The 144,179-nt window shown below is 37.4% G+C and overlaps 9 protein-coding genes across 10 annotated transcripts; 6 read left to right on the top strand and 3 right to left on the bottom strand.

Annotated features, from left to right (window-relative positions):
- The first annotated feature begins 31,983 nt into the window (after positions 1 to 31,983).
- On the top strand, positions 31,984 to 34,295 carry LOC145778197 (small G protein signaling modulator 3 homolog). The gene is made up of 2 exons (XM_082589646.1): positions 31,984 to 33,617; positions 33,684 to 34,295. Exons 1-2 carry the CDS (start codon positions 31,994 to 31,996, stop codon positions 34,217 to 34,219), a joined length of 2,160 nt encoding a protein of 719 aa, XP_082445772.1. The 5' UTR covers positions 31,984 to 31,993; the 3' UTR covers positions 34,220 to 34,295.
- A 10,731-nt stretch (positions 34,296 to 45,026) lies between these two features.
- LOC145778519 (D-lactate dehydrogenase, mitochondrial-like) lies at positions 45,027 to 47,543 on the top strand. Its single transcript, XM_082590016.1, has one exon. It carries the CDS (start codon positions 45,286 to 45,288, stop codon positions 46,456 to 46,458), a length of 1,173 nt encoding a protein of 390 aa, XP_082446142.1. The 5' UTR covers positions 45,027 to 45,285; the 3' UTR covers positions 46,459 to 47,543.
- Positions 47,544 to 48,432: 889 nt separating this feature from the next.
- Positions 48,433 to 50,951, top strand: LOC145779157 (cyclin N-terminal domain-containing protein 1-like). Its single transcript, XM_082590734.1, has one exon. It carries the CDS (start codon positions 48,484 to 48,486, stop codon positions 49,510 to 49,512), a length of 1,029 nt encoding a protein of 342 aa, XP_082446860.1. The 5' UTR covers positions 48,433 to 48,483; the 3' UTR covers positions 49,513 to 50,951.
- A 101-nt stretch (positions 50,952 to 51,052) lies between these two features.
- On the top strand, positions 51,053 to 62,131 carry LOC145779156 (fanconi-associated nuclease 1-like). Of its 2 annotated transcripts, none has more exons than XM_082590733.1 (13): positions 51,053 to 51,700; positions 52,274 to 52,447; positions 52,808 to 52,977; positions 53,366 to 53,496; positions 53,799 to 53,941; positions 54,508 to 54,648; positions 55,305 to 55,396; positions 55,683 to 55,905; positions 56,164 to 56,300; positions 56,666 to 56,789; positions 59,694 to 59,894; positions 60,098 to 60,226; positions 62,032 to 62,131. In XM_082590733.1, exons 1-13 carry the CDS (start codon positions 51,053 to 51,055, stop codon positions 62,038 to 62,040), a joined length of 2,322 nt encoding a protein of 773 aa, XP_082446859.1. In that variant the 3' UTR covers positions 62,041 to 62,131. The 2 variants fall into 2 exon arrangements, with proteins under 2 accessions (XP_082446859.1, XP_082446858.1); XM_082590732.1 differs by lacking the exon at positions 62,032 to 62,131 and adding an exon at positions 61,029 to 62,031.
- Positions 61,181 to 63,925, top strand: LOC145779158 (pre-mRNA-splicing factor SPF27-like). The gene has a single exon (XM_082590735.1). The coding sequence runs from the start codon at positions 62,076 to 62,078 to the stop codon at positions 62,706 to 62,708; it is 633 nt and encodes a 210-aa protein (XP_082446861.1). The 5' UTR covers positions 61,181 to 62,075; the 3' UTR covers positions 62,709 to 63,925.
- Positions 63,926 to 63,929: 4 nt separating this feature from the next.
- Positions 63,930 to 65,396, top strand: LOC145779159 (NADH dehydrogenase [ubiquinone] 1 alpha subcomplex subunit 5-like). Its single transcript, XM_082590736.1, has 3 exons — positions 63,930 to 64,020; positions 64,646 to 64,807; positions 65,178 to 65,396. Exons 1-3 carry the CDS (start codon positions 64,006 to 64,008, stop codon positions 65,340 to 65,342), a joined length of 342 nt encoding a protein of 113 aa, XP_082446862.1. The 5' UTR covers positions 63,930 to 64,005; the 3' UTR covers positions 65,343 to 65,396.
- A 945-nt stretch (positions 65,397 to 66,341) lies between these two features.
- LOC145779010 (uncharacterized) lies at positions 66,342 to 83,790 on the bottom strand. Its single transcript, XM_082590592.1, has 10 exons — positions 83,781 to 83,790; positions 81,941 to 82,051; positions 79,518 to 79,553; positions 78,055 to 78,953; positions 77,022 to 77,211; positions 75,368 to 75,482; positions 74,570 to 74,668; positions 73,726 to 73,939; positions 73,244 to 73,303; positions 66,342 to 67,966 (listed from the first exon to the last, which is right to left on the bottom strand). Exons 1-10 carry the CDS (start codon positions 83,788 to 83,790, stop codon positions 67,889 to 67,891), a joined length of 1,812 nt encoding a protein of 603 aa, XP_082446718.1. The 3' UTR covers positions 66,342 to 67,888.
- Positions 83,791 to 86,388: 2,598 nt separating this feature from the next.
- On the bottom strand, positions 86,389 to 103,351 carry LOC145778726 (uncharacterized). Its single transcript, XM_082590285.1, has 18 exons — positions 103,207 to 103,351; positions 102,600 to 102,673; positions 101,818 to 102,009; positions 101,476 to 101,617; positions 100,944 to 101,074; positions 99,964 to 100,116; positions 98,857 to 99,037; positions 97,054 to 97,255; positions 95,946 to 96,119; positions 95,295 to 95,416; positions 92,687 to 92,752; positions 91,753 to 91,829; positions 89,867 to 89,936; positions 89,406 to 89,473; positions 89,093 to 89,150; positions 88,170 to 88,255; positions 87,364 to 87,439; positions 86,389 to 86,884 (listed from the first exon to the last, which is right to left on the bottom strand). The coding sequence occupies exons 1-18, from the start codon at positions 103,261 to 103,263 to the stop codon at positions 86,699 to 86,701; spliced, it is 2,115 nt and encodes a 704-aa protein (XP_082446411.1). The 5' UTR covers positions 103,264 to 103,351; the 3' UTR covers positions 86,389 to 86,698.
- Positions 103,352 to 140,593: 37,242 nt separating this feature from the next.
- LOC145778537 (uncharacterized) lies at positions 140,594 to 144,070 on the bottom strand. The gene is made up of 5 exons (XM_082590037.1): positions 143,938 to 144,070; positions 143,714 to 143,827; positions 143,221 to 143,298; positions 142,635 to 142,750; positions 140,594 to 142,221 (listed from the first exon to the last, which is right to left on the bottom strand). Exons 1-5 carry the CDS (start codon positions 143,965 to 143,967, stop codon positions 141,609 to 141,611), a joined length of 951 nt encoding a protein of 316 aa, XP_082446163.1. The 5' UTR covers positions 143,968 to 144,070; the 3' UTR covers positions 140,594 to 141,608.
- Between the last annotated feature and the right edge of the window lie 109 nt (positions 144,071 to 144,179).

The raw sequence follows: 144,179 nt of genomic DNA, 5'->3' as shown, positions 1-144,179 counted from the left end.
GGTGAAGTTTAAGTTATCACAAGATAAATCTAGCACTTACTTTGTGCTTGCATTTAATTGATTCGTGTAGATATAGTATCGTACCTTCCAACAATGGTAAAACTGTTAAAATCTGAGCAGAAACAAGAAAACTACAGCAAGTTTAGTTGGAGCACTATTTACCGATCACTGCAAACAAGGGGTGGCGTATACTGAATAAGGATCGATTCGCCTTTACAATGCATTGGAAAAAAGTGTCGACGAGCGGCTACGTTTGAACGACGATTGCCAATTTTGTAGATAAGATATCAACTTGATTCTTTTCATGTGCATATAGCAAGACATACTCTTTCAAGTTGCAAAAGTTTAATAAGTTTATTGTATAAAGTAAGTTGCTGAGAAACGGTAAAAGTTGGTAAAGTTTAAGTTATCACAAGAAAAGTTTGGTACTTGTTTTGGATTTGTAGCCAATTGATTTGTGTAGATGTATGATCGTGCTTTCCAACGATGGCAAAATTGTTAAAATCCGAGCAAAAACGAGAAACCAACCGCAAGTTTAGTGGAAGCACTATTTACCGATCACAGCAAACAGGGGGTGGCGTATACTGAATAAGGATCGATTCGCCTTTACAATGCATTGAAAAAAAGCTTCGCTGGGCGGTTAAGTTTGAACAACGATTGTTCGTTTGGTAGATAAGATATAAACCTGAAACTCTTTAGGTGCATAAAGCAAGACATACTTTTTCAATTTGTAAAAAATTAATGATTTTATTGTGAAAATTAAATTGCTGAGATTTTGTACAAATTGGTGAAGTTTAAGATTTCACAAGATAAATCTAGTACTTACTTTGTGCTACTGTTTAATTGATTCGGGTAGATATGTAATCGTACTTTCCAACGATGGCAAAATTGTTAAAATCCAAGCAGAAACGAGAATACTACAGCAAGTTTAGTTGGAGCACTATTTACCGATCACAGCAAACAGGGGTGGCTTATACTGAACAAGGATCGATTTGCCTTTACAATGCATTGGAAAAAGTGTCGCAGAGCGGCTACGTTCAAACGACGATTGCCAGTTTTGTAGATAAGATATCAACTTGATTCTTTTCAGGTGCATAAAGCAAGACATACTCTTTCAGTTTGCAAAGATTTAATGATTTTATTGCAAAAATTAAGTAGCTGAGAATCGTTACAAACTGGTGAAGTTTAGGTTATTACAAGATAAGTTTAGTACTTACTTTGTGCTTGTGTTTAACTGATTCGGGTAGATATATAATCGTACTTTCCAACGATTGCAAAATTGTTAAAATCCGAGGAGAAATGAGAAAGCTACAGCAAGTTTAGTTGAAGCACTATTTACCGATCACAGCAAACAGGGGGTGGCGTATACTGAATAAGGATCGATTCGCCTTTACAATGCATTGGAAAAAAGTTTCGCTGGGCGGTTAAGTTTGAACGACGATTGCTCGTTTGGTAGATGAGATTTTAATCTGAAACTCTTCAGGTGCATAAAGCAAAACATACTCTTTCAATTTCTAAAAAATTAATGATTTTATTGTAAAAATTAAATTGCTGAGAATCGGTACAAATTGGTGAAGTTTAAGTGATTACAAGACAAAGATAGTACTTGTTCTGGATTTGTAGCCAATTGATTCGTGTAGATGTATGATCGTGCTTTTTAACTATGGCAAAACTGTTAAAATCCAAGCAGAAACGAGAAAACTACAGCAAGTTTAGTGGAAGCACTATTTACCGATCACTGCAAACAGGGGGTGGCGTATATTGAAGAAGGATCGATTCGCCTTTACAATGCATTGAAAAAAAGCTTCGCTTGGCGGTAAAGTTTGAACGACGATTGCTCGTTTGGTAGATGAAATATAAACCTGAAACTTTTCATGTAAATAAAGCAAGACATAGGCCTACTTTTTCAATTTGTAAAAAATTAATGATTTTATTGTAAAAATTAAATTGCTGAAAATCGGTACAAGTTGGTGAAGTTCAAGTTATCACAAGATAAATCTAGTACTTACTTTGTGCTTGCATTTAATTGATTCGTGTAGATATATAATCGTACCTTCCAACAATGGCAAAATTGTTAAAATCTGAGCAGAAACAAGAAAACTACAGCAAGTTTAGTTGAAGCACTCTTTACCGATCACAGCAAACAGGGAGTGGCGTTTACTGAATAAGGATCGATTCGCCTTTACAATGCATTGGAAAAAAGTGTCGACGAGCGGCTACGTTTGAACGACGATTGCCCGTTTTGTAGATAAGATATAAACCTGAAACTTTTCACCTGGCTTTCCACGTGCATAAAGCAAGACATACTTTTTGCAGTTGCGTTAGAGTGGTACTTTTATTGTAAAAATTAAAATGCGAGCAGAAGTTAGATAGCTACAACACATTTAGTTGCAAACGTTTCATATTTTTATTTTTAAAGTTTAATGGGTAAGTTTTTAGTTGAATTGATGCAATTTGGTAAATTTTATGTCATTCTACCCAGCAAACATTGATTGCTGGGCCAGCATTGGCTATATGCTGGGTATGTTGGCACAATGTCGGCAATTTCGTCCAACATTTTGCCAACATTGCCAACAATACGCCAACAATTTCAATACTTCTTATCAAGCGTTCAAAAAGGTCTCAAAGATTTTATTTCAGGTTTATTTGTTTTAAACTTGAAAAATACTAACACAAACCTCTTTTCATGTGGTATTGCTTCTAAACACAGTTGTGTGATTGGTTAACATCGGTCAGAAGCATTGCCAACGTTGTGCCAATTCATAACAATTTCGGTGTTTCCTTTCAAATTAAGCAAATGTATGCCATCATTTTGCTACAATTTTCAATTTTAATAATAGGCTATCAATGCTGTTATTATTTTCTGATACCGTACAAGTATATTATGAATATTTAAGACCAGCGTTGGTCAGAAGAGTAGCCAATGCTTTGCCAACAAAGTAGTTTCATTTCAGTTTGTATATGCCAAAATGAGCAGAGGTCTAGAAAAAGGTAGGAGCAACAAAACGCGAACGCGATAACGTGCTTGATACCAAAACAGTTTAAAGTTTCCATTAGCCTACACGTTTCCACAAAATAAACAATTGCAACGTTGGCTATATGCTGGATGTGAGGGCACAAGGTCGGCAGTTTCGTCCAACATTGCCAAAAATACGCCAACATTTCAATACTTCTTATTAAGCGTTCAAAAAGGTCTCAAAGATTTTATTTCAGGTTTATTTGTTTCAAACTTGAAAAATACTAACACAAACCTCTTTTCATGTGGTATTGCTTCAAAACACAGTTGTGTGATTGGTTAACATCGATCAGAAGCATTGCCAACGTTGTGCCAATTCATAACAATTTCGGTGTTTTCTTTCAAATTAAGCAAATGTATGCCATCATTTTGCTACAATTTTAAATTTTAATAATATGCTTTCAATGCTGTTATTATTTTCTGATACCGTACAAGTATATTATGAATATTTAAGACCAGCGTTGGTCAGAAGAGTAGCCAATGCTTTGCCAACAAAGTAGTTTCATTTCAGTTTGTATATGCCAAACTGAGCAGAGGTCTAGAAAAAGGTAGGAGCAACAAAACGCGAACGCGATAACGTGCTTGATACCGAAACAGTTTAAAGTTTCCATTAGCCTACACGTTTCCACAAAATAAACAATTGCAACGTTGGCTATATGCTGGATGTGAGGGCACAAGGTCGGCAATTTCGTCCAACATTGCCAACAATACGCCAACAATTTCAATACTTCTTATTAAGCGTTCAAAAAGGTCTCAAAGATTTATTTCAGGTTTATTTGTTTCAAACCTGAAAAATACTAACACAAACCTCTTTTCATGTGGTATTGCTTCAAAACACAGTTGTGTGATTGGTTAACATCGGTCAGAAGCATTGCCAACGTTGTGCCAATTCATAACAATTTCGGTGTTTTCTTTCAAATTAAGCAAATGTATGCCATCATTTTGCTACAATTTTAAATTTTAATAATAGGCTATCAATGATGTTATTCTTTTCTGATACCGGAGAAGTATATCATGAATCTCCGGTATATTATGAATGTATATTATGAAGTATATTATGAATATTTAAGACCAGCGTTGATCAGAAGAGTAGCCAATGCTTTTATTACTTATTTCCATTTTTAAAAATATCAATAGCCTACAAACCTTTTTTATGCGGTTTTGTTTAAAAATATGTTTCTGTGAGCAAACATCGGTTAGAAATGTTGCCAACGTTGTGCCAGTTGAACAACTGTTCTAAAGTTTTCTTTCAATTTATGCAAATGTACACCATCATTTGCTACAGACCAGGCCAGTGAGAAGATAATTTGGGCCCGGTACCAATGAGATCTTTGGGCCTCTAAACAGTTTTAAGAATAACGCACTACATCTAAATATACGCGGTAGTTTGTTTGTTTTTCCGGACACCTTGAAGAAGTTACGGGCTCCTAACATTATCCAGGCCCCGAGTTCAAAAGTACTCCCTGAACTCCCCTGACACCGCTACTGGTGGGCAATTCCCAGCTTCAGGAGCAGTCATGTTGGGTCGAAATCTCTCTTCAATTTCTTGAAGCGAGATTTCACAAAACGATCGCTACTTTTACTTTCAACGATCCGGCAAATCGTTTTTTCTCCTCCCGCAGTGCATAGAACAACACTGCAGGCACAATAATTGTTGTGGAAACTCCATTATGACGTCACTACTTAAACTTTGACTGGTCAATATGACGCGTTGAAGTGAAATAGGCAACAAAGCTTTAGAATGCGGCGATGTGTTATATCAACGTGAGGAGATGCAATTTAGCAGAAGAACTTGGTTTGTTTTGATGAAGGAAGACAAAAGCCATGACTTAATCCTTTGCTAAAGGGATTATGACGTCACTCGATTCACTTCGACTGTTCAAGCATGGCGGATTCGCAATACACAATTACGTGGAGAGCCGAAAGCACAATGCTTATGTGAACAGCGCTAAGAGGAATTTTCGCTTCTTGCATCGAAAATATAAAAAATCGAATTCAGTTGAGATATTAGTTTTAGAAATGATCAATTAGAAATGAGCCAAAAGAAGTTTTAGAAATGATCAAAATGAAACTATAGGAATGACTTACGACAATGTTTATGAAAACCTGGTAAGTGAATGTCTTTTATTCATTGAACCTGAAATAATTGTGTAAAGTCGTTTTTGTCACTAGGCTACGTTTACACAATTTAAAGAAAGTTATAAAACTCAATTTAGAGAAAGTTATAAAACTCAATGACCAATGGAAAACTTTCATATGAAATATTCTCGTGACAAATTTAGTGCCAGTGCTCCTAGATGAGTGCTAAGAAGATATCAGCAAAGTAGCAGAGCTTGTGATGTCCCACAACATGTGTAGGGTTTTGCTCAATCTTTGATTCTGCTGCTCCGGCAGTGTTTGCCTGACTGCTTGAATGTGTTTGTATTTTTATGTCGTGTGGATAGGTCTGTGATGGTTGTAGAGTATTTGCAAATGTAGCTTTCATTGCGGTCAACTGAATAATAATAATAATAACATGTTTTATTTTGCGCCCATTGCGACAACATAGCCTACAGTAGCCTACACTGCGACCTACATACGCAACACAACAGACGACTGGAATCCCAAATAAAACTTTAAACGTTGGCTGTCATTTGTAACAGTCGAAAATTTCTGTAACAAGTGCTGAAGCTTTTTAATATGATGGATGAAACCCCTGTCATTACATTCGATTTACATTTTGCAGGTGGCAAATTTAAGTCAAGTTGTTGGCAAAAATGCAAGCGATTGTATCAGTGGACTTATTCCAACTATTATTATCGAACACAACACAGTTCAAGTCATGTCGAGAACAAAGAAAGAAAAAAAACATCGTGAAGTCTAAGCACTCGTTTGATTGTTTAAAAAAGAATCTGAAAAAGGTTGTTTGTCACGCACGTTGGAGAGAGGGATATTACATTGATATTGCAGATTGTCAATTAACTTCGTATTATCCTGGACGACAACTGATCAAAATCCTACACTGTTGCCAAACAGCCCTCTTGAATTAAATATTTTTATTCATTCGCAGGAATTCAGAATGATAAAGATACGCAAGAACAGCTGCTGATGTGCAATGAATATCCATCTGTCCATACGATTTGATGTGGCTTGTTTCTAATAAATGTGAAAATATAAGAAGCTTGTCTGTTACTTTGCTTTGTCACAAAGGGAGTAGTGTTGCTTATAAATCCGTGTTGCTGCTGTTCTTTCGCCCAAGGATTAGCTAGGTTCAACAATAAACTTTTGGTGATGAGCGAAGTTTAGGTACAGAGACGTTTGGCAAATGTAAATGCCAATGTTGTTCAGATGTTTTATGCACCAGCTTGCTTCGCATGGCCAACCTTGGTCAAAGCGCGGGCATCACAATAGTCAATAGGTCAGATGAAGCAGCGTCATGGTGCATAAAAGTCAACCAGAATTTAGGCGCCAGATGAAGCAAAATGGTGCACAAGCCATCTTGCCAACGTTGGCCAGATACAGATGCCAACGTTGGCAAGATGAAGCAGAATGGTGCATAAAACATTTTGCCAATGTTGGCAAGATACAGAAGCCAACGTTGGCTAGATGCAGAAGTCGACGTTGGCTAGATGCAGACGCCAACGGTGGCAAGATGCAGACGCCAACGCTGGCCAGATGCATCCAAATGGTGCATAAAACATTTTGCCAACGTTGGCAAGATGCAGAAGCCAATGTTGGCAAGATGCAGAAGCTAGCGTTGGCAAGATGCAGACGCCAACGCTGGCCAGATGCATCCAAATGGTGCATAAAACATTTTGCCAACGTTGGCAAGATGCAGAAGGCAGCGTTGGCAAGATGCAGTAGCCAGCGTTGGCAAGATGCATAATCCAATGTTGGCAAGATGCAGAAGCCAACGGTGGCAAGATGCAGACGCCAACGCTGGCCAGATGCATCCAAATGGTGCAAAAAACATCTTGCCAACGTTGGCGTCTGCATCTTGCCAATGTTGCGGCTAGCTTCTTGCCAATGTTGCCCCAACAATCAATGTTTACTGGGTAGGTAGTAATATTCAACACTCGACGTTGGTTTAATGTTTTTATTGTGAAAACACAGTAAAATTGTCAAAAAATCCATATCCATTCCGCTTTATCACCTCCATTCCGCCGCTTTTCACCTTCCTTTTTTTCACCCTTCCAATAATAGTTGCGTCCGTTTTGTGACGTCATGTTGACCAGGGTGGCGGATTCTATACTTGCACCGAGTAATCTATGCTCTAACCCTAACCATAATGTTACGGCCAATCTCTGTACAAATCAAACGTCATATAAAACCGTTCAAGTCTACTGAATATTACGTCATGGAAGTTGCTGGAAAGTGTGCCGAAATTGCACCATTGTTCATAGACTTGTTTCAAACCTGTTTGGGCCTGTTTAAACATGAATGCATTGGTTCACTAGCTTTGGACACCTGTTTTGAATTGCGTGACAATTGATTTCACTATTGCGTCACAGTTACTTTCTACGTGAATTTGAGATATTGATATCTTTTCTGATTCATTCGTAAAATGATTGTTTGAAAGTTGGCCGCACATTTAACTGTTGGCTTAGTGCTTGCTAGCTGGACAAAGGTTCCATCTTTTATCCAAGTAATCTGTTCTGTAGTGACAGTTTTCAGTGGTGTACGCGTTGCACCCCCTCGTTTTCGGTAGCCGTGGGCTAATTTTTACAGAAATACACTTTTTGAAAAGAAGTTCAAGTGTGTGTTTCTTCGGTCATTATATGCAGACGAAAGGATCCGGGAACTTTAAGTTACAATTTTCCCACGAAGAAATTATGGTTTACCGCTGTGACCATAAAAAAATAAAAGACGAAGTTTGTAGTTGGTAGGCTAAGAAGCACTTAGAAGCAAAGAAATAATAAAAGAAGATCTTGTTGGTGGGTAGTCTAAAGAAGCAAAGAAAATTAAAGACATTTCTTCTCGGTAGGCAACTGAAGAACTTTAAGCTAAAAAGTAAAGACATTTCTTCTCAGTTTGGTACAGAAGAAAAATAACTTTGACATTTATTGGCAAGAAAGAAGATTAAAGGCAATCCATCTGTGCTTGAAGATTCAAGTGGAAGAATCCAAGCAAGTTTTGTGGACGTTAGGACTTCATACTCGTACAGCTACGGTATCGTGCATTTAAATTCTTTTTTGTATTTTTACGGTCTTTGCAGTTAAGTTTTTTATAACTACTGTAATTTTGTGTGTTTGTGTAACTTAATTTTTTAATTGTTAAATTTAGCCCTAACATTTAATATGTCTACACTCGGTGGTGACAGGGACTCGACCGCCGTCGACTCGACTGAGTTTAAGCCTGATGATGTTCTTTGCGGTCGGGCAGGCCATTCTGGGGAGGGACCCATTAACGATGAGGCTAAGTCAGTTCGAGAGGCCCGGCATCTTAGACGGGATATTTTGACTCAAATTGGGAAACTTTCTGTAGCCCTAGGTTCTTTGAGTGATAAGCAGGAACTGTTAATTTTTAGATCTAAGTTATCTACTTTAGAAGAGGAATTACGGCATTTCCATGCTCTTTTGAGTAAAATTGTTAACTCTGCAATCTTGGCAGAACTTCGTGATAGGGTAGATCCCGAATTTAACTCGTTAAAAAATAACTTCGAACAAAAAGAAAGTGAGTTCTCAGATAGGTTGGATGCTGACATACATCCTGAGGATAGCGCCTCAAATGTAAGCACTAGGATGTCTGAGAGCTCGTCACGGATAGTTGCACAAATTAACTTACAGCTAAGACGAGAGGAGCTCCAGATCCAAGCCGAGGCCATAGCGAGAGATGAGACCATACGAGTTGAGGCCGAAGCGAGAGCTGCTGAGGCCGCCGCGAGAACTGAGGCCATTCGAGCTGAGGCCGCCGCGAGAGCTGAGGCCGTACGAGCTGAGGCTGCCGCGAAAGCCGAAGCGAGAGCTGCTGAGTTCGCACTCAAAGACGCACAGTTGAGGGCTGAACAACGTAAGGAGGTAGCTTTAGCTGAATATCGTTCTGAGTTGGGCTCCCGGCGTAGCTCTAGGAAGGGCTCTTCTAGGCATTCCAGAAGTGAACATCAATCGCAGTTTAATTTACCTAACCTTTTCCAGACGCCTGTTCAATCTGTAAGTGGACCTGTACAATCCACATGTTTTCCAGCTGTTTCAGGAGGTCTCGGGGCCGCGGCTAAGGGTCTTCCGAAGGCTGTAGAGCCAAGGTCTGCAAATTACAACCGAACTCCTACCCCAGAGCGTACAGGTCACGGGGCCGCCATTAGCAGTAATGCTTTGCCCCCTTCACAGTTTTCTGCGCCGCTAGTTTTTGATCGCCCAGCTACACGTAATTTGGGTGGTTGTGAGAGGCGTATCGTGTCTCCTGATTTTAACGTGTGTGAGGATCGTGATCGGGCTGTGCATGTGACTGAGCCCACTCAGCCCCTTAAGGGATATAGCTTGTCTTCTCCCGCTAAATCGAGTTCTCAACAGCAGGATTGCTTTTTTGAATACCAAAATAGTAGGACGTTCTTCGATAAGGCGGCCTTGATTGGTTACGATGGTAATAATATGCCATTTGTCTTCTTTAAAAATCGTGTTATGGCCTTGATGGCAGCTTCGCCCTTTAAGGGAACTCGTTTGACTTTGTTGCAAGCAGCTTGTGTTAGAACAGCTGCACAAACGATTGCTAATTTGGTTTCTGACACTCCTGGCTTGTCAGAGGAAGACAGGATAGAAATGTCGTTAGCTCGCTTGTCCCAACGTTTTGGAGTTCGTGGAGGTCTTTTCGCAGAACCAGAAATTAGAAAGTATCGCTATGGTAGCAAATTGACTTCTATCTCTTCCAGTGATTTGAAAGAGTTTAAAGATGAATTGTCGCAGTGTTTGCTTTACGCGAAAGCTTATGGTCAGCGTGATAAATTAGAAGGACGTTTTGTTTTGGATTTGGCTAAGCGACTCCCGTTTGACGCTAAGCAGCGTTATCTTGACTTTTTAGGTGATCAGTATGGTAGCACTGAGGAACCTACCTTTCAGAGTTTGTTTGATTTTGTAGTACGGGAGGAAACGCGCAAGTCGACTGATTTTAGCATTATGCTAATGGGCGATTCTGGTGAGTCGCAGCATTTTAAAAAGTTTGGCAAAGGAAAATTGCCTTCATGTCCGGTTAGGCAGACGTCTGTAAAACCCCATGATAATGTGATTTCAGGGAGTTCGCAGTACTCGACTGCTGTTGGCGCACCGCGCGGCGGTGTGGCCAGACGTAGTGACATACCGGCATGTTTTTGTTGTTCGTCACGTGGTCAAGTTGAATATCATTTTTTGTCTAATTGTAAAGAATTTTTGCGCTTGACACCTAAAGGTCGGAGAGATGTCATTGTGAAAGCTGGCAAATGCTTGAACTGTTTGCGCCAGCATATGGTTAAGGACTGTAATCATGCAAACAACTGTCGTCAGTGTGGGCCTAACAACGATAGGAAACACTATTTTCTTCTGCATGATTTTTATGTGACGTCACGTGATTCTCTGGATTCGGTCGGTAAAGATGATGCTGGTGCCAGAGTTCCTGTGCGTAATGTTAAGATTGGAAATGTTAAAGCAGCCTTTAACCGCGTTACTGCTGCTCGTGTTTTGAATCCAATGACTGGCAAATCGAAGTTGGTGTATTGTCAGCATGATCCTGGTTCGCAGTTGACCTTTGTTTCGAGTGACTTGGTGTGCGAACTTGGTCTTAAACCGTATGATAAAGCGTCGTTTAAAATGGATACTCTGGCTGGTCAGAAACCTACTTGTGCTGAACTTGTTAAACTCAACATTCAGTCGTTAGAGACGAATGAACTGTTTTGTGATATAACTTCGGTGGTTAACCCAGATTGGGCTGACGATGTTAAAACTTTACCCCATAAACAAGATTTAAGTGGTTTCCGTCATTTTCATGACGTGAATATGTTTCATTTGAATGATTGTAGTACTGTAGATGTACTGATTGGCAACGACAACGCTTATTTGATGTGTGCAAAAGAAGAGCGTGTTGGTGACAATCGTAGTGAACCGCATGCTTTGCTCACTCCTCTCGGTTGGTTGGCTTGTGGTGGTAAGTCACCCTTAGTTGAAAGCGTTGCTAAAGTGTGCAGAGTGCAGACGTCTTCAGAGTCGGATGTCATCTCTGGCTTTCAGCGTAAAATTGAGTCTCGCGATATGGAAATAGCAGACCTGAATAAAGTCATTCAGGATTTGACTTTGCAAAATGAAACCTGTGAATTGTCTCGCAATGATATTTTGGCTAGAGAACTTGTCGCACCGAATATTGAGTTGAAAGATGGTCGATTTGAGATACCTGTTCCGTTGAAGGAAGATATTGATTTACCCAACAATTTTGTGTTGGCGTCAGATAGAGCTGCTGATTTAAAGAAGAAGGCTTTAAAACAATTTGAATTCCGAGGAACTTGTGTAAATGATGTAATGTCTTCTTGTCCTGACTTGTCTGCCTTGTTAAACCCTCTGACAGATGTCTTGGCTAGATTTCGGCTTGAAAGATTTGGTTTCATGGCTGATGTGACCAAATACTTTTTTCACATTTTGGACTCTTCAATTCGTAAGCCCAATTTTATTGAACTGCTTACGTACACCAGTAGTGCCGTTCGGATCGTGAACGAACGCCCTTTGGTACCTTTGAGTGACGACCCTAGGGATTTTACTGTCATCACCCCTGCCTCACTTTTGACCCCATACTTAGACCCATACTGTGCTGTTGGGCAACCACATGATCGTGACCAATTAAGAAGGGATTATCGGTTCAATTTGTCACTTTCTCAGCAGTTTTGGAATAAATGGATCGATTTTTACTTGCCAGGTCTTCAGGGCCGGAAAAAATGGCTAAAAATGGCCGAGAATTTGGAGCCTGGTCAACTTGTAGTGGTAGGTTCTCTCCAAGACATTGGTAAACGTGGAAAGTATCAACTTGGGAGGGTGCATGAGGTAGTTCCACAAATTAGGAAAGGGAAGCCTGTGGTTCGTAGAGCCAAAGTTGCCGTCTGCAACTATGATGAGAGTACGGGGAAAGTGAAAGTAGACTACGTGTTGAGGGATATTTCGTGCCTCGCCCCCGTAAAGAACACCTAAGTGTTAGGGTTTGAGCCTGGTTTTGTCTGCGGTGGCCGATACTTGTCTGAGCCCGGAACAGTCGGTTATTATCGCAACTATTGTATATAGCGTCATTTAGCGTGTACCTATGGTACCAATTTCATGTATCGTCGCGTATTCTTATTGTTGTTCATTCTTTGCATGCCCTTTGTATTTGCGTATTAACTTAACGTGAGTGACTCAAACAATTTGTGTATCGTGTGTTTTATTCATTGGCTCACGATTGTCCTTCAATTCTTTTTTAGTTATGCCATGTTAGACTGTCATAACTAGGGGCCGCTATGTTACGGCCAATCTCTGTACAAATCAAACGTCATATAAAACCGTTCAAGTCTACTGAATATTACGTCATGGAAGTTGCTGGAAAGTGTGCCGAAATTGCACCATTGTTCATAGACTTGTTTCAAACCTGTTTGGGCCTGTTTAAACATGAATGCATTGGTTCACTAGCTTTGGACACCTGTTTTGAATTGCGTGACAATTGATTTCACTATTGCGTCACAGTTACTTTCTACGTGAATTTGAGATATTGATATCTTTTCTGATTCATTCGTAAAATGATTGTTTGAAAGTTGGCCGCACATTTAACTGTTGGCTTAGTGCTTGCTAGCTGGACAAAGGTTCCATCTTTTATCCAAGTAATCTGTTCTGTAGTGACAGTTTTCAGTGGTGTACGCGTTGCACCCCCTCGTTTTCGGTAGCCGTGGGCTAATTTTTACAGAAATACACTTTTTGAAAAGAAGTTCAAGTGTGTGTTTCTTCGGTCATTATATGCAGACGAAAGGATCCGGGAACTTTAAGTTACAATTTTCCCACGAAGAAATTATGGTTTACCGCTGTGACCACATAGATATCTTACATATAGATATGCAACTCAGCAATCGTGGAATTATCGTCACGCTCGACTGACTTTATGGACACAATCAACAATCAAGGTTGCCAGCTTGGTTAGCGTATCTATGGTAGGCTATTATTGTACGGTTTGGGCTTGGCGAGTGGTGGCTTTTGAGCTCCTTTGGAATATTTTGTTTGGCGTATATTTCAACTTTTCACAGAATAGCCTACTATGAAAAATTAAGACAATAATCTTTCTTCACGTAGGTTATGCAACTTCTGTTTCATGATCGTTGGAACTATCATTTAAGCTTATTTCCAGTGACTCATTAAAGCTTGTTGTAGGCAGTTTACAAACCTGAGATAGAGGGGCGCCGGAACAATTTTAGGACGAGAGTTTTAGGATGAGATATAGCGATAATGCTGGGCAACTCGTTCGGTTTACCGCTATTAGCCATGAAAGTCGAAATGTGAGACAGATGAATAATTGCAATAGCTTGAACAAGAAACGAAAGGTAAATTTCACATTCATAGCATCACAATCTGCTGCAAAGTATAAAATGTGTCCACGGGATAATTTGTGTGGACCTACTGTACTACTGTAGGCTATAGGCCCTATAATTTGGCTAAAAGCGAATACCAGAAGTTGTTAGCCTATATTGCAAAATTTGAAGTACCGGGTAGCTTACATGACCTTAAAAGGGCACCATTGCCCCCATCCAGAGAAAATTTGAGGGCAGGGGGCATCCTCCCCCCTGCTGAGACAGCTTCATTAGCATCACGGATCCAACCGCCAAACCAAGACAATTTTAATGTTTGGTACACACCATAACTAGGCTACCAAATGCTATAGCACAGCTTTCGGTAGCCAGCAGTAACTTTCATTTTGGTAACACTCAGTAGATTAATTGAATAAAACTTCAGCTTGTCCTGGAACTACAGCTCCAAAAAAGGTCTTTACCTACTTATCAATGGTTGACAGGCTTGTTGTTAGGCATTGTCGGAAATTTTCAAGCATTTTCAGGGGTTGTCAGGCATTGTAGAGTAGCTACTTTCAGGCATTGTCTAGGATTTCCAGGCATTGTCGATCATTATAATCATAGCCGTAGGAGAGTAAAACATTTTGGGGGGGCGAACAAAATTCGCCCAAATTTTTCAAAGTTTGCCCAAATTTTATCTTTGCGTATATATTTCAAAAGCACAAAATTACTCACAATCTCTGAGGTAGTGCATTTAATAACTCTACAGGCATCAACTTGACTGTGTACGAAAACACAGGCAACATAACATAGGCTACAACAGCAAAACAAGGCTAACTTAACTTTAACGTTCATTCATAGACCTGTCTGTGTCCTAATTAAATAAACGATTAAATTGAAGCTCTCTTATGTGGCACAAAAATATATATTAAGCCTAGCTGGATTCTACAACAATTTAAACTGACTTACAGCAATAACCGGGTAACAATTAATGAATAGGTTATCCTTGTCGTCAGATTATTTGAAAATCTCCAGCCTAACTTCACTAAAAGGCCAGAAAAAGAGTAGCTCAATCTTTTCAATATAAAGATAGTCCAAAGACTCAGTATTTGTAAATTTGCATTGAAAAAAATCTAGAATGACAACCTATTTACTTATCAAACCAGTAACATTACTTAATCCATGCTACTTCAAACACTATAGGCCTATAGCCTAAAAAGAATTTGACAGTTTATGATGCTATGCACTTCAAACTTGCACCTTTGAACAAAACTACTTTTAATATCACAAATATTGATATCATATTACAATGAAATCATACTCAATGTTCTTACAGAATATCATTAGAATGATATTGTGATATTCTTACTTCATTATGAAGCAGCTACTCAAATTGCAAGCACTGAAGAAAAGCGACTCCCAGGTAGTAACTTCAAACTTAATCCTTGCCACCACAGATTACAGACCACATTACCAACAGTAATTTATCAAATAACTAGATAATTTTGCTCATAGAACTACATTAGTACAACAATCCAGTAGGGTTTTAAAATTCTACCAATGAAAAAATGTAAGCTAGTGTGTGTACTGTATACTGTATATCCTAATGAATATCTGTAATAAGCTTACATCAGCTCACCAAATGCATTATTTTACATTTACTTTCTTCAGATAGTGAATCGAAAGTTACATTCTGCCCAAATTTCTATACCATATACAAAAGTTTTCAAAATTGTCGATGCTACATTTACATTCAAAGAAAAATGTTAATGTATTTCATACAAAGTGCAACACAATAAAGTTACAAAACTGGTAAAATGTTGAAAACTCTTGGTAAAAATTAACAAAGTGGCTATTTTTACACACTTGTTGCCATGCTTGCTTGTAAAAGGTGTTGCCAGAGTTAGGATTAACTTTTCTCAAATTAGGGCAGAATTCCTTATCTGCCAACGCTATTATGGCTATATTTACACTATTATAGTGTAAATATAACCACAGCCATGAATTAATTGATTCAAATAACTAGATATTTTTGCCCAAATGATTTTTACAAACAACTACATCACAGTAGTAGGATATTAAGGAAAAAACCCAAGAAAAAACTCTCAAAAAGTTACCAGTAGGCTACCCAGCAAGCCTATAAATCTTATATATCTAATGCAGCCTATGTTTTAGTGAAAATCAGTGATAAACTTACATTTGTTTGCCAACTGTGCTCTTTTACAGTTACTTTTTGCAGTTTTAGAATCGAAACTTATCATTTAAATGCCCTGATTGCAATACCACATGCAATAGTTTCTAAAATCGATGATACCGGTAATGCATTTTACATTCATTGAAAAATATCAATGCATCTCATAAATTATAATAATTATATAAAGTCTATAAACAGGTGAGACTTCGAAACATCATGGTAAGATTGATTTTCCCAAATAACTTGACATTTTTGCCCAAATTTGCGACATTTTTTTTTCAACGGGGGAGCGACTGCCCCCCCTGCCCCCCCATCTCCTACGGCTATGATATAATTATCAGTGGTTGACGGGGTTGTTAGGCATTATAGAACATTTTCAGGCATTGCCAAACATTTTCAGGGGTTGTCGAGGATTTTCAGGGGTTGTCAGGCATTGTAGAGTAGCTACTTTCAGGCATTGTTGGGCATTTCCAGGCATTGTCTAGGATTTCCAGGCATTGTCGATCAATATCAGTGGTTGACAGGTTTGGTAGTCATTATGGAACATTTTCAGGCATTGTCGAACATTATCAGTGGTTGATGGGGTTGTTAGGCATTATAGAACATTTTCAGGCATTGTCAAACATTTTCAGGGGTTGTCGAGGATTTTCAGGGGTTGTCGAGGATTTTCAGGGGTTGTCAGGCATTGTAGAGTAGCTACTTTCAGGCATTGTTGGGCATTTCCAGGCATTGTCTAGGATTTCCAGGCATTGTCGATCAATATCAGTGGTTGACAAGTTTGGTAGTCATTATGGAACATTTTCAGGCATTGTCGAACATTTTCAGGGATTGTCGAACATTTTCAAGGGTTGTCGAGCATTTTCAGAGGTTGTCAGGCATTGTCGGTAATTTCAAGGCATTGTCTAGGATTTCCAGGCATTGTCGATGTTAGACAACCCCTGAAAATGTTCGACAATGCCTGACAAACCCGTCAACTACTAATAATGATCAACAATGCCTGGAAATCCTAGACAATGCCTGGAAATTCCCAACAATGCCTGAAAGTAGCTACTCTACAATGCCTGACAACCCCTGAAAATGCTCGACAATCCCTGAAAATGTTCCATAATGACTACCAAACCTGTCAAACACTGATATTGATCGACAATGCCTGGAAATCCTAGACAATGCATGGAAATTCCCAACAAATGTCTGAAAGTAACTACTCTACAATGCCTGACAACCCCTGAAAATGCTCGACAATCCCTGAAAATGTTCGACAATCCCTGAAAATGTTCCATAATGACTACCAAACCTGTCAAACACTGATATTGATCGACAATGCCTGGAAATCCTGGATAATGCCTAGAAATTCCCAACAATGCCTGAAAGTAGTTACTCTACAATGCCTGACAACCCCTGAAAATGCTCGACAATCCCTGAAAATGTTCGACAATGCCTGAAAATGTTCCATAATGACTACCAAACTTGTCAAACACTGATATTGATCGACAATGCCTGGAAATTCCCGACAATGCTTGAAAGTAGGCTAGCTACTCTACAATGCCTGACAACCCCTGAAAATGCTCGACAACCCCTGAATATGTTCGATAATGCCTGAAAATGTTCGACAATGCCTCACAAGCCTGTCAACCACTGATAATGATCGACAATGCCAGGAAATCCTACACAATGCCTAGAAATTCCCAACAATGCCTGAAAGTAGTTAGTCTACTCTACAATACCTGAAACCCCTGAAAATGTTCGACAACCCCTGAAAATGCTCCACAACCCCCCAAAAAGCCGACAATGCCTGACAATGGGTATTTAGAGGTACCCTCTGTGACTGTGATTTGTTTTCAATCGCCAGAATCTCCATAAAGCAGTCCATGCGGAACGAGAATATGACGTCATCACAAGCAATCCATACGTCAACTTGAAAACGAAGAAAGTTTTATTTAAACAAAATCCCAAAAAATATATTAAAAATAAAGTTGTTTTGCTGTGCCAAGTTTGAAGTCAATGCATACAGCCATAGCTACGCTGTTAGCCTTCAAACATCGTTATGCACCACTGAGTTGCATATCTATACCGCATGTTAGATATCTATGCCCTAACCCTCGCTGATCGTAGTTTCCGCAAACATTTTTCTGCAGTTTCCGCTAACCGCAGTTTCCTTTTAAACCGCGATCAGCGACTTCGGCTTTTTTTAATTTTTTCTCTCGATCTTTTCAGGGTACGAACTGTTTAGGGTACGAACTAGGTTGCACCCTCAGATGAATAACTAGACCAAATATTCCTATTGTATGTTGCATGAATGATTGTTTCTGCCTTGTTGTTAAATTGCTTCAGATGTGTTTGTCTTTGTCTGCCAGGTGCCCGCTTTCCAAAAATTTTATCAGATAAAGAGAGATGCTCCACTTTTTGCTTTCTTATTACATGGCCAAGAAATTTATATTGTCTTGTTTTCATACTTTTTAACAGAGTTCTGGTTTGGTTCACTTGGTGTAAAATTTCTTTATTTGTTTTTTTTGCCATCCATGAAATGCGTTGCATTCTACGGAAACACCACATTTCAAAAGCATTAATTTTTAGCCATTTTTGTTAATATATTCGGATGTAACCTAATTCGTACCATGAACAATTCGTACCGTCAGTTCGTACCTTGAAAAGATCGAGAGAAAAAATTAAAAAAAGCCGAAGTCGCTGATTGCAGTTTCCGCAAACATTTTAAAGTTTTCCGCAAACAAACAAAAACTCTTAGGATCGTTACCAGTAATTTTAAAATGTTTGCGGAAACTCCGATCAACCCTAACCCTTTTAAAATGTTTGCGGAAACTGCAATCAGCGACTTCGGCAAACTCTTAGGATCATCACCGAAAATATTAAAATGTTTGCAGAAACTGCGGAAAAACGGAAACTGCGATCAGCGACTTCGACTTTGTTCTATTTTTTTCTCTCGATCTTTTCAGTTTGTTTGTTTGCGGAAACACCCTAACCCTTTTTGAAATGGTTGCAGAAACTCCGATCAACCCTAATCCTTTTAAAATGTCTTCGGAAACTGCGATCAGCGACTTCGGCAAATTCTTAGGATCATTACCGTACCAGAAATTTTAAAATGTTGCGAAAACTGCAGAAAAACGGAAACTGTGATCAGCAATGTTCTATTTTTTTCTCTCGAACTTTTCAGTCTGTTTGTTTGCGGATACCGATACTCCGATACCCTAACTACCGATACCTAACCGATACCTTAACCTTGCGGAAACTGCGATCAGCGACTTCGGCTTTCTTTAATTTTTTTCTCTCGATCTTTTCAAGGCACGAACTGACGGTACGAATTGTTCATGGTACGAATTAGGTTACACCCGATATATTCCAGGTTTCAGAGTTGTAGTGAAAAACAGGATAAATGTAGCATTTCAAAACTCTAGACCTTGTCTTAAAGGAGATATTTTTATTGCAAAGAATTGGTTTCATTTGTTGGAAGCTTGAAGCTAACACTAGTGATGTAGAAACTAATGCAGACAGTGTTTTTGAACTGCTGATGTGATTTTCAAAGTGTAACAAGCTACTAGCAACGGTTTGCTTTGCAGCTAGTAGGGCCTAATGGTAATTTGTGCCTAGTCAGTACAGCTAAATTTCCCAGTCATGTTAAGAGTTGACAGCTGTTGGAATGGTGTTCCAGACAATTGTTCACCAAATCAAACGTCATATAAAAACCGTTCAGGTCTACTGAATCTTAGCGTATTACGTCATGGAATTTTTCCTAAAAAATGAGCCAATATTGCACCATCGTTCGTAAGACCTGATGAAACGTTGCATCATCACCTTTGAACACCTGTTTGAATTGCTTGACAATGTTTCACTATTACGTCACAGTAACTGTTTACGTGAGTTTGAAATATTACAATCTATTCTCGTCATTTTAAAATTGTTGCTTGAAGAGGTTGGTCGCATGTTTAACTGTTTTGCTTAGTGCTTGTCAGCTGGACGAAAGTTCCGTCTTTTATGTAAGTTGTTTGTTGTAGTGACAAGTTTTAGTGGTGTACGGTGTTGCTTCCCAATTTCGACAGCCAGGTGGTTATTTTTACAGAAATACAATTTTTGAATAGACGGTTTCAAAAGAGTGTTTCTTTCGGTCATTACATACAGACGAACGGATCCGGGAATCTTATGTTACAATTTTCCCACGAAGAGATTATGGTTTACCGCTGTGACCAAATGGTAACTACAAATCAGTTCTACAGGGTGCCGCCGAATAACTCGAACAAAAGACTTTCCTGTAAGGGAGCGTTCAAATATTACGTAGCGCTGTTTTTCTAATTTTTTGACCCCCCCCTCCCCCATGTGATGCCAACGTAACGTTTTTGTCAACCCCCCTCTCCACGTGACGCTTTTCCATTACAAAGCCCGTTTTGCCAGTTTATATCAAAATTATGACGTGGAAACACGTGCTGATAAAATATCTTGGTTTGTATTAGAGATTGTAGATCATAGGGATGCGAAACTTCATCTGCTTTTGGCTTATCCGCAACACTAGAAGGGTTACGTTTTTTTGTAATTTACAAAATATTTTACTTTTTATGGGTTATATAAGAAGAGTTAAGTTGGTTTTAAAGTAATTTAAGGTTTTTAGTTGAAAGCAAGCCAGCAGTAAAGCGTAAAAAAAATATCAAATTGGCAATTTACCCTTCTAATGTTGAAGGAACAACGGAGTTGCGCGTCCGGTAATGTACCGTCCCTAGTTTGTATGCACCTGAAGCTTACGTTTAAGACATGAAATTTTAGCTATATTCTTTTTTTGGAATTAAAACGTTATGTACCTACTGAAAACGTTTAGTAGCCTACAGCAAGCGGATGGAAAATTTGCATTAGTGTAGGCCTATGTGTGGTAATTGTGCCATCATGCCGACAATAATCGAAAGCGAATGTTGCCAGGAGAATGACTCTGTGTTAGCCAAAACCAAAACTGTTTCAAAGTCTTGTTGTTTTCTCGCTTTGCTATTCGATCCAATCCAAACGCCCGATCGTACTCACAGACCTGTACCTAGGTCGATCGAGTTTTGTGGGTAGGCTACTGCATTGACAGTGGCTTTCACATATCTTGAAAAATCAAAGACAGAAGGAACAGCTTCAGGGATGAGCAGGTGTCTGGACTTGGTGCCTTGTAGCTCTGCCTGTAGATCACGTTGGTAATCGTTGGCCAGAAAATGATTGCTGCACACACGTCAGTGCTTGTTTACAGGTGGGTCTTTGAGTTTCATCGCCGAGATCCATTTCTTCAGCTTGTCGTCATTATTCAGAGGTAAACGATAAAAGGATACCCCTTTGACGATTCCCCGGTTAGTACAACCGGGAGCCATACAAGAAGCCACCATTTTAAGGGCGTAAAAACTCCCTTAGCACAAAATTGTTCGCTGTTTCGGTAACAGGGACGCGCAACTCCGTTGTTCCGCCAACATTAGAAGGGTAAATTGCCAATTTGACATTTTTTTCACGCTTTGCTGCTGGCTTGCTTTCAACTAAAAACTTTAAATTACTTCAAAACCAACTTCACTCTTTTTATATAACCCATAAAAAATACATTATTTTGTAAATAAAAAAAAATTACCCTTCTAATGTTGCGGATGAGCAAAAAGCGGATGTAGTTACGCATCCCGGTCGGTAGCCTACGCGATTTGTTCCTTGTGTTTGCACGCAAAACAGTAGACCTTGGATGTGGCGTTGCCAGCCAATCACAACATCAAAAATTTTGACCAATCAAAATCATTCAAATCAAAAAAAGTTTTTTAATTAATGGCAACACAAAAAATAAAAAAATTGTTGAAAAACGTTTTATTTCAGAAAGATCTACAAATACAAAAGTCATGTATTTTCGTTGCAGTGCACCTTTAAGTTTAAAGCATAAAGACCAAAAACAGTCTTTAATGAATTTATTAACGTAATGTACTTCAATAGCTGCTGAAGTCAATGAGACATCTGTGGTCGATCAAAGTTGTCACTTTCATTGCAAAGCAAACATACGGTAGCCTACTGCTTTCTTGCCGACTTGTGTGAAAAAGCGCTTGAGCATATTTGTTAAATTCGCGACACTCTTTTTTAACTTTACGTTTCTTAGCAAAATCCATAGGAAAATACTTAGTGCAAATTCAAAATCTAATTCTAACTGAAAACAAAGAAACTAAAACACAAAGAACTAAAGTTTAAGCAACAATCACTATTATTTGTATAGGGGAGAGTGGGGTTGGTTGAATCTTTTTAAGGTTTTATTCCGCTTGTGGGCGCCACAGACTACGGATCATAGTGAAACTTGGTATGCTGATACTAGGACATACACTCTACTATATGAAAATGGTTTCATATCGATATTACAAAGCAGTTAAAATTGGTGCAAATTTCAAAAAAAGTACTATTTTTTGAGACAACGGGGTTGGTTGAATCACATGGTGAGGTTAGTTGAATCATTCATTAATCATGTTAAAGAACTCCTTGTTGTGTTGTATAACATAACACATTATTTCGAATAACTACAAACTAACTTAATGGTAAAATATTTACAGCATTCCACGAAAACAAGCAAAACAGTTTAATACATTTTGTGCTAATAAACAGCCTATCTGTACAGAGCTCATGAGCCTATTACGATACATTTCACCCAAGCTTCTCTGTCAACACTGTTATTGTAATTCTCTCCACTCTGGTTGCATAGCCATGCTCTTTCATCTACAGTAGCTGCTGAACGTCTGTTTCCTTTTTCTTGTGATTGAATCTTGCTCTTCTTTTTAGGCTTCTTAGTAGTCCTATGCTCAATTGCTTTGTTTTCTGGCATGTCCGTCAGTATCGCGCACTTGAGGCGTTTTCTTCCTCCATTTATTTTACCTGTTTTGACAGGGGCCTTGAGGAACGCATGCACCATTTCAGGGTTGAATGGCATTGAATTAATTCCTGGACTTGTCAATGCGAGTCTTTTCCCACATGAACGATAGGTTGAAGGTGTATTGACCGGTTCCTCATCGCTTGAGGCGGCCAACAGACCCTGCACCTCAGAAATTGAGCTTTCGTTCGATGTTGGTGGCTCATCGGCAACGCCAATGCTCTGTGACATCACAGACGTTTGAACACGATTACATTGGTTAGTAGATTTATTTGACAGATTATTTGACTCATCTCTGATTAATGACTTCAGCAGGTAAAAATATAACGGGGTTGGTTGAATCGCGTGATTCAACCAACCCCACCAAGATATCACAGAAAATAAGAGTAAAAGCTATTTTATATTGAGTTTGAACTTGGCCGTCATTACTGATTTCTTAACACTTAGCAAACTGGCTACAAAAATAACTTCCACTTTCTCATCTGCACACTATCTAACTAACGCTAAACGAAAAATACAAACAACACTGAAGTGTTACAAACAGCTATAAAATATGGGGGTACTCAAAAATGCCAACTAAACACCAACTTCGAAACTTGTGCGTTGCAGCATGCTGAAATGATGGCCATGCCTCGCGAAACAAGTTATCAGATTCGGTTCAATGGTTTTAGTCTCAGCGCAGTCGACCGTGATTCAACCAACCCCCGATTCAACCAACCCCACTCTCCCCTACGTTCCCAGTTTAATTATTACACTAATCAGCCAAATTTTACTTTGATCTATTTTTCCGGCTTGAGACTGAAAGAGATTCTCACAAGAGACAAAGAAAAAGAATGGAAGGCCCGTTTATGACAGAACATAACATGTTTGTCACTTGACTACATACCGAAAACAAATAATCCAAAAACTAGAAAATAACCAACAGTCACTATTATTTGACGTAGTAAGCAAGTAGGCCTAGTGGTGGATTGCGGCAGAGTGTGGCCGCGGGCCACATTTTATGTAAAGACCGGAAACTGTCGGCGGGCCGCTCAAAATCCCGTCGCGGGCCGGATCCGGCCCGCGGGCCGTATGTTGTCCGTCCCTGACTTAGAACCTGTATGGAATTACGGGAATTACAGTATCGTAGTTGATACTTGATGGAGATTTTGTTGGTGCTGAATAGGTGCTGTTGGATATGATTTCAGCTTAATTTAGTATCCAAACGACGATACCAGCCAGCACAAATAAACTACCGTACCGTACTCATAAGCGTTACGTAACGTTTTGCTTGAACCCCCCCCCCCCCCCCGATGTGACGCTAACGTAACGCTTTTCATAAACCCCCCCCCCTTACCCCTTGATAGCGTTACGTAATATTTGAGCGGTCTCTAAGCGTTAGGTTTTTGCTGTAAGCAGTCAACTAGGTCAGTGGTTCCCAGCTCATGGGTCGCGACCCAAAGTTGGGTCGCCTGATAATTTTTTTAGGTCGCTTGTTTTTCAGGCATATTGTATCTTGGGCGAAAAAAATAACAATAAAAAAATTTAAAACGTGAAGAGATCGATCAGAAAACTGGAAAATATAAACACAAGTCATGAAGCGTTTCATGTCGAGACATCGGAAAGCTTTGTAGCATGATCGTAGTGCAAGAAGTTTTAAAGGTATACTAAATGAAATTTCCAAACGGGAATTAAGCATTAAAATGCGTAAACTGAACATTCAAGAATACATTTCAAAAAAAATTAACGAAAAAAAATTGTTTTCAATGGCGCTAGCAAGGCCCAAAGTCCAATGTTTCATTTATTTTCAAAATGACCAAAAAGTGCAAACACTGCTCGAGAATACGTCACGAAAGACAGCAATAACAAAAGCCACGTCACCACATCTGATGTTTTAAAGTGCCTCTGACAGGTAAATAAATTCGCTAAATTTACCTAAGATACCAAAAAGATGACACTAACAAACTTCCCTGACCAACAAATCGTAAAAAATATCAACAGGCTACTAAGTTACATGCTTGCAAACTTTCGTTGACATCGGCGAATCTGGCACTCACTCAATTGCGAAAATAAAAACGGCAACACCGCTGTGACAGTAAGCGGGAAAGATACATTTTTTCTCTGTGATCACTTGGTAAAGTATAGTACGGCTACTGCAAAACGTGAATGTGTGGGGCTCTGTTGGTCTAAAGCATGTGCAAATTAAGAATTACCGAAATGAAAAAGTGAACTTATTATTACTATCAAGTTTCGATCAAATAGGTTGAGTTTACTTTTATCAAACAGCATCTCAATTCAATTGAAATTGCAGTTTCATAGGGCTACAATTTTCATACTTTTTTATTTGTCCTAATCTGGCTATAGCCATTTGCAGTGTAACAACAGTATTTCACAAACAGTACCTTTAATTTATGATTGAGGCAATGCCTACAAATTGCTGTTTATGTGACATTGTCAGTGACAAAGACCGTGTGCTTTCTTTTCCCACAAAACAAGGTAGGCCTACTGAGAAAAAAATGGTCAAAGTTTTCTTCAAGTGTTCGAAAGTGGGATGGGCCATACAAAACTAGTCGTATATGTTCACTTCACTGAAGATGATTTTGTTAATAGGCCTACCACTCAAGTAAAAATGCCTACAGGCATATGTTGGAGTGTAGGCTATACTACAAGGTGATGCTCTCGGAAGCAACAATCGGATTGTGATGCCGTCATGCATTGTTTGGCGAATCCGAAACAATTTTCCAGATCCAGATGGCCGTTACACAGGATTTCAATGGCCAACTGAAGGCACATTATGAGAGAGAGAGAGAGAACTTTTATTTATTTTTGAGTAGTGATGATGAATTAAATATGAATGATGATTCGTACGATTTCTTCATTTTTCACTTCAAGTATATTTTAGGTTTTGTAGGAACGTATCCAGTACAGTTTTATTAAACTGCAGACACCAATAAATCTTCGAAAAAAGCAACCGCTTGTACCAACTCCGACCAAACTGTGATCCACCAATTACATCTAGGAAGCGTTTGTTTCATCCGTCGCTAACGACGTCCACTTAGGATGACGTAATACCACTAAAGTCGTCCCAGAGCAGTGAAATATGGAGTTTCGCCTGTGGTAGCGCTGCGGAGCAGTCGTTTTATTAAATTACGCCCTAACCAGTTGAGCTACGAGGTTAAGATTAAAAAGTTCGCTAAGTGTAATTCTGCGCTAGGAAATGCTTTAAAAAGTTACTATACTTGGATCCAACCTGTCAGGGGCACTTTAACATCAGATCTGAGGTTTTGAGCAAACTGTCTGATGTTTTGATGTTGAAATCTGATGTTTTGATGTACATACATACATAGGCTACTACATAGCCTACAGTTAAATCGCTGGCAGTAACAACTGTTGCGTGATCAGCTGATTGCTCGTCTTTTGTAGTCGCACGCTTCGCTGCTCAGGTCCATTCTGGTTTTGAAAGCTCTGACCATGCTCCGATAAAAGTACGCGCGGAATGCTGATCAGACCGCAATGGGGCAAAATTTTATTGAAAATCGTTTTATGGTAGCAAGTTAAACACAAAGAACGTGGAAAATCGCCAAGTCAGGTTTTTTCTTTAGTAGCCTACCCCTTTAACAATTCTCGCTTTTATTATTGTTATTATTATTATTAAATGTAAACCCAACAAAAATTTCAGTCTCAAACATAAATTAACTTGACAAAGTTACGGGATATATATTGTAACGTGAACTATATGTCACGAACGCTACCGGTATGTCGGACAAACTGTGATAAAGTTTTCCACACGTTGGACCACGCGTAGTCTGGTGTGGTAAAACGCATCAAAAACAAAGCCCCAAGTGCTGCATGGACTTATTGCTTTCTCCACAGAGAGGGCTTTGCTGCAAAAAAGCTGTCTCAAGAGCTGCACGAAGTGTTGAATGATGTGAAGTGTGTAAACTTCATCAAAACAAGTCCACTAAATCGGCATTTGTTTTCGTTATTGTGGATTCTGATTATTATCAAGCATTGCTGTTGCACACAGAAGTGCGGTAGTTGTCACAAGGTCGTGTCCTGAAGTGAGTTTGTAATTTGCGAGAGGAGATTGCTATCTTTCTGAGGCAACAGAACTGTGTGGGATTAGCCGAGGAGTTTTTGCAAGAAAATTTCAAGGCAAAAGTTGCTTACCTTGCCGATATATTTGACTCTCTGAATTCTCTAAATTTATATATGCAAGGCAACGGTTTTATGGTGATTGATCGCGCCGCAAAAGTTTCTGCTTCCCGGTACCACAAAAAACTCATATTCTGGAAAAGTTATGTCACCAGAGATCAGTAGGCTACGATTTATTTGCTCAGCTAACGCAATATATCTGTGGCAATGAAGTTGATATTAAGCAAACGATAATTAGACACCTGGAACAGTTTGCCGAAAAGTTTGTGCACTACTATGGAGAATCTCTTACACTTAATTATCAAAATGATTGGATAATTGATCCATTTGTTTGAAAAGATCTGCCTCAACTTTCCATCCATGTTGCAGAACAGTTTATGGGCATAACGACAGAAGTAGCAAACCGTATTTCTTTTGCGTCCTTCAAAGACAAATACCCCAAAGATTCTGCAAACATCCACTTTTGGGTTTCCATGTACAAAGTGTATCCCACAGTTTCACAATTAGGGATTCAAAAACAGATTCCATTTGCAACAACTTGGCTTTGTAAGATTGGATTTAGCGCCTTGTGTGTATTGAAAACTGAACAGCGAAACCGGCTGGAAGTTAAAGCCGACATGTGGCTATGCCTAAGCAAAATAACGCCTCGATTTCAAAAACTCACTGACAGCAAGCCAGCACAGCTATCTCATTAGTGATTTGATAAACATATTATTTTCGGAAAAAGTTACTGCTTTTGTAGTGCTGTTTGTTTGCAACACTATCTTGTATGGCTTTTAAAATATTACAATTTGGCACGCGTGTGACGTCACGATATTGAGAATGATGCTTTCAGTCTAAAACAAATTGCCTAATTTTAAACAAAATTGCATTAAAAGAGCAAGTTTTGCCAATACCAAACATCTCAGCCAGGAATTAGCAACAAGAAAACATAGAGACTTAGCTTCATTTCGGAAAAATGCCGAAGAAAACATGATCTTATCCTTTTGCTATGCCACCAGACACCACCATTTTACAGGAATATTCGTAACCACGTTTTTATTGAAAATGCTCTCAGAATGCACCAAATTCAAAGTAATTTTACAAAAATTTCTGGGGGAGGCCCACCAAACTCCCCGCCGCTGGGTCGTCAACCCCCCCCCCCCCTTTCAAAATTCCTGGCTACGCTACTGAATTAATACGATACTTTAATTAATAGCCTGACAAAATAGTCACTTTAAAAAAATTAACAAGCATCGCCAAAAGAGCAAGACTTCATCCTTGCACATGCTGTCCAGTCTGCGGCTCTGCCCTGCCGTCTCTGAACAGTGCACATGCGCATTAACAAACAGTGTTGCCAGATTTAAAAAAAAGAGCCCAAAAATGCGCCAAAGCAACTTAAAAGTAGCCCAATTTGCCGCTGCGACGTCGACGGTTGAGCAACGAAGGGGCAGGCTTTCTAGGGGGGTTTTTGGGCACGCCCCCAAGAGTCATGGACAAAGCAACATCTTTGTCCATCATGCTGATTGTGTAGATACAAAATACATACATTAATACAACATACAATAAGTACAATGTTCAATATTGAATCAAGCATTGTTCAATAGAAAAAAACTTAGACGAGCCAATGCTATACAGACTTCATACAAATTCCTATTTTCAAATTCAAGATACAAATAGTTCCATAGTAGATGCTAATGTTTGTTTTTTGTTTGTTTGTTTATCTTTATCCTGCATTGCGGAAAAGCGGACTTGAGCGCTATGCATCGGTGTACGCCTTCCGACATACACCTGACCCACGCTGCAGCCGACGGCAATGTCTGTTTCCGATTGTCTACTCTATTTATGACGTAAATTTGGTACTACCCATTACTCGAAATCGATCACTAGGTAGAGGCAATTATCGTAAAGTTTCTTGCCCAGAGAAACAACAGCAAGTGCGGGTGGCTGGAGTCGAACATGCAGGCTCTCGACTGCGAGCCCAACGCGCTAACCACTCGGCCACGGCTGCCGAGCATAAGCTCGTCAACTCAGATGAACTACCAAGAACCAACACCCAACAAAATTCTATCATCAACTGCTGAAGCTTCATTTTCATATATAGAGCTGTCATGCTTCCGCATTAATGACCGGGGATCAAACAGCATTTTTCCAATTGTTGCAGCAAAGTTCTGATCCTCACAATTGCTGACAAAAGTTGAAGTCCGATACGATTTCGCAGTTTGGTTTTGATTGCAGAAACTCTCGAAAAGGCTCGCTCAACTACCGTAATGCATTGCTGATTGGTATAGGCTACATTGTTAGTGCCAATTGTGCAACTTCTCTAAATTTATACTCCCCTGCAGCATTTTTAAACTCGTACACCTTGGTACAAAAAATACAAGAATCTATCATTGTTTTTTAATCATACAAGGAAGATCAGTTTACATTCAGTAAGTTTCTCCACTGACATTCAATTTTTCCCACTTTAATTTATAGCTTAGACACCAATAAAAGCTTCAAAAATTATGGTAGGGAACGTTCAAATATTACGTAACGCCTTCGAGGGGGAGGGGGGTTTATGCAAAGCGTTACGTTAGCGTCACATCGGGGGGGAGGGGGTTCAAGCAAAACGTTACGTAACGCTTTCGAGTACGGAATGGTAGTTTTTTGTGCTGAATTCGTAGTGAAAAAGCGTTACATGGGGGAGGGGGGGATTGAAAAAAGCGTTACGTTGGCGTTACATGGGGGAGGGGGGGGGGTCAAAAATTCGGGAAAAAAGCGTTACGTAATATTTGAACGTTCCCGTACGGTACTAAACCAAGATCATAACTACCCTATAATTTCCGATATTCGATACAAGTGCAATTTCGCTTTCGCCACTCGCCAGTCAGTCCTTCCATTCTCCAGGATGAAAATGAATACAGCCAGTGGCGTACGCAGGATTTTCTCAAGGGGGGGGGGGGGGCATTGAGAGTAGCGTAGCCAGGAATTTCGAAAGGGGAGTTTTGACGACCGGCGGGCGAAGCCCGACGGCGTTTTCGCCTAAGACGACACCCAGCGGCGGGGGGTCTGGGGGGCCTCCCCCAGAAAATTTTGAAAAATTACTTTGAATTTGGTGCATTCTGAGAGCATTTTCAACAAAAATGTGGGTATGAATATTCCTGTAAAATGGTGCTGTCAGGTGGCATAGCAAAAAGATAAGATCATGTTTTCTTCGGCATTATTCGGAAATAAAGCTAAGTCTCTATGTTTTCTTGTTGTTAATTCCTGGCTGACATGTTTGAATGTTTGGTATTGGCAAAACTCGCTCTTTAATGCAGTTTTGTTTAAAATTAGGCAAGTTTTTTTTAGACTGAAACCATCATTCCCAAGCATAAAGAAACTGAAAGCATCATTCTCAATATCGTGACGTCACACGCGTGCCAAAGTGGGGTTGTAACCCCCAAGGCCCACCCCCCCCCCTTTGGCTATGCCACTGGCCATTGATATCCCAGACGTCTTCATGATATCCCAGTATGGTTTTAGTTTAGACTTTATCCATTTCTCTCTCACTAATCACTATAATAGGCTTACAGAACACTATGCTACATTGGCATAGCCTACCTGGGGTGGGGTAGGTGGATTGGGCCATGTATTTCGTATTGGCTTAGTCTATAAAACAACATTGTTACAGTAATTGCTTTGACAGAGCAATGCAAAACATATTAAATGCCTTAATCTACGTCGTTAACTACTAAAACATTTTTAAGGGCGGGGGGGCCATGGCCCAATGCCCCCCCCCTGCGTACGCCACTGAATACAGCATTGCTGTAACAACAGTCAAAGCTGCTAATGGTCGGCAGTAAAATCAATCCTCATGCCGAATCAAAAAAATAACGTCATTTTTTCCGTAATAAACCGAAACTTTACCAACATTTTCAAAGGCTGGTCGGATTCTACCAATTATTCAGTTCTGCCAACTCAAAATTCACTGCCAAACAACTTAAAATTCTGCCAAATTTAAGCTCCGTCTCGCGCCAAATTAGAAACTGAAAGTAGCCCAAAAAAGCGCCAGTCGCAAACCAACATTTTTTGGCGCCAAGCCCAACTAAAAGTAGCCCAATTGCAGATAAATCGCCCAATCTGACAACACTGTTAACAAGCAGCAATTCCACAATCCACAGTGAAAGAATAAAGGACAAGTGTTGCCATTGTTGTTTCAATCTTACAAAATACAGTAAAAGTAAAAAAAGCCAAACAAGTAATTTGCGGCCAAACCAATATGAAAGAAAAGCCAAAATAAAGCCAAAAAGCCAAACCCAAGTTTTGTGGCCAAACGATTTCAAAAAAGGCCAAATTTGTGAAATTTGGCCGTAAAAAAGCCAATCTGGCAAACCTGGCTCAGAGCAGTGATCAAAATGACGTCACCAAATGGACGCAACTATTAATAAAAAGGGTGAAAAAAAGGAAGTGGAAAGCGGCGGAATAGAGGTAATAAAGCGGAATGGATATGGATTGATATAATTGATGCAGATTGGTGAATTTTAAGTCATTCTATGAACTTATATTGATAAATCGACGTTGGTTTAATGTTTTTATTGTAAAAACATAGTAAAATTGTCAAAAAATCCATATGCATTCTGCGTTATCAATTGTTTTTCCCCGTTATTTCAGGAAAACTTTCGCAAGTGCTGTAGCCTATTATAGCACACAATCACTTATTGGTCGTTGGTTAACTCTTGGTCGCTGGTTTGAATCTTCATCCTCGGCTTACTCAGTCTGAGAATGCAGATTCAAACCAACAGCAGTTGTTTTTCAATCTCAGTGGCGAATCCTTTTTATTCAATGAAGTAGTGTGCCTGCCTCTGCACACTAGTGTGTATGAATGTGTAGTTAGATTTACTGTGATGGCGTGGTGGCTGACTGGATGACTGCTTATGGTCTTTTGCTACCATCCTGATTGCGCCATAATCTAACCAACAGTTGTACAATGCATTGCTTTGACAATTACATTTTACTCTGATTGTTTGTTAATATATGGCGCTGTTAAAACAAAATAAATTGACTTGACTTATCACCTCCATTCCGCCACTTTTTACCTTCCTTTTTTCAGCCTTTTCATTAACAGTTGCGTCCATTCGGTGACGTCATACTGACCAAATAGGCGGATTCTTTTGGTCGCATTCAATCAAGTGCAAGAGGTCGTATGGGAGCACTCGGTATTCTTGTATCTTAGATTGTTTATAGTAAAGGTTACAGCCTAAATAAAATGTTTTTGTAATGGCATGCTTAAACTGTGAAATAAAGGTCTTGAAACAAATTATGTCAACAAATTAAATCAATACTTTTTTGTTTTAGTAAGCATTTAGGAAAACCATGGACTTAAATTCACAGTGTGACTCCCCAATGTCTTGTGGTGGTCCACTGTCTGCTGTAATACCTTCATTGTTGCCAAAGTCTGTGGTAGATGCTGTGAAACAAAGCGATAAATCCTTTGAACAACCAGAATACAGGTATAACGAATTTGGATTTAGAGTGGATGAAGAAGATGCTGCAGAACCAGACAGCAACAAAATATTGGGAGAACCTTTTGTAGAAGATAAACAACAAAAGTTATTATGGCAGGCACATCTTGAATTCACTTTCAACTCTGATGTGGAAGATTTGTCATGGAGTAAAATTGGAAACAGTATTCTTCGTTCAGACAAGTTAATGCAACTTGTGGAAACTGGAATTCCTCATAGCATGAGATCTGAAGTATGGTTGCGATTGTCAGGAGCTATGCAGAAAAAGAGCTCTAGTACAATAAACTATGATGAAATCACAACTGCAAGTGAAGCTGTTAATGCAGCCACAGCAAAAGCTATTGAAAAAGATTTGTTGCGTACTATACCCAATAACATTTGCTTTTCAACAATGGATAGTCCCGGAGTTCCTTCTCTACGAAGAATACTGCGTGGGCTAGCTTGGTTTTACCCTGACAGTGGTTACTGCCAAGGCATTGGTATGACTGCTGCACATTTGTTGTTGTTTATGCGAGAAGAAGATGTGTTTTGGATGATGTGCACGATAGTTGAAGATCTTGTTCCTGTTGGCTACTTTTCCAAAGACTTATTTGGTGTAACTGCTGACCAAAGAGTCTTGCGGCAGTTAATAAAACTTTTTTTACCTCAAGTTGATAAATTGTTTCAAGATCATGACATTGAACTTCGTCTCATAAGCATACATTGGTTTATAACTTTGTTTGCAGGAGTGATCCATACAAAAATACTTCTGAGAGTATGGGATTTGTTTTTCATGGATGGCTCAATTGTATTATTTCGTGTTGCGATTGGAATGCTGAAGTTAAAGGAAGAGCAGTTAATTGGTCTTGAAAATTCTGCTGACGTGTTCAATGTTCTATCAGACATTCCGTCACTTATTGATGATGCAGAGTTGCTGTTTGCAACTGCCAATAAAACAATCGGCTCACTGACATCTGTTGTGTTAGAAACACATCGTGCAAAACACCAAGCCTTTCTATTAGCTGAACAGGGTAAAAATAACTTCGGTGAGAACATGATTCCTCGAAAACAAATGGTTCGCAGAAGATCATTTATTGGAAAGTTCTTTTCTGGTTCAAGTATTGATGAAAGCTTTGAAAACTTGAAAGCAAAAAATATAAAACAAACAGAGCTAATTTCTGATCTCAAGCAGTCCATTCAGTGTATCTTGAACCACTTTCTAAAGTTTGATGGCAATGAGTTTAACTCTGAAGACCTTTTTGCAGATTACTCAGTAGAAAGTCACAAAAAAGATCATGATGAATACATGAATGTTTCACAACATAAGGGCCAAAGAGCAAGAGCGTTACTGGATTTTGAACGAAGTGATGATGATGAGTTGGGCTTTAAGAAAAATGATATCATTACTATTGTAAGCATGAAAGATGAGCACTGTTGGATTGGTGACTTAAACGGTCTTCAGGGATGGTTTCCTGCTAAGTTTGTTGAGTTACTTGATGAAAGAAGTAAAACCTATTCTGCAGCTGGTGATGGGTGTGTCAATGAGTCAATAGTTGATTTGGTTAGGGGCAGTCTTTGCCCTGCACTTTCAGCTATATTTGAAAATGGGTTGCGCCGTCCAATGTTGCTTGGTAGTGCTTGCCACCCATGGCAATTTATTGAAGAGGCAGCAATGCATGAAGTAGAGAAGGACTTTGATTCTGTATTTTCACGCCTTGTTCTTTGCAAAACATATCGTCTGGATGAAGATGGGAAAGTTTTAACTCCAGAAGAACTTCTCTTTCGTTGCATTCAAGCTGTAAACATGAGTCACAACAACGCTCATGCACAAATGGATGTGAAGTTTCGGTCACTCATTTGCCACGGTCTCAATGAGCAAGTTCTTCATCTTTGGCTAGAAGTGTTATGTTCCTGTTTGCCTGTGGTTAAAAAGTGGTACCAGCCCTGGTCATACCTTCTTTCGCCTGGTTGGGTTCAAATAAAATGTGAACTCAGGCTGTTATCAAAGTTCACATTTTACCTTCCGCCAGATGGAGAGTTGCCAAAGCGAAATCAATCCAAGGAATCACTGAAAGAGGGTGTCCGTGACATGCTTGTCAAACACCACTTATTCAGTTGGGATCTTTAAGTTACCACAGGATGAATTGTATATACACAGCATGACAGCCCACATGGTCAATTCACAAAGATAAGTCAGTGTTGCTATCCTGTCACGAATTTTCTATACAAAAGTTTCTCACTGCATCAACCTGCAATGTTCACCATTAAGAACTGGCTATTGTTCAAGAATGGTTCAACAAACAAAATGCATGCTGCAAAAGATATTCTACATTAAACATCGAAGAAAATATTCAACTTGGAGTGCTTCACTGAACTGCAAAATTTAGACCTTTTCAATTTTTTCATTTTGCTGAAATATCAACGATGGTTTCTAGCAATTTTGAAAATTATGGTGCAACAGAGATTTTTGTATATTTCTTTAAATAGGCATTATATTTGCTAAGTATACACTTCAGTATGCTTATAGTGTGTGCAATATATATAATATACAACTTTTATATGCTGGGCAGCCTGCACTCGATTGTTTGTTAAACCTCTTATGAGAGCTACTACACCTGCTAAGAATTAATATTTGCAAACATATTCACTACTGGCATATTCAATAATTCTGTGCTCTTTTTTGCAGAAAGTTTGTAAATCCCAGACCATTGCTTGTCATTTGTAAAATACACAATATAATTAATCTGGTAAAGTTCGAAAAACATGACAAGCGAATTGTGCAATAACCAGCTTCGTCTGTCATGCATTTAATTTTCATTTTACTTTGATATTCTCTTGATATAGAGTTGCTTGTTAAATGAATTGTTTTGAACCGTTGTTTGTGTCATATGTAGAGAGTTTTAATAGCTAAATTAGTTTCGTTTTTACTGTTTGTTCTGACTGCAAGGTAAGTTAGTTGCAATAGCATATTTTGCGTGATTTTTATAATCTTGGCTGGATGCGAAATAAGCCCTTATTTCAACTGAGTAACATTGCCATCATCACTGTTATTGTAATTTACTTAGCAGGTGATGAGTTTTGTAATTAAAGAGATGATAAAGCCAATATATGTTCAAATCTCTTTAGTTGTCGTTTTTGAACTAGCTACATATTCATTTTGGTGAATGGTGATCGTCTAAATTTCTGTGGTGCATTATTTGTATTGTCTATTTTGAAATTATTGATTCATATGTCAAATTTCCACTAATTTTCTGTTGCAAAATATCAGTCAGTTGTAAATTTTTGACGATGCTTGTTAAATGAATTTTTATGTTAAGAATTTTATCTCATGTGTTTTTCTTTTTGTTAATTTAAGCATGATAGTTTTGCTGTAGAATTCTAGTGATCCTGTTTTATAACATTTTATGCCAAGTATTCACTGAAGAGTTGTAATGACTAGAGATGTACCGATATATCGGTATCGGCATCGGTATCGGTGATATCGGCCATTTTTTGAGTATCGGTATCGGCATCGGTATCGGCAAAATTTGGCCGATACTGTGGCCGATACTAAACATGTAAAAAAAAGGCGTTTGCTGCGGATTTTCTGCAGAAGCAAAGATATTATATATATAGATTTTTTTAAAGTAGTAACTAACGTCACATTGAAGTAGAAAAATAACAACCTGTTCAAATTTTTGATCCCACACACTCCCATGACTTCATGCGCGCACCTTTTGGCATTGTTTGCTTACAGTGATTCTTTCACTCAAACAAAACGTTTTGTTTCAGCAGTTTTGCGTTGTTCGATTCTTACGTTGTGAAGGAGACTCAATTTCTCCAATATTTATCATTCGTGTTTCTTTTTTACTCTCAGCAGAGGATAAAACCAGGCCAAGACTACCCAGGTGGCGGAATGTGTAGTTTTGCATCGTTTTTGCGTTGCTGGAAGTTTGAGGGACCCGTGTGGCTTGGTTGTTTTTGGTGGGCTGGTTCTGTCAGTTTGTGATTTGGTTTCCACTTTTCGTTGTGGTGGACTCATCAGGCTTGGAACAAAGTCGTGGCGGAGTGGGTGGGCTCGAGGTGGGGGCTGTGGGACTGCGAATCCTCGCTGAACTAATCAATAAGTGGTCTTATGGCGACCTCATTGTGGGGGGGAGTGTCCTTCCCTGCTGTCGGCACGGGGCTGGGCGCTTACTGGTGCGGCGGGCTGTTGCGATTCGCTGGCCATAACGGTGTAGCTTCCACGCTAGCCATTTAGACCATCCAATCAACTATATGTTTCTCGGCTGCCGTTTTGTAGTAAGAATTGACATCGACAAGAATTGAAATGGCTAGTGTGGAAGCTGCATCGTTGTGGTTGGCAGGTCGCGGCAGCTCGCTGTGCTGGTGAGTGCTCAGCCTTGTGCTGGTGGCCGGGGGGGACGCTCCTTTCTTTGCAATGAGGTTGTCAACTTGGGCGCAACGGGACCATTTTGATTGGTTTGGTGAGGATTCGTGGTCCCATTGCTTTCTTTTTGGGCCTACTTATCCTGCCGTGACATTGTTTGAGCTTGGTGAGTTTGTTGCGGCTAAAGGTGGAAGTTGAATCGCCGACTGATGGAGCAGGCTTGCTGGGGGCAGCCGAGTTACACGGGTTTTTTGAGCGTTTGGCGGGTGGGAGCGATGCAGAATTGTGCATTTTTGCTATCTGGGTAGTCTTGGCCTGGCAAAAGCTTTTCAACCAAACGACAAGCGTCCTTAGGTTACACATTACTTGTCGAATAGTTTTTGTACGACTACACAAATCACTTGTTTACATTTTACATCTTATTATCAATTATGAGTTTGCTATTTGGAGAGTTTGCGCAAACACTTTTTTTCAGAAACCCCAATTATGATGTACGGTAATGTTTCTTCCCTTATACCCCAATTACGGTGGCCTTTCATTACTAAAACCTACTATTATGACACAACAATGTGATTGAGATTGGATTCTTGAATCTTTAATAAATTATGCCAATTGAAAGCTTTTTTTAATAGTTTTATGCAAATAAGGTAAAACTTAGCATTTGATATAATAATTCCTTGCAAATACCAAAATTGCTTCTTTTTGTAACACCAAAGTATCGGCCAAAATATCGGTATCAGTATCGGTATCGGCCTAAAAAAGTGATATCGGTATCGGGATCGGTATCGGCCAAAATATTGGTATCGGTACATCTCTAGTAATGACTATCAGTAAATTCGTTTCTTTCTACAAAAGAATTTTAAATTTCTTGTAATTGCTACTAAAGTTTTTTTTGATTTTATTAGATGTTATTTGCATTACCGGTAACTTTTATGATAAAGTGTGTCTCCTCATTTTCACAACTATTGGCAAACTTAACAGGTTCGGTCGTTGTAATAGCAGTCTATCACCTAAACACAATACTGAATACGCACATTTTTATCATTAAATAATATGTATAATATCTTTGTATCTTTTGTTTTGCACTCTTCAAGACCCGTGCCCAAAGTTTTTATTTTTAGTTTGTCAATTTCTTTTATTTTTTGAATTTTTGTGTTATATTCAGATAGTGCAAAGTTGCATGGCTAGAATTGTACATGTTTTTAAGGGGATGTTCAAACGTCATATCGACGCCATTGGGCTAAGAAGGGAGTATCAGAATAGTTACTATGTTGCGTAATGCAAGTTGACAGAAATTGTCATCTTTAGCTTCATAGGAAAGTCGACAGTGGTGAGATTCGGCCGGTTCACGCAAATCGCTTCTTAAAAATAAAAAAATTACAGAACCGGTTCCTGACTAACTTTTTCGAGTGGACCTAACACAATCACCGCACGTAAGGCTGCCAGATGTGGATAATTTTGGTCAAGGAAAACTGGCTGCTACCTAGATTGAATCCCACCACTTGTAGAGGGTAACAAAGAGCAAGAATATGAATTCACGTGATATTTGAGCAACCTATTTTCAACGATACTGCTTATATTGTGTAACTGTTAAGCTGGGTTGGTGTAATTATCCGTTACATTACTGCAATGTCGATCATGTTGTTAAGGTTTATGTTTTATCATTCGCACCGTTTTGTTTTCCTTTGATAACTTTACAATTTCTTCACTATTGTTTCGAAATATGCCAACATAGGTCATAGGCTGAACTTATACGTTGTTATGGTGTTGCTATTTTCAATTGCTTTTTGTTTTAGTTTTAACGTTTTTTTTTTTTTGCTCAAATTTTTTACAAAAATTGTAAAAAGCAGCAACATTGGAATTTGTGGTTAAGGGGCTGTCCATAAAAGACGTCCTCATAAAATTGCATAAAAAAAAGTGACCCCTCTCCCCGTCTCCGCAAACTCTCCGCACTGTGTCATTCCAAAATCCGCAACTTGCACCCCCCTCCTTTGAATGCTGACGCCTTTTATGGACAGCCCCTTATATTTTATATCCTTTTCATTAAATAAGGTACGGTAGTTATAATGTGTGGTATTGTAGCTGTATTTCCATTGACAGTTGAAATAAACACATGTTGTAGAAAATTGTGCTTGATGTAGAAATTTGAAGAGACGATGAAAGTCACACAAAATGTTATAAAGGTCTGCAATCAGTTGAGGCCAAATGTAAATTTTCAGCTCTCGGATGTTTGGTTCTAATAAGATTATCTGAAAAGGAGTGGAAAAAATTAGGCTTCGGCCTATACGGAAATTCGATTAAATTTTTGGACTGCAAAATACGTGTCAATTCTTACTACATTCGGCTGTCCAGATGAAACTAAAGAACTACAATTCTAAGTTACTACAATAGGCTATAAACTTATAAAAATTTATACCAAAGTCAATGCAACAAACCGTGCGATTTCATTCTTTTTACATAAAATTGCAAAGAAGCACTTAAAGACAACGTGAAAATTCAATCCAACTCGGCTGGATGGATTGGGCAACACTGTTCTATTCAAACGGAAGTCAACCTACTTCTAATCGAACTACTTGCAGGGCCTCCGAGAGAAGTCAGCACTGGTCGGGAAACAATACGAAAAATGGGCCCCATAATATTTTTTAGCCAATATACAACTAGTTTGTATCTTGCGTTGCATGTTCGTGTTAAGCTGAAATTAGCCTACTTTCCTCAGCATGAAAGGAACTTCGTTCAATGTAAAAATTATCAATAATCACTGGATTACACTTGCAGCAAAAATGCCATTGAGGCAAATTATTTTGTCTAGAAAGCTTTGCAAACACACAATACAGGCAACAAAAATAGTTTAACCAAGCATTTAATTCAGGAGTGTCCAAACTTTTTCCCACGCGAGCCAGATTTGATAATATGTGTTCGCGCGCCAACAGCCACAATAATTTTTCTGAAAACTGCAAGTTGAATTTATATGATTTTTGTGTGTCTGCAGGCCAAAAATAACACATTGTATAACAACAGGTGCGGGCCATACAAAAACGTCTCGTGGGTCGGAGTTGGCTCGCGGGCCGGACTTTGGACCAGTGGCGGATTCAGAACGTAGTTTATGGGTGGGCCTAGGAAATATTTTGGTGGCCTTCACCAATAATGCCACGGCGGGCCAGCATACAAAAACTTAGTGTTACCGGAGCTTCTACACAAGGTAGAGTCTCCTAGGTTTCGAGTTAAAAAAGTTGATTATGTTATCATAATCCGAACTGTCAATGACTTGTTTTTCGAAACACAAAAGTTTCAAGTTGTTAAAGGCCTACTAAATAAAAATTTCAAACGGGAATTAAGCATTATTAAAATGCGTAAACTGAACATTCAAGAATACATTTCAAGAAAAATTACCGAAAAAAAAATGTTTTCAATGGCGCTGGCAAAGGCCCCAAGTCCAATGTTTCATTTATTTTCATTTTTTTCAAAATGACCAAAAAGTGCAAACACTGCTCGAGAATACGTCACTATAGACAGTAATAACAAAAGCCACGTTAACACTAACATCAGATCTGGTGTTTTGAGCAAACTGTCTGATGTTTTGATGTTGAAATCTGATGTTTTGATGTAGCCTACCAGTCCTACATACATAGGCTATACAGCCTACAGTTAAATCGCCGCAGTAACAACTATTGCGCGATCAACTGATTGCTCGCCTATAGTGACGTAGACTGTACAGTCGCACGCTTCGCTGCTCACGCTGATTCTAGTTTTGAAAGCTCTGACAAAAACGGGGGGGGAATGCTGATCAGACCGCAATGGGGCAAAATTTTATTGAAAATCGTTTTATGGTAGCATGTTAAACACAAAGAACGTGTACAATCGCCAAGTCAGGTTTTTCCTTTACTATCCCTTTAAACAACAATATTTTTTTTCATGAATCTGATTTTGGGTGGGCCCACTGTCAATCTGGGTGGGCCTGTACCAATCAGGCCCACCCGGTAAATCCGCCCCTGCTTTGGACATCCCTGATTTAATTCAACCCTTTCTGGACTTTTTGCAATGCAAAGTTACGGATCACAGCATCAAATGATAAAATTTTGCGACGTCTGAATTGATGCACAACGTGTATAGTTAGGCTTTTCAATCCGTTTTGAGTCATAGGCCTACTGGAGCGCAAACAATTCTTTACAAATTTCAGTAATTGCTAAAACCACGTTCTCAAAGCGCATCCGTTGGAGGTAGCTACCGGAACACACAAAAAAATCATAACAAAACTATTTGGAAAAACCTTTCGAAAGTTGCAATCAATGATTCCTTGTGTAGAGATTATGGGGTGGTTCGTTCTGGTTTACAGCTGAAGTTTGCTGTGTGGCTTTCTGTCAAAAGTACCATCTCATCCAAACTGTCTTGAAACCAACAAATAGTTTAAATTTGTCCCACATGCCCGCAACTGCACAACAGACATACGATGAAATTTTCATGAAACTTAAAACTCATCGACGATATGTTTGAGTTTGTTGATACATTTGTCAATTCCAACAACTATCGAATCCTTTGCAATGTAGGCTACGGTAGAAAACATTTCCTTCGAATGATTCAACTTGTTAAGTGGAGTTATAAAAGCGTTCTGTCCTCAGGAAAAGAAAATTATTTTCTTTTAAATTTATAATTGATACTGCAACTTTAGCTTGCAAGTAGTTAGCTTGCGAGTAGTAAGTCTACTCTTCTCAGCTTTCTCATACTTAGATTACATCTTCCTTTAATTTCATTAAATTCATCAGTGAATCTTGTTTAGGACCGTAATCCACATAATGCAAAGCAGTCACAAATTAAAAACTGCTAGTTGTAAGCTACTATAGCATTGATTCAGCTTCCGATCAAGCTCTTGTTGGTTCCAACTTGATGCATTTAAGAAACGTCTTTAGAGCTTCAATTGCAAAAGGGTAATGTAAAGCATTGGGTTTGACCATGGTTTGACTGCACCACGCCTTGATTACCTTCTCGAAGTCAATTTTTTTTGCAAGATGATAGGACAGCTTTCTTTAGATTTTTCAGAATTTTTCCTCTGACTGGGCTATAACTTTAAAGATGCCACAAGCTTACAGATAATCAATTACTCCAAAAATGATAAGACATTTGAACAACGCTGTCTGTAGGCAACATTATGAATTCCAACTAGATTTAGCCTAAGCAATAACATCCATAAACAAAAAACTCAAATACAGAAAAAACTCACCTTCCAAAATCACATCATGAGAAACATGACCACCAAAAGGCTACTTGACCACACGAAAACAGAAGATCTTTTAACTACGACAAAATTACATCCAATTGCAGCAATAATAAAATCAAAAGTTTTAAAACTGTTCGGCCACACTAAAAGATCACAATTCGGAATCAGCAAAGTATGCACAGAAGGAAAAGTAGAAGAAAAAAGAAAACGTGGCAGACAACCAAAACAATGGCAAGACAACATCCAATCATGGGCCGGACTCAACTTGGCGACAATGGGCGAGCTGGTTCAAAATCGCCACTCTTGGAAGCAAATAACTCATGTTGATGCGCAATCTGCTGCAGGCGGAGATAATGACTGGTGATGATGATGATCCATAAACAAAAAATATACAGGATTTACTTTCTTTAATCGTGCTTGGACTGATACCTTTAACTTTGCCAGATAACTTATGTTGGATACAACATCCTATGCCTGGCCAACGCAGATTTTGAAGTTAAGGTTCAGTTGCCAAGCAAAAATAGTTCCCGCTTAGCTAAAACAGCACCAGTTTTCAAGTTGAAACTATCAATACAATCGAAACCGTTCAGTGATACAAAAATCATTTCAGCTTCAGATTTTACGTCTTGAAGCTGTTCAACATCGCCTACCACACGAAAATAATTTGTTCTTGATGAGAAGCATCGAGAGTGACATTTACAATGATTGAGAAATACTTGAAACTACGCACTTCATTCAAATATTTGTTGATTATTTAGTTGGTACATTTTTACTTTAGTACTAAAAATGGGCCCCCTCAAAAGTGCAAAAACAAAAAACTACTCGTTTTTCCTTTACAATGTTTTGCTAGGGGGGAAACTGGCCCGACTTCCCCCCTCTCGGAGCCACTGACTACTTGTAAATATAATGCGAAATGGAATGATTTACAATGTTGGACAAGTGATTAGCTAAGACAAGTTTTTTTTATGACCTAAGGATCGAAAAATATCATTTTATTTCTTAAATTATATCATCATCGGCGTATGAGCAGATCATTCCAGGCTAGATTGGATGGCAGGAAATCAGCAGTCTCGTCGTCAAGGACCCGCAGACAAGGCCTCTGAGAGAAATCAGAACTAGTTGGGAAAAAAATGGGCCCTAAAAACTAACTAAAATGGGCCCCAAAATTTTTTTTCACTAAAAATAAAAGCGACGGTTTTGTATCATGCATTGCATCAGCTGAACTATGTTTTAAGCTGAACTTGGTCTACTTTCCTCGGAGTGAAATTAAATTCCTTTCAAGTTTAGATTTTAACAATTAACGTAGGTAGGCTATCAATACGAAAAAAAACTTCTTTCAATATGAAAAATCAACAAAAATCACTCGACTACACTTGCAGCAAAATTGCTGAAGTTGTTCACTATTTAGTCTAAAAAAAATTGTAGAGTAGGTTAGCCTATTAGCCTAGCTTATGGTTTGCACATCTCACATGCGGTGCTTTGGGTGCATTGAACCAGTCTTTAAAAATGTCTCATAATAAATAGCCTACATAGGCTATATACTGTGACATATCAGCATCTTCACATAGGCCTACTGCTCCATATCCGACACTGATTTTAGTGACTGGGTAATCCTTGACCAGGTGATCGACATTCTGAATGACGGATTCGCAGTGTGGGCATCCAGGACTGCTGAACTTAGGCTACCCTGCCTAATGCCTATGTTGTGTTTGGGCGGTGCGGGTGTGTTTGCTGATGGTCCTGTTATCCACTTTTGTCTGTTTGTTGAGTGGAATCTTGGATAAGCCGTTGTTGGGTCGGTGATGACGTGGATTCTTATTGACAAGTGTGCGTAGGCTACTGTACCAGTAGACCTAGTCTATTTGTTCCAATCATGATGCGTATCGAACTTATTGTAGGCTAGCTGGTAATTTTAGTAGGCTATAAGTGGAGAAAAAATTATAAGCACACAATAGGCCTGCAGGCAATGAAAATAGCTCAACAAAGCATTCAATCCATTCCGGACCTTTTCGCTTTTGCAATGCAAAGTTGCAGGTCACTGCGTCGGTTTTGAGTCATGGTGAATAGTAAATAATTCTTTACAAATTTCTATGCCCTAAAATTAGGTTTTGAATTTTTTACTTGCACGGACAAAGGCTTGAATAGGTTATTCCTTGTTAGTTTCAAAACACTTAGGCTAGAGGCTTTTGGCGCAAAGTTGATTATCGAGATTGACAGAGTGAAGTTTCCGATTATTGAACTGCTGTTGCCGGAGAATTATTCCATCCCAACATCTGAAGTAGTATCTAACACGATCAAAAAATACTTAGAACTGCCTATTTCATTTAAAAATTTGTAATTTTTTTAAGTTGATACCAGTAGATTCCACTATTATTTTAGAGGCAAAAATGGGCCCCTCCAATGGTAAAAAATGAAAAACTACTCGTTTTCCTTTACAATGCTATGCTAGGGGGGAAGTTGCCCGACTTCCCCCCTCTCGGAACACCTGCGGCCTCAGACCATGCGTGCCGATTGGAGGCCGGTGGGTTAGGCGGTGGTGGATAACATGGTCTGCGATCTGTTCAGTAGCACCACACTCGCTTTCTGATGAAGGAGCCAGGCCCCATTTGTGCATGTCCGAACGAAAGCGGCCGATCTGCTACGAATTCCTTGATGGTCATTTTGATGTAGAGACCTTTGAACGTGGCCCGATCTGTTGCTCTAATATTCTTTCTTTTTGCGAGGGTTGTAAAGTGTTCAGTTGTTTTTTATTTCTGACCAAGTGTTTGTACAATGCTGGGAAACTATTCCACAGAGCATTGATAGCATAATCTGAGGACACAAACCAAGCACACTGAAAATTTTATTCACTTTCCTCAACTCGACATCGAACTCTGTTGCAACGCTATTCAGTTCCCGATGTAGCTTTCTGTAAAAAATTACAGTAGATTACAAAAAAAAGCCTGCAGGCCTACAGACCTTTTCAGAGTCTGGCAACTCTGAGCCACTGGGTTATTTTTGCTCATCTCGAGCTGAATGCGAAGGTGTTGATTGATTGTCGAGCTTTGAAAATAATGATAATAGTGATGTGGGCCTCAAGACCTTTCCTTAATGCGATTTTGCAAATGCTTAATAAAGTTGCATTGGCAAGCCTAGCTTAATTTATTTTAGGTGACTGTTCTCTTAATGAGAGTGCTTGGGAAACCTTGGTCCAGTCCATCAACTTAAGGTTGGACTTGTTTTTATCTTCACAGACTTGTTGCTACCGGTGTACTTTGCAATTCGTTTTTACATTGTAATAGGGCTAGTTGCATAACCATATTGTGACATGCTAAGAAAGAAAGCAATATTTGCAACAAAGCGTTTTATTAACAATGCACCCACTGCTAAATCTTTTACTCTGCTAACATATCAAGATGTTCACACATATTCTACAAAAGATAAAGAACGTCTAACCTCTTGTCTATCCTCAATTGTTGGTAACAACTTTGTCAAAACATCAAAAGCTGTATGTGAGCAGCATAGTCATGATGAATCATATCACTTGGCAAAAGTTCCTGAAATTGTGGTTTTACCTAACTCAGTAGAAGAAGTCAGTGAAGTTGCAAAAGCATGCTCTTCATACAAGATTTCTATGGTTCCATTTGGCACTGGTACTGGCCTAGAGGGTGGTGTTTCTCCTCTTAAAGAATCTGTTTGCATTAATATGACAAATATGAATGGGATTTGTAATTTAAACTTGGAAGATTTTGATGTGCAAGTCAAACCTGGAGTAACAAGAAAACAACTCAATTATGAACTTCGCAACACTGGTTTATGGTATCCTGTAGATCCAGGTGCTGATGCTTCACTTTGTGGCATGGTTGCAACTGGTGCATCTGGAACCAATTCTGTACAATATGGAACAATGAAGCAAAATGTTCTCAACCTTGAAGTTGTGTTAGCAGATGGAACGATACTTTGTACTGGAGGTAAGAATCGACGTTGTCGAAAATCTTCAGCAGGATACAATTTAACTGAACTTTTTGTTGGTTCAGAAGGAACTTTAGGTTTCATTACATCTGCTACTTTGCGACTGCATGCTGTTCCTGAGAAAACAATGGTTGCTGTGTGTAGCTTTTCATCAATTATGGATGCAGTGACGACGGCTACACAAGTTTTACAGTGTGGCATTCCAATTGCTCGTATAGAATTCCTTGATTCAACAACAATTAAAGCAGTAAATGCATACAGCAATTTAAATCATCCAATCAAACCCACCTTGTTTTTAGAATTTCATGGTTCTGAAGCTTCAGCTCAAGAACAAGTTGATAGAACCAATGAATTAGCCATGATGAATAATGGTTCTGACTTTAAGTGGTCAACAACTCAAGAAGAAATAAACCATCTATGGCAAGCTAGGCATGATGTGCTTTATGCGTTAAATGCTCTTAAACCCGGTTCAAAGCCATATTCAACTGATGTTTGTGTGCCTGTATCTGCTTTGACTACTGCAATAGAGTATTCTGTATCGGCATTAGAAGAAAGTGGAATCACTCATGGAATTTTAGGTCATGTAGGCGATGGAAACTTTCATTGCCTACTGGTGTTGGAAGAGGATGAATACAAGGTTGCTCAAACTGTGGCGGAAAACATTGGCAAGAAAAGCATTGAACTTGGTGGTACGTGTACCGGAGAGCATGGCATTGGAATTGGTAAAAAGAAGTTGTTACAGGAAGAAGTAGGTTTCAATGGAATAGCTGCTATGAGATTAGTCAAGAATGCTTTTGATCCCAATAATCTTATGAATCCCGGAAAAGTGATTTAACTAATAAAGTGTGTCTTTGAAGTTCTCTAGTAGTAAACTGATGGAGGAGATCTGCCTGACTATCTGAGCGGTTACTACCGTATGCTGTGACGATCCTTTGTCCATTTGCAGACAGACCAACTAATAAAGTAGAAAGAATATTATAACTATCATATGACGAAAAAAATCCCTATCATACAAAGTAAGCTGCAAATTTAAAACAGTTAACAGGATCGGGATTGAGTTTTGAGCGAAGTAGGAGATAGAAATGTATATATAAAGTTTTGTTTGAATTGCTGATTCACTTGACTGGTGGCAACTGATTCAGCTATTTTCCAAGTGGCAATGTAGTGTCATAGCATCATTGAACTTGATTTTTTTTCTGTTATTGTTAGTATTCTATATATTCAAGCACAACTGTTAAAAAATAATGAAATAACTTATATAATCATCATGATCAAAAGTTGTTTCCAAAAAGTTTACTATTGCAATCATTTGTCAAATTGTTTCAGTTTAGCAGGCCATGGCTCTAAGATAGGCGTAGGCCATAGGCACTAGGTATTTCTCTCTAGAGCTCAGCGTACTGTTTATAATCATGAGAGAAATCAAGGGCTATTGTTGAAGTGGCGCCACTTTGCTTATGAAGTTACAAAGCTTGTGAAGTTAATCAAAAATTCAATCATACCAATATTGCATCTCAGCCCAACAAAAAATTAAGGACTTGTGAAAAGTTGTGTTGGCAACACATTTTGATTTGATCATGCAAAAGTCCATAGAATGAAAATCATTGAAATACCTGTTTTACTATTTTTTTAAAATTTTACCAATACTTTGTGACATAAGGTGTATTAATTTTGCTTTCTGTGTTTGTATATTGTGTTTAACTCTTGGTTCAGATGATGTTACAAAACCTTGTTCTTTCTATTTGCTGATTTTTAGCTCATTGCAATTTTATATGTATAATTTGTATATAAAACAATGAAAACTATCAATACTACAAAAATAGTTATTACTATCTGAAGCCTTTACAAATTGTTTTACCTAACGGATCATCAGAAGGTCTTATTCAAATAGAATCAAGATTCTATATGAATAAGACCTTCTGATGATCCGTTAGGTGAAACAATTTGTAAAGGCTTCAGATAGTAATAACTATATTTGATTTAATTTGTATATGTATGTATATATATATGTATTTTTTCAAATATAGTTATTACTAATACTATCTGAATCCTTAACGGCCTGTTTCACCTACACGGATCATCAGAAAGTTCTTATTCAAATAGAATCTAAATAAATCATTTTTTTATATATTTTTTCTGTGCAAACCTGCTTAGAATTAGATCATAGGCTATGCTGAAAAAATATTTAAATATGCATTTTTTTACTAGTATTTAGGTTTCCGTCGATATATCTTGTTTTTTGTAATAAAGATTTTTAATTGATCAGTCTAAAATAGGTTAATGACAACTCTTCTAGGCTAGTCCAACCTATGGCTCTTGGTATATAGTCCTAAACAAGTCTTTTCTATGTAAAATTAAAGAACATGGTATTTTATGTGGCATGTTTTCGACTGGGCATCCAACTTTTTGGGACAATTTTTGTGGGCAACACTTGCATTTATAATCCAATGTGCTTGGAACTTGCAATCAACAATGCAGCATCAATTAGTCACAATTTTGTGTCCCATCCCATAACAATCAACCAAGATGGCACTTTGCTTGCCTTAGTGTACTCAGTGTAAACAGATAAATTGCACTAAGGTTGGCGAGAAAGCATTACTTTATACTTGATAGTCAGTTTGTGCTTTCTTTATCAAACTGGTACTTCCAACTTTATTGCTAGAGTGATAAATAAACAGGCGTACCATCTACCATATATACCTTCTATATATAATTTACGTGTTTTGTTTTTTTATTGGTCTAGTTTTCACTGCAATCATTTCTCATAAACTCTGTATTATAAAGGTCTTGTGTAGGCTATGGTGATTGGCCATTGTAGTCTTTAGTAATGTTGCTTTGAAGTTTTAGTTTAATAATTATTAAGATGTCTTTATCTGCCCACAAGGAATCATTACCACCAGTCCAGTTTTGCTTAGGATTAGCAAATGCTGAGCAAGTCATGGAATTTTTAAAAACACTTATAGCACAGAATGCACAAAGAATGAAGGCTGCAAGTAGTGAAAACCTGGACTCTTGTGGATCAATGGCACTGTTATTGCCATTCAAAAGCAGTGCAGCAGAATATATTATCCACTTATGCGATCAATGGAAGTACGATGAAGAAGTAAAGTTTACTGCCATTGAAATATTTGACAAATTTTTTAGGTCACTTTTAGTTGAAATTTTTCAATCGATTTTTAAAACAACAAGTTCAGCTATTGTTCAACCATGCAGTAAGACAAAAATGCCTTTTAAACGTAACCATTTTAAAACGCACAAAGAAGTTTCCAGTAGTGACAAAGCACAGGTTGAAAATCAGGATAACTTGTGGAAGCAAACTATTGATCACATTGCAGGACAAATGGAACTAAGGGCAGTTACTTGTGTGTCAATCGCTAGTAAAATTTCGTCTCACTATTGTCATGTCACGCACAACATGGCTACTGGCTACTTAGCTATTAGAGGCCTTAGGTATAAGCCAGGTGTGTTGCTCAAGTCAGAAATTCGTGTACTTAAAACTCTTAAGTTTAATCTCGGTTCTTTACCACTTGTGCATCCTTACATCAGTGCTTTGCTGGACCTTTTGTTCATGCAGCAAGAAAAGGTTGTTGGACAGGAAATTTACCAGTTGTGCATAGATTTACTTGTTTGTTATTATTCGAGATGTCAGCAAGTGTATGAAGCTCTTTTCAAAGATGTGAAGAAATCAAATGATGCAAAGCTTGTTTCGAATATGAGTGAAGCTGCGAATGATATGGTACTTTTGGCTTGCGGCATTGTGGCATCTGCTACTTATCTCAAGTCAAAATGTAAAAGTGATTCTGTTGTTAAGATGCTTTCAGATTTAACAGAGGTTCCACAAGAGGTTATTGCCAAATTTTCGTATGTTCTTTTAGAAGAATCATTGAAGTAACTTCCGTCATAGTTATCGTATCTCTTTCACAGACAATTTAAGGAATTTGTAAGCTTAGTCCCAGTGCATTGAAAAGAAAAGTTGTATATATGATATATATGGATTATAGCTAATGCAGTTTTTTGATAAACCACATAGGCTACTCAGCTTGCCAGTGTTCCTGTTGTCATGCAGTGTTCCAACCTGTGCTTGGTGGTCGAACTCCACTTGGTGGTCGAACTTGTATTCAAAACTGGTTAAAAGTGTTATTTACAGATATTCCTCCAAAGGAAGTAGTACGGTAGGCCTACCAAGGCAAAGGTTATTGTATTTAACCTTACTGATATGTGACATATCTTAGGATCTTATCTTTTTAGTTTCTTGTTATTTTGATTGGTTTACTGCACTAAAATCAATTGTTTATATGCCTTGTGCATCACATTGCTTTTTCATAAATGGTTGTTGGATTTATTTGAGAGGAATTTACTTTGTGTGTAATCTTTCAGTATAATGAACTGCCAAAAAGAAATTGTTGTTAAGAAGTATGGTACCAAGGCAAAGGTTGATGTATTTGACCTACCAGGTATTAGTATAGGTTCATTGAAGCTTGCATTAATAATATATATATAATATATTATATCGTGCTGTCACAACCACCATGCATCCAGTAAAATACAGTTTATTCAGAATTGTGCTGAAATCACCTGGCGTTACAGTGAGACAGCTCCTAAATATCTTGGTGTCACAGTGTGTATGACTACTTGGCAGATGCAAAAATATCTTATCTAGGCCTAAAAGTCGTATTCTGCCACTTATTATGCTACTGATAAGTTGAAAGTTAAAACTACTGTAATTAAAACTGCTGCAGCAATGCAAGCTTTAGAGTACGGGTATTTATTTCATTTTTATGCTGAAATTGATCTAATAATTTCAATTTGAAACATTTTTCAGCATTATTTCCACATGTATATATAGAATATTCTAATTTTCTTCCTAGTGTAGAACCGATATTCTTTATAAATGCTATTTGTTAAATTCATTTTTTTTAAATTTATTTTGTAAACATTTTTTGTTCATATTGTTTTTTGTATCCTGTTAATTAGAACTATGTTAAATCTACTGCTGTTCTGTTAACTATATATAATTATATACATTTAATTTTTATTAATCAAATTTTGGACCATTTTTCATGAGTCGCAGAATGTTGCTGCGTTTTTTTAAACTTGTTAACATGGACTGAACCAATCACATTTTTGAAATGATTTTTTTGCTTTGATAGTTTGTGCAAGTGTCTTTCTCCATTTTGCTTCCAAGAAGACTGGTTTTCATCTTGAAACATCAGAGTCGAACAATTGTGCAAGTGCGGCTTGCATACTGCATATATCATAATAATTTGTTTCTACAAAATGTGTTAAAGCACAATAATAAACTGAATTGTATAATATTGTTTGTGCTCTTAGCATGTCAGAAGAATTTCAAAAAATTCTGCGTAACTGATATTTAATGAAGCACAAATGTTAAAAGTTTGTCTGTAGTGTCCTTCACTTCATACCTGCATTCCATGAAGCGGACTATTTTAAGCTACTTCTCTTTGAAGAATGACAAAACTCTTCAAAATAGCGTTAGGAAATCACCTGATGTTCAGCCTCGGTCTAAAAGCTTTTCATCAAACACTAGAAAATTAACCAATGAGGTTATTATCATTTCTTCCGAAGATGAAGAATGTACAGAAGATACCTATCTTTTTAAAAGACGGAAACTTTCTTTGAAACGGAGACACTCAAAGAAAGAAAATACAAAATCTGCAACTGCAGAAAGAAGGTGTGATGATACAAAAACCTTTGCAAATTTAGAAGCCACTCAAACTATTCAAATCAATGCAGTATCTGCTTCGTTGAAAGCAGAAAATAACAATATAAATGGCCATGAAAAAGAAACTAATCTGATTGTGACATCCCCTTTGAATATTCACCCAACAGAAACTTCAAAGACAAACTTTGATTTAAACTATGACCCTGCTGATGCACCATACTATTTGGAGAATTTCAAGTTGGCGATCGACACAGTGATGAACAATGCTGCTGATGCTGCTCTGTTTGAAGGTGAAGATGCCTTATGGATTTCTAAATTTCACTCACTCCCGCCCCTTTCTCAAAGATTATATGTGAGATTATTTCACCGGAAACGTGTGTGGCTGCCATTAAATAAGGTATTTATTGTTTTCTATGTTTTGCTATGAATTGAACTAAGTTTTGAATGCGAAGCATATATGTACCAAGGAAGTTGTCACATGATTCACTGTGTTTCTAACTTTAAGTGATAATATTATGCCGTTAAGTCAATCTCTATCACTTGTAATAGCCAATTCGAGATCTAACATATTACGTTAACGATCTGAAGGTTTACACTTTTAGCAACTTTTGATTATCTTTTATTTCACTATTATTTACATTTCCCTTGTGGCACAATGCAAATTACTTTTTTCCGGTATCGTATAGTGCTAATGTGCTATGCCCACATGACTAACGAGGCCAGTGACAAAATTGTCACAGTTGTACATTTGAATAAGCTACTGAAGAAGCCGCCTTAAAGGTGACGAAAGCTTTATCAAAAAATGATACAAGTTTACGAATCTGACTGATTTTGTTTACAATACTTATTAAGCTTTATACAGTCCATATTTCAGTAGCCACTGAGTTCAATCAAGCTCCATGTATCAAACACATTTTGATATTGCCTTAATCTTAGCAATAACACTTTTAAGTACTCTTTTTCTTGACAGATTTTTTATAAAGAACTGAGTGAGGACCTTACTGTCTGGCTGCAGGCTTTGACTGGCAGTGGTTTTCTTGAATGCAGCATCTGCAATGGAGAAACTATTCTAACGTTGACTGAGATTCTGTGTCTTCTTTCCGCCCCCGCTCTGAAAAACCTTGCCAAATCGCTGCATGTATCCGTATGTACGAATGCTGAGTGAGATAGTGTATAAGTTTAGTTTGTAGTCACTAAGTAAACAGAATTTGTTGAAGTCGAATTAAACAGTGTATATCCGTATTTAAAAGTCTAGGTGCAATTATTACCTTCTATCTGGGTTTATATGCGATTAACTGAAGGAACCGCAGTTTGTAAGATTTACTTTGCATTTTAAGAAAGTAAATCAGACCTCATAAAGAACATTTTGCTTTTATGTATCACAATACCATGCAGTTTTTGCAATCAATTATGTCGTTTTATTTTACATTTGAGTAGCTGTTAATTTATGGATACCTGGTTACATCAATACATCATATAGCTATATCTAAACATTTGTTGAAAGGTGGTTGGCCAAAAGGAAAAGATATCTTCCGCTATTCTTAACTTGTGCAAGAAGCAACGGAGTGTTGTAACTGAGGCTTCGAGTTTGGAGCAAACTGTCACGAAACGAGCTTTGAAGTTGCTTGGGCCTTGCTACAAAGTAGCATCATTGCCCAAACAAGCTTTCAACAGGTATACTGACCCAAACAGCAAAATTCGTCATTTTTACATTGATTCAACGTCTGCAGACGTTGAATCAATGTAAAAATGACGGATTTTGCACTTAGGCTTCATAACGAACTCATGGTTTAATTTAGATTCCAGACACATCGTGATGCTTTCCGTTGACTCACGTTGTACGTCGTTGTATGGGTTGAAACAAACTCATTGACGATTTGATGTTGTGTGGCTTTGATAGATCACCTAGAACAAAACGTATTTCGCAAAATTGAAAACTTCATGTAATGATATTTTGAAGCTATATGAGTGTTAAGAAACCTGTCAAAATTTGACACTTTTATTCAAAGACATTGCACCACCTCTATTGTTCAAGTCTCTGCAGCTAACTATACTTGTTTAGAGTGATACTGGTGTTTGATGTCACCAAAGGAACCGAAGATGACTCTGAATTTACGATTTCTGGACGATCCAATTCCAACCAACCGGGACATTATGGTCGAAATCAACAGCTGGCTTCTATTTTAATGGCAGGTAACTTAAGTTACACAGTTGTAATTGCATTTAGACTACAGTGAATGCATGTGTAGTGTTTGTGCGCCTATTTAAAAAAAAAGCTAAACTATTGTTTTGTTCTGACTACAGTCAACCCAGCTTTATCGGATTACAACTGGACCAAGCTAAATTTAGTCTGACTGAGGGTGTGGTCCCATTAAAAAGGGGAAAAAAAACTACACGAAAGAGTGAAAAGCGCTCTGATTAAGCGGATATTCTGATTAAAGGTTTGCAGCATGAGCGATTGAGCGTGTTAACTGTATTGTCTTTTGCTTTCTCAGGAATGGGCAGGGTGGTATATCCTACCTACACGATAAAGAAATCTATTCCAGTTTTTGAAAAGAGATGCGAGTTGCTTGAGTACGAGATTGCATGTCGTCTGCAGTCTGACGTATTTGCTGAAGCTGAGAGTAGCCGTTGGGAGGTAAGATACGTTTGTCTATCTTTGAAACGTTAATTTGAGTTTTTAAAATCGAAGTAAAGTTCTCAACAAAATAGCAAAAAAGTTTAGGATCAAGTGAAATATTGTCGTTAAAAAAAAAAAATATTAATGTATTGTAATAGAATCATCACATGCTTTGTTGGTAACTAATATATACAACTATCTGACTAGTATGTGATTTTGTAGTACTATTAAAAGTATGATGAAGTTTCGCTTGTAGGCAACTTATGTAAAACAAGCACAGAATTTTTGGGGTTCACCAAGTTTGCACATGACACGTCTGACGTCTTAGAAGACCTATCGGCCTGCTGTGGCCATAATAATGGAAACTAAGTTTTTATTTTCTTGATTATCGTTTTGGTTTCAATAAGTTCCTCAATTTTATGCTTCTAAATCCATTATTTTAGCACTTCACTTCCATGAGAAATGAAACTTTCTAAAAAACGGCGTTCAATTTTGCAGAACAATCGCTACTTGAAAAGTTGTTCAGCGATTTGCTGTTTTCTTAAATTATATGATTGTTATCTGTCTTGCCACTTGTATTTCAGTCAGCACTCGACGCTTGTGAAAGATCCGCAGTATTTGAGAAAACTATATGCGAAGAATCAAGAAAACGCGCTTTAACGTTACCACGTTTCATTCGTGGTTTTACTGCATCAGCTGTATACATACGAATAAAATCAATGCAGGTATTTACAGTATGGCATGATTTCCTCTGGCAACTGAATTATTGTTTTGTCCTAAAAAGTCTTTTTCCATGCACTGATCCTCGATATTACGATTCAGTTTGTCAGGCGTAAGCATTTCTCTCTTGAGTAGCGTGCCTTTAGGAGTGGGTGCTGTTCTTAATCATGCTCGAGGAATCGAGGGCTATAGTGGAGGAGTTGCCATTCCGCAATCGATATTAAGATGAGTTATGCATAAAAAAGTTGCAAGGATATCATGCATTTATAAGGAAAGCAAACTGCGAAGAACTGCCGTCTTTTCGTGCGAATGCGGTGACTTTCAATTCGAAACCTTTGTTGCTTAAAATCGAAATTTTAAAGTTAAAATTTTTGTTTATTTTAATCAGAATTAGATATTTTTTAGGAAAAAATCTTTTATTGCTTCGGGTAATTAGTAATTTCCACCACCTAATGGAGTGGAAGATCTGCGCATCTTGGTTCATGGAACCAAAGACTGGCTGCTCTCTAGTAGTCTTCCAGCTTAGTCTGGGAACATCGTGAATCTGGGATGGTGAAAGGATAAACTCTCGACCCCAGTGGCGCACACGACAACGATTAGCGATTTTAGAGTTTTTTTTTTAAACTAACAGAGGTCTGTTCATGCCAAACTCTACTTGCAGGTTGAAGTTCTGCAAAGACTGAAGAGCTACCGACGGGCTTGTGACATGCTGCGGGAGTTACTCGCCCAAGAGGCTTTTTTCGTCTCTCGAAGGTTGCTTCCGCATTAGCTTGAGTACATTGTGAAGCAACTAGCCTATATACTATACAATATACTGTACATTGAACAGTGTAAACATTTTTTAACTCAAATTATATTAAATACTATGTACGAGCTATTGTCTAGGTTTATGATGTTGTTTATTTGTAAACAGCCGTTCTATACGATGTTGCTATTGTTGTGTATCTATTCCAGACTTTCAAAAGCTAACAGTGCTATGTAAATGAAACAGTTTAGCTTTGTTGAAATAACGCCTTTCAAGCAATTTGTTATTACTCAGGGGTTTCTGGGCCGAAAGACTGGCTCTGAATCTTGACCAGCATTTGCAAAATCCCAAAGCTTCTCTCGAGGTGATCGAGAAAGCTTTGCAAGATGATTACGTCAGAGTGGGTCACGTGTTCGCTTTGGTTGAACGCGCTGAGAAAATCAAAACCTCGAAGAAAGTAATCGATTACAATTTTGAGACAGTCTTGCACCGTCACACCTTCTTAAAAGCCAAAGAGGTAAGCGATACACCGCACAAGCTGTGTTTTTGCCTTTAAAATTGGATCAATAAACGCATTTTGTTTTGTATCAATACTTTTCACCACATTACAACAGGATATCTCAATCTATTTTGCTTTCATTAATTTATTTTTGGGTCAAAACGTTTTCATTTTACTGCTTTGACGGGATATATTTATCGACAGTTGAAAAGGCTTGTTTGATATTTAAATAGAATTGAATTATATTTAGCAAGTGCTTTTTTGGCTTGTTGCTAGGTGACCATTGTCGGAAGGTTGTTACCTAAGCGAATGCAGACCGGAAAGGCTCGCTTCATGAAGATTAACGAAGCCTCTCGCGATAGTGATGACGTGTTGTTATGCTCAGTTGAGGAGTTAGCTCTTGATCACTACAGGTCGTTTGAAGTTAATTTAAAAATATTAATACAGTATTGCTAAATAGTAGTATTAGTAAATATTCATATAAAGATGAGAAATATCTTCTTTCCCAATAACTTCGAAATTACTTTGCTTATTGTTAATGAAACCTAGCTCTTTGTTTTCTATGTATTCACAAACGCAGCAACGCATGTGTCGATGGAATGGTTTGCGTGTGTGTTTGCAATGCCTGTCAAATGTTTTTGTCACTTTTCGCTTTGTAAAAGCTAATGATATCATTATCACAAGTTGTTGTTGCTTTGAAGCTAATGTTCAGCTGTCAAGTTTTCTCTGCAAGTTTTGTGAAAACAATAATATATCAGTTTCCACACTTCCATCTCAGGTGTGAAGGGTACGACCAGGGATTACACGCGGAAGGAAGCGCATTTACCTGTTTCTTTTCACTGCTTATGTGGGACATAATCTTCATGAGTGATATTGATGACGTTTTCAGAACTCCGTATCAAGTACGTCTTGATGCTTTTTTCCTCAATCTTTAAGCTTTTTTAAGTCCAATTTTTATTGTCTTTGGGCCATATTGCGAAGCAAGCCAACAAAATATTAACATGTTGCCTAGGACGTTGAAGCAATGTAGAAAACAGCTTGTACATGCTGGCAGCTTAACTGACCCTGGCTAAACTGGCTTATATCCTTATAAAACTTCTTACTGTCAAAAACTCGATATGTCATTCCTTTTTGATTGATGTCGGGCTGTCTCAGCTCAGAATATTCTGCGAAGTTTACGTGTCATGTGAGTGATTCAGGGTTCCCACGCAGTCGGGAAAGTAGGGAAAAAGTAGGGAATTTGAAAACCCGTTTTCCAGACCGGGAAAAGGTCGGGAATTTTGTGAAACCTCTCTCGTGGTATTGAAAAAGTATGGAAAACCTTGATGACTAAATTGTAGATAAAAAATCCGATGTATTGGTATCGGTGATATCGGCCATTGTTTGAGTATCGGTATCGGCAAAATTTGGCCGATACTCAACATGTAAAAAAGGCGCTTGCTGCGGATTTTCTACAGAAGCAAAGATATAGATTTTTTAAAGTAGTAACTAACGTCACATTGATATAGAAAAATAACAACCTGTTAAATTTTTGATATCTCACACTCCCGTGACTTCTTGCGCGCGCATTTTGGCATTGGTTGCTTGCAGTGATTCTTTCACTCAAACAAAACGTTTTATTTCAGCAGTTTTGCCTTGTTTGATTCTTAAGTTGTAAAGGAGACTCAATTTCTCCAATATTTATCATTTGTGTTTCTTTTTTACTCTCAGCAGAGTATAAAACTTGTAAAAGTTTTTCATCCATACAACGTCATGAATGAAATATCTCAAATCGGCGTAATGACGTGACATCATCTAAACATTTTATCGAATAAGGAATTAACAAATTCGATCGTCACAAGTGGTTTGGTTGTGGTAAACAAATACGTTTTGACTTTGAAGTTCAGTGAAACAAAATATCCATTAATTATCCATTAATATCCATTATAATCCATTATAACCCATCCGTTATAATCCATTAACTGATTGGTTCAGTGAGGATTTGTAGTCCCGTTGCTTTCATATTTAGTGAATAGACTCGTTTTCAATTCATTTTCATAAGACATTACGTAATGAAAAAATATGTGATAAGGATGGAAGACATTACGTCGTGTATTTTCAATACAAATTGAAGTTTAAAATTTATTCATTTGTTTATAGTCGTAATCCTCCTTCAAAGCGGTATTACAAAGAACAATTTTCGATAAAAGGGGCATCAAGAATAAGTCGACATGACTTTTAAGGTTTACGTCAGCTCCGGAGATCAGTAACATATAGTATAAGGTTGTCCTCTTAGATACAACAAGACCATTGGTTTAGTGAGGATTCGTAGTTCCATTACTTTCATTTTGAGTGATCATACTGATTTTCAATTTATTCCTACAAGACATTACGACTACGTAATGAAAAAATATATGATAACTAAGGATGGAAGACATTACGTCATTTCTTTTCAATTCAAAATGAAGTTTAAAATTTATTCTTTTGTTCATACTCGTAATCCTCCTTCAAAGCGGTATTAGAAAGAACAATGTTGTGGCGCAACATGCAGTTTTTCAATAAAGTTCGGGAACTGTTTTTTTCTTGTTCATCTGCGCTTTAAATACCGGTCATTCTACTGTGCAGACAGTGGTGTAGCGTAACCATGGCGTGACTTATTTAATTGTGGGGCACTCCAGAAGCAGAAATATTTAACTTGACATGAAAATTTAGCCTCGGGCGATTTTTGTTCTGTAGCCTAACATTCAAAATTTTACTTATTATCGTATATACTAGAGTGCAGTTTGAGATTTTCGCAAGTGGTTTTCACCTCAAAAAGCCAGGTTCGACTTATACACGGGACAAGCTGTTTCCAACTCGGCAGCCTTCAAAATTAACGTATATTTGCTGCGGCAAAATTATTGCCGACCAGACACTGAGTGTGAAACAGCGTCGGCTGAAGTAAAAGTTTTGAATACGTTTATTTGCCGTGATTCAAACTTCAGTTTCAACTTCACATTTTAATGATTTCTTGTTAATTCTAAACTTTATACACTTGTTGAGCAATACGCAAAGCTCACGAGACAAAAGAGCTGATTTAAGCAATCGATTTTTTTATTTTTGCGTGTATAATTGTTCTTATTACGTAACATTCCATGATCGTTGAAGTCGATTAGCGGCCGCATAAAACAATGATGTCAGGTTGGCTAGGTGATAATAGCGGTAAGAGACATCGTTAATGCAGGCAATATCTGCGACCAAGACCACAATACCTCAGTCCTCAATCACGGTGGCCATTCATTACTAAAACCTACTATCATGACACAACAAAAAAGACAATATCATTCATAAATCCTATTTACTGTACAATGTTTTTGTGATTCAGTGTTCAGAATCACAAAGACAGTGTTCAGTGTTCTTTTCACTTACTTCAGTTTTTGTCAGTAGTGTGGTTTTTAATTGTTTTGGTTTGGCTTATGGCAGGTTGCCATGTCCGATGGAATGAGGCTTTGAATTGCAAAAAAAAGAGTTTTTTCTTCAAACAGGAATCTTCTACTGTACATTATTATTATTTTTCATACTGATTCGAATGTAATAGAGTCCGGATATACAATTTTAAACCTGTGCATGATCGTGTTTGGAAATAATACAGCACAGAAATTTTCATTGATTAAACACTGTTAATGCGCAATTTAGATCAAAATCAGGTTGGGAATTTTTTTAATTTAGTGTTGAAAAAGTAGGGAATTTTTAGAATTTAGTATTGAAAAAGTAGGGAATTTGTTTATAAATAATGTGTGGGAACCCTGGTGATTACCTGATTAGGCAATGCAATCTTTCAACTTCAGACTCATCCATTAGACTACACTACCGACGAGTTTTATACAACTCGCAAATGTTCAATTGACCGTCGCATCAAAGAAATATCGGATTGGGAGAGCGATCATTTCAGCGCCCGCCAGCTAATCACTGAGCACTGGAACACCCACAAAGATCAAACTTGCGTCGGAATGAACTGGGAAAGGTTTTCTTCACTTCAACAATTATTGGTAACTATTAGAATTCTGTAATTTTTTCATAATTTGCTTGCGCTTTGAAAGAAATTCGCCAGATTTTAAATTAGTTTAGTTTTATTTAGAGTAATGCTTTTGGTTGTTATTTTACAGTAGCATATACTTCTTTCAATATTTTTATAAATAGTTATTCCACCTTTTTAGGACGATTTTAAAGTACCAATGTTTTGTTCCAACAGACTTTAGCCGAATGCATCGGTGGGAAGGTGATGGCAGGTATCATGGAAGTGTTTGCCAGAGACCCCAGGCACACGCGCAGTGGACTTCCAGACTTAGTTGTATGGAGTTCCACCACTAACGCCTACAAGGTTTCTGCCAGCTGTCATGGTCTTCACATTTTTACTTTTGCACAGTTCCTCAGCGGCAACATGCTTGGAATTTTGCTATGTCTTTACACAATTTCCGTTTTACGTTTCAGATACGTCTCAGAATTTTTTTTATAATATCAATTTTTGGTTTAAAATCATCTGGTTTACAAGGCTGTTTTGCATACTCCATATAGTGAGCCATTGACCTAACTGAAGTTTTTTTTTTTTCGTGAATGAGCTCCTTGGTGTAAGTGTTGTTGTATTCCCTGGTTATGGGCGGGTTACTTACACGGCCATCGTTGAGTCCACTGTGGAAATAAACCTGAGACAATCACTTTTTTCAAATATCTCGCTCCCCAACGTTAACTAGTAGGAGTGACCGATTCTTTCTTTGCAGCGGTTTTCTTTACCCCTTTTTTTCATTTCATCCAGTCCATCGTATCTTCCTCTTTTAGACCTTGTCTACTTTATCTTTCACCTGTTTTTTAGACCTTCTCGTTTCTTTTTCTAAATCAGTCAAACCAATCAGTTTGGATTGTTGGAACAGGTTTTAGAAATACTTTGCTTTATTGCATGCATTGAGATTTGAACGAGACCGTACCGATCTTTTCTTTTAATTATCGTTTCATATGAAGAAAAGTCACTTTCAAGGATTTGCTAACGGGTGTCGATCGCTGTCAATTCTTGCTACAAATCGGCTGCCGAGAAACAAATTGTACATTTGTACAATAATGTGCCGCTATCTGAAATTGCACGTTTTTTTAAATTTGTAATTACCAATCAATGATCACCAATCTTCCAGCTTGTGGAGGTGAAAGGTCCTGGAGACAGGCTGTCAGGCAACCAGAAGATGTGGATGCATCGTCTTGTGTCGCTCAGAGCTGATGTCGAAGTTTGCCACGTCACTGCCAATGCCAGTCGAAAGCTAGGGAAATAATCGTTATTGAAATTTTTACTTTTTCTCACTCTAAAATTACTTCCAGCGTTATTGCAGAGTTTTGGCTAAACAGCTTTGCGCTATCTGTTGTTGCAATGCCAAGTCTTATTTTTTGCCTACTACGATTTATTGTCTAGTTTTTCGTTTTTATTTGCAGCAGGTGTAATGTTGTCTACATCCATAACTTTTGCATAATTCGACATCAAGAAACCGTTGTAGTACAATAAACTTTAGTGAAAACTGATTGCTAATGCATTTCGTAACCGTTTGGATTTTTAGTTACTTGTTTTACGCTCAAATTCAATCATTGAACATTTTCTTAAGTTCAGACTGACCAGTTGTTTTCCTTTTTGTTTTTTATTTACTTTATGAAGCCAGTTAGCATTTTTTTGTTCGGTCTATTCCATGTTGCCACAGTATTGTAACTATTTTTGTGATGCGTTACCTTTTTCATCGTGATGGCCAATTACCACGCCATGTTCGTTGTGCTATGTTCTCTTAAAAAGCGAAGTTTTCCGTGTCCAGATTAAAACTGTTTCTACCAACTTATTCTGACGATGTTTATCATTTAAACTATAGACGGTGATGCCACCAATGCCGCTGCTGTGTTTTTTAGACCATGCTCTTGTGAATCGCTTTTCTTTCAGTTTCTTGCAAAATTTCTTACTTTGTCCGCTTTGTCCTTTTTAGTTCCACTTTGTTTATGGATTTGAAGTGGCATCGTCACTAAATTTGTTGCATCAGCTAAATCTTATCCAAAAATCTACGACTTTGGTCAAGCCTACCTAATTATGCACAGATGTTATACAAACAAATGCTGCTTTCGTCTTCTGGAAAGGTGCTGCTAATATTTTTTTGTTTTCTACAGGTTTTGTAAAAATTTGATTAAGTTTAATTGCTGCTGCATTTCAAATGGCGGGAGAGGTGACTGTGGATGCATTGCCTTATTTTGACAAAGGATACGAAGAGAGCGGAGTCCGGGATGCGGCCATAGCCATGGTAGAGGAAGAGACGAGAAGATACCGTCCGACAAGAAACTACCTGCAGTATCTTCCTTCAGTTGACATCCATGCTTTCGAGACTGATATCATGAAGAATGAGTTTGAACGCTTGGCGGCGCGTCAACCCATGGAGTTATTGAGCATGCGCAGATACGAACTTCCTACTCCACCCAGCGGACAGAGAAATGATATTACCGCTTGGGAAGAATGCGTCAAAAATTCGCAAGCCCAACTGCAGCATCAGGAAATCCGGATTGAAAATTTGGAACTGATGCAGGAACATGGTTGCAACGCGTGGCGAGTGTACAACGACCAACTGGTTTTACTGCTTCAAGACGCTCAGAAGAAGCTTCAGCAAGTGAAGAAGAAGATCCAAGACATCAATTGGGAGCGGAAGAATAAGCAAGTGCTCGCTGGCGAGAAGCTGAGAGACTTGGAGGCGAACTGGGTCAATTTAGTGAGCAAAAACTATGAAATAGAGGAAGCCATTCTTAGGTTAAGACTCGATCTTGCAGCAAAAGGCAAAACTGTTGATTTATCGTAAGCCTGTGGTTCATTCCTCATGAAAGAGTCAAAGAGCTTATCGCCACGCAAAGCAGAAGTTTTGGTGTGAAAATGCGACGTTTTTCTGCCATATTTTTTGAAAGTTTTTGTTAATCTCCAGTGGGTTCAACCAGCTACGTGGTCTTAAATACTGCAACATTTTTAACTGACTGAATTAGCGACACGCAATTTAGTCTTTAGTCCATCATTTTTACCTTCCACACAAATACTGACATCGCTGCTATTTGTGTTAAAATTTAACATCATGTGCTGTTGAATTAATTTAAAGAACTTTTGTTTTGGGCTGTATTTTTTCTGCCATTTTGTCATAGACACATAATATACGAATACGGACTGACGAACGTTGACAGCTGAAGGAAAAACGTTTCTCTTACTGTTTACTGAGCGTCGGGGTCCAATATAACTAAGTTCCTAATTTTGAACAGACCGCAATACTTCTGAGAGCGAAAGTTTCCCCCTCTCTGTCACAGCTTGCTTCAATTGAAGAGCTGATGCTGAAAAGCACCAAAGTCCCATTTGAGTAAAATAAATTTAGTACACTGGAAGCAATTGCACAACCAACTCTCTACTTCTACACATTACCAAGATATCTACTCCAAAAAAAGAAACGGTATCTTTGAAGACTTCGGTATCATTTTGAGGTACAAATATCTTGGCGGTGTGTAGAAGGTTTATTTTACAATTGCTTATAGCTCACTGAATTTATGTTTTTTTTCAAATGTGACTCAAGAGCTTTCAAACCAGCTCTTCAGCTGCACGAATACAAGATCTTTCAAACCTTTGGCTCAACGCGAGCAATCTCTAGTGACAGTCTAGCTTATGAAATAGCAATTTAATGTTGTTCTTCATACTACATTGGGGATCGCCATCTCTTCACTCGATTATTATTAAACATGCCAGTTACATTTTTCAATTTCACCTCTGCATTTGAAACCTTTTAAATCTGACGTGTGCTTGTGCAAAGTTTATATTTGGAACTTTTTACTTGAAACAAATTTTGAGAAAACGTGTGCTTTTACTTGAGCAAGTAACTTGTTTTAAAGAAAAGCAGTTTGTATATTCTGCATCAATTCATGTCGCTGCCAGTCGAGAACTAATATGCTCAAATTATACAACATTTTAACTTGTGATTTGCGATTGCTGTTATGTCCTTAGTATCATGTTGAATGTTGTTTTTAATCATTATTTTTCAAACTTTTGCAGCATTGTGTTATAAAGCATCAAAATTACTTGTTACATGTTATTAAAGTTGATATAACTCTTTGCTTCCGGAAAAAATGGCGTCGAAAATGGTGAGTAATATTTTACTCTTGATTTAAGTATTTCTATCCTATAGCGAGTCGATACTTCACAACGGTTGTAAATTCTTCGTCTAGTGCAGGAGTTCTTAACCAATGGTGCACGCACCACTAAGGGGTGCGAGACCTGTGCCTAGGCGGTGCCGGGATGCTGAAGTATCAAGGTTTGTTATAATAAGACGTAAGAAGCTAAGTTGTTTTACCAGGTTTTAACAAAAATTTCGAACTGTAGGCGACTATTACTTTTCAGCCAATCCTAGGAGGGGGTGCGAGAACTGGTTGGTAATTTCACGGTGGTGCCGACAAGGAAAAGGTTAAGAACCGCTGGGTATTGTCAAAGTAGCGATTGACAAGCCATTTCACTCGGCTATAAAGCTGTTTTGTTCAAACTGATCTGTTCACTTCATTGCTTTGCTGAGAAATTAAAAGTTTATTTGAATTCGAAGAATGCTTTGTGGTTTATTAAATTGTTGGTTTTGATTGTATGAATTGTTGTTTATCATTGTGGCTTCTTGTGATTGGCTTGCTTGTAGGTTGATAGAGGCTTGTAGGCAAATGTTTTCATTATCTGCGTCATTTTACCGATTCGATCCAGTAACAGTAGATGTTTGTCTTTCAGACGACTGGCCTTGTTGGACTAGCAGTAGAGGCTCGTCCCCGTGAGAAACTCAAGATTCTTTACACAAACATCTTGAAAGCGCTGTCATTCATGCCGTCCGATGCTGCTTATAGAAAATACACCGAAAAAAATGTTCAAGAAAAGCTTAATTCAGTCAATGCGGTAGGTTTTACAGCTCAATTTTCAATACGGTAACTCAGTTATTGCACACCTGGTCTGATATTGGAATTTGAAATGTTTTTGTCATGAAGGCTTCGACTTTTGTAGAAACCTCCCAATGGTGATACTGCCCTGTGTGGTCACTTGGTCACGCATCTTGTGTGTTGACTGCATGGTTGAATGATCACAGCATCTGACGCATGCTCGAGGAAAGCGAGCTCTTGTCCTGGGCAGGAGGTGGCGATCCCATGCGTTCCACTCATTCCAAACCTTCAACCATCATGCCTGTTCTCGGACACGGAAAACATGTTGATCAAAATCATGTTTCACTTCATGCACCGCCACCACATTCATTTTGTACTTGTTTTTGCAGACAACTGACTTGAATGAGCTGGAAACGAAACTGAACAGCGGTCAACTGGAAGAGGTTATCGAACAAACGAAAAACGAGTTAAAACTTGCACGACGAATGAATAAGTGGAAACCATGGGAACCTCTTCTTACTCAACCTCCCAAAGGCCAATGGGATTGGCCTTGAATATATTTTTATTTTGTTTATTGTATTTAAATTTAATAAAAGAAATGCGTGTCATTCATTTGCATTATACAAAGTTTAGATTTTAGGAAATCATACTGCGAAGAACTGCCGTCTTTTCGTACGAATGCAGCGACTTTCAATTCGAAACCTTTGTTGCACAAAATAGAAATTCTTAAGTTACTACCACTTTGGTTTGGTTTTGGTTTTGAATCTTTATCCTTGGACTGACAAAACCTTGATACAGTTGATAGGTTATTCCTAGTAGTTTCGCATACTTGCAGAGGCTCTTGACGCAGGGCCGGTTATCGAGTTTGGCAGAGTGAGTTTTTTCGATTGATGAAGTGTTGTTGCCGGAGAATTATTCCATTCACCAGGTGCCGCTGAATGGAGAGGAGTCCTGAAAGTGCGTTGCTCAAGCGCACACCCCGAGAGTCGAACCAGCGCCGATCGATCTTAGCCGGGCGCGTAACAACTAAGCTGACGGGCGGGCTTTTGTTTATTTCGATCAGAATTGGATATTTGTTACGAAAAAATCTTGTAGCACACAAGTTGATTGTGGAAATCCTTATCCAGGAACTCTTCGGAAGCTGTAATCTGTAGGCATATAGTTTTCATGACGCAAACCAGCAGTGCAATGATCGAAAGAGAAGCAGCGTAACAAATTAAAAGCAAAGTGGGATTTAATTTTTTGAGTCATTGAGTCTTCCTTGTGAGGCATTTGTGACGTCACAACTATTATAGCCTACTAATCATAATAATAGCCTATTTTATCATTACTAAATCAACTATTATCAAGTCACACACGTCTTTAAGAGAGTAAAGCTTTACAACTTCTCTCTGACTACGTTGCTAACATAAAGAATGAAATTTCATTCAACTTTTGATTTTAATTTAGACCTAAGCTTAGTCTTTTTATGAAGACTCGGTAAAATACAAAAATGTTTTTATTGATCTTATTGAAAATCAAACTAATGCTAAACTTTAAACCATGTCTTGTAACTTATGACGATTTGCCTGAGCTATATTTGGTAGAATGCAAAAATGAAGCACGTAAACTTAACGAGAGAAGCAAATAAACTGCATTTCGTCCAATGAATATTCAGATACACTTGCTATCCGTTGAGCAAAGATGAAAAGCCAACACCAATAAACTGAAACATATGCTACTGCTGGAGTATCTGCATTGTTTAAGCGTTGACATTGAGAAAGTTGTAAGCGGAGTGCATCTTATATACTCAGCCACGGAATGAACATAAACTTTGCAGTTTGGCCATCAGCTTTTGTGCAATAGTCAGAGGTAGCGAATCACTGATCATCGTGTTAGAAAAGTGGCACTGCCACTACTGCCTAAATGACCCCTATTCGTTTTACAAATTGTTTTCTATATCGGCAACAAATGGCATTTACAGGTCATCCGAAAAATGTGCGGTTCCAAGTTTTGGCTTATTCAGTAGATTGGCTTCTTAAATCCCTAGCAGGCCTAGAGTTTATTGAAACCAAACCTCCATTATCTTTTTGTTAGTCTGTAAAATAAATCAATTTTCGAAATTAGTTTAGCCTACATTAATAAAACAAAAGTCTGCAATTGTACTTACAGTAAAAGCAAAATTATTTAACATAGGAAGTCAATAACTCCCATCTCTAAAAAAGATGTCTTCGATTTTCCATAAATTAACTTTAGGCTACCAAGATTGCTCTGATGTGTAAATAATTGCCGAGGTTAGACAACAAAGCGTATATTTTGCTTTTGAATTTATTAATTTCACCTTTCAATTTCTCAAATGTTTCTGTAAACTTTTACCCCATTTGTCAGTAGGCTAAGCGAGTCTCGGTTTACAACCAATAGGCTACTTTTCACATAGCCTAATGTTGGTAAATTAATTGTGAGATGCTCGGCCGCTCTCAAATATAAAGCCACTGTCTTGTTTATATAAAATGATTAAATTTTCTAACAAAAAAACAAACTGAGCCTTTTCAAAACTTTGCGAGTCGCCTGCAGTTGTTTTTCATGAGCTCTAATTAAGCAAAAAGTGTTTTAAAAAGAATCAAACAATGTAAGTAGGCTACTGAACATGTCCTACCTACAACATCTATACGGCGATTGGTCAACGCAATAATAATTTCAGAAATAAACAAAACGTTTCAAGAAAAATTGCAATCAAACACAATACCGATGAAAGTAAATAAAACTTCTACACAGCACCGAATTGCTTTTATGAATAAAATAAACGCTTGTTGAAAATAGCTGTGTAGTGAACATGTAGGCTATTCCCAATTTTACGAGATCAAACGGTAACCACAACAATACCTGAATTTAACTGCAGTTTGCTGACCTTTTAAAAAAGCAATGCCTAATGATATTCAGAAAGTACAGTATGAGTAGATTTTGATAAACTCAAATCTCGGTGCACCATAACAGTAAAAGAAACAAACAGTTTGACATCATGCTTTTGAAAGTTAACTAATCACGGGAGAGTTGATTTCTTTTTTGTATCATTGTTGTATTGAATTCATATCTGAGAACCTTAGGTACAGTTGGAAAGTCGTCACAAGCGATCATCTTCTATTTCATAGGGTTTGAAGGTGGTGGTGTTGGTCAGTCTTCCATTGTCAGAATGTGGACCCTTGACAGAAATTCAGCGTTACAGTAAATGTCGGATACGTTCAATCAAACTAGCTACCAACTTAACTTGCCTATTTATGCTCACTTGGGATGCATTGTTTGCAGTGTTGTACGCGTCATTGAAATAAGTTGACGGCGTCAGCGTCAGCGCGAATTGCCTAAAAACTTTACGGCGTAAAGTACTGCGTAAGCTCTTAAAGAATTTGACGGCGTCAGCGTCAGCGCTAATTTCTAGCGCTATTTTTTGCCAGCGTATTGTAAAACGGAAATATTTTAACTAAGTTTAGGCTAACAATAGCTATAAATAAACAGCAGGTATTATGTTTTGAGACTGTATTGTAAGTAGCTGCTTAACCTATTAGTTATTTCCTTGTAGAAACACAAGCATTTCAAAACGTTTGTTTGACAATCTGCTGCCTTTGGGACGCATATTGTTCTTTCCAAGTGAAAATATGCGTTCCACAGCAGCGCTAGTTGGTACTGGTGAATGTATTTCAAAAACAAGTCTTGAAAACGTTTTATTCAATTCAATTCAATTCAATTTATTTTTCTTTGTCAGAATGCAAAAGAAATGATATTGTGAAAAAGAAATACAGTAACAAAACCAACAAAAGAAAAAGGTGGCAAAACCTTAATGGTTTAAGACATGCATGAAAGGATCTAATATTTTGGTATATGCATCGATAAATATAGTTAAGCACGGCCACCGAACCTTTACTCGGAAAGGTATCACTGTTCCAAGCGTGCTGTGATGGTTTAGCACAGGGTTTCCCAAACTGTCGTCCGCGGACCACTGGTGGTCCGCGACGACTGCACAGGTGGTCCGTGGCGATATGACTAGAAATTAGAAAGTCACACATAGGCTACATTGTACAGTACGCAGTAGCGTAGCCAGGAATTTAGAATGGGGGGGGGGGTTGACGACCCATCGGCGGGGGGTCTGGGGTGCCTCCCCCAGAAAATTTTGAAAAATTACTTTGAATTTGGTGCATTCTGAGAGCATTTTCAACCAAAATGTGGGTATGAATATTCCTGTAAAATGGTGCTGTACGTTGGCATAGCAAAAGAATAAGATCATGTTTTCTTCGGCATTTTTCGGAAATAAAGCTAAGTCTCTACGTTTTCTTGTTGCTAATTCCTGGCTGAGATGTTTGAATGTTTGGTATTGGAAAAACTCGCTCTTTTAATGCAGTTTTGTTTAAAATTAGGCAATTTTTTTTAGACTGAAAGCATTATTCTCAAGCATAAAGAGACTGAAAGCATCATTCTCAATATCGTGACGTCACACGCGTGCCAAAGGGGAGGTTGTAACCCCCAACCCCAACCCCACCCCCCCCCCCCCCTTGACTACGCCACTGACAGTACGTACCCTGTCAAAGATAGCCTAATTGCCGCAGTTCTTTACAACTTAAATGATTTCAAAACCTTTTGCTATCCAGTATCGTAAATTTTACTTGTTGCACCTTCGTTGCAGTTAAAAAGTTGTTTACGAAAAATTCTCGTATTCAACATTCTCATTTTAACTTGTTGGTGTGAGGTGGTATGGGCATGTTTGAGAAGGGATGACGATGATGTTTTGAAAAGAGCGCTGGAGTACCAAGTGGAGGGTCGTAGAAAACAAGGAAGACCCAAGAAAACGTGGAAAAGGCAAGTTGAGGAAGAAAGCAACAAGGTGGGCTTGACAAGAGAGGACGCGTTAGACAGATTGATGTGGAGGCAGGGTGTAAAGGCGATTGCGGCACTTGGAGGTGAATCTGGCCATCCTCGGTAACGGGGACATTACCGGATTAAAACTGGACTACTAGTAAAACTTGTAGAACGCGTATTTGAACTGCGAGAGGAGCTTTTAGTTTTCCTGCAAGCGCACTATGCTGACTTGGCTTCACTAGTAGCCGATGAAATTTGGCTTGGGAAACTTGCATACCTGGCAAGCATTTTTAACCTTCTAACCCAATTGAACTTGTCACTTCAGGGAAGAGATGCAAAGATTTTACTTACTCAAAGCAAAATAACAGCATTCATAAAGAAACTCAACATATGGAAAACAAGGATAAATGATAATGTTGTTGATATGTTTCCTGTTATGTGTGACTACATTACCAACAAACCCTTAATTAATACAGAGTTGATTTTCTCTGACGTTACACAACATTTGAAATAGCTTTCAGCACATTCAAGTACTTTTTAAAAGAGACATATGAGAATTTTGACTAGATTTTAAACCTTTTGTTGTTATGTTTAGTTTCAATCAAACAGCTATTGCATCTTTCTGGTTGAGTGTTGTGAAAGAATACTCATTGCTATGTCAAAAAGCAACTAAAATTTTATGCCTTTTTCCACGACCTACATGTGTGAGACAGCATTTTCAGCTGTTACCAACATGAACACAAAATACAGGTCCAGAGTTTCTGTGGACCTTGACTTACGAATTTGCCTTTTACAAATAACTCCGAGGATTGATGACTTATGCAATAAGAAGCAATCCCATCCGTCCCATTAATGTTGTCAGTTTTTTACATAAACAAAATTCGGTTTTATTCATTTTTACCTTTGTGTTGGAATTGGAGGGGTCCGCAAATAAACAGATTCACAAATAGTAGTCCGTGGCCCAAAAAAGTTTGGGAAACCCTGGTTTAGCATGTATAAATCTTTTAACGAGGTCCATTGGTCCACTGCACCAACATCGCTCTTTTCAGGGGCATAGAGCTCTTGAAATAAAGTATCTTCAACGTCCGCGATGCCATTCATGGATTTTTCGCTTTCTGCCTCTGATCCCTCGTTCTCAATACATGGGTGATCACCATTTGGCGAACTTCTTCCGCGTGTATTCCAGGGAGCCATTCCAACCAACGCAAAAGCCGGTAATTCGGATGAGTTGCGCTGGCCAGAATACATTGTGAAACCATAGGTGAAACTCTTATTGTGAAACAAGATTTTTCATGAAAACAAAAATTGACGCATAGCGCTTGACGCTTAAAATCGGCAAAATAGTTGACGGCGCTATCACTTCCGTCAACTGAAAAATAAATCGACGGCGCTAGCCTCAGCGTCAACAAAAAGTTGACGCCGTCAAAATTGACGGCGTCAACGTACAACACTGATTGTTTGTTAGAAACGGATAGGCTATTTCAAGCAGCACTTACAGCAGTAATGGAAATATGATTAGAAACATCCAGTTCTACACTTATTTTCATAGCTGTGATAAGAGTTAGCCACTTCATAACGACTTTCTTTTCATCGAAGGACTGTTTTCAAGTGTGTTTAGAAAACTATTTTGGAGTGCTACTTATAACAAAAATGCCACATTTTTACCAGCAAAGTCATTTTTGAAACTATTGAAATAGGCGAGCTATATAAATTAAACATTAGAGATAGTTGTATAGATGTATAAACAACAAATTACTTTAGAACACTGTTTAAATCTCATTTATAGTGTATAAATCGCACAGTAGGCTTTATAGCGTAGGCCTACCAATATTGAAATTGGGGTAGGATATCTAAAATCTCAACAATGCCTTTCGCCATGAAAGTCTTTGAGAGTTCTTATTCAATTACATATCAGAATCCCCGGTAAATTTTGAATACAGCAGTTTGTAGGTAGGTTATGGTAGAATGTGTTTGAATAAGCGCTTACTGACCACATGTTGTGAACCTATTGCTGAGGTTACCAACATTGCTGTAGACTACCGGTATTATGCAAATTTTAAATCAATGGCAGGCCTAGTTTCGGATGTTTGTGCAAGTGCTGCAATATACAGTATTTACAATTTACATTGATGCATTGTTGCCATGTAGGGTATTATAGCACATTGGCCGCATTTCTTTCCATTTGTCTGTTTTGTTTTCTCATGTGTTAATTTATACATTATATCTATGTCAATTTAACTTAACTTGAATTGCTTCATTCAATGTGGCATCTACGTGATGAAAGAGAGTTGAAACTTTTGAGCAAATAAAGTACTGCAAAAAGAGTTTTAGGTAATTCTGACTCATTTCGGTAAAATGGCAAAGTGAATGATGAGACAGTGGGTTTGATAATGCGATTTCTAATCGGCACCCTGCCGAGCTTGATGTTGGCTATCGCAGTTTACTTTTATATAGGCCACAATCACCTACACAAAGTAATAAACTGGGTATAGCCGAGTTATTTGCCAAAGAAAGAAGATGAAAACAACCTCCTGGGCATCGTGCTTTGTCGTGTTAAGTTGTGTCCAATTCTTTATTATTTATGTCCAATTCTTTATTAGCCGGTAAACAAATCGTTTCAAATTAAGGGAAGCGGAATATCTTCTATCTACCATTCCTAATTAAAATTGTTTAAAACTGACTATGGTATTGGGTACAAGGCAGTATTCCTTTTATTCCCATTAATATGTTGGAAGACGCAGTATAAAGACTTGAACACTTCAAAACAGTAGGCTATAGGGGATGCTGTACGTTTTATTTTTGCTGTCACAACAGCATCACAGGTTTTATCAGGTTGTTTTATTATGTTGTATTATTTCGGACGAGGTTATAGATAATTAAGACAAAAAAATACGTGCCAGAAAAAGAACACCGTTGCCAAAGCACGTCAAACGGTCATAAACAGATAATCTTTAACGCAGTATTTGACGATACTCGAGCAGCCTAATTGCTAAGATTGAAGAAAAACAATCTTTTGCTGAAGAACAAAATAGGTTTAATACCCATCGGTATAAATTATTTAGCTTATTTTTCTATTCCTTAGCGCATGTTCTGTTATTTTTGCTATTGTCAAAACGTTTCTGCTTCAGTAGGCGTAAAAACCTATTATAGCTTACCTTTATGAACTTCTGGCATGCAATATGCAATAATTTACATCAATTTCGTATTTATGCATGTACAAATATACAATTTCATCTACAATAGTCTACCTTTGTGACTTTTCGTTACACTAAGAAACCAACCAAGTTTTAATAAACCCGAATGAGTGTCAAACTGTCTTGAAACAGTTTGATCAGACGCTTTGATACAAAAACATGGTACCGGTACTCGGTACAGACAAATGGAACAGGATATAGGCGATCTGCTATACTCGTTATCCTACATTCCTACAGTACACCAACGTATGACACTTGCATTCGCGTGTGGGCTAACAGTACGTGCATAGTTTTTTCTGCGGCTCCGCCGATGCCAAAAATACTGTAGGCTACACTAACTTGTATCGTGAAAGCGTGGATAATTTTTTTCATCACATTGAGAAAGTTGATATGTAAAATGTTGAGAAGGATTAGTCTACACACGCAGCTTGCTTTACCTGCTTCAAGGAATGTTCTTCAAATATTTCTACATCAACTTGGTAAGGGTTTGAGTATGTCTATAAATAAATATCAAAGTCAGTTTAAGAAATGAAGGATCAATAAAACAACCGAAAAAAGCAAACAGAGCGTTATGCTCACCTTATCCATGATTCATTATTTATGATAAGAAAGCGTTGGCTACAGTAAGCCTTACACTTTAACGGTTTTCATGTTCTGTTTTCTATTTTTGAAATGGTGTGCAGTATACAATTTTGTTAACCTACCACCCGTTGATTACATTTTTGTCTTAAGTTTATTCACACAATTGCAAAAGCATGAAGTTCTATGTATTCCTGTGGTCTTCCACCGCTTTTTGTGCTTGCAACTACAATAAAAGTAGGCCTACAATTACAGAATAGCTTCATTGCCACTCAGTATTTTTAATTTAAAGAAAATTTACATATTTACATTTCAACAACACAGAAGGGTTCTCCAGTACCTTTAAATCATCATCAGACGTCGATTTGAATCCAGTAACAAGCGGGATGTCTGGAGATCTTGAATCGACGCTCTTCGTCCGGCAGTAGCGCACCGCAAGAATTACGGCAATAATTAGGATAACTGCCAATAAAATCGAACTCGCTACGATTGTTGCTAATCTCCATTGCTGAGCAGAATATTGGCATCTATTACCGTGGTATGCATCTGGACAACTGTGAAATTGTGAAGGAAAAATGTTGTATTAAATTTAATCTTTTAAAACAATGGTTCTCATAAAATGGTTCTCATAAAACTTGGTTCAGAGTAGCCTATAAGTTCTTGCCATGATACCGAAGGCCTATTTCAATGCATTCGCCTAGGCAGTCTATAATCTATATAATTTTAAAGTAATTATAGTTACAGAATAGGTCAATGATGAATGAGCATAAACTAATGTAGTCGTTGAGAATATGCTATTCCTTTGGTGTAAATAACATCGTATGAGCGATAAAGTTGCCAAGACGATAGAATTATGGATGTAGGCCTGTAGCATACCTCCGGTGTTTGAAAAAGATAGAGCGTAATGGCAAAAATCACAAGTTGTTTATCCAGGCTCTAAATACAGTCTTGAAAAAGTTTTTTTTTTTTTTATGTAAAGTTTCCAAACATTAAACTGCACATCATAGGGAAATCTAATTCTTGAACGTTGCCAGTTTAAATCAATTAAGCTTTTTGACTTCTTTTCACTCAGTTCAAAGATCTAATCAGGGTTTATGGGTGTCCAACCAACTCAGCTAATCTGGGTCCTTAGAAGTGTAGATATAAGTTGGATGGTTAAATTTGTCACCTCCGGTATCACTTACTTGCACAATGGGATATTGTTGATAGTTGTTATGCAGGTACCTCCATTCGTACAATCAATATGTTTGCACGTGGATTCACACTGCTTACGCCTTGATAAGCTGTAAAATAGTAACGGTTACATTTATTACAAAGAAACAGTCACTATCAATTCTACAATGCAATTACCAGCAGATTTAATGTTTCAGTTTTCTGTTTTATTTTATTTTTGAAGCTCTCGCCAACAAAATAGTTTTTTCTTCTTCAGCGTGTGGTCAAGTAGGTCAGAATGCGATGGAGTCCGACCAAAATATTCGACTTCAGATTCTACATTTTTTTTAAAAACGACTCTTAAAAACAAAGATTGTTTCCACTCTGCAGCCCTTTAAATAGCCATGAAGACGGACTGAAAGTATTCAATTTAATTTAGTAACAAACTACGCGGACTCCGAACATGCTTCCAAATTTCTCAACACACTCAACTTTAGAACTTTGGTAAGTTGTTGCAAAAGTAAATGATGAAATTTCGACATTTGAAAAGCGACATTGGAAAAGTAATAACGGGTGGATGTCGTGAAATTGTAGTTGGTTCAATGTTGAGAGTATAATTTGCTTTATCTGGATAATTGGATCGAACTATTATTGAAATAATCACGTAAAGTTGCTGACAAATATTTTTCTAAAAACTGCTGTCAGTTTTTTAAGACCGATATAACTTATTATGAATAAAAGCAAAAAGAGTATGAAAATCATCAATGGGCATTTTGAGCCAGGAATTTTGGAGTAAAAATGGTAAAAGTTATTTTAATGAACAAATTTACCTTGTAGACTTTGTTTCCACAAACCCTGGGGAGCAAACGCAAGAGAAGGAACCCACAAGATTTGTGCAGATTGCATTAGAGCCGCATATATTGTCCGCAATGCATTCGTTTTTATCTAGAAAAAAATGTCAATTGGTTAAGAAGGTTTGATTTCATTTATATTGAGCGAAGGTGTGATTACATAATAAGCCTACTTCCGGTTTCACAAGAACACAGTAAAACAACCGCATAGATGAAAAGCTTATTTTCCAAACTTCACTGATGACGTTTGACGTCATAAAAATCCTGAGAAAGTAGACGCAGTTTACATTTTAGTCAACTTTAAAACACAATAATTTTTTGAACCTACATAGGCTTATACAACGACTAGATTGCATTCTTGGTAAATCGATACACAATCGAATTCATCATCGAAACAACTTGTGTGTAAAAATGGTGTAAAAACTGTTACTGAAAAGAAGAAATAATAAATTGCAAAGTATATATATATGCTCAAATTTCTCTCGGGGAGAGTGGGGTTAGTTGGAATGCGGGTTAGTTGAAAAATGATCATTTTTTTAACTCTCGATAACTTTTTCAAATATTTACTGCCAACACACTGTGAAGTAGTTTATAAAAACACATAATCCATGTTAGTTTCAATTTGTTCAGTCAAGGTATACCTGTTTGGCTGACAATTTTGTATTTTCTTACTTTCGAAGTAAATTTTTTGGCGTATTAAAAAACATCTTATGCGTCGATATCGTTAAAGATAGGCAGAAGTTTTTTGGTGTGTGTCAACTGTAGGTGTTCTACAACACTAAGAAATAAACAAATTTTAGCCCAATGCACCATGCTTGAATATTTTAGGAAAGTAGTTTGTCATATGCTAATGGGGCTAGTTGGAAAATAGTGGGTGGGGTTAGTTGGAAAATGGTTTGATAATGGTATAACTATGTAGCCTAGTATGATACGAGTATATCGTCGTGGTATGATAATAAGCAATATAAGCTGCAATGTACTTGTTTTAAGCAGACAAAAATTGTAAAATTTTAATTTGAATAACTTGGAATGTGCTATAACACGGCATCACAAGTTTTAACAATGCGTTTATTAAAAAATATTTTTATGATGATTAGGTGTAGAATTCATTGCATTTTGATTTTAAAGCAAGTAAGCATATTTTCTTACAACCCCATGTAAATGTTTGTTGGTTAAAAAAAGAGTATCCAATTCATTAGTGGGCATTATACTGACGTTTTTCAACAAACCCCAGGCATGAGGTTAGTTGAAAAATCAATTGCATATTTGTTTAATTTAAATTTTTATTAAAAGCTGAGTTGACTCAATACTTATTTTGGGTTGTATGATAGAGGACACCATAGATGATAATTTAAGCCGCTTCAAGTTGTCAGGTTATGCACCAATTGTTTTAAATTTCACTTAAAAAAAACTTTCCGACTAGCCCCACTCTCCCCTCAATATCATAACTACAGCATACAGTGTATAATTTAGTTGAGTTATGGTTACAGCGAAGATCTTTAAAATACTAACCTGCATCAGTGGTAGGCTAAGCCTATGTAACATCTATAAACCACTCAAACTCCTGTGTAGACTTGTCCGGTACAAAAATCAATATTTCTATAGTTACAATCAATGACTTCAATTAACAAACCTTCAACAGCAAGTTTGGAAAGACCAACTGTTGGATTTTTTAGTTTTTCAAGAAGCAGATACCCAACTTCGATCACGGAAAGATTAGCCGTCTTTTCAAAGGAAATATCTGCATCAACTATGACGGATCCTTTCCTTATCCTTCGAACTTCAATGGATATGAATGGTGTTTCAGTCAATGCTAGTTGGATCTAGGAACAAAGCTGCATGTTGAAAATCGGTCAAGGAAGCTTTAGATACCGCAGTTGTTGCTGCAGGATGCTGCCAAGCAACACGTGGTCGATCATGATGGGAACTGTAATAACGGTGGTACAGCGATACCCTGCACAAATGTTCTAAATACACATGCGCAATTAGCAATGGGATTGTTTTAACTACGTGGACTTGTAAACAAAAATCGAAAAAAACAAAATTGCAGTATCAAGCACAATGGTATTATAGTAAAAACCACTTATTATTAGGCCTACTAAATTGTTGGTTAAGTAACAGGTGAATAGTTCTAACAAAACATATATTCGTCCTCTAAGGAAAAGCTGGTGGTCTTTGACAACTGCAAATGGGCAAGCACGAATTTATCTAAAGCAAAAATACTTCATCACCTAAACTTTATGAGTAGTCTTGCATGCTGCATTCAATGTACGACGGATTGCCCAAAGGAGTTACAGTTTGACAATGTTTTAAGTCAAATGTCAAAACATAAACTGCAACGTGTCATATTGTTATAAACAACGACTAATAGATCAAAACAAAATAGTAAATTTAGAGAACAGATATATAGCCCAACTTTAAATTGCAGTCCTATAGCCTACAAAATTGTAGAAAAATAATAATGAAAAATCTTGAATTCATGCGAATTATCGACATTGTAAAGACGTAATTAGGCTACTTACTTCTAAAGTAATTCTGTTTACAAAAACACGGGTGATGGGTGATTGTATATTCAAATATTCTGATCTGAATATTTCATTGTTGATTGTAAATCGAAACAGAAATGTTGCTGCATAAGTACAATTTTTTATCTTTCTTGAGTATACTTGTCCATCAAGGCATAACGGTGCAAAAGTAGATAATTCAGTGTAATCCACAACACTAGTAGGAGTGAAATCTAAAATGCTTGTTGTTGTGACATCTGGGGTGCTTTTAATGGTGAAATCTGACATGTCTTCCATGGTAGAATCTGGAATGTCTTCCGTGGTAGAATCCGGAATGTTTTCGGTGGTAGAATGTAAGATTTTTTCTGTGGTAAAACCTAGAGTGTTTTCTGTTGTAGAATCCGAGATGATTTTTGTTGTAAATTCTGAGATGTCAGCGGTGGTAGAGTCTGGTGTTGTTTTAGTGGTAAAGTTTAGGGTGCTTTCTGTAGTAAAATCTGAGACGTTTGCAGTGGTAGAATCTGGGATGTCTTCTACAGTAGAATCTTGTATTCCAGTGGTAGAATCTGTGATGGTTTCTGTTGTGAAATCTTGAATGCTGCCGGTAGTGACGTATGAGATACTTTCTGTGGTAAAATCTGAGGAACCTTCCGTGGTAAAATCAGGGCTGCTTTTTGTAGTAAGATCTGGAATGCTTTCAGTGAGAAAGGTTGGGGTAATGGCAGTTGTACCTAAGTTGGTTTCTGTAGTGAAACTAAGAATGTTTGTTGTAGTTAAGTCTTGGTTGCTTTCTGTGGTAGAATCTAACGCAGTAGAAGTAAAACCGGAGCCCGAACCATCTTCACTTGTGCCTCTTTTCATTCTATGACCAGTCTCTTTCCATGTGTCAAAAGCCTTGAAGTCAAAATACATTTGAGTTTTTGTTCGAATATTTCTTGTTTTTGAAATGAGATCCGCATTTTCTATAATGTCCTCAAAGAAAGAAATTTCACAAGATTTTCCTGTGTAGCCATGCGTACATGCGCAAGAGTCTGAAAGGATTGTTCCTCCATTGAAACAACCTGCAAATTGCAAAAAATGATTATTCATACTGAATTACTTGATAAAAAGCATTTGTTTTCTTAAACATTTTGTTTCAATCTTTTAGGCTAAATGATGATATCACCAATGTATAGAATGCTGAACAGTGGTGAGCTATAGCCACTAGCCAGGTTGTATGCAAATATTTTTAGAGTGTAAAAATTTGTTTTCATACTTTTCATAAAGTGGTTTTCTCATGAAATTTCTGATTTAAATAGAAAAACTATATTTTGTGCGCATAAACATATCTTTTTTTATGACAAAGTTCAAAGACAAAAAAACAATCTTCCTAATATCGATTCATTTATTATAGAAAGAAACCTGAAGAAGTTTAGAACCGAATAAATAAAAATTGTTGAGAAATTTTTTTCCCTTAGTCTGTTGTTTTAAAAATCACTTACCTGAGAAATTATAGTTTGTGCAAAAGTGCTATATAAGTGATGTAGAAATATTAAGCAAGGAAAAATCTGCAGAAAACCATTCTAGTTACAAGCATATGTGGTAGCAACTTTCGACAGAAGAGAATAAAATCACTCCTAACTTACTTTTGATTGGTCGAGAAGTGTCGCTTGACCCCAACACTGAAAAAATTGTATCGTTAATTTTCTGAAGAAATATGTTAAATCATAATATAAAACAAGTACAGTATCACTGATCCAAATTACATATGATTACACTTGTGGAAGTCTGTTGAATGTCGGAAAAAGTTGTTTAAATCTATGCAATATTAATCATTAACGTGGTAAAAAGTGGGTTTCCTATAGACACAAATAAAAAAGTTACTTTAATGTATATATCACACCAGTCGCGTAGTGAAAATGCTCATTGTTATTGAGTTAGAGTGATAGGAAAGCAAACCATTGGCAGAAAGAAGGCAGTATTGTTTCATCTTGAGCTGAATTGCCTTTAGTTCACTTTAGCACAGGGGTTCGTAACCTTTTTTGTCTCTTTTACCCCTTGCCGAATAAAAAAAGTAAAATTTACCCCCACCGTTATGGTGACCCCTTGTGATGTCATCGTGTCCAGTCAACCATGCGAAGAAATGCAAAACATCTTTTTTGTCTGGATTTACCTTGGCAAATATCAAAAACAAGCTATTAATTTGCCGAAGACACGATTGTTCTTGACAGGGTCCTGTGAAAAATAATGTCTGCTCAAATGTCCTAAATAACTATGATAACAGCACACAAGAATGTTTAAGTTTTTTTCTTTTATTAATGACTGACACGCAATTTCAACAGTCAATCAGTGAGACTTTTGTGCTTGCTTTCCACGAACAATTTTGGAGATTCTTGAAACAGTCTTTGAAAGAGCTCCTCGCATGTCGTGTTTGGGAACTAAGCGAGATCGTTGTTTTGTCTTAACAGTCAACAATGAAGAGAACCCTACTTCACACAGATAAATAGTTGGAAAAGGTGTAATAACTTCAAATGCAAGCTTAGTCAGCGTAGGAAACTCTTCGACTAATCCACACCAAAACTTGGAAAAGTGAAAAGTCACCATTGTATGATAAGAATTTGGAACAAAGCGTTGTTGAACATTGAAGATCAATCAATTCATCTTTGCAAAGATCATCGTCAGCAATACTTTCTAACTTGGCTTCGAAGGGATGAGTTATCCAAAGAGCAGTAGCCTACTGTTAAAACTTTCAGCTTCGACGTAACCGTCAAAGTTCTTTTTTAAGGCGGCAAGGTGCTGGTATATTTCGACTTCGCCGTCAGAAATCTAGTTGCGACTTCTACTGACTTTTCAAACATCAAATGTTGGAAAATTTGTGTAAATTCCTTTTTGAACTCTTTTACTCCACAGATCTAATTTTGTCTGAAAGCCCTGGATTTTATCTTGTAGGCCTTCATCTATAATGGTAACACTTTTTCCTTGTATTTGCATATTGAGCTGGTACAGTAAAAAGTACAGTAAAAATGTAGCACACATACGCTGCTGCAATGAAACTGGTAATCTACTTGCGTGGAGATAAAAGAAAAAGACGAAAACTTACATTAAGCATAAATTTGAATCAAAATCGAGTGCAACACTACCAGTTTTTTACTAACTGAAAAAATGAATAAAGTAAACAATATCACACCAAATCAGAAGAATCAGTTTATTTAAATACAGAGCTTTCGCCACACAAGTGTGGCTTCATCAGTATAAACTGCAACAATAATAAATTTGAAAAAATGAAGTTTGCTTTAATTTATGATTCAGTAAATTTACGCCCTCGGTAGGTGAAATTTACCCCCAAGGGGTAAATTTACTCCCGGTTAAGAGCCCCTGCTTTAGCATGATGTGTAAGAATAGGAATTACGCCACTATTTTATTAATAGAATTTGTTTTTCATACTTACTTTTTTCGATCAAAACATTTTCACTTCATGCGTTAATGAAATGTTTGATAAATCATATTTGGTAAACATTCATATTGAATCGAATGTCTCAGTTAGTCAGATTATTTATTTTTTCAATGCGCGCATCGCAAAATTCTGAGAGAGGCCTTGAAACGCTTCGAGAGTCATTCTCGTCCACTTTGCAATGTCTCATTTCACTGAGTGACCGATAGAGCATCATATTACGTATTAAAGTTAGTTTCTTGCGTGATATTGTGTTAATGTCGTATTTCATAGCTCAATAATAAAGAATTTTTGTATGTCACACGTCCAACGATGTATGACTCTTAAAATAAGAAATAATGGTGACGACATAGCTTTCTGCAAATCAAGAGTTAAAACGTTGTTTAACAGAGTTAGTTATAAAAACTAAAAAAAAGTTATCTATCAACACTGTCGTGTAGATACCTGACAAATAAAATATTAATAGAGCTGCAAAGTGTTATTTATGTAATGAAACCGTTACGGTGTTGACTATCAACTCTATTAAGGTAAAGAAACAATAAAAATCATAATATAAACCAAAATCAGACATAATTGCAAAATATAGGAACATTTATCTAAACTAATGCGTTATCTTACCCAATAAATGCAAAGCGAACAAAGCAACAAATATTTTTATGAAATGGTGGCCTTGATTGGATAAGATCTTCTTCATTTCTTCTCGCTTTTTCCGCTTTTTGTATTTTACAACTTAATCAAATGATTTTTGAAATTAAAGATTTTGTAGATGCCTTCTTCAGAACAGCTGAACACTTGTAAATGTTTCTGTTATTCATACACTTGTTATCTTGATTTAAAAAAGAAGTAGGCTAAAAAACTTTACTCTGGCAACACTTCTACTTTATGTATACAAACAAAAGGAAATCACTAGTTAACACCTGAAAAACAAGATTTTGTTTTACAAATATCTTGCGACTACGAACGCCAATTCAATAACGATAAAAATCCTGCTAATGACTTTGACCGCAGTAGTTGTACCGACAGTGTAAAAATCGGTACCCGGTCATTTGGTCGACAGACATTTGGTCGACAGGACGTTTGGTCGACAGGACGTTAGGTCGACAGAACGATTTATTTTAGGGTTAGGGTTAGTTAACTAACCATAACCCTAATCTAACCCTGACTCTAACCCTAACCCTAAAATAAATCGTTCTGTCGACTTAACGTCCTGTCGACCAAACGTCCTGTCGACCAAACGTCCTGTCGACCAAATGTCTGTCGACCAAACGACCGTGCACCGTAAAAATCATCCTCTTGTGCAGCATATCCAAACTCTTCGCATAAGTCACGTACGTTTCAATATGTAGCGTAAACGTGTGATGTACTGTATCCTACAGTAAATCACTTCAGCTTTTTTTCTTTTAGCAGTAGTTTCCGGCAAAAATTAATTTGGCCCATTATCTATATTAACCAGACTAAACAAACTGCACCAAATACTATAAGTTTACCTACGTGTTCTATAAGTTAACATTTTCCAGCCAGTGGATAGCAAATCGTTCCAACTCACGACTTTCCAATATTCAATTCATATGTTTTACCGTCGACTTGTTTCTTACCATTTGTTGCTAAACCAGCTGTCAAGTTTCTGGTGTCATTCACTAACACGTAGCACACTTGTTGAATCGATTTTCAACCAACAAATTGAAGGCAGTCTAAAGACTGATGTTCTGTGTGCTATTTTGCATGTGAACATATTTCTTATCTAGCCTTGACTTATGCTAAGTTGTCTATTTTATTCTTACATGCAGTACCGGTATACTATTTTATTCATTGTCATTTTTTTATGGTAAGTTATAGTGGGCCTGCAAAAAAATTATCAGTAAGTTGGAAGTGAGTTGTGAACTGAAAAAGCTTGAAAGCACTGTGAATTTAGAATATTCTGAGCTGAATCTACAGGAAACGTTACCCTGACCAGAATAAAACGCGTGTTATATTTGTGGCTAGAGCTACATTTGTAAACAAAAAAAGAAATCAAGCGTCGCTATCTCAACTACATTCTTATGAGAATTCGAAAAAAAAATTGAAAAACTTACAAAACAGGCTTTGTATTACCTACATGCTCTAACCTAAACCTAACATAAATAGCTTGCTTTTCGAAAATCTTCTTCCTCTATTCAGTATAGGAGACTTTGCTGTAGGTCGCAGGCATGCTGGGTGTTAATGTTTTTCAGATTGAATCGAACTGAAGCGAATTTTCGAAAATAAGCCTAGCTATTACTTGCTTGTTCAATACATGTTTCACAACAAGTAATGTTTGAGTATTTTGTTTTTTTAGTTGTCAGCATTCAGTCAAAACAAAACACAACATAACTCCTCTTGGTTTGAAAACAGCTATCATTGTGGTTTGTCAAAAACTCGAGTTCTGAATCGTAAAAACTTAACAAAATTGACATGTTTTTTTATTTCACAGGAGACTTACCTCTTGTCATAACTATTTATACCTCAAACAGCAGATGTGTGATTTCATTCGTTAAACTCGTCATAGAATTATGCAAGAGTCATAGTTTATAACATTTGATATTTAATTTCATAAAGTCATGTACTAAGACATAAATTAATGGATGCATCTATGCGTAGACCTACAATAGGCTATTAGTCTTCATGTGTTGCAATTTACTATTTGTCGTGCTTTTTTTTTATCTACGCCAGCATAGACCATATCAGTTGAAACGTAACCGGAAGTTGAATGTGCCAGCTTACCAAAAAATATGCGTTGAGTCATTAAGCCGTTAAAATTCTTTCTCAAATTCTTACTGCTAGGCATTGCTTCTAAGCATGGTCGGTTGAACGTTAAAATGCAAGAATATGAATTTTTCAATCAATCTTTGTTATCTTTTGTCTCTTTCCAATTTTACAATAGCCTGTTTAGTTCGCTGCAAACATGAAAATAAGCTTTTAATAGTATGATAGAGGTGACTTATTGCCCTTTAGACATTGTTTGTAGGCCTACATACTTGCAATTAATATAAACGCTTTGGTGGCAAATTGTAGACAATCAAAGAGCATTATTGGAATTAACAACTGTGGACAAACAGTTAAAAAAACTTATGTAGTTTAGGTATCAGGGGATCATTACAGAACTTCTTTGACGAGTTGTAACAATTATTTTATGGTCAAAGTGATTAAAATTTAAAAGGAACTTTTCGACTAAAGCATGAAACAGAGGTGGTATACCCACTATGCTACGCTGAAAACAAGTGTGGCTTGGAGAAGAGGTGAAATTACCAAATTAATTTCGAAGACAACCAACTCAGTGTCCGAATGGTTATCTCATTCGGCTCTGGCGCTGATAGTCCTGAAATCGATTCCAAGTCGGGTCATACCAAAGACTTAAATAAATAAACCATAACATTATTATTATTAACTTTGAAAGACAGGAGAAACAACAAAGCACGAAATACTACGCAAGTTTTGTCAAGACTAAAAACGACCTGTCGTTACATGTGTGTTAGTGTTAACTGTTAGGCTACCGAGATATACTCCGCAAACAGGACTTAAATTGCATAACAAACAGCAAGGCTATAAGTAACTATAATTACAGAAAAAATGTTACATTTTTCACGATTATAGCAGATTTAGAAATTGAACTACTGGGCCTATTTTTCTACTACAACCATGTTACTTGCTATATGGTAAGTTTTCTGCATGGAGAGATGATTTCCGTCACAAGCTTTCAAATTGCATGATTGTGTTTTAGTAATGACATAAATCGAAGCCATTCCGCATAGACTACTTTACACTAGACCAAACAAAAGTATGGCACTATGAAGTAACCTGTGTGATAAAAAGATTCAAATTTTCCAGTTTAATTAACACAGCAATGCTCACACTTAATTTGTTACACAATATTTCGCACATATTTGTAATGCTCACACTTAATTTGTTACACAATATTTCGCACATACTGTATTTGTTACTATTAAAATTGCAAAATTTTTGTGACAAACGGGTTTCATTTCAAGGAGATGAGACAATCTCGTGACTACTTGGCCAACACTGAAATACTCTAAAAAGCGGTGACGCGACGATGACTTGAATTATTTCATAGATGTTAGTAGATTTCAGGTTTTGTATCACAGTAACAGCTTAAAGAGACTCTGTCTATGTTTCTTATGGCCAAGTGTATGTTACAGGCCTACTTGGCATTGAATCAGAAATACTATAGTTGTTTAAAAACTTGCTGATTGATGAACTTAGAAATTAAAACTACTTTCAACCAGTAAAGTAATGACTTGACTATCTCAATAAATAAGGATAGGTCTGTTTTGCTGAGCTCACTGTCATTAAAGAAATTTTTAATGCAGAAAACTACACTATTAGTACATTCAATGTGACCAATTGAATGTCATTTCTTTATATTCTGAAATCTCAATGCATACCTGCACTACCAGTAATCTCTAACTTTGTGGCTTTTGATACAATTTTGCATGTAGGCCCAATCTAAGTAGACCTACAACGAAAGTGGGTATTTTTTCTAAAAAAGAATAATGTCTTGTTCAGCTTATTAAGTTGCAGACTAGGCCTACCTGTTACGAGTTAAGCCCTTTTATTTACTTGAAAATTGTATGCATACGTCACTTGAAGCTGTCAAGCCTTCAGTTTTTATGCTTTTATACACGAGGTGCTAAAGGTTGAAAATATGTTGCTAATACACTGCTGCCTGTCAACCACTGAATAACAAAACTCGAATCAAACAAGCACACTTTGTAACAATGTGCTTTCACCTAGGTGTATTCTTGACTTTTGCCTTGCATCGCAAATTGCTAAAACAGGAGTCTTACCTTGTTTTAATTATGTTGCAAGACAGACTATAACATGGACTGCACAGTGATTGCAGCAATCAATCTAATGAATTTAATGGCGGATGTTGGCATGTCAATACTTTACTTTTATTACAAAGTGCACGCTTTCTTACTAACGCTTCAACATTGCCATGTAAACTACAAGCATTTTTTTTCAAAGCAGCAAACTGAACTTTCTTTTTTATGTATTATTAATGTACAGCCTACTCAAAGATCCTTGGAATAAAAGAAAGATCGTTCATTGCGTCATACTCGAAAAGTTGAGGATGTGCCCTAGACGCATGACGCTATAATATCTTGTACAGGCACATGCGCAGTTCATTTGGAAAACGGATATGATTTTATTGATTTTAATTTACGTAAATTTTTCAGAGGTTGCGGCGTGCAATTCCCGCTGGAAGATTAGTCTGCAAAGTGCAACTCTTGCTTTGCTTACGTTAATTTACGTCAAATGACTGCAGTTTAATAAGATGACTCGGTGACCGCAATTAGTAGAATGAGGCGTACAATTAGGTGTAATTTCATGTCATTTGTTTTATTGAATGACGCCATCGCTCAGAGCATTTTCAGCCGCAAAGCACGTTTGATGGATGTTCGTTTCCAGCCGTCGCATTTCCTCCAACGCTGATTTGTAAAAAGCAACACTTCTGGTCTTTTCCGCTTCCACCTGTTTTGTCAAATGACTGATACTTTTGACAATGTCCTCCATCGCGAGTTGATTCTAAAAATACCGAACAAAACTTCTCGCTTGAAACCCATTGGACATTTCAAACCAGTTGTACTGTTTCAAACCAAAGTCTTTCTCAGCTATAAGGTAACAATCACAAAACCTTTACTTTCAAGTAGTTTAAGATAAGGTTATTATTACACATCATTCTCTACAAGTCAAGTATGGTACCTTTTACCATGCAAAACGTTATTTCTAGCACAGTTGGAACTTGAAAAAGTATTGTTTAGTTTTTGTAGCTTTGAAGTTTGAACTGTCGTTTTGTAAACGCCATAAATCAGAAAAAATCAGTCAAGTGAGATTATAACTGTAGAAATCAAAGTAATTAAAAACCATTTACACCAAAATTTAACTAAGTTACTTTAATATTATTAGGAATTTTGATATTTTTTCAATAGCAATTTCACATATCAATTTTTCTTGATCAAAACAACATTTCACTGATTTTAAATATGTAATTCAAGACATCTCACCGGTCGTTTTGTTGAAGGTTTTTGCTCTGCTGTCGCGGATGACAACAATTCTGGATTGATCACGTGATCGTTTCGGCTGAAAAGAAATCACAGGAGGAGTTTTAACAGAAGGCAAATATTTGGAGACTGTTTGCCTCTGTGAAAATTTTCCAATATGCAACAACATTTTTGGCACGTCTTGCAGTTGGCACATTTTTGGCACTACTTGAAGAGCATCAAGGGTGAAGAAAACTAAATTTGTAAAATTTGGCAAATAGAAAAGAGTTGAAAATACTTAGGCCTAAATAAGTTTTACATTCTTTGTCAAGGACAAATCAACCATTTATTTAAACTGTAAATCTTTGTTAGTCGCTTGAAAAATTACGTTGAACAATTAACGGCAATATGATTAATTGATTATATGAATGCCGAGAGCCTGCATGTTCGACTCCAGCCACCCGCACTTGCTGTTGTTTCTCTGGGCAAGAAATTTTACGATAATTGCCTCTACCTAGTGATCGATTTCGAGTAATGGGTAGTACCAAATTTAAGTCATAAGTAAAGTAGATAACTGGAAAATCAGACATTGCCGTCGGCTGCAGCGTGGGTCAGGTGTATGTCGGAAGGCGTACACCGATGCATAGCGCTCAAGTCCGCTTTCCCGCAATGCAGGATAAAGATAAACAAACAAACAAACAAACAAACAAACAATAACGCCACGAGCTTACATTTTCTTTTCAAACTGTTAACACAGCGCCAACAAATTGCCTGCTTACAAGCGTTTAATATACTGTAAACCACAATAGTAAATTACTATGTTATCATACTCTTTCACTGGCTCATCCTCAAATTCATCATCTTCTCCTATTTCCAGGACTTTCATGTGGACGTCGCGTTCAGCTTGCTGGCGAGCCTGATGAAGACGAGTAAAAGATCATTATCAATGGTTATTTGAAATCATTTTGTTAGTACAGTTAACTTTAGTATGTATTTTGCTCAAAGATTTAAAATAAAAAAATTGGCCAATTCCTTTTGTGCTGTGTTGAACGTCGTGCGGCATTACAAAGTGTGCAAAAGCACCATCTAGCGGTAAGAAATTAATTGAAAAAATTCTATTTTGCATTGCCCGCGGGGTATTTAAATCTGTATTGTTGATCAAAAGAAATGATTGATAATGGTGACATCATTAACATATTTTTTTTTCTTTTCTTCCCAAAAATCTCTTTATGTAGTTTTATTACGTCTTTTTAAACTGGGTTTCCAGTTTACAGCAACCCCTTTAATAAAACATGCTGCCTATACAGAGCACTTTAGTCCAATATAATCTTTTTATGCAATATATTGAGTTTCTCTTTTAGGGAACTTTATGACTGATGAACTGTGTTCGGAAAGCTAGTGCAAACCGCTACTACCACAGCTAATTCGCAGCATTAGGCTAGAATAGGTCGTTAGTATCCACATTGTGAAATAAATTTTTAGTCTGAACTGAAATGTCGTGTTTTAAGTGAATTTTATTTTTTCAAATTTATGTTATTGTAGGCAAAAATATTAAAACAAAGCACGGGATCCAAGAGCTGTAGTCTATAATTTCCAATGAAGTTATTTTTCATCTTTGTCAACCACTAACTTCATTGCAAATAATTGACTTTTAAATCATGAAAAAAAGTACATGGTTGCGTAACTATTAGTATTAGGCTATGCTAACTTACAACCACAGCATTGCATTCTAGCCACAACAATTTGAACTTACATAGTTTTTAATATGTGGAGAAGAATTTGAAGTTTGTTTGTTTTCTTTTTTCCAAACTCTGTAAAAAGTTAAATTGTTTGATTATACACAAAAAACGCTCAAACATAATCGTTGAAACAAAGATCGTACTAATTGAGCTAGAGTAACCTGTAACTTAACCTAAGGAACAAAATTTAAAGCAAGTAATTTCAAACGCTTAATGAAAATTAGCTAAGCCACTGCAGTGTTTATTTTTGAAAGTATTTTTTTACTGTAATTGCAATTTTATAGACCTAAAAAAGGTTAATGAGACAAATTTGACTGCAAATCTTACTCATTGTTATTGGTAACTTCTGTTATTCCAAGGTTTGCAGTTGCAGTCAACACGGCTTGTTGGTGAAGCTATAAGTAAAGATACAGTTATAGAGATCGGAAAAAATATTAAGTTTTAAAAATATTGGCATATTTTCAAGTTATAGAGATCAGAATAACATAAATGTCTATTAGTATCCTTAGTACATCCCGTGTTAAGCATGCTCAAAATGCATTTTATTAGAGTTTGCAAATATCTATGCTTGTGTGAAAAAAGTGGACATCTATGAGAGCGTGAAAAAAGTTCTGCAAAGGTTATAAACTATTATCTACCGTACTCTAATTTAAAAAAAAGGTCAACAGAGTGTTTTAATGCAAAAAAGTAGCCTACGCACAGGCAAATTTATGACAATCCTTGGACAAGATGTGATTAGCAACTACGCCTATAAACAAGTCTGGCCTATATGGAGTAGGAAAACGTACCGAAGGAGGGGAAGATGATTTTGTGAGACTGGAGCCTGAATAACCAGCTGGAGTGAAGTCTGATTTTTTTCTGCTTGAAAAAACTTTGTAATAACATTGATAGCTCAACATTTTGTTTTCTAAGAACTAACAGCAAAATCTCTCCTACAGTAGGCTAATATTGCAGTTGGATTTTCATATGATTGTAGCTGACAACTGTACAGTAGGCGTAAGGAAGTAGCTTATACCAGCCTGAAGAGTTGAGTCAATTTTGCTACTTTGATAAAAACAGCATTTATCGGCATTCTCAAGTATATTACCTACTACATCACAAAACAAGCATATCATTCTCTATGTAAAAGTAAAAAGATTGACAGAAAATAGGTCATCCTCTGTTGAATTAGCAGGCACACAGTGTTACATTGTCATTTGTTAAAACTTATTTTTTCACCATCTACACTTGACATGGTTATATTTACAGTGAAAACATTGTATGCCATCAAATTGGTTCCAAAGTCGTTCGACCTAAAAAGTAATTTTAAAGTTTTTCACATTTTAACCCAATTGCTTCTCTAGCAGTTTTGCTGTAGGCCTAACTCCAAGTGATAGCGTAAACGAGGGGTCTTCCCGTCGTTGAGATTTGTTGTCCGACGTTTTCTTCGTAAACAGTTCTTTATAAAACAATTCTTCGTAAACAATTCTTCGTAAATAATTTTTCGTAAAATCATTTTCTTTGTAAAACAATTCTTCCCAAAGCATTTCTTCGTGCATGCAATCGAGATTTGATGTATAGCCTACGAAGAAATGCTTTACGAAGAATTGTTTTACGGATTTCATTTCACCAACAACTGTTTACGAACAATTGTTTTACGATGAATTGTTTACGAAGAATTGTTTTACGAAGAACTGATTACGAAGAATTTGTCTATAACCTTGCGATTTGTAATGGCGTTAAAATAATTGAATCATAGCGTTATCACCACTTTCCAATTATTGTGGCCTCACACATGTTTTAATGGGATTTTTAGTGTTTACAACCTCCCTCTAGTTACCCTGCTATCTGCAAGTTTTATGCATATTCAGTGGTTCACGTTATTTTGGACAATCGCATACCCTGACTAAGGATATTTTTTTTTAATAAACCATGCTAGCAAACGGCTATGTTTTATAAGTAATTTTTTAGAGTTGAAGAAAGTTAAGCCGTTGCTCAACTCTCCTGATCACTACTGGCTCAACTTTCCTCATTTCAACCATGTTCAGCTAAACTCAGGGCCGTAGCCAGACCACAGAGCAAGGGGGGGGCAACTTTTTTTTTAGGGGAGGGGGGCGAAAAAATTGAATCATTATAATTGTAGCTGTTGCTCGAGAATGTTGGGATTTTGCCAGGGGGGCGAAATTTTTTTCAGGGGGGTAAGTCCCCTCTGGCCCCCGGCTGGCTACGGGCCTGGCTAAACTTATCGATTTTATTAAAGCGGCGCTAGAAAATTATTCACCCTTATCTTGACAAGAAGGCACGAAAAATAATTGGTAGGCAGGCCTACTGTGACTATAAGACGTTATACCTGTGAATCTACTTTTAGCATTGGTTCTCACCTTTTTCTACTTCAACGAGCTGTAGCCCACTAGCTATATAACTACGAAAATAATTGAACTAAAGTGGCAGTAATGCTACATAATGGACATACAGGGGCCAAAGGTTACATTACAACTCTTTAAATTACATTTATTGGGAAATGGGATAACTCTCCTTATGGCTCAAGTCTTCTGGTCTTCCCTACAGGTCACATTTCTGTACAAAATTAGATGTAAATCCTGAGTTAAAATCAAAAGCTTAGCCCATATCCGTTTTCAATACTTCTACAAACTTTACATTTTTACATTTCTCACAAGTTAAACAGCAAGCTTACGAGGTTGAGGTTGGAGAAATTTGGTTATCCTCTCTCTTCGAGCTAGTATCTGAAGAATCATTGAACAATTTCTGAAACTTGAAATCACAAATGGTTTCAGCAGGCCAGTGCTTTTATCAAATGATCGTAGTCGTTTGTAAGCTGTTGGAGCCACGGCCCATTCTTACACCACCCTAGATTGATGATGTTGCTCGAACTAAATCGAAAGACTTTACTAAGGAACAGTCATTTTTGGCCTGGTTTGGTTTAGTATCTTTATCCTTGGACTGACAAAGCCTTGATACGTTATTCGTGGTAGTTTCGCATGCTTGTAGGGGCTTTTGACGCAGGTTCGGTTACCGAGATTGACAGAGTGAAATTTTCCGACTGGTGAAGTGTTGTTGTTGGGAATTTATTCCATCCATTGGATGCCCCTGAATGGAAAGCAGTACATAAATGCGTTGCTCAAGCGCACACCCCGAGAGTCGAACCAGCGCTGCTTGATCTTGAAGCTTTTTCGTTCAGGAAGTCACACGCTAACCAACTGAGCTATCAGCCTCATTGTCATATAAATGTTAACAACTGCACTTATGCTGGTGAAACTATTAAACCGTACAACAATTTGGTCAATAGAATAACCAATTGCAGCGAAAGAGTTCATGTAGTTTTGTTATTCAAGGTGTATTACAGGGCACATTTATACCACCGTTGCTTCTCTCCTCTTTTTGCAAAATTGCGTTTTACTTAAAATCATATAGGCCTACTGATGAGATGACATACAAGATCGAATCTTTTCATATGCTAACATCAAACAGCTATACAGTTGGTGTGTGATGGCGCAGTAGTAACGTTCTTGCAACATTATTAATGTTATTAAATTATAATTGTATCACACTAATATACGTGGCTTGAACGTGACGTGTTTACTGAATAGTTGCAGTGAAGTCAAACTTACTTTATTTAAATTGTTCTTGATTTCTCCTAGTGGTTTAACCGCATTTGGCTTTTGAGAAAAACGGGACTCTCTAGAATAAACAGAATCGCAATTAAGCTCATGTAACATTTAATGCAAGTAGACTTATTTAGCAGAAATCAAAGCACAACAAAAACATGTGATTAATAGGGCCGGCAAAATTTAATAAATTCAAATTTTTTTAAGACCTCGTTTATCCACGAATCAAAGAATAAAGTTGTTTTCAGCACCTAGGGGACTGTTTCTAAGAAGTTTATAGGTCAAAATAAAGTCAAAATTGACAATAAAGTCAAAATTTTCAATAAAGTCAAAATTTTCAATAAAGTCAAAATTTGTTTAATTATGGTTTTTGACAAACTTTTTGTGTTTCTTGAGAGTAATTTTTGTCAAAATCTTCGTGGAAGCATTGTAAATCAGGAACTGCGACACAATTAAACCATATTAACCCATAAAAGCAGAAAATGTGTCACAATGCCCATTCAGATTAGCAGTAACTTTTATCGCAAATTGTTTCTTGTTGATTCATTGTTACGTATTTAAACAATTTTTATAAAACACTCCCTCTTCACAAACGTGATCTTTTCGAAGATAAACGTTTTGGATTTTAGGAATAGCCTACTGACATTCTGTAATACAATAATGGCTAAGCAAGCCAAATCGTCTTCAGCAAAAGTTAGACAGATTTGTCGAGATTTTTCTATCGCCAAAAAACACGACGCACTTTTTCTAATTCATAAAACACCTTGACTTTTCAACAAAATATTAATTTTGGGTCTGAAATCGACAAAATATTATGTTTGGGTAACTGGTATCAATTCAAAGAAAAACTGTGCCCTCTACAAATAAGCAATTTCGTTAGGTCAAAATAGCCCCGATAGCTCAGTGGTTACGCGCCGGGCTCAAGATCACACGGCGCTGGTTCGACTCTCGGGGTGTGCGCTTGAGCAACGCATTTCAGGACTGCTCTCCATTCAGCGGCACCTAGTGAATGGAATAATTTCTCGACAACAAGACTTCAACAATCGGAAAACTTCACTCTGCCAATCTCGGTAACCGGCCCTGCGTCAAGTGCCTCTACAAGTATGCGAACAAGTACCAGGAATAACCTATCAAGGCTTTGTCAGTCCGAGGATAAAGATTCAAAACCAAACCAAACCAACCAAACCAAACCAAAGTCAAAATTTGATAAAAATAAAGTAAAAAAAAATTATTTTAGATCAAAATAAAAATGGCCCTAGTGATTATCTAGTGATTAATAATAATGAACTTACAATATTTTACATGTATTGTATTTAAAGGCCTACTAAATGCAAATTTCAAACGGGAATTAAGCATTAAAATGCGTAAACTGAACATTCAAGAATGCATTTCAAGAAAAATTACCGAACAAAAATTGTTTTCAATGGCGCTGGCAAGGCCCAAAGTCCAGTGTTTCATTTATTTTCATTTTTTTCAAAATATTTAAAAGTGCAAACACTGCTCGAGAATACGTCACAAAAGGCAGCAATAACAAAAGCCACGTTACCACATCTGATGTTTTGAGCACACTGTCTGATGTTTTAATGTTGAAATCTGATGTTTTGATGTTGAAATCTGATGTTTTGATGTTGAAATCTGATGTTTTGATGTGCATACATACATAGCCTACAGTCAAATCGCCCGCAGTAACAATTTATTGCGAGATCAGCTGATTGCTCGTCTCTGGTGACGCAGACTGTACATTCGCACGCTTCGCTGCTCAAGCCCAATCTTGTTTTGAAAGCTCTGACAAAAGCTCTGACAAAAGCGCTAATGGTGGTCAGACCGCAATGGGGCAAAATTTTATTGAAAATTGTTTTATGGTAGCATGTTACCCATAAAGAACGTGGAAAATCGCCAAGTCAGGTTTTTCCTTTAGTATCCCTTTAACTTTTAAACAATATCAGCATGTCCACTGAAACCGAACATGAATTAATAAAGACGAAACCGTAGCCTAGCTACTTTTTCCCGTGTGTCTTGTTTATAAAAAAAACAACAAAAAAACGCAATATAATATGAACAGGTTACACCCAATAAAGGCGTTTGCATTTAAGCAAAGACAAATTTTACAACTTTTGTAGACCAAAAATTGGAATATATCGCTGGAACGGATGTAATAATTTATACCTGATAGCACGTGGACAGGAGGACCCAAAGAGTACTGTAGGACTCGGAATGAAATTAGGGGCCTTAGGATTTTCAGAATGCTCGGGAAGTTGAAAAATCAGCGCAAATTCTTTGGATATACAGTAGGCTAGTGCGTTTTTCTTAGAAGTGTGTTGATTTGGGGGCCTACGATGATATTAGTATCGGCCCCAAGTTATCTTCTCAATGGCCCTGATATCAGATTTTTACAATTTTAACAACTAGACTTAGAAGAGGGCTTCTCCCGCTTGCTTTAGTAGGCCTAAAGTCGGAAAAAATAAGAGTCAGCTTCGTTGAGAAAAGCTCAATAATCTTAACTTCAGTCCAGAATAGCTGAAAAAGACCTAGTCATTCTTTGTCAACACGAAGTATTTCTCTACTCTCGAGTTAAATCTTTGACTTAAAACCAAACCAATCATCTTTTAACTTGCCTTCGGCTATAAAGGGTTGTCTCTGATGGGTTTATTTGATTCGACAGCCTTCTATCCAAATTTTGAGCAACCATTAAAGTGTCCTCTACAGCAAATCGCGACTCAAGCACACGCCGCACTTGAAACAACAACAAAAAACCTTGGTAAATTTTCTTATCATTTTTAATTCAGGGCCTAGGCTGCTCTGTTAGTTTTTTAAAGACCACATCATAAAAATTATGACATCTTTATAGGTCGTCAGACCACTCGGCATGCGACAACTTAGCAAGTATTTCAACTCAGCCAGTACATTTCAGCTACTGTTGTCAACAAACGAGATTTTGGCCCATGTGCTCAGTTCGGACTTGATTGGTCATCGCTTGCTAAACTGATTTTGTTGACTTGTGACATACTAAGTTTCAGCTTGCTTAGTTGTTACTTTCGCAGTTTCATTATTTACCAACTTTAGCCACCAGCTCAGTTGTCACTTGCTCGACTGCCCTTTGCTCAGTTCACAACTGCTGCTTTGTAGGAGACTGATTTTTGTATAAATGAGGACTTTTGGGAAGTATTTCAAGAACCTGTAGCCTAGCCTACGTTTTAAACAGCGTTGTATCCTTCATCTTCACCAGTCTGACAGATGTACTCTGCAGTGCAACTAGGCTTACGTTGATTGTAGTTTTGTCGAGCAACTTTCCACTCCCATAAAGCTTTTTTCAGCCTTTTGTCGGCTATACTACGTTTTCGCTTAAATTCTGCACCAAATTTTTTGTAAGTAAGCACTTTTCTCCACTGCGCTTGAATACACATTGCTGCTGCACGCTTCTCCAATTTTCTGTAAGCTGTAATGATATATAAAGTGATGTATATCTGTTGTCTAAAGCTGCTAACGTGTTTTTATTACATTTGATTCATAGCCTACATAAGACTTTTTTAAGCTCGTGGTGAACAATTTTGATTAAAATTAGAGTTTTATAAGTCAAAGTTAGATGTCTTGTTGTTGGAGCTTCTGTCAAACAAGCTCCAAAATTTCTTTATTGATTATCTTGAAATAAGATATCACTTAACCGTTGTATTAAAATTTTCAGTTTCCCAATTACTTAGTGAAATCTACGAAGTTAAGAATCTAGCTTAAATTTAATTTTAAACCAAGTAAAAAGAATATTTTTTCGGACGGTAGCAGTTGTGATGATAGTTTGTTTGTTTTATTATCTTTATCCTGCATTGCGGGAAAGCGGACTTGAGCGCTATGCATCGGTGTACGCCTTCCGACGTACACCTGACCCACGCTGCAGCCGACGGCAATGTCTGTTTCCGGTTGTCTACTCTACTTATGACTTAAATTTGGTACCACCCATTACTCGATAGTTTTTTAATGATTGCCATACCACAAAATTTCAGTTATAAACTACAAGAATAAATACACATCGCTTAATAAAAATTGCAACAAAACTTGCAACGGTTTACAAATACTCAGTCGGTGAAAGACTTTAATTGCTGTGGGCTTTGTTTTATTCAAACCAACAATATCTTGTATTGTTTTTAGCCTTTTCCTTATGTTTATACACCAGCAATTGTAGATTAAATACAAATATTTCAAACGCTTCAAATTCAAAATGGATTCTTCTGGAATCTAGACGAAAGCATAGAATTTAAAATCAGGATTTTACCTTCGGTTGCAACTAAATTACAATAGATCTCCACATGCAAGTCTAAGTTAAAAAAAAATATACGCAAGTCTAAGTTAAAAAAAAATATATATAAATATAAGCCTACTTTGAAATTCGATGAGGGTCAGTATTCTTTTTTCTTCGTTTGGGAGGTCAAGATATTTTGAAAAGACGTTTACCCACAGAGCTGTAGAGAATACCCCAATCATTGATCCTATACCAACAACCGCTCGAGCTAGGACTCCTTGGGGACGGATTTCTCCAGAACCAAGGTTTGTTATCGTCACCATCATCAACCAAGCTGAGTCCTGTAGCAAGAAAAATGTGAAAACAGCACTGCTCTGAAAAGTTCAAAACCTTTCTATAGTGGGATCGATGTCATTTTGTTTGGTAAAAATTCAGTAATATTGTTACCATGCAGTTGGTGGTTAGCGATCAGGGCCATCTTTGGGAGTTGGGCTAATCAAAATTAAGCTTTCTGAAAAACGCCATTTTCTACTGCTTACTTTGCATCTGTCATTGATAAGCTATGATGGGTAAGCCATAATAGTTCAAGTGGTTAGTACGTGACTTCCTGAACGAAGAAGCTTTAAGATCAAGCGGCGCTGGTTCGACTCTCGGGGTTTGCGCCTGAGCATCGCATTCAAAGACTGCTTTCCATTTAGTAGCATCTAATGGATGGAATAATTCTCCCATATAATAGCACTTCAACAATCGGAAAACTTCACTCTAGCTTCACTCTGTCAATCTCGGTAACCGGCCTTGCGTCAAAAGCCTCTACAAGGTCGCGAAACTATCAGGGATGACCCATGGCCACCTAAAGATACGGCCTGATTTGTCACATTTTGCAGAAATTTCCAGGTTTTTCTAACTTTGGGCAAACGTTTAAATAAATTTTTCTAAAATTTAGATTTTTACGCTTTCTTTATTCTTTTCCCCAGATGACACAATAGGTTTTAACATCCTCACATGTTCAAAAACAAAGAAAATTTGATTCCGAAGATTATAGTCAGACTGTTAATTTTCAATAACAGTCTGATTTTGCGTTTTTCAACTTACTTTTTCTCATTTGCTACTGCTTCCCCAAGGCAAAAAAAAAGTTTATGTCATTAGGAAACCGCAAAAAGCAAAAACATCTAAAAAAATGTCAGTCAAGCACTAGCAGTAGCTGTAATCAAAATCTGCAAAATGTGACAAATCAGGCCGCTTCTCCAGGTGGCCATTTGGTGACCTATCAAGGCTATGTCAGCCCGATAAAGATCCAAACGAAAACAAAAATTATAAGCTTAAATCTGAGCTAAAACTGTGTGTGCCATGAGCTTTGTCGAATGTCTCCGCAGATGTCTGGGAGCGTTTTTATTTAGCGTCAGGTGCATCAAGCTTGAAACTAACAAAATAGATAACCATGAAATCACTCTTAAGAACTGATATTGTTACGATCAGTGGCGGATTCAAAGGGGAGGGTGGTTGAGCCGACCGCTCCCCCTAAAACACAGAAAAGTAACTTTATTTTGAGTACAATTGCAAGATCGGTTTAAAGTAGACCTACACATCATCGCGTTTTGTTGAAATGGCCTCCCCCCTCAAAAGCTACTTGTTGGATTCACCCTGGTTACGATAATGTTGATACGATATTATTTGCTGATAAGTTTTTGGCTCACAAGGGTAGGCTACATCACAAATTTGAAAAAATACCGTTTCTAACTTTAAATGTCAATCGATAGATAAAAGTGAAATGAAAATAAATAAACTATTAAATCGCAAATTGTCGCTAAAAGATCTTGGTTGTTCTTATATACTTTTAATACAATTGTTATTCACAATGGTTTTACTGTTTTGGGATAAGTAGGTGTACCAGTAATTAGTTCCATTTAACAATGAAGCATTAAAATGCATATGATATACTTACCAAGTATGTGAGAGGGTTGCCGTAAATATGTTCGGACACCATAACAACATACGAAAAACACCCAATCACAATGAAATAAATGATAAAAAGCATTGTTTTAGGATGATGGAGAAAATGGCTTCTGATGAGAAAAGTGCTGTGGATTTTCACTCCGGCTAGTTTGAAAAGAACATTTCCTAACCTGTAACGTACCAAGCACGTCAGGTTTGAATTTTGTAATGTGTGCTTGTGTTGTTAGTTGTTTTTACGCAGAGCTGTGGAGTCAGAGGGACTCTGGCGTGTCCGGAGTCGGCCAGTTATAAACCGAAAAATCGGAGTTGTATGTTTTTCGCCCGACTCCCCAGCGCTGTTTACGTTGGTTGAATACGTTTGATTAGATGAAAACATCATATTCGTGCTTTATTCCATTCTGTTCACAAGAAACTTGTCGATATCTGACTTGAAGTTGGTGACTTATCGATGGACTGCGTTCTTGCCGGTGATGTGTCGATCATCTTGTGTTGATGTTTCATGGATTTGTAACACTTGGATCAGTAATTAAAGTGATGAACTCCCAGCAGCATTTATGCGGCTTAATTTAAAAAATGGGTTAATATAAAATGAATTCGTGAACCATAATGATTTTTACATCTATATGGTTGGCAAAACGCATTATTCTCGCTGCACTCATAAGTGCTCTAGCTAGTGTCGATAGTTACGAGGAACTCTCTTTTTCTACTAGTATTCTAATCACAATAACAAAATATTAATGCAATGTAAAAAAACAACAAAATACGGTAAAAATATGTGAATAATCAAGACTATAGTGACAAAATGATAAGATTTAAAGGCACACACGTTAAAATTCCATTATCTAATTGTAGTAAGTCCTAACAAAATATCTTTTCAAACAACTTGTCTGCACCCCTTGCAATAACACTCTTCCCTTGTTTTGCATTCTTTCTAATCTTGTGCTGAGTTTGTCTTGAACAAAAAACATCCCTTTGTTCAGTAATATAATAAATCGGCGATTGGTATTACTGACACACTTAAAAGTAAGTTAAAAAGAGCATTATTGATATTACCAGAAACAGTAGCAGATTAACTAACGGCCGACAATTTACGTACCTGTTGTAACGTAATTCATTGCATTCTTTTAATATCTTGATGCTACAGATATATAATCGAGAGAGAACTATGATCTGCAGCTCGTATTGTAACCAAGCATCACACAAGGGAGGTATGTGAAAGCAGCCAAACAACATTTCCGCAATTAGCTCTCTGCAAATTTCAGTTTATGACAGTACTCAGTTTGTATTTTTCAGTGGTACCGGTAGAGATTTTCTTTCAAGTGAGAAAAACGCATATCTTTGTATGTGGTAACGTGGTGAAATGTTCACGTTAAGCTATTAAGTGAATAGTTGTAGTAACGGTCGCTGGAAGTTGTTTCAAATAGACATATATTTGTTTCGAGTTGGCTGCCAAAGTCTAAAGATGACATCAGAGTCACCACAAGATTAAAAACCACTGATCACATAAAGTTACAACCTTTGGCACTGAAAAGTATTAAGGCAATCATAAAAAACGATTTTTTTCGAATGTCAATTCATGTATAGCTTCACATTCTCTAAAACAGGGGTTGGCAACCTATGACCTGCAGGCCAGAACTGGCCAGCCGTGACAAGACGTCCAATTTCAGACATGTCCAAGATCCTAAAACCAGTCATAGTATCGAATTACAAGTAGCCTAAGTCTATGCCTCTGTGAGTAGGCTATGCAAAACCACAAGGATTACAGTATTTAAAAGAGACTCTCTCAATCTCGATAAACTATGTGGGATGGTACATAAAAACTTCCAGAATTGATTTGCAACAAATTAATAGTCTACGTCCGCCTAGCTTTGTAGGAATTATTTGCTTTTGGCCCACAACTCTGGAAAGGTTACCTTACCGACCCCTGCTCTAAAAAAGTAGCAGGGAAAGGTAAGTAATTTGCCTATTTATTTCTTTGCAATAGTTTGCAGATTTGTTCGGCACGAAAGACGATCTAAACAACAATTTATTTAAACTCGCTACTCTTTTCTATGAAACCTATTTTGAATAACTCACTTTAATTTTGGAGTTTTAAGGCAGGAGCGGTGGCGCGTGTCTGTATTGCTTACTTGCATAACAACAACGTTAATTTTGTGATACATTATGTAGCCACATATATTGACTCCGGTTAATAAAGTGAGGCAGATCTGTAATGTAAAAGCAGTTGAAACGTTTATACTGAATCCTGAAACAGCCGTTTACAAAAGAATAAGTTTTGCCCATATTTAAACAGAAAAATAATATAATTTTAAAGAAACTGAAAAAAAATTTTCATTACATATCCTGCTCGAGCTATATATCAATTTTAAATTGAAAAGAAAACAAATCAACTTGAAACTTATACATAAGATACGCAACTGTATGTACCTTATTGTATACGGTACTATGTAGGATTTCAAGTCTATGTTACTTTTGCTGAATAATAGGAGAATTTTTACCAATATATTTACGTTTTGTACTTGAAAAAGTTTAGTTTACCGTTAGGCTATATTAACGATCTTAAACAAGTAGGCCTACTCATAAAAGCAACCGCTGTAGTCTATCTTACTTTCAAGAACATTCCTGCTACCGTGCTGTCAAAGGCATATTGCATATGTACATTGAACCAACGACGGAAGTATGTCTGTGATGCATAAGCTGTTCCATTGGGAAGGGAAATGTTTATCCCGTCAATCAACGGTTGGCAGTATCTGCAGTAAACGTACGCACATGGCAAAGTCTTGAGTTGTTATGATAAAAACTACTTTTTCAAGATCTCATAGAATATGTTATGGTTTTAGATTCAAATTTAAGTTTTTTTGTTTGTTTCGAATGTATATTATTTCAATTAGGCTAATTTACGCAGCAAAAAAGAACAAACAAACGACGGCTTAGCATGGACTGTACCAACCTCTGCCATCTTAGTAAGTAAGTATCATCGCAATGCAGTGCTTGTGCCACTGCAAATCGTGCCTGTCTTGTTACTTCAATGTCAGCTACGCCAACCACTGTAGACAGAATGGCTGATACAAATAGAACAACCGCTAGACGGCGCAATGAAGAATGGGCATCTCGCAATTGACCATCCTTGCCAATATAGGTGCTGAAACGCACATTCAGTTTAGCTGTTTGCGTACAAAACTGTTTCGTGCAGCTAATGAATAATGTCGTGCAATCAGAAAATGCAAAATACATGTACAAACTATTGGTATAGGCTGCAATGAAAAACATAATATTGAAAGACAACTTATTTCTTTGTTGTAAAAATTAAACCCAGTTAATTTATGAAGGCTAAAACCTCAATTGCTAAGGTAACGCTTTCTGACCTAGTCTTATTCTGAAACGATCCCTGTTCCATATCTAGAACAATTGCTAAGGTAACAGGGATCAGTTGTCAGTAGATGTTACAAAAAATATATTTCGCACTTATTCAGTGCATCTTCAGTTCTGTCGTTACCACCAGATCAGAACTGAAGATGCACTGAATAAGTGCGAAATATATTTTTTGTAACATCTACTGACAACTGATCCCTGTTACCTTAGCAATTGTTCTAGATATGGAACAGGGATCGTTTCAGAATAAGACTCGGTCAGAAAGCGAGGCAGACTCCGACGCAGCTCAGCATCAGCCTAGAGCAGTTAGCTACAGTTAATTTATGGATTTGATGTTTGTTCAAAAGTTTATTTCCTCACTTAAAGTCTTTGCTTGTGTCGGCACTCGTCAGGCTGGTTTTTTTTTCTTCGCTGAGTTTAGAAGTGCCGGAACTCTTCGGAAATAAATAAATAAAAAACATTTTACACTCATCTCTTTAATTACTCTCAATTAGAAAACAAAATTACATTTAAAACGTTTGTTTAAAACATTTTCTGGTAAAAATAACCAAACTTCAGTAGCATGCTGTACGCGTTGTAACTTTGTCTGTAGGCTATTTCTGCAAAAAGTTCATTTTTTTTGCTACATTGCCAATTGTTAGTAGATAGCGAACCATAAGCAGAAGAATCAAATTCCACAACTTCTTTAAGAAACTATTCTCGAATGAGAATGTTATTAACTTATTTATGATAAGACTTTATGTCTACAGTATACTCGATAAAAAACAATATCATTAAATTTATTATCTAGTTTTAAAAGATTCTAGAATACACATTTATCCACTATAGCCTACTTCATTATCCAAACATAGGCTAGATCATGGCCTTATACAGACTATGATTTTCAACCATAGCAGCCAAATAGCTTGATAAAAGAATAGATTTCTAGGCGAAAAAAAAACAACTTATTCTAATGGGCAAAACTTACTTGATTTTGATTTTCTGGCCTGCTGACACTTTCAACTCTTTGAAAACTATCGTTCATGGTGTGCGAAAGATCTTTTCTACATCAGCAAGTAAAGATAAAGCTATACGTTTCCCAATAGATCAAAGTACATGAACATACTTGACAAATCAAGTATGCAAAGCTGCTGTCTATTTTAAACAACCCGCAATATGTTTCATCAAGTTTGTGATGACGTCATAAATGCAATACTGTTGTTGAATAAACATAAAACATCAGCGGTTTATACTCAATTCCCTGCTTCATATTCAATCAATCAATCAACTGATTTAACTCTTGCCTTCTGATTGGTTAATAAACTTTATCTGCTGCAGTGACCTGCAAATTGCAAATAGGCCTTACGCATACGGTCTACCAGTCAATTGCCACCCTGCAGAAGTGACAATTTTGTCATTTGATAAAAATAAATAAAACACAAAAATACAACGTTCCCTGGCTTTCAAATGCACACCAAAAAAGAAAACAAACATATTTCAAAATTGAATAAGGTTGTATACCAGGCATTTAGTTAAATAACATGATATACATTCATCTGATGCAAATTAAGCTGAACTATCAGAAAGTGTATAAGGTGATAATCTGCTTTTATTCCGACATTTCGTCAATCAGACACGACTGATTTTTTCAGGGAGTTAGATCAGGTAGTGACTACCTGTCAAGCATGGCAAAACACAGGACTATGTTGTTGTAAATTAGCTAAACATGCAAATGAAATTCAACTTCCATACAAAAATTATCGCGCGCTAATTTTAAAACTAGAAAAAAGAGTTTAAATGTTATCAATCAACAAGAAACTTAAATAACAGCAGAGTGTAGCCTATTTGATATTTCATGACTCATACAATTCACTTTCACCTCGCTCTATGCAATCTCATCCCGTCATACCGGAACTGAGACCACTCTTCGTCGACGGGATCATCAAACCACACCAATTGTCGAAATTCCAAAAAAAGCAGGCTAACTGTTGAACATTCGATCTCAAACTGTCCATGAACTACACTACATGGTGATTACAACACAGTTTAGAAATGTGAAAACAGTTTTAAGAACTGTCTTCAATACAGCAATCTTCAAATGTGAAAGTGCCATACGAAACTTGTAGCCTACTACTGAGTTACTGCTTGTGATTGTGCAATTGTCTCTTGAGTGACTGTTTACTGTCGAGACAAAAAAGCAAGCACATCAAACCTTAAGACTCGATTTTGATTTGGACATTTAGACCTAGTAGCTTAGTTAAAGCCAAAAATTGAGTAAATTATTGCTATTCAAGTTTCACCATCGATACAAACTGGTTGAAACGCTTGGTCACCTAACAAAGTTCAGCATGTTTTGTGTAGGCCAACATAGAAACTAAACTCAGGCTCACCGAACCTGTTACAACTACACTGTTTCATCTAGTGCTCAAATTAAGCGGTTTTTCTAAAACCTTTCTACCTGACCATTTCCAGATCTTTTCCTAAAATCTGAAGCGAATTGATCTTTTCAGTGACCCGCACCACCTTTTTTCATCAACAAGTTGCGCATGTTCCATTCAATTTTTTTCGTGGCTGGTCATTATCAAAATTTCAGATAAGTTTTCGATGGAACATCCTCACAAGCAGTTTTTTAAAGTACTGTTCGAAAATCGCGTGACGTTCTGTAGGTAGATGGTTAGTTAACACCAATTATGTTTTTTTTGGGCGTAATTACTTAGGGGAAGGTGGGGCAGGACGGGACACTTAACTTTAATCGATGTTTTGCAAAATTCCTTTTTATCAATATCGGTAACTTTGGTATCATGTTATTTCTATTGCACACCGCTACCAACCAGCAAGGTACAAAGACTCAGTTAGTATCGCATGACCTTATAATTAACAAAAACAAAAAAAAATTAATTTGTCCCATCTTGCCCCACACCTGGGGCAGGACGGGACGCGTATTGTTCATATGAGGAATCACCTGTAAAACCACAAATCTAGGCTACTGGTAATACCTTGTAATTTCAAAAATGACTTGCATTTACAGCACACGTAATTACATCAGGGCAAAATGACAGACTACTTTTTTCCATAAAAATCACATACAAAATTGCCACGCCCATTATAAGCAGAACAGATGTCCCATCCTGCCCCAAGCAGCTCTGTCCCGTTTTGCCCCAATGACTGACATTTTGAAATTTTCTGTTTGTTTTAATTCACATCTAAAAAGTCAGATACCCCAAAAAGCACTTTTATTACTGTATCTCCAGACCACGTATCATCTTCCAAATTTTTCTGAAATCATGCTAAAATGTGAAAAGTTTTGATAAGATTTCTTATAGCAACTAGCCTCTAATCAGTTATCTTGTTGCCACGACCACGTTTTTTCTCTGAACATCTCTTTTTTTTGCAAGTCATCGAGAATCATGGTGTCCTTTAACATCTAAATGGGTAGAGGACGCTAAAGCTAATACTTTTAAAAATATCTACGGTGTCCCGTCCTGCCCCACGTCCCATCTTGCCCCACCTTCCCCCTACACTTTAGAAAGATTGCTTTTAATCGCCCAAAATTACCTCCCAAGACATAGGAGAAATTTGTACTTTCATTTTTTATTTTATAAGTTTTTCAATATTTCAAGTTTTTCAATATTAAAATAAACACTTAAAGTTAATTAATCTTCAGTTCAATCGATCAGATTATAACGCAACGTTTATTTGAATAAAAAATTGTGACTATTCGCTTGCATTGTGAAAATCTTTCTCTTGGGACCAAGAAAGCCTCAACAGTAGGACTACCCGGTTTTTTACTACTGGTTTTTACCACCTGGTCCAAACGATTTGAGATGCCATTGATTTGAGAGATGCCTCTGAATTACGTTGCTTAAGTGGACACTCGGAGAGTAAAATCATCGGTGCTTCTTTTTTTTCCGTTTGTTTGTTCACAAAGTTGGTTGCACCAATTAAAAATATTAGTAAAGATTGCAGTTTTAAAACCTATTACAGTGATATGAACACACAAAATCAAAGATCACATTTTCATGACGTTCAATTTATAACACAAATGATAACAAATATCATGTTTAGAGTATAAGTGGTCGGAAAGTAATAACAAGAAATCGTTGAGTAAAGCGTGATGTCATAACGCTGCACTGTAAGCCCGAACTGATAGCATATCGATCATTGTACAATGTGCATACAATACAATATGCTTCCATTGCGTAAACCGCGAAGTAGGCTTATAAATATCATCAACAATCTATTAGACTAATGTACTTTGTTACTAAAGTACAACTTCAATCAACGACAAAAAAAACAGCGTCAGCAAAATTTCAAAATTCTGATCTAGATTGGTCAAAAATTGAAACAGTAGCAGACTGAGTTATAATGTTTGCGAGTAGTCTATCTATCGGTTTAAAAAAAGAATGCTAAAGCTTAAAAGTTACAATGCATATGACTGCTCTAACATGTACATGCCCACTAAATTTATTACTCCCTGGGTAGAAGTGAGTGGTGTTTTTCAACAACCAGCTTGAGCCGGGAGTCGAACCATGATTGCATGATTAGAAAGAGTGCGCCTTATCCGCTGCGCCATGCTACTTCAATGATACCGAGTAGTAAACACTTATTACCTCGAAGCAAAATTAAGGTAATCAAAGCACAAATATAACTTGTTCTGATTATATTAGCAAAGGTTCATAAAATCAACATTTGCGTAACATCCTATACATTCAGATTATATCAAGTCAATATATGGTTGGTTTCGTATATAGGTTATACGCATATTGTGTATAAGTTATACGCATATTGTATATAGGTTATACCGTTTATAGGCATATTTGTATATAGGTTATAAGCAAGGACGTTTTAAATTCAATAAAGGTTGGTAATCAATGTTCTTTCTAAAAAAAATTTTCAGTTGCGGAGTAAATTTTTCAGTGAGCATTCATATTTTAAAGGTGCGTTTGCAAAGTTGCACGTGAATTACGAATTTAGTGAATTGTTAGAAGTAATCAAAAATCATACAAGAGTACGAAAAAATTGCAAACTTCATTCATACAGCTATTGTTTGGTTTTGCGATTTTCTGGTGGTCACACACTTTTCATTTCACTGTCATCATGTAACAAAAATTGTTTCTGATGGATTGGCCAAGACATATTTGACTGTCACTCAGTTGCGTATCTAGAAATAAAGATTAGGGCCCCCAGCTCCATCAAAATATCTTGTAAAAGAATTAAAAGTATAAACTTGAGGTATGCAAAAATATTAAAATAGGCTGATATCTAGGGGTTTACCGCTAGAAAAAATTTACAAATTCTTATCTTGTTTTGTGACTGTGATAATACTTTTTGTGTAAGAAATTAATTGCATTTAAGTGTAATTCAACAGATCAAGGGTACGTTCTGCAGAAGTTAAACTTAAAAGCTTATTATTTTAAGTTTGAAGCATTGCAAATGCGCAAAAATCAAGTTACACTGCGTAAATAGTCTAGTGTTACTGCCCATTCGCGCAGTGTCGAACCTTAGAGAGAACACTGTTTGTAAGCCAATATGGCATATGATTTCCTACTGGAAAGCTTCATTAGTTTGCCCATCTTTTTCCTGTACGTTGATATCTCCGTTTGTTTGATCTTTCTCTTTTTGGCAGACTCTTTGCAAACATACACGTACGCGATAAAGTCCAAAATGGACAACGTGAGCCAAAGGCAAAGCAATAAGAGACACCCCCAACCCAACTCCGATAGCTATCCCAGGTGAATTATCCCAATCCAGGATGGGATATACAGCTGAATTGTAGCCTGTACCATGTAAAATCGCAGAAAATATAGTGTACGTTAAGCCATAAAACGTCACGAATATAAAATGCAGAAGACGAAACGGAATGTTGTTTACACAATGATCAATAAGCAAAAGTAAGTAAACGATTGCATGAGAATGAATGCTGAATGAATCCGTAATATAAGAAGGGGGAAGAAGCGATGAAAGAAATGAGTAATAAAGTATTACTACTATGAGAGAAGCATTGATGGCGACGCTGTATACAACCCACACAACCTTGTGAAACCAACGAATCTCTGCATAATAAAGAAAGTCCATCAAATGACTGACCGTTATCGACTCAGAAGTAAATAAGGCCAACAATTAATTATTATTAAAGCCACAATCGAACGCAAATGGAAGTCGCGATATTCCATTTTGACCCTTGTTTTTGGATCATGAGTGGTGCATTTCACTCACATCTCTTTAATTTCAGTAAATAAATTGTAGAAGTTGGTTTCAATTTGCACAAAACTTTATTGTCTGTATTTCAAACAAGAAAAAAAAAATATAACAAACAATAAATACTATTAATACTACAAAAAGTGCTCAATGCCAAGCAAAAAGCCAAGCAGAGCAAATTGCATTAAATATAGTTACTACTTTCTAAAACCTCTACAGCCTGTTTCACCCTAAAAGAGGGATCATCAAAAAGTCCTTATTTAAATAGAATCAAATTCAAATAGATTCTATTTGAATAAGGACCTTCTTTCTGTACAGTATATTTGATATATATGGACGCCACTGTTTCGATCTTAAGGTCTCTTCAGTGCTGTAAAGGGACGCCTTATTACTATATAAGTAATGCAGCGTGGTGATTTTTCCATTTATGGTACGCAAGGAACCACATTTGGGTATTTTCACCAATCTTGCCAAAGTGCTCAAACTGCCGAAGCGGTGAGCTATGCGTAATATATAGCAAAAAAATCATTGTATCTTAAAATCAGTTTGTATGAAGCTCTTTTACATTTTTATAGCTAAATTAGGCCTACAATACTTGCCTTCATCTACTTTTGGACTTGATATGATACCGTACAATACCAACAAACTGGAAAGCAAGAAGTACAAACATGCAGTCACTTCAGTCCAATTGGTAAGAAAGGTCCAGTAATCAGGTTGATCATACACGACATGGTCAGCAATAATTCAAGATAAATTGTAAAGGAATAGAACAATTCTGTACACGGCGTAAATGATTTTGTTTGATCCCCACTGCACAAGGTAGGCTATTATAAAAAAAGTTAGCAATTGCCAAACTATGTATTTAAACTAAGCTGTATAGCTTGCAGTATTACAGGCTTATTAATGTAAACATCCATGAACTGAGGACAAATAAATTTAGTCTGCGAGCAATAGTGCATCCTATGGCAATGCATGGCATGGATCCGTAATTGGGCTTCTTTCTAGCACCAGCTTTCTGGGCGTGCAGTTGTTCTCTTGCATTATATTGCCTTTTTTCATTTTAATTGATAGTGACCGAATTTTGTGTCACTTTTGTGCTAGGACGGCTTGCCTCCCGAGAATCCCACTCTGGCGTTTGTCAGTCCGTTTTACTAATGTATGACTTAATTCCCTTCATAATTTACATAATATTGTAACTACTGTTCGCAAACCAAATTTATTTATTTCTTAGCAACCGAAAAACACTATTGTTGATTTCTTTTCAAACTGCTGCATTCTTGAACTGACCCACTGGAGATTTTACTATGCCTGTTATAAAGTTGTGCTGAAAAGAATTTAATATTTGAAATCGCGACACACAACAAGATAACTTGATATAATTTAGACTCGTCGTACATTTTTCTTGAATATATAATGATCAGGCAGTGCATCCCATGGATCCGTAATTAGGCCTCTCTCTCTTGCACCAGCTTGCTGGGCGTGCAGTTGTTCTCTCGCGTTATATTGCCTTTTTTATTGGTTTTGCATCCAAAATTGTTTGGATATTTTCTGCAATTTCCAGCTAAATCAAGATGCAAAGCTTTACTTAAAACACAGCTAATCTAGAATCTAGACCAGTTTAAAAATCGGGTGTCGTTTGCCTTTAAGTAGTAAGGACGTCAGATCGACATCCCTTCAAATTAATCGGCTGTGTCCTGGTAAGACACCTAATGGCGTGCCAAAATAATGGTAGCAGCAAAATTATACTTCCTTATTGTGTGATTGTAGAGTACTGTATGTTGTCGCAATAGACGCAAAATTAAACATGATTCTGATTATTATTATTTATTTGTTACAAATAAGTACGTGTGTGGCAGTCAACTATAATATAGCAAGAAACTTTACTTACCTGCGACTCATAGAAATTTTCAGGAGTTGCGTCAACAAACCCAAAATGTTTGAGTTGAAATTCATATCCAATACTCCATGTCATGATTAAACTTCAACCTTTCTACGATCGTTAAGCAAGTTTTTTTGTCAGCTGCCAGAAAGGAAAAGGATTTTTTGAAGAAGCTGTCAGCAGCTTTGACCAAGTTTACTCTTCCTTATTCATGGTTTTTAAATTTGCACTAACACTGCAGTAATGCCGTGAAACTGTCTGGTTTTAGCTTATGATTTAGCTTTTATTCTCCCAAACTTATTTCTTAAAGGCTTACTGCTTCTCCTAAAACGCTATGTTGATTAGAGGACGCTTTATTCACCAGGATCTTAAACTCTCAAAAGCTTGACAAGGTTATGTTTTCATTTATAGCTACAATGTAATTGCTATCTTGCTGCAATAAAAGTCAATGAAATGCCCTGCAGTGCTGCATGGCTTGCATTTTGAAAACAGCCAGCTTAATTAGCTTCATCTACACTGAGGTGAAGCAGCTTTAATAAAGTTTTAATTTGTTTATATTTCAAAGCGTTTCAAACGTTGCGTTGACTGGCAGGAAAGATCTCATCGTGCCATGACAATATCTTTTGCTTGAATCTCTGTGCAACCGTTTCCGGCACAGTCGCAAGATACTGCTGGTTGACCATACAACACAAAAACTACCGTAATGTTTTATTTTCGAGAATTACCGTGACATCGTATAGGTCACAAAAAGCTGAATCTCTTTTTGTTAATTGTGCAATAGTCTTAACAAAAGTAATCACTAAATCAATAACCTGGCAGTAGACCTATGTTGTACTATTAATTATGATAAAACATGACTAGCGCGTGATTTTATTTTAAGTGGATGGGTGATGGCTGCGAGACATTCTAAACTCATTCGCTTGTTTTAGACTTTAGAACCCATCAGTGGCAAGACGAGTTCAAGATGGTTCGGTAAACACAACGGTATTTTTGAATGAAACATAAATGAATAACTTTATTCTTTCGTTACAACAAGATTGATAGCAAAACTTTCAATTGTAGTATCGTTAAGATGTCTCATGCCGATGAGGCTACTTAGATCGCTTAAACACACTACAGGTCAAACTTCGATACTATGCCACCTTGCTATTATGCCACCCTCGCTACTCTACCACTTTTCATCGTCACCAACCAAGTTCAATAGAAAATATATTTACTATGACACCCGTTACCCTCGCTAGTAGGCCTATGCCACATGAGAGTACAGTATTACTGTATTGACGACACAACAAACGCTACGAACGAAGAGATTAAAAGGCTGTAAAACGGCAAAAATATGTATATGTATGTAATGTTTCTCTGAAGTTATCTACTGTAGCTCAGCCCAAAACTCTGAGGAATCGTCAGCTGGCGCATGTTCTTTCGGCGGATTTCGTGCACTTCGTCGTTTAGCCAATCGCATGCTTGCATCACATTGGGCTTCCCGCTTCTCTGCTGCATGAACTTCCGTACAGTACTCCATGCCCGTTGGGCTTCCTCGACAGAAACCATTTCCTCCTCAACAGTTATCTTATTATCTTCGCTTTCAATCGGATCCTCGCTGCGCAACATCTCCTTCGGAATCTCATCCCGTGTGAAAGACCCACCAGTCTCGAGGCGCTCATCAGCTTCAAGAAAGTCAGACAGCTCGATCTCCTCGTTCTCGTGCATCTGTTCCTCGGCAGGCAGCGCTTCCCAGATCTCGAGCAGATTAACATCGTTTGGCTCAGATTGGATTTCCTGGTACTATTATAATCGTACAACACAAGGTGGCATTACATTGTCACGTCACAAGACTGTTTTTACAAACTCTCGCTACTATGCCACTTTCTCTCGGTCCCAAAGGGTGGCATAGTATCGAAGTTTGACCTGTATTGACTTTACACAGTGGCGTAACCTACATTTGTAAATCGCTAATTTTTTATATCTTTAGTAAAGCCCATTGTAGAACGTCTAGCACTGTAGCCTATGATTTGAAACAATAACGGACAATAAAATTATAAAATAGCAATTTATTGCTAGTTTTTGTGAGCAAAACGAAGTGTCTGAAGCAGCGTTCGATGGTTTAGTTCAGTGGTTCCCAAAGTGGGCGCCAGCGCCCCCCTGGGGGCGTTTGCAACCATAAAGTGGGCGCTTGTTATAAAGTGGGCGATTGGGGAGCGCTGATAGTAAATCGGGGCAGTTACAAGAAGAGCATGCGGCAAAGCATTTTTTGCCATGTTTCGCTTCTAAGAAATACAAAAGACGGTGGCTATAAGAGCTTCTTGGCAGATATTGTGGCAATTATGTTGGCAACGTCGCTTCGCAGTGCTTCACAAGTTAGTTGAGGTCGTAACATAACGCATGACAATTTGAAGCACTCCCATTACGCAAACCCGATCTTACAATCCGAGAGTATTTTGATTTAGCATTCGTCTTAATCAATCTTTAAAGACTGTCAGCCTGTCATCAAAGCAGTGAATAAAATTAAAGCGCACGCTCTAAATACACGCTTATTCAAACGATTATGCAATGAGAATGATGAAGCTTTTGAACGCTTACTACTCCACACCGAAGTACGATGGCTTTCCAAGAGAATGTGCCTTGCACGATTTTATTTGCTGTTTGAAACTGTCGTGGAATTTCTACAGAGTTGTGACCCTGGCCTTGCGAATGACGTCCTGGTTGTGAGAAATGATATCGCCTACTTGTGAGTCATATTTTCCAATTTTAATGAATTGAAATTATCCCTTCAGAGTAACGAAATCTCGTGTTGTAAGCCTATCAGCAATCACTAGCTGCGGTCAGAGCGTTTTCTAAATCGGATTTGGCAGCATGGGTGATAATATCTTCATGCTCTAATGCCATCCAGCGTTACTTTTCAGCTTTGACGATCATTTCAGGCCGATCGACGTCTTCACTGTAAACTGAAGCAGCTTCACAAACGCGTTCAAATGATCCTTCACGCCGATAACCTGGCATTAGCTCCTGAAATATTATAGCTGGGGCTGTCAGCGCCAAATCGTTCATCCAGCTGAACCAGAATCCCATCCAGAAAAGGGATGAAAGCATTATAGCGATAATACTCTTCCGGATTCTTAGCTGGAACGTATCCTCGATTCTGTTGGGTTACACTACACCGAGGCATGGTAATTTCACCTCCTCCGATTTCCAGCATCAATTTTTCTGCCTCAACAAAAATATCGTGAAATTTTTTATCAGCATCAGATCTTAAGTTTTGCAGAGGGAGCTTGAGCTTTCGAATGCGGCCATACGATTTCTCCACATGCTGATCGACTTTTTGTAACCCTTCACTAACGTAAACTGTATGAATCATCACAGCCTCGCAGATTTTGGTGACATGATAAATGGTGAAGACTGGGTTGCAGAAAGCAAAACTGTAGCATATGATGTTGTTTCCAAAGATAGAAATTTTGAAACGGCTGAAACCATTTCTATAAACACTATTACAGCATCGCGTCGTTGCACCCAACGAGTGGGACACATCTGAACTAACTGACATCTTTTCGTTTTACCGGAGTAACTGTTACTCACCGTGTTTTCAAGTTTCTTAGTCATGACAGAAGAAGATTTGATGTAATCGTACACTTTTGTCAAGATCGAAGCCATTTTTCGAATTGGAGAAAATTCGCATGATTTAGACAGTAGCCTACTAGGTCCCTGTGGCTGAAGCAATGAACTGGAAAGGCAAGAGGGTTATCGTTTAAAATAATTTTTGCACAACCTCTTATTTTACTCATCATAGCTGCAGCACCGTCATACCCCTGGCCTCTACACTTCGAAATATCAAGTCCTAACCTTTTTAAATAGTTCATTAAGAGCAGCGTGAGGCCTTGTCCAGTTAAATCAACTGCATGGCTGAAGCCAATGAACTCTTCCGCAATTGTGCCAGCTTCCCCCACATACCGAATTACAATTGTTGCTTGCTCTTTACAACTAACGTATTGGGTTTCATCCATCAACACGCTGAAAAAAACATTTTCTTTCACCTTGGCAACAACTTTTTCTTGGATTTCTTCTCCAATAATACTTAGCAACTCATTTTGAGTGGATTTGCTGATCAAGATTGGTTTGGTTGGTGATTTGTTAAATAGTTCCAGCAAATCTTTATCGCCAGCTTGCAATCGAAAGCGAAGTAACCCTTGAAAAAACCCCTCTCCAGCCACATGGTCCACATCAACATCGATTGCACCATCATCTCGGTGGCCTCAAATTGGAAGCACATTTCTTCCACAAAACACCACAGTTTGAATGATCGGTACCAACAATTTTCTATTTCGTTCAATTTCGCTTTTTCGTTGTTTTGACTGGGATCTTTTCGTCTCAGCACAAATTCTTCCATCTTCGTCATAGATTCATTGTGAAAATCGCATGTATAATCAGTGTATAATCGCAGTGTATAATCGCATGCCTTTCAAATATTCAGTAGCTTTCTTGTACTTTGTCATTGGCGTTTTTACAAATATGCCTGGATTTTGATGATTGCCTCGACCAACAGAATTGGGTCCAAAAAGCACGCAAGCTACACATAGACCTCCGCTTGTGGAGTGGCTATATCGGAGCCAAGTATAGGTGTGTAACCATGAATGCTGAAAAGACCTTCGATGATTTCCTTCTTGAATTAGTGGAAAACATGTAGTATTTGGTTCTTTCCAGTTTATCAATTTAATATCACTTCATCAGATAAATTTCTCTGACCCTGCTCTGGAACATTACCAACGTCTAAACCAGGGGTCACCAAACTACGGCCCGCGGGCCGGTTCCGGTCCGTGAACTGACTTCATCCGGCCCGCCACGTGCTGCTGAAATAACAGCTGCACTACTGTACAACTGTTAAGGAAAAAAGTTACTAAACTTTTTGTAAAGGACTGACGTTGCTGTTTATCATTAAGCCACCACAAATGGGGACAGCCTAGGCCAAATTTGGAAAGATGTAATGTTTTTTCAAGAACACGATGTCCTGTAGTGTATCACAGCAGGGGATAACTTTTTCAGCAACCTTTCGATTTTCATCACAACTTTGCTATTCTACCGCTGACTTTGTTATTTATTGTGCTCAATTCAAGTCAATGGAGATTCTAAATAGTTGTATATCTTTTCGCAATTTGCATCCGACCCGCAGCTGTTAATCTCGCAGCAATCCGCCCCTCAGAGAAAAAAGTTTGGTGACCCCTGGTCAAAACAAAAGCCCGCGCCGTCTGCATTGATATTATCAGCTTCTTGCGCAATAGAAGTAGTGTGCTGATTTATCGAAACCGGGTCTGTGACCATAGGCGTAGCCAGGGGGAGGGGGGCGAAAGGGGCCATGGCCCCCCCAAATTTTCAAAGCTTGGATTCCGAAGTTAAACCCTTTGTTGAAAATATAATATAATTTGTATAAATTTATATCGTTTTTCAAGACATCTGGCTATTGACACCCCCCAGGACTTGTTTTAGACACACAGGTTTAATCGCAAAGTTTACGCGATTTACGCTTCTTTTAACTAATCTGTGGAAGCAATTTCAGAATCGCTTACTCTGTTGGGTTTTTGTGTAGCTGAGTTTTTTGTGTTCTCTAATTTTATCGCAGTTTTTGCACGTTCGTGTATAACAGCTACCTTTAATAAGTTAATAGCTGTTTATCTGCCTATAAATTTCATACAAATATTACCCTGAAAGTGTTTTCAGAAAGCGCTATAATCCATTATTTGAGTGTAATTTTGCAAAAATTTTCCGGGGGAGCATGCCCCCGGACCCCCCTAGAATACGCGTGCCTTCGGCACGCTCTAACCCCCCGCCAGCTTTATTGCTTCCCTTGCTTAACCCACCAGGATACGCCATTGCACATCAGGTGCCGATGTCTTAAATCAAACACTTTGTCGTTCTCTTCATTCATCAAATATTTGGCCCCCCCCCCAAATTTTTTTTTTGGCTACGCCACTGTCTGTGACTGCAGGAAAAGTAGATTCAGTATTAGATGTTTCAGGTATTTCATCAACCGAATCAATGGTTGTCGAAGGTCTGACAAAAAAATCTGTTATTTTACGTTTTCTTATCTTGGAAACGATGTTTTGTTCAGAAAGCTAGCGACAGACACGAGACACCACACTAGTCACTGATAACAATAATTAGATTTTTTTTAAAAAAAAAAAAAAAAAAAAGATAACCAGTTAAAATGGATGCCTGCCTACCAAGGAAATAAATGAGACATGAGTCCAAGTAGGCGATTCTTAAAATGTCATTGGTTTTACCTTTTGTCAAGTGGTACTGGTAGGCTAGCCTAATAAAACCTTCCTTGTGCTGCCTTACTCTCTCGCTGCGTCCACTAGACTAGAGTAGCATAACTCAGCAAATAGCGTGAATCTGTTGTACAATTTTTGGTTAATTTGTTCTGCATTCAGCTTGAAAACAGCACAGAGTACAAACTGCAAACAACAAATCACAATCATCATTGACAAGTGATCGACAAGTTTCAAGGTTTCAGATTCTTTCAACTGACGTCATTTGGTTCAGTGTTAGTTTCAGCTGAGTCAGCTCCAACAAACGTTGCTATTAAAATGTATTTGAAGTTGTATGAAAGAAAATAACGGAGTCTGATCGATGGATGATTTCAACCACAATAATAACAAAAAGTAATCTCCCCCCGGGATAAGTTAAGTTCGCCGTGGGACTAATATCAGCTGTTTAGAAGCATATCAAACCATTTGATGCGGAAACATACAGTTTCAACAATTCCTCACAAAATTTTGGGGGAGGGGGCCGGGCCCCCTTGGCCCCCCATAAATCCGCGCCTGTGTCAGACGATGGTGTATCTGCATGTGAAATGAAAGCAATGTTTTAGAGAATTGCATAAATAACGTAAATACTGAAAAAAAATACTCTCACGAAATACTCGTATTAGCAACTTGCTTTATTTGTCAATATTAAATTTAGTTTTAAAGCATAGCCGACTTATTAAGTTTAGAGTAAAATTGCCCAACTTGAGACCTTTGAAGCTGCCCATGAAAGAATTTAATATTAAGTACGTTTTACCAACTTGCAAAGGTTCAATGTTCTTTGACTAACTGTTGTGGGCCTATTCTTCACATTGTTCTTAACAATGCAGTGGGACTGTTCTTAACTCCGCAGTTTGCGTGGGGCTTATCAAAGTAAGCTAGCTCAAAATGTAGACTGTAGTCCCCTCATGCATTCGATTATTGCGTAGGTTGATATGTAGCCTATCAAAGCCCCAACCGCAGTAAAGCTATTCCAGAAGGAACGGATGAACTACAATCGCTTACAAAACGGGGTGGGGTTGTTTCAATAGCAATATTTTCCGTGGTGCTTCGCTGACTCAACATCTTGTGCGTGCGCTCAGACTGTAGCCTACACCACGTCATCTATTAATGTCCAATACACCGACTCCAAAATGGATATGTGGACCTCACAGCGCTCGATAAACGCACAATCCACTGGCTGTTGCGACTGAAAGACGACAATACTAATGCTAGCAATCATAGCCGTACGAGACCAAACCATTTTGGGGGGGCAGAAAGTAAATTTGCCCAAATGTGCACGCTTTTATAGAAATTGCCCAAATATAATGTAGCCTAAGCGGTGCATGATAACAGTGAAAAAGCAACATAACATGATCACCAGCAGTGGCGTAGCCAGGAATTTTGAAAGGGGGGAGGGGGGGTTGAGGGCGTGTTTCGCTTATGACAATACCCAGCAGCGGGGGGGGTCTGGGGGGCCTCCCCCAGAAATTTTTGAAAAATTGCTTTGAATTTGGTGCATTCTGAGAGTATTTTCAACAAAAATGTGGTTATGAATATTCCTGTAAAATGGTGCTGTCCGGTGGCATAGCAAAATGATAAGATCATGTTTTCTTCAGTATTTTTCGGAAATAAAGCTACAATTCTCTAGCCTATGTTTCCTTGTTGCTAATTCCTGGCTGAGATATTTAAATGTTTGGTAATGGCAAAACTCGCTCTTTGCAATACCCATACTACTTCTGTTCATACCGTACTACTTCTGTCCAAATAAACTTTGTTCAATCAATTAAAGTAGTTTTGATGATACAAATTTTAATACAAAAATAAAAATGTCTGGCAGCACTACTTCTAAAAATATAGTTAGGCTCGGTAATTTGATGACAAAAATAACTAAGTTTAATAATATATTCTAAGTTTGCATACAGACGGCGACGTAGGATTCAAAGAAACCAATTAGCCTAACAGTACGTATTTACATTGATTCAATGTCTGAATATTGAATAATATTCAATCATCGGATTTGCAGAAGGCGTCGTTGGATTTTCAAAAAATCGCCGAATAGGAAACTCGCCGAAAAAGGCTCTCGCCGAATAGTAGCTGAACCTTTTATGAAAGTAACCAAACAAACCTAAGCAACACCTTAACATTACAGTACTTTTAACAGGTATAACATGTTTTTGTTAAATGTTGTGGTGTTGCTTAGCTATGTCCATTTATGGTTGAAAAAGTACTGTGACCTCCCCACCCGAATTGTTTTGTAAAAGTAGGCTATTCACCAGATTTATATAAATGCATATTTTGTAGTTGCCCAAATCAAGATGATGCATTTATGGATAGGCTATTATGAAAAAAATTAAAGACTTTGTAAATTTTAATGCTGAGGCAACTGCATCATGCCAATTTGGGCAGTTTTATAAATAGGCCTAGACTATGATCAGATAATTTCATATTTTTTGTTGCCCAAATCTAAACGATACAGTTATGTAAATGGGAAAAATTAATGAATTTGTTCATTTTGGGGAAACTGCCTCACGCTAATTTAGGCAGTTGCATAAACAGAACATAAACAGACAGTTTCATCAAATAATTTCATGTTTTTAGCTGCCCAAATCAACACGATGCATTTGTGAAAATTAATAAAATTAGCTTTATAGCAAATTTTGTGTTTTGATTTGGGCAGTTTCACAAAAGTATTAGAGACATATTTTGTGGCTGCCCAAATTGGCATGATGCAGTTGGTTAAATGCATTTCGTACTATAGTTTGATCACCATGCAATACAATAAATCAACACGGGTGTGCCAAATGAAAATTTTGCGGCACATTTCTTGTGCAAATAAGAGGCTGTACTTAGTTTGATAGGTAAAATATATTAATTTATAGTTTTTCTTAATTCAAGCAACTTTGTAGCTTTTTATATAGCAATTTTTGCCCTAATAATTTCAAGATTTTGCCCGAATTCGCGACGTTTTGAAACAACAGGGGGGGCGGCTGCCCCCCTGGCTCGTACGGCTATGCTAGCAATACTTTTTGATAGTGCAGATAAATTGGTCCAAACAAGATGTTGTTAAAACCCCAACAACTGATATGTTTTTGAAACGATTTTTATAGGGTAAGAAAAACTAATTTTATTGCACAAATACGTTTAAAATTCAGAAAAAATATTTAGGCTACATATACAAAAATCTTCATTAAATTTTTTATCTTTTAGACTAAAAAAATTTTTTTATTACTAGTATTGTCCCCAAGAAGACTTATGGAGGTCTCCAACGCAAGATGAAGATTGGTGATAATAGCGTAAGCGACTCAAAAAAAAAACAAATAAATAAAAAAAAAAAAAAAAAAAATTGACCAAAAGCTTTGATTGAAAATGAACACATTCAAATTAAAAGCAGGAAATCGTAAACTTGAAGTTTTCCACTTTCTGCTCTTGGTCGTTTGGGTTATTTCATTTGTTGATAGCTATTGATGTAACCACGTTTTTGTTTAAATACTGGTAAATACTGTATAGCTCCATATTGCCCACAGTAGCCATAGCTAAGCCTATAGGCTGCTGTGGGGACAGAGATTAACTTTACCGCACAGATTTAAATTGCAAAAGTTTTCCAGCATCATCCTAATCTTCTGTAACGACTGACATTCATCTTCATAACACAACATTGGTGTTTGAAAAGCAAAGAGAGTGAGGTCATTAAAGTTTCTACGCTTGTAATATTGCATGTACCAAACAAATTTTTCAGAAGAACTGTTGTAAAAAGTATGTTAATAGTAATATTATCAATATTATCATAATATATCATTATATTTATGATAATAACATTATCAAAATACAGATTTATTGCTGCTAAGGATTTTTTGGTCAATTAGTTTTCAGACGATTAGTAGAAAAATCTTGCTAAAAATGCTTTAATCTGTAGCCTACTTATTCTAATTGCACTTGCAGAACTATTCAGAAAAAAGTACGCCCAGTAATTAATAAAAGGCCGAACAGCCCTGTCTTACAAGTAAAGCAATGCAGTCAATCGACAATGGCAGTATTAAAATAAGCCTGCAGCCCTTCAACGAATAAGTATAAACATTTTAGCTTACCATAGCCCACTTTTTTTATTGCTTTTAAACCACATTTACAACATGGTGTACGCGAAGCGAAAACTTTTTTGAGCGGTTTTCTAAAAACCTTTTCTTTAAGTGATAAAACCCAAAGTGAAAAAAGTGAGACACGAGTAACGTAGCCACAGTTGCTCCAACCAGCCGAGCAAATTGTCCAGATGTGGCATCGATGCCCAAAGTGCAAGTAGGCGGGCGCGCATGGCGAGCCCAACTGAAGAAAACAATAAAACCACTGTACATCGTTGCACACAAAACGGGATAAATAAAATGCAAAAGTCGAATTGGTATATTGCTGACGAAGATATCAAATAAAAGCAAGATATAGCTGGTAGGAAAAGTATGTATATCAAACGGGTATGCAAAACATCTTGAAGAGATAAAGTGTGAAGTGAAGTTAAAATAAAATAAGTCTGTTGTCCACGCAGCTCCTAGTGCTGAGTTAAACATGATCCAAGTCAGTTTGTGAAACCATCGAAGCTCTGCAAACAACGGCAAGCATTAGAACAGAAGACTTCGTCATGAAGCGTATTGTAAAAAACTTATCGGTGAAAGTTACATGTGAGAAAAATAACTGTTGTTTTTAATTTTTGTTTTACGTTTCGTTACAGTGCTCTTGATTAAACCTTTTGAGACAGAATATGTTTTTAAAACATTTAATTTCTACACACTACGAAAAGTGCTTCATAGACTAGTTACGTAGGCTACTTAGCATAGTAGCCTATCAATTTGAACCAGACAAGTATAGGCATCTATTACTCGCGAGCAGAGCTGAATCAATTACACAGTTTGCAGTTCAATTGCATTGCAATTACACCATCAACATTTTTAATTGCGTTACGATTACATAAATTTTAAATTTTCAAATTACAATTACTTCCATATGTAATAAACTACGGTACATGTTGCAGTTACAAAAATTAAATATTTTAATATTTGTGTTCATCAATGATTTCTTACAATTTGATTTTACCTAAAACAAGTAGCATTGCATTTGATAAAGATTAGGTTGCAATCTAAAAGTTCGTTTTGAACCCCAACTAGCGGTTCAACAACAATATGTCAAAGTGATATCATGCGTCTAACTTTCCAAATGTTATTGTAACTTGGACCAATATTTTTTGAAATCACAATTGCAATTACACAAAAACAAAACATCTCAATTACAATTATAATTACATGAAAATGTGTGACTTATTACGTTCAATTACGATTGCAATTGAAGCGTTTAGAACGAAAAGTGACTAAGTCACAAAATACTACTAAGGAGATATTGACATATACAGTTTTCAATTGCATTGTAAAATCAAGATTTAAAAGATTTTTTTCTTTTTACCATATGTCAGTGTCTATAACCCCAACCTAGTTCTGATTGCACTATTAATTGATTTTTTAGTTGAACTTGTCAAAAAATATTGATAATATTCTTTTTTGGACTTATGCACTTTTCTTCAAAATTGGCACTTAGGCACTTTTAGACACAAATGATGGACTTAAGCACTTTTGCAAAGAGCGACTATACAAAATTTAGCGAATAAGCAAATAGCACTGCCCTTGAACAATATCATTGTTTAACCCTATTCGGACTAACGGGTGGATGGGTTTCGTCCATACTTAAAACTTTCATCGATTACATAAAAGTTACTGGCTCAAATTAGCTGAAGTTTTATGACTTTTCCTAAAAATTATTCATCTTTGTTTTAGTAATAAAATGACATTTTTATGTGGTATAGTTTTTTAGTTATCAGCAGTTTTAGACACCCTACTCCTAAAATTGCCAAGTCATCTGAAAAACTTTATCATCTTGTACAAGCAAGTTAGCAAACATTTGTATTGTTTTGTGCCTTCCAAGATTTACTGCGTGACCTACATGACCACTGAAGTACAGGTAAAGTACAGAGACTTCCCCACCTTCATTGGCAATGTACAGTAGAATAATAATTGGGTTAGGCCAGGGGTCGGCAAACTTTCTGTACTACTGGGCCAAATCTACAAACTTCCGGTAACGTGCGGGCCGCATAAATTTCAACCTATAGACAATTGCCACATTATCCTTAAAATCATGGCGCACCTGCAACTCCTATTCCTGTGTCTATTGCACAATCTGTGCACTAGACACATCTGCACTACACTATGCACTAGACACATCTGCACTAGACAATCTGCACTATTGACGTGTTTGTTGCCGTTTTATATTTATTATCAAACACGTATTAGCCTACAACGCAATGCATTGTTCTTATTTACTTATCATTTATCAATGTGAAGGATGATGTTGTTTCTGTGTCATGGCCGAGGTGTTTAAATCAACTGGCAACTTTGTTGATGATATTTGCAATACGTCATTCAAATGACGACCTGACAGGCGAGTGCGAAGTTTATTCTTTGCGTAATTCATTTTTGAAAAAGATACTTACAGCAATATGTGCTTCCAAACATGCACATCACACGTTTTGTATTGTCATACAGATGAGGATAGGTGGATTTATGGACATATTCTTTATAAAAGTTGGCAATTGGAACTGAATCGTGGAAAATTACTGCATAAATCAATTTCGCTTCTGTTACGTCATAATTACACATAATCAATGAGTGCTTTCGCTTGCGTCATTCCTCGACAGTGGGGTACATAATTTTGAGTAACGTCAGACCATAATTTTGAGAGATTTTGTAGCGTACATGGGAGTTACCGAGTAATGTCGGGACACATGTTAAAGGGCTTTTTGTTACGATATAAAATAAAGTCATGCGTAGATAATGATGAAACTTTAGTTTATGCACTAAAAGTAGGATCGATCGAGGGCCGCAAAAAGTTTGTCCGCGGGCCGCATTTGGCCCGCGGGCCGCAGTTTGCCGACCCCTGGGTTAGGCCAACTAGACTACATAATAATAGTTGGGTACACTCTCAAAACCTTCTTCCCTTCATTAGTAGTGTAGGCTATAGTATAGAAGTAAAGAAGACTGGTAGATAGGCTAGGACCTTTACAGAATAAGTTCTAAAAATAATAGTCCAATCTAATAGGCTACTTAATCTTCGGTTAAGTGTACTTCATTTCGTTATCTGCTGGCACCAACACTCCATCGAGTAGCCTAATCATGTCCCATGAATATTGAAGTCTGCACTGCTAAACTTCTTGCAAACTGGACCTGCGGACTGCTGAATTTGATTCGAAAGCAGTAGGCCTATAAATACTACCGGTATTTGATCACTTATTTGCAAAATATCTACAATTAAAAGCTGATAAAAACACTACCGTTTTTAACACTACCAATGATCCCAATCCTTCACCTACCCTACCTAAACCAGAGGCAGTGTCCCAGTAGGGTTGCCAGAGGTGAATATAAAAAAGAGCCCAAGCTTATGCAAAAAGTAGCCCAAAAGTAGCCCAATTTTTTTGGGGTTTCTAAAATAGAGCCCAAAATGGAGCCCAAGCAAAGAGATAGGCTATTATACAAAATTCTTCCAGAGCGTTTGATCATCAGTCCCAAATTATAAATGTTTTTCCAGTTCTTCATATCTTTCAGACAGATTGGCAACGGTTATAGGCGAATTCTTCGTAAACAATTCTTCGTAAAGCAATTCTTCGTAAGCAATTCTTCGTAAAACAATTGTTCGTAAACAGTTGTTGGTGAAATGAAATCCGTAAAAAAAATTTTCGTAAAGCATTTCTTCGTATACATCAAATCTCCATTGCATGCACGAATAAATGCTTTGGGAAGAATTGTTTTACAAAGAATTAACTTTACGAAGAATTGTTTTACGAAGAACTGTTTACGAAGAAAACGTCGGACACCATTGGCAACCATGCATTCACTCAACTGTTTGTTAAAATAACTACAAACAAGTACTGGTACCTAAACACAAAAAATGGTTGAATTGCTTTTCGTGATGAGCTAACGCATCAAGAGTGTTCCCCTCAAGACCATCAACAGTTTTGACCACCATGGTCGATCATCGTAGAAACTATCTTTTTGTCTTGTTTTTCTTTTTACTCAAATGATTTGTTTAAAAAAAATCACTAGCCTTTTTTTCTCATCTTTCTACATTTGCAAAAACTTTATTAAGGTGTTGCGACCATGCCATAACTGATTGTCCTGGTTTGGCACCATGCACGTTATAGCGTCCGTGTTTTGTCGCTTCTACCTTTTTCTAGACCCCTGCTATGTTTGACATATATTGTTTTTCGTTGTGATGGTCAGAAATAAAAACAAACTGAACTGTTTGACATATATTGTTTTTCGTTGTGATGGTCAGAAATAAAAACAAACTGAACTGATGTCCACTGCATTTTCGTGAAAACCTGGATTGCCAGATATTAAAACCCAGGGTTGCCAGATATTAAAGCCTAAACATGCACATTTTTGAAAATTGGCATCTTTATACCAAATTGGTAACCCTGCCTGACCGAGGCCTCCAAAAACGCTGCTCCTCAATGAAATAACTACGAATTAGGTAAAAATCTTAAATATGATACAATTTTTACATAAAAAATTATATTATATTTAAAAAAAAAAGTAGCCCAATTGGGCGCCAGCCAAAAAAGCGCGCCCAACGCGAATTTTTGGCGCCTGGAGAAATCAAAAGTAGCCCAATTGGGCGTAAAAGCGCCCAATCTGGCAACCCTATGTCCCAGTCTAATTCATTATAAAAAAAGGCCAAATTTTTTATTTACTTCTATTAAGGCTAAATAAACGCTAACAACTTAATTAAAATATTTTTTTGTAAATGCCATTTAACGATCAAGCATAACAAAAAATAATTTAACTGTCAGAGCATAATGACCGGTTCGTTTGGTACAATATATTTGTACCGTATACTATTTTTCTCAGCAGACAAAATAAAAGGTTTCTCTCTCTCCTTTGCATAATCTGTTAAATAAAAAATTACTGTAGTAGCAGAAAAACTAGAAAACATTATCACTTTAATTCATCATCAGTATACCTTACTTACTGTATACTTACTCACTTTCAATACTTGGGAATAGGCTATACCTTAACCTTTCAAAAAAATGATTAAAAAAAAACTGTTTCTGATAAAATTGGTTCTTTAACCGGTCAAAATTTGCAGCCATAAAAAGGGCCAAATAAGGCCAGATTTTCTGGCCTTATTTGTATCAATTGTTTTAAGCCAACTTCAATTTAAAAAGGCCAGATTTTTGGAATTTGGCCTAAAAAAGCCATCTGGCAACTCTGCTTTATGTCCTCTAAAATGGAACCCGATCAAAAAGCAATATAAAAATCATGTCACGTGGTTAAATGACTCGACGCTATTGGTCAGAACTGACTTAGTTACTTTTAGAAGAAAAAATGACCTTTCCGCTCAAAACCTGTATTCGAAAATGATGACCTAGCAAACTTCATACCAAAATATTTTTGTGTCTGGTGACAAAGGACAATGAAAACAATACGTTTTTGTACTTAACTCAATTCGAGTGAAAACGTGACTTAGTCACTTTTCGTTCTAAACGCTTCAATTGCTTCAACTCTGTTTTTAAGGTATCGTATACTTAATTTATTTAATATTAGTACTACTGTAGTCGAGTCAAATTAACAAAAGTAGGCTATAATAGTAAAATCAAAATTACTGTTAGTGTCTTTGATCTCCGATGTAAGTCCAACAGTAGCTGTGATAAAGGAAAAGAAAAAATAAAGACAACTTGTTATTTCTGTCCAACTTTTAAGATACGCCCAGCAACTTCTAGAGTCATACAAAACTGCACCACTGACCATCCATCCAAGGGTGTGAAGAAAAACAAACGCTCTGTACACGAAGTACGATTCTTTGTTGCGAATCCACTGCAATGTATTTGAAAGGTTTCACTATGCTTATTTAACTTATACGCTTATTTGTACGTAGTTGCATGGCCACTAGGGTGGGGTGAAAAAGTACTAATTTTGGATTTGAGCATTCTCTCGCAGATATTTCTTGTGGAGGTTTGAGAAAACATCACACAAAAAATTTCAGCGATTTTTGACAACAGGAACCTACCCACTTTTTGAGTTGAAATTTCATAATATTTCAAAATATCCCTAAAATTTCAAAGTTTTTTTCGCATTATTTGAAGTTGATATAATATTGTAATATTTCTTTTATACCTAAAACTATTAGTTTACTTATGTGTTTTTCCCAATAGGGGGCCAATAGATGCAAATTAAAGTAGGGAGATGACTCCTAAAAAGTGTAAAAATCTTGGATTTTTTCTAACAATTTACCAAAGTCAAAAGTTACACTATCTAGTTTTGTATAGGCCAATAATTCCCGCATTCAATAGTTTCCTCGTCGAAAAGTGCCGCGTCGAATAGTCGTTTACCCTTTTGCGATTGTCTGACAATTTGATAGAGACGGTCTTCTTCTTTCGTTTGAAACTAGATCAAATTTCAGGGCAGGTGGTGTAGGGCCAGGTGAGTGTAGCATCGTCCAGCGTTGCTATACCATGCGTTCCATTTGGTGCCTTGAAGATGGGACATTCGAGAACGACATGGTCAGCAGTTTGTTCCTCCGCTCCGCATTCGCAGGCTGATGAGGGAGCCAGACCCCACTTGTGCATGTTGGAGTGGAAGCGACCGATTCCGGTTTGGATTCTTTTGAGCTTGACCCAAGTCGGCCGAGGCAGGCCCATACCAGGGGGGCGCGCCACCGGATGCGGTATAAAACCATGTAGTTTGGTGTCGGTGGCTCACCACGCTGCTTTCCAAGTATCTTCCATGAAGTGTTCTGCGCTGATGGCATGATCGCTGAATGGATGTAGTAATTCAACAGCAGCTGGCACAAAGGGGTGTCTTGACTTTAGTTGCCGGGGAGATTCCTGAGGTAGGATGTTGAGTTTTGCATGGAGCAAGTGGTTAGGATCCCCCGCCCGGCGAGCCAGGTGTATTATGGCTCCCTTTCGACGGAGCTCAGCAGGTTGGATGCCTGCAAGGATTGGTAAGTACTCTGTTGGAGTTGGGCGCAGGCATTCAGTCTTCAGTCACAATTCGCAATGCGTCGTTGATTGGGCTGTCGATGAGGCGGGTGTGGGCACTGCGGCACCAGGCAGGGGCGCAGTATTCAGCAGTGGAGTGAACCAGAGCCAGGGTTGCAGTGCGCAAGGTGTCAGCACCTGCACCCCAAGTTGTGCCTGCCAGACTTCTCAGCAGGGCGACTCGAGGTCAGCTTTTTGCGTAGTGACTGCAAACGGTATGTGAGTGACCTGTCAAGTGTAACCCCAAGGTATGTTGGTTCTGGGCAGGGCGGCAGAATTTTGCCGTTAACGGTCACTTTCAGGTCACGTTTTGCCTCCCTGTTGTTGACATGGAAGACTGCCGTCACAGTTTTACTTTCGCTGAGCTTCAGTTTCTATTGATGAAGGTATCCAGATATGGTTGTCATGTCTTGGCTCAACGTCGTTTGTAATGATTGCCAGTCTTTCGCAGAGTACAAAATGGCCAAGTCATCAGCGTATGCATATTTGTCAGATGTTGTTGATGGTAGGTCGTGCGTATAGACGTTGAAAAGGAGGGGAGCCAAGACTGATCCCTGTGGGAGACCGCTTTTGAGTCGCCGCAGTCTACTTGGTTTTCCGCTTCCGGTGGCAAGGGTAAAACTCCTGTTGTGGATGAGTTCCATGATCATTTTAACCATGTGCCTGTCAGGGAGTAGGCGGAGTAGCTTGTAGACTAGGCCACGGTGCCAAACAGTGTCATAAGCTGCTGTTAGGTGGATAAAACAGCCCCCCGCTTTCTTTTTTGCCGAGAAGCTCTCCTCAATATCTCGGGTAGAGGTAGAGGCGCTCGCACTCTGCATCCCTAACACGGAGTGTAGTTACTTCTACGACTGCAGCACACTCTGAAAATGTGATAATGGCAATGCTTGCGGATGACACCAGAAAAGTTCGAGAAAATGCAGTCATGGCAATATTGAAAATTCGCAATGGGGCAAATATTGGTGATAGATGCGTTCGGAAGTTTGTTGTTCCAACGATAAATTATGAGGCCAACCATTATTCCGACATCACCGTATATCTATGTTATAAACCAATCATCACGACCACAATTACATCTGATTACATCATCTCATATCGTGAAAGCAAAATAGAAGTGAAAAGCTATCCAAACCACTCCCAATCAGTAGAAAGAATTGTGAAAATGGTGACTGATGCATCGTACAAAGCGTGTGGGTTTGATAGAAGACATGGATTCATCCGTGCTGGTATAGCTTCCAGGAATCTGATTCCTGCTGCAGATACAAAGGCGCACTACAGCCAAGCACATTTGTAGATACTGTTAACACTAAAATCAAGTGCTAGTATATTTGTGTTACAATTGAATTAGTGACTGTTGAATCCAATTGATTTTGCATGACTGTCATTTTATATTCCCAAAACTGATTTTAAAATGCAATGGTATTCGATTTTTGAAAAAAATTGCATGTTTTTGCAAAAAAATTAAAGCAATCGAATCTCAAAACCTAAACAAAACTTGTATTAGAAGCTAGTCCAAGTCATTATTAGTGCAATGTAAAATAGTATATTGAACATAGCCAAAAAAAGTGCCTTTAAAGTTCTATTTGCATAAGCATATGTTTTGCATATTTTTCGAAAAAGGTGGAATTTTCAACCCGAAAAGTGGGTAGGTTCCCAAGGTCAAAATTTCCTCAAATTCGGTTTCTGGTCGTTTTATGTTGTTCCACAAGAAATATCAACGAGACAAAGCAAAATTTTTGGTTCACCCCACCCTAATGGCCACCCAGAGATGCGGCCTGATTCGTCACATTTTGCAGATTTTGATTACAGCTACTGCTAGTGTTTAACTGACATTTTCTGAGATGTTTTTACTTTTTGCTCCCTCCTAATGATATAAAATCTTTTTGTTGCCTTGGGGAAGCAATAGCGAATGAGAAAAAGTAAGTTGAAAAACGCTGAATCAGACTGTTATTGTAAAATTAACAGTCTGACTAAAATCTTCGAAATCAAATTTTCTTTGTTTTTCAACATCTGATGATGTTCAAACCTATTGTGTCATCTGGGGAAAACAGTAAAGAAAGCGTAAAAATATAATTTTTAGAAAAATTTATTCAAACAGTCGCCCAAAGTTAACAAAATCTGGATTTTTCTGCAAAATGTGACAAATCAGGCTGTATCTTTCGGTAGCCATGGTAGTTGCAATAAAATAAACTGACCTACAGTAGGCTACATCAATCACACAAAAAAGTTGTGTCTCGTGTTAAAAGAAGGAGAGAAGAAGGTATAATTTATAGCTTAAGTAAGTCTGACTCTCTTTAGGAGCTGGACGTCAGAATGAGTCTGAAGTTTCATTCTGACAAAAAGCTCCTGAAGAGAGTCCGACAAAAAGTACTCAAGCCATGAATTATCTTCTCTGCACCATCTTCAGATTTTGCACTACCAATTAACTCGAGTACTGGTGCCTTGTATTCTGAACAGGGCCGTGTTAATCACACGCTATCGTATGACTTTAATATTTCAAATCAAGAAAATCAAGAGTGTACCGGAAAGCGCAACTTACGCCATCTTGGTTCTGAGGTAGAGTGCGTGATGCAAAAGTGTTGCCAGATTGAGACATGGGCATTTTATTATTATCAGGCCAATATTGTTCATTGAAAACTACCCTGTTAACAAAACCTTTACTGAAACCAGTTGCAGCAGAAAAAGCGACTGTTTCATGCAAAAATGTGATTATGGTCATGTTTCTAAAGAAAGAAAATCGAAAACCAACTTTGAGAGTGAGAAAACAGAGTTTACTTTTTTAATATCTCCAAGAGTTTCTTGTCCAGAAAACCCAGTCAAAGAAAGTCAATAGAAAGTGAATTCTGGTTTCTATACTTCTGTCTAAAATCAGCGAACAAGAATATTCAGCTCCAGACACCAAGAAAATGACATAACTTCACAACACTGTTTTATTGTCAGAAAAGATGCCTAAAAAGAAACTACTAGAAGCAAAAAGAGGCCATCCGCTTCACCTTGAATAATTAATATCAAAGATTGCTAAATGATCTGATGCCAAATTATTTATTAACATTAGATTCATATTTAAAGATATGAAAATTACTTCAAAAAGAAACGATAGTTTTTCATGTTTGGTTTAAATAAGATATGTTTTCAGATTCAAAAGTTTTTCTGGATATGACTTTTCAAAAACTCGTACCTCAAAATGTAGGAGCTCTACCAAATGAAGCAGATAATATTTGAAAATTCATCTTTCCGAGATTTTCTATTGCTATTGATGTCTTTTATGTATTTTTTGGTTTAAAAATTTAATTCCGTTTTTAATTTGTCTATTTTTGACCTGATTATAACTTACCATTCACAAATTGTTATCGTATGTAAAACCAAATTTGTTACCTCAGTCCCGTTGACTGCAAGGGATTGTACCTTATGGTAAAGCGTCCATTTATGTAATGTTTTATTACCGTCACTGGCAAGTCCGAGAAACAACTAGCAAAGTTAGGTTTCCATTGCGGGGCAACCCTACAACCTAGCAACCTTATATTGATAGGTTTATGCTATTTTATAAGGTATATAGAAAACTGTGGCGCTCAGGTGTAAACATTTGTTTTGCAAAAGCGTAATATTTTCAACTTTTTCTAACCCTATTGGTTTCTTGGACCGGGATAAGAATTCATCTGGAATTTGATGTTTATCAAATTACGTTTCACGTTACTGACCAATGTACTTTTATATTCCAGCATGGCCATTGCTACATCCAAGACCTTGGTAAGCTATTGCAAACAAGCGAGGCCAGCTTGCCAATCTTCCACTTTCTTACTAACCATTGCGAAATGGCGTGCTGCGGAGAGTGTAGTAGGCCACTAGACCTAATGGCTTATATATACAGAGGTGGGCAGTAGTGCGATACTTTTGTAGCGCCACTACTTTTTTGATAGCGGTAGCGCCGCTACATTTTTGTTGAAGAAGCGGCTGCAGTATTGACGCTACTTGTTTTCAATGTAGCGGTAGAGGAGAGGCGCTGCATTTATTTCTGTCCCACTCTCGCTAGTTTCCAATGTAAAGTGAAAAGAATGACGCGTTTTCGGGGATTTTTTCATGGAAATTATGCGTGAAAAAATCAAAGCAGAAATCATTCGACTATTGCGAGAAATATCAAACCACCTTGATACCGACAAAAGTAACATCAACACCAGTCACGACTCCGAGGCTGAACTGTTTGATGTGTTGGTGCCATCGCATGAAACGTCGGTAAGGAAAGAAAAGTCAATTGTGGAGGCCTTTTTTTCAGACAGAAGCAAGTCCTTGAGCTTTCCTAGTGCCAATTTATAACGTCTCTTTATTAAATGCAACACCCCCATTCCTTCCAGTGCTGCAGTGGAGGGATGTTTTTTCCGTTGGAAAAGACGTGCTGAAGCCAAATCGGGCAGGACTAAGCGACTCGCATTTTGAACTGCTCGTGTTTTTGAAAGATGCGTAACAATAAATTTCACCTAGAACGTGTTTTCACTAATGACGCTGAAATGGTAGTGTAAGTGTAAGCGATTCGTTTTCAAGATCAGTTTGACCTCACAAAGCGATTCTTGCGTCTGTTTAAATTAAGACAGAAGTAACAGTAGCGAGCTCTACTTTAATCCAGGTAGCGGTAGCGGATAGCGCGCTACTTTTATCGATTGGTAGCGGTATCGCGCGCTACTTTAGCTCGAATAGAAGGTAGCGCGCTACTTTGAAAGTAAATGATGCTCACCTTTGGGCCTATGTCATGACATAGTATAATTCTTTACTTTTCCATTGGCAGAGTGTGTAAATTGTTCTGTTGCCGCTTTTCATAAAACCGAAAGTTTAAGCATCTTGTAGAAATCGACAGGTGATTGACCCCCACAAAGCCATTTTCTTGCCCGTTACATGCAATATTCCATCTTCTTCATACGTTTCATCCATCTTTTTTGCACAATGTGTAAGATCAATGTTATGCATCAAAGTTGTGGATTTTTTGTCGTATGCAGGCTTACACCCGGTAGTTGGATATTTAGAACTGGACCGGAAGGCAAGGAAGCTAATATTCGTGTCCATCTTCAGGCATGCTTTTAAATGTCTTCTCAAAGACACAGTCACATGCTCTTCAGCGGTGTCGAACTCTTTATAAAGTCGAGTCAGGGCTCTCACCCTAGGTTATGTAGATAGCCAAAGTTGTTGATAAGAGAAACCTATCAAATTTTCAACCTCCACCTGCAAGGAAGGTCGTGGCAGAAATAAAAACAACTGAGCGGAAGTAGCAGGAGATCGTACTGACAGTGACCTGCGTAGTTTGTGGAAAGTTTATTGAAGCATTGATTTCTTGGACTTTTTTTGTTCACATATTTAGCCATTCGCTTTCAAATGGCTCCTTTTTTCCTTGTTTCAATTCGTGTTTTTTTTTAAACTGGTTTTCATAAACTGCCCATTCAAGTAAAACATGCAAATAAAAAGTTTTTATAAAATTAGCAAGGTTACAATTTTATAGTCAGCCACTGTACTGATTTACCTTTTCGAGTTAAGGAAACAAATATTTTTCCGAGTTGCGAGCTTACGTATAAGTTGTAGAATCAGATAAAGTTTCCTACTTTTTCTTGTCGTTTATCTTCTTTAGCTTGCTTTTTTTCAATGAACTACAGAAGTATACATTTCCTAAAAATACACGTTGAAAAACTTGCCTTTGACTTGTAAAAGCGTTTTGAAGAACAATCCGTGAACCCAAAGTTCTTGACAAGAAATGTGTTTCCGCAATCGCCCGACACATTTCCGTGCATTCTGTTTACTTCCTAGTACAGTACAATACTAAATTTTTTTTTGATTTAAGCAATCAAAGAAAAATTAGGCAAAATTATTGTAAAGCTATGTACCTATGATAAATCTCAAGACTTTAAAGAAACAAAACCGTTGTAACAAAAAAAAATATTTGTTCCAATGTAACTAGTCTAAAATAATGTAATACGATTTTACAATAAAAGCACTTGGAGTTTATTTTTTAAGCCAGTCGTCAAAATAATTTTTTACTTTTTTCAGTTATCTGCAGGAGGAGTTATTCCCTAGCTAGCTTTTGCATGAACCCACTTTTTGTTTTAAATTTGCAATAAAAATAATTTTCTCTTTTTTATCATCATGTTTGAAGTTGTCACTGAAAAGAAGAAGGTTTAAATTGTGTAAACTAAAATTGTAATTTAACACAGCGACTGCTTACCCGGAAACCCCAAGAATATTACAGTACTATGAAATCGTAGGATAAATGACTGATTTATGCAAAACTGGCTTACGTTGCTTAAATTGAAGAACAAAAGTTCATGTAGTTTAGACAAATTTGTCGAACTTTTACTCAGGGTTACTTTTAGAAACTTTGAGGGCGCATGCTTGATAGTTTTTTTTTTTTTAAATGGGTCAATACATCTCAAAAGGTAACTAATTATGCATTACAGACCATGACTTTAAAAACATGCTATAGGCCTAATTGCGAAAAAACAACGATACGTAAGCAAAAGGTTCAAATGCATTGATTAAAGGCGGTATAAGGCTACTACAGCAGTAGAAATTTTATGCAGGCTGCTTAGGTTCAGCACTGTTCAATATAAACTCATGGCAAAAAAAATCATTCATATCAATAAAGCAATAGGTTTATTAGCTATTCTTGCTGCAACCACAATTCCAAACAAAAAAATTAATAACCGTGAAATGCTTCCGCTGTATGGAAATCGTCCTTACTTGATCTGCAAAACTCAACTGTATGGGACTACACAAACGGAACTGTGTTGCTTGGTTATCCCTAGCCGACCTATATCGCATGGTTCCTCGATTCGTGTGAAAGTGAACTGGCGGATCCTTTCTCCTAGTTATTTCTTGCTTTTCTTCTGTTAATTTTGTTTGCACATGTGCAAGCAAAACTTAAAGACAAAACTGAAATAATTGTGTACATCTAATCAAAAAATAAAGAGCCCAAAATGTAGCTAGCCGAATAAAGTCTGTGTAGGCTATAGCCTACCTTTTACTGTTCTTTCCAATACTTCTCAGAAACATAGAATCAATTCTCGGACAAGTTACAACTACAAAAATTTTGAATTCCTTAAAAGGCATTAAGAATAAATCAAAGTAACAATAAGCAAATAAAGCGTAAGATAAAATATAAGTAGCTTGTGCACTAAAAATAAAACTGAAATGAGGCCATTCTAAAAGACTAAGCTGCAAATTAAAATTTTCAGTTGTTTACGCTTTGAGTCAAAAATGAAGCGATGTTAAAATCTGATAACCTTTGTAGAAACACTAAAAGAAAACCTCGCCCTGAACAATAAGTTGTATAATAACCTCCCTTTCCCCATGTTCTTAAACATGGCAAAGCAACACAATCTTCTACTTTGTGATTATGACTAGGAAACTATTTATTATATTATTATTCTTACTTTGATTAGGTTTTCTAACAATTCGTTGACGCCGCTTTTCCAGTTTTTGGTAATTTATGTTGGTTTAGCTAATTTTCACACCCAAATAAACTTTTAACCTTCCTGATCAAAACCTACTGGCTGATCAGCCTACACATACAAACCGGGATGAAGGCCTTTATATCCGCCATTGCTGCCTGTTCGTCAATTGCAATATTTACTGATACATCCAACCTTTCTATTTCGGTAGTCGGACCACTCGGCATGCGACAACTCAGCAAGTGCTTCACCTCAGCAAGTACATTTCAGCTACTGCCCAAGTCAGTGAGTTAATTTTTCATCTAGCATGGGACTTACTTAGTCATTTATATCTAAGCTGAATTTGCTGACTTATTACATGCCAAGTATCGGCTCGGTCTCTTTTTACTTTTTTAGGTTTATCATTTACCTAGGGCTAGCCTACCATATGTCCTCATTTAGGAGGATTGTCCTCTTTTTTCAAGAAAAATTAACTGTTCTCTAAGGACACTCGAAACTGCTGAAATGTTCTCTTTTTCGCATTTTTAATTTTCTTGCTTATACTTTTAACAGAAAAAAAAGACTTATTGACATTGAAGTTACAGCCTGTGAAGTGTGCTTGCGGTATGATTATGATGGCCTACATTTATTTCATAACAAACAAAAGCAGTGTTAATCTCGATGACCAGTGACCACATTAGATGTGTTTTCATTGTACGATTTTTGTGTTGCCTACCTGGATAAACAGACCCCTTCATTTGCTAAGTTCAAATGTTGTGATTGGATGATTCTGTCCGTAGGATAACGTGGTTGTGTGTGAAGTATCTGGCAGAGAAAAATGCTGACAATGATGATGCTAAACTATTCGTTGTGCAAAGGCACCTTGAAACTGTTACATTAGCTTTTTCTAAAATGATATCAAATTGACAGAATATTTCAAGCATTGCAGAATGCAGTGCCGTAGAATTTTTTAGTGAACTGTTAAAAGTCGCACAGTTCTTCGTCTGCTATGAGCTATGGCTCAGAATCCAAATGTAGAACACATTTTCCTATGATGCAGCCACAATGGCGCAAGAAAAGAGACAACAGCTTATAATTCAGTCCGTTTCTAGCATCTTAATGGTTGTGTAGCTGCAATTTCAATGCTATTTCATGTAAGCGATTTTATGATCTTGTCCAAGGTAAACCTTCCTTATTGAAAAAAGTTAAGTGAACAGCAAAAATTTCATTGCTGAATCTGAAAAAAAAAAATCTGTTTTGTTTTTTGGCTGCAAATTTTGTTGCATAGTCTGGGCATACTGTTTAATTATCCAAAAAAATGTAAAAAAAATCTTCAAACTTAAAAATCTAGTTGCACTAACTTGGTTACGAAACATGTCCTGTTTTTGGGAGATGAAAATATGGTAGACAACTAATTTACCTATTTCTGTCGCTTGCTGAAATTTTCTCGATCAGTTGTCACTTGCTCAACTGCAATGTGCTGAGTTCACAACTGCTGAGCTGTTGTAAGAGACTCTTCTATTTCTGGGCAATGAATTGTTCGTAAAAGCTTTCGTCGTCATAATCACAAGCAATGGCGTTAAACATTATTTGAAAAGATATCGTATAAAGTAGAATAGATCGCACAACTTCTTTTAAAAGTTGGCATCAATTAGTATGACAAAAATTCACAAGGAAATCGACAACCTAGAGAAACGCTGCTACAACACAATGCAACTCAGTTGATAAAGCGCCCAATCTTGAAAATGAAGAAACGACAATCTCAAGTAAGACTGGTTTAAATTTAGAGTTGTGCCCTTGGGAACACATTTCAAGGCTACTCTCCATAATCAGAGGCACCCAGTAGATGGAAAATTCATAGACAGTAATACTACAATTAGAAGAAACTTCATTCTGTCAATCTCGATTATTGGCTGCATCTGCTGTGGCTTAGGGACTTTACAAGTAGCCTATGCTCAACTGCCAGAATTAAGCTTCGGAAAAGTCTTCTTTAATCCGAAGATAAAGATTTTTATAATCTCTAAATTGTCAAACCTGTCGCCAACAGTGCTCTAGGAACGTGACATCTCTAGATTTGATAGCAAGTTTGAGCTGTCTTTGGCATTCACAAAAACGCCTGTTAACCCTCTAACTAGTTTTTGCTTTGGTGAGCGGAAATAAAAACAGGAAGTTTGTCTCCCTCCCTAGCGAATATCCAGACCCTTTAAGGTTATTAGGTAACAACGAAAAGAAAAAAAGAAGGCAAACACGTGGGAAGTTCAACATGCACACTGCACGGTGACACCCAGGGCCGTTACGAGGACAATTTGGACCCTATACCAATGAGGTCATCTGGTCTCACAACAAGACATTTAAAAAAACGCACTACATTCAAACAATACTGAGGGTAATTTCATCAAGCTTCGTGGCCCTTTGGAAAGGTTATGGTCCCCTAAAAGTATCCCGGGCCCAGGTTCAAAAGTACCCCTGGACACCCCTACCGACGCTTCTGGTGATACCAAAACCCATGCATTTAGTAGGCCTACATGCACAACATGCAGTGCATGTCGGCTACAACCACTCGTTTGTAATAAACATCTGTGAGGTGTAGGTCTAGGCAATAACTGGGTAGTTTTATTACGGTATGTACCATCACCCCTGGGCCCTTCAAACTTCTCAGACCACATAAAAAGTCTGCTTCGTGAATTACCCATTGTCAATGCTACTGATCACAATTTTAAATTACCCGTTATTCTGTTTTGTAATCTTGTAAAAATTAGCGACTGATTTGAAATAGTTATAAAACAGAGGCTGTTAACATGTCAGACGAAACAGTAGCCCTACTAAAGTGAATCCGTTTACAGCGACGTAGCTAAAGACTTCCATTTGAGGTGTAGCCTAATAAAACATTTTTCAAATTAAACTTTCTTGTACTCTGCAGTAAATAGTTACATTTTTCAATTTTTGCCTTGTCCTTGCTCATAACGGAGACATAGGATACTTTGTAGCTGACACCTAAAATGATTATTTTTCTTCTGCGTTAGGCATGTTCTCTGTAGATGCAATAGGCTACTGCCAGCTCGGTCATTAAACTTCGGTCATTGAATTAACCTACTAATTATTGCTGAGCACTGCAACACTGCTTGGCGTTTCATCACTCTGTTCGGTAATACGATGCTCGCGTGTTGAAGCATATGCAAATGCAATGTATGCTTCGCTTCCTATTCTGCAAATGTCGCAAAGGGACATTTTGAAACACTGAGCTATTGAGAACTGGTCCTTTGGTGTGATAGAAGTGCGTTTGCTGATCAGCTTTAACAGACGGAAATCATGACTGTTTTCTTTATGCAGAAAACAAACCCCATCACAAATGATTAATGTCACGTTTGGAAATTTTGACTGTATTTACAAATGACGTGAAACTAGCCTACTGTATAGCGTAGTAACTCAGTGACTCGTAAACGAAAGACTTTGACGCGTAGGGTATTCAGAATTCACAAATTTTCATCATGTAACTTTTTGCGTTTGCAACATCAAGGCAAAATAACAAGCATATTAAGTATCAAACCCTGAGGTAGGTAAGTGATAGGCCTACCATTTCAACATGCAATGCAAACGTTAGAACAAACTGTAGCAAACACTCAAAGAAAACTCGAAAACGCATGTACACAAAATAAGTTATGCCAGGGGTTTGTTTGTTTGTTTATCTTTATCCTGCATTGCGGGAAAACAGACTTGAGCGCTATGCATCGGTGTACGCGTTCCGACATACACCTGACCCACGCTGCAGCCGACGGCAATGTCTGTTTCCTGTTGTCTACTCTACTTATGACTTAAATTTGGTACTACCCATTACTCGAAATCGATCACTAGGTAGAGGCAATTATCGTTAAGTTTCTTGCCCAGAGAAACAACAGCAAGTGCAGGTGGCTGGAGTCGAACATGCAGGCTCTCGACTGCGAGCCCAACGCGCTAACCACTCGGCCACGGCTGCCGACATGGGGGTGTTCAAACTTTTTCCCAGGCGGGCCAGTTGATTGGTCTTTAGTTGGATATTCAGTTGGTTGGTGAACTATTAAACTATTAAAGGAATTTTAAAAGTTTCGATCCTAATCAATTACTCATATACAACCTTATCTTGATGCAAGAAAACAACTAAACATATCATAAACAGACATAACTCAGCAACAACACTACATTTAACATTATAAAAAAAATAAGCGAACGTTTTCGGCTAGTAATACAGCTCTTTTCAAGCCTATAGGAAAAAAAAATTTAATATTATTTTTTTTCCTAAAAAAAATTCTTATAGGCTTGAAAAGGGCTGTATGACAAGCTGAAAACGTTCGTTTATTGTTTTTTGTTTCTTTTTATAATGTTAAATGTTATTAAGTAATTTGTTATTAAGTAAAAATATACGTAGATCTCTAATCACATAAAATTTCTACAAAGTCTGAGAAGTTATTGTTCGGTATCTATAGATGTATGTTAACTTAACTTTTGCAAAGACCTCAAAAGTTTTAAATTCCCTATTTATCGTAATCTTTCATAACAAGAACTAAAGTCATGGGAGTTCAGTCCAAACTTCAAAGCAAGTACTGTAACTCACTTAAAAATAAAAAGCGGTAAATACTGTAATAACTGTTTGGTACTTTTACAGCTGCATTGCTTGTTGGAAGGATTAGACAAAACAAGGACATTTTTTACGAAAACTTTAGAAACATATTTAAATCAAAGTTAAACAAGCAAGCTCACTAGGAAACTATCAATGTAGATTTTTTTACTTCTTATACATTTATAGAAAGAAAGTCATACATTTCTTTCCATAAAAAAAAAAATTATTAAGTGAAATGAAGACACAACTCTCCTTTTACTGGAAACTTTACAAAAACATGAATTGGTTTCTTGATAACGTATTGGCAAAACCTGCTCTGTAAGCTACCGTTTTTATTTCTTTTTGTCAAAAATGGATTATAGTTTGTATTCTCCGCTCGAAGCTTACGCAACCTCTTCCCGGTCTTGTCCCTTGTTTAAAACCACACGCAGCATCACTTCTCCACTCTGCAAAAGCGAATCCACTTTTTAGAGAAATTACAAAGTGCTGGTGGCAGAAATTATTTTTTTGAAGAAATTACAAAGAGTAACTTTATAGTCTTTTACAAAAATGTGGATGTAACGTGGTTTCAAGTTAAATTGACAGAACAAATCACCAAACGATACTTTTCTGCCACCCGGCATTATTTTGACCTCATCTGGCCTTGTGGATCAAGGCCGCACTCAACTTTGATTTTGGGCACATTGATGAATTGTGCAAACTCCAGGGATGAACGCCTTTGAACTCAAACGATATTTAGTTTAAGTAAAGTTCATGAAACGATTGTCGTTTTAAATACATCCAACCAGCTCAGTGGTCGAGTGGTTTTGCCTTCGGCTCTGGTGCTGGTAAATTCGAGATCGCCTGCAAGTCGGGTCAAACCGAAGACTTTAAAAACGGTACCGATTGTGTCTTTCTTGTATTTTGCAGTGAGGATAAGTCGGGTAATAATGTGATGATATCGTAAACTTGATAAAAAAAATTAAAAATGAGCCCTGTCGTTAAAAGACTATAGCAGTTGTAGAGCGACAATAAATAAAACCTCACTCTTTACTCAAAAAAACATTTTTTGCGCAGTTTATTTCCGGAAAATAGCAAGACAATGACTAATCTTGTCAATATTGAATTTCTCCTTCACTTGTGGGATAGTAAAACAGGAATCAGTATATAATTGACATTTCGCTGCGACCTATGCCACCTTTCACATATCACACAGGCAGTAGAATAAGTTATTCTTTGCAAAAATGCCAACATCCCTTACATTTCAAAGCCCACTGCCCTTTTTCGATGTTGCCATTTTCGCACCCATATAGTCACAATGTATCGTATTTACTTGATTGTAAGCCGCGCTTGATTGTAAGCCGCCCTTGATTGTAAGCCGCATGTAATAGTGTTAAAAATTTAATGTAAGCCGCCCTTGAATGTAAGCCGCAAATACTGTTTACACGCAAAGGTGAAACTGTTTACTGTTAAGTACCATAAATAAAACTGACAACTCCTTTTTTTCTTTCGAATGCACGTCATAAATGCATGTGACAATTTAAAATGCACGTCACAACTTCACAATTGTCGGCATCAGACAACGCAGTACGGCAAAACATCTATGGCAAAGTCGACAAGGAAAAAGGCAAAAAGAAAAAAGAAAAAATGTAAGCCGCCTTTGATTGTAAGCCGCCCTTGAATTTAAGCCGCAAACATGATGGAAAAAAAACTTTATAAGCCGCGGCTTACAATCAAGTATATACGGTATGCTACAAAGCGTTTCTGTGTGACGGGAACCTTGCAACACACAAAATTTTCTGAATTTTTGTTTTCAGTGCACTCCAGTCTGTAAGAATATTAATAAAGTCAAAAAATAAAAAGAAGAAAAACTTGGTGACTGATAGGGTTAAATACAATACTGTTGTCAATTTACATCACGGATCTGCTCTGTAGTAATGACATTAGAAATTTTGAAAACATTAACTCAGATCCATGTCAACACAAACAGCCGACTTTTAGTTGCTGTTGTCTGTAGGAGACGTTCTGTGGCATTGTACTGGTGAAAAATCACTTATGGCTGTCGCAGCTGGTGCTATTTTCTTGGAATCGATGCCAACTGTCTGTGGCGGTTGAGTGACCATCGTTCTTGGAGTCTGAGTCTTTTCAGGAAAACAAATTTCCGTCGGAGGGTGCAACTGAGTTGTAGGTGGGCGTGGTGTTGTTGCAGTGGATTTACCAAGTAAAACCGAATAACGAGGTGGATGTGGTGTAGCAGGAGTTGGGTTCCAAACAAGGCAGTCTCCAACGCTGTATCGAACAGGGGGAACCGACTTAACACGTCTTCTAGTGTGTGCCAAGTAAGGTGGGACGACTTTTGCAATTTTTCCCGTTTTGTTAACGTATTGATGAGAGCGAGTAGGCTCTACTTTATCGTAGACTTTTCCCGTGCTGATATCCGTACTTATTCTTGTATCTGGTTGTCCATGACAAAAGTGTTGCTTGAAATCAGACACCCATTTCAATCTTGCGTCTGTTGCTTCCATCTTGGTCATTCTTTGACGGATTCTTGGAGAGAGTCTTTGCGGTAACGGTTCAGAAGATTGCACTCCTCCTGGCCGAAAATCCAATCTAAAAAATAAATTTGCTTCAAACTAATAATGTAATGAAAGCTAGTTAAAGAAGCAAAATTATTGAAATGGTTGTGGGTTAAAGGAGCGATACACTAAGTTTCCTTTCTTGCGCGCAAACCTGATTTGTAAGCAAGACGGGAAGCAAGCCACACCAGGTGTTATACAGTAATTTTTAAGTGAACATAGTTGCTGGAGGAAAAAGGACCAACATAAAATATTTTACACTCTTACCAGTGTTATGATCCCAGTAGAGTAAAAACTTTAATTTTTATACCTGAATTAGGCAACAAAACATTACAGCACTACCTTTACTAATCACACCTATGTGATATAAATATCGTGTTTCCTTCCGCGTTTATGATTTAGATATGCAATATATTCATTCCATCTTTAAATTTCGTCACGATTTACCTATAGAGTGACACAGCAGCTCCTTCACGAGCAATAGCTTCCTTATGTGGCATCCATGCAATTAGTTCAGGTTTAAAAGCAGTTATTGATGCATTTCCTCTTCGTCTGCCCATTCCCTAAAAAATAGTTTTGTCATTAAATAAAATAGCCACAAACAAGGGAATGCTACATCATAGGCAGTAAATTTCGTATTTTAGTTATTCTGATCAGCCTAAGACTCTGATAAACTAATATTAAAACTACCAAATGTGAAAAAAGTCAAGTGGATGTATTCAGTACAAAATTCTGGACGGGAAATAGGCTGCTACAATAATGCATTCGAAATATATCGAAAATTATTAATTTATTTCCAAACTTTGCTTACTTGCACAATAACCTATGCGTATTGCTATATCGATCCTTGATGTAGACTGCATTTATCTTTCAGTAGGCAAAATATATAACAAATATTTGAATTGTAAGATGCTGTTTTGTTATAATTTTTATCCTTCATGACCCTCCAGAAGATGTTTAATCAATGTTTGTGAAAACAGTGACCAACATACAATCTTTTATATGTTTGTGATATTGCTAAGAGCCTGCATACCGCATCAAAGTAGGTGGCATCGGTCTGGTATGAATGTCGGTTGTCATGCTTCGAAAATTGGTGGCAATCCGGAGATTTCTGTAAAAGCCATCCAACTATTAAAACGTTTGTTTAGAGTTGTCGTATTAGATTCATGACATTTAGGCTCCAACGATAAGTGCTGAGATGGTGTTGCATCATTAGTCCGCTATTTTTAATTGACTTATCCAACATCGGTTGTAGCTTTTTTTTTTGGTGATATAATAAGACTTGTACAGAAAGAAATAAAAATCTGTATAGGCTACGGTCATAACGCTAAACTAAAAAAAAAATACAGTACTTCGAAGAAGAAACAATAAAACCTTTAAAGAAAATTTACATATTTACACAATAACTTTATCTTCCACTTTCATAATATTTTGATGCCACTCTGAGGTAAAAAAAATTTGTACTTTTTCTCGGAATGTGTAGTTTTATAAAAGTAGGTCTACTGTACATCAACACTTTCGCTTACCCTGACCCATCTGATAAACTGCTTTGGAGGCAGTGGGGTGGCTTCATGGCGATATTGTTGAAGTATGTCGTTTCGTGTTTTGCTTCGGTAGTGTCCATAATACCCACTCGGAAACTACAGGTCAAAAATTAAACAAAACAAAAAACGCATTTAATTTCAACGTGTTTGCGATATGTTGATGTTTCAGCAACAAAGCAATAATAGTTTGATACTATCGCACTCACCCAAGTACCAACCACGTCGGCGGCTGCCATTGGTAATTGGCAATGTTGAGAAACTTGGACAATCTAATGCAGTATCATATTTAGACAATTTTAATTTAATTTTTGAAGTAATAGTTTTGAATTAGACCATCCTGAAAGTGAACGACTAGAATTATATTATTTTGAAAAATACTATACCCGAGTGTTCGCTATCGCTTTTGGAGGATCTATTAAAATTATAGGCTACCTTTTTCTGCGTAGTG

The sequence above is a fragment of the Aplidium turbinatum genome, chromosome 10, assembly GCF_918807975.1.
Source record: "Aplidium turbinatum chromosome 10, kaAplTurb1.1, whole genome shotgun sequence".
Lineage (NCBI taxonomy): Eukaryota > Metazoa > Chordata > Ascidiacea > Aplousobranchia > Polyclinidae > Aplidium > Aplidium turbinatum.
This window is presented reverse-complemented; position numbering and strand designations above follow the sequence as displayed.

What these genes read in the sequence shown, in the direction of transcription:
- LOC145778519 (XM_082590016.1), top strand. Translation starts at nt 45,286, where the DNA reads ATGGTTCCATTTGGCACTGGTACTGGCCTAGAGGGTGGTGTTTCTCCT.
- LOC145779010 (XM_082590592.1), bottom strand. An exon ending in CGTTATGCCTTGATGGACAA is followed by an intron (nt 77,212 to 78,054) that starts GTATACTCAAGA and finishes CTTTGTTCCTAG; the next exon opens with ATCCAACTAGCATTGACTGA. An exon ending in TTCCAAACTTGCTGTTGAAG is followed by an intron (nt 75,483 to 77,021) that starts GTTTGTTAATTG and finishes ATTTTTTTCTAG; the next exon opens with ATAAAAACGAATGCATTGCG.
- LOC145779158 (XM_082590735.1), top strand. Translation starts at nt 62,076, where the DNA reads ATGGCGGGAGAGGTGACTGTGGATGCATTGCCTTATTTTGACAAAGGA.
- LOC145779159 (XM_082590736.1), top strand. An exon ending in AGCTTAATTCAGTCAATGCG is followed by an intron (nt 64,808 to 65,177) that starts GTAGGTTTTACA and finishes TTGTTTTTGCAG; the next exon opens with ACAACTGACTTGAATGAGCT.
- LOC145779157 (XM_082590734.1), top strand. Translation starts at nt 48,484, where the DNA reads ATGTCTTTATCTGCCCACAAGGAATCATTACCACCAGTCCAGTTTTGC.
- LOC145779156 (XM_082590732.1), top strand. Translation starts at nt 51,053, where the DNA reads ATGAAGCGGACTATTTTAAGCTACTTCTCTTTGAAGAATGACAAAACT. An exon ending in TTAGCTCTTGATCACTACAG is followed by an intron (nt 56,301 to 56,665) that starts GTCGTTTGAAGT and finishes CTTCCATCTCAG; the next exon opens with GTGTGAAGGGTACGACCAGG. An exon ending in TTTTCAGAACTCCGTATCAA is followed by an intron (nt 56,790 to 59,693) that starts GTACGTCTTGAT and finishes TTTCAACTTCAG; the next exon opens with ACTCATCCATTAGACTACAC.
- LOC145778197 (XM_082589646.1), top strand. Translation starts at nt 31,994, where the DNA reads ATGTCTTGTGGTGGTCCACTGTCTGCTGTAATACCTTCATTGTTGCCA. An exon ending in TAAAACCTATTCTGCAGCTG is followed by an intron (nt 33,618 to 33,683) that starts GTGATGGGTGTG and finishes CTGCACTTTCAG; the next exon opens with CTATATTTGAAAATGGGTTG.
- LOC145778537 (XM_082590037.1), bottom strand. Translation starts at nt 143,967, where the DNA reads ATGGCAGCCGCCGACGTGGTTGGTACTTGG. An exon ending in AGTTTATCAGATGGGTCAGG is followed by an intron (nt 143,299 to 143,713) that starts GTAAGCGAAAGT and finishes TGGCTTTTACAG; the next exon opens with AAATCTCCGGATTGCCACCA. An exon ending in GCTGCTGTGTCACTCTATAG is followed by an intron (nt 142,222 to 142,634) that starts GTAAATCGTGAC and finishes TTTATTTTTTAG; the next exon opens with ATTGGATTTTCGGCCAGGAG.
- LOC145778726 (XM_082590285.1), bottom strand. Translation starts at nt 103,263, where the DNA reads ATGAACGATAGTTTTCAAAGAGTTGAAAGTGTCAGCAGGCCAGAAAAT. An exon ending in GGCCAGAAAATCAAAATCAA is followed by an intron (nt 102,674 to 103,206) that starts GTAAGTTTTGCC and finishes TTATTTCCGAAG; the next exon opens with AGTTCCGGCACTTCTAAACT. An exon ending in CCCTTTATAGCCGAAGGCAA is followed by an intron (nt 92,753 to 95,294) that starts GTTAAAAGATGA and finishes TATTCTAGAGAG; the next exon opens with TCCCGTTTTTCTCAAAAGCC.